The 121,896-nt window shown below is 50.5% G+C and overlaps 5 protein-coding genes across 10 annotated transcripts in view; 3 read left to right on the top strand and 2 right to left on the bottom strand.

Moving 5' to 3' along the window:
* Nucleotides 1–986: 986 nt before the first annotated feature.
* UBE2O (ubiquitin conjugating enzyme E2 O) lies at nucleotides 987–62,048 on the top strand. The gene is made up of 18 exons (XM_064728326.1): nucleotides 987–1,404; nucleotides 33,502–33,561; nucleotides 38,551–38,661; nucleotides 39,308–39,405; nucleotides 40,847–40,910; nucleotides 42,564–42,707; nucleotides 43,342–43,451; nucleotides 44,262–44,412; nucleotides 45,134–45,639; nucleotides 48,328–48,482; nucleotides 49,361–49,473; nucleotides 50,506–50,631; nucleotides 51,604–51,693; nucleotides 53,964–54,621; nucleotides 55,480–55,616; nucleotides 56,116–56,319; nucleotides 56,963–57,020; nucleotides 58,418–62,048. Exons 1-18 carry the CDS (start codon nucleotides 1,030–1,032, stop codon nucleotides 59,122–59,124), a joined length of 3,867 nt encoding a protein of 1,288 aa, XP_064584396.1. The 5' UTR covers nucleotides 987–1,029; the 3' UTR covers nucleotides 59,125–62,048.
* A 1,780-nt stretch (nucleotides 62,049–63,828) lies between these two features.
* SPHK1 (sphingosine kinase 1) lies at nucleotides 63,829–77,796 on the bottom strand. 2 transcript variants are annotated; one of them, XM_064728406.1, is made up of 5 exons: nucleotides 77,637–77,796; nucleotides 66,229–66,378; nucleotides 65,841–65,935; nucleotides 65,531–65,646; nucleotides 63,829–65,009 (listed from the first exon to the last, which is right to left on the bottom strand). In XM_064728406.1, the coding sequence occupies exons 1-5, from the start codon at nucleotides 77,794–77,796 to the stop codon at nucleotides 64,232–64,234; spliced, it is 1,299 nt and encodes a 432-aa protein (XP_064584476.1). In that variant the 3' UTR covers nucleotides 63,829–64,231. The 2 variants fall into 2 exon arrangements, with proteins under 2 accessions (XP_064584476.1, XP_064584475.1); XM_064728405.1 differs by lacking the exon at nucleotides 77,637–77,796 and adding an exon at nucleotides 70,429–70,911.
* A 15-nt stretch (nucleotides 77,797–77,811) lies between these two features.
* PRPSAP1 (phosphoribosyl pyrophosphate synthetase associated protein 1) lies at nucleotides 77,812–105,175 on the top strand. 5 transcript variants are annotated; one of them, XM_064728408.1, is made up of 11 exons: nucleotides 77,812–77,946; nucleotides 78,616–78,727; nucleotides 87,784–87,836; nucleotides 89,970–90,036; nucleotides 94,604–94,776; nucleotides 95,183–95,298; nucleotides 95,992–96,047; nucleotides 96,537–96,682; nucleotides 102,559–102,629; nucleotides 103,291–103,437; nucleotides 104,090–105,175. In XM_064728408.1, the coding sequence occupies exons 2-11, from the start codon at nucleotides 78,645–78,647 to the stop codon at nucleotides 104,246–104,248; spliced, it is 1,071 nt and encodes a 356-aa protein (XP_064584478.1). In that variant the 5' UTR covers nucleotides 77,812–77,946; nucleotides 78,616–78,644; the 3' UTR covers nucleotides 104,249–105,175. The 5 variants fall into 5 exon arrangements, with proteins under 5 accessions (XP_064584478.1, XP_064584477.1, XP_064584479.1 ...); XM_064728407.1 differs by lacking the exon at nucleotides 77,812–77,946 and adding an exon at nucleotides 77,995–78,110; XM_064728409.1 differs by lacking the exon at nucleotides 77,812–77,946 and adding an exon at nucleotides 78,162–78,476.
* A 10,081-nt stretch (nucleotides 105,176–115,256) lies between these two features.
* Nucleotides 115,257–117,890, top strand: LOC135455260 (uncharacterized). Its single transcript, XM_064728336.1, has 7 exons — nucleotides 115,257–115,513; nucleotides 115,699–115,862; nucleotides 115,998–116,069; nucleotides 116,692–116,757; nucleotides 116,870–116,953; nucleotides 117,512–117,623; nucleotides 117,778–117,890. Exons 1-7 carry the CDS (start codon nucleotides 115,304–115,306, stop codon nucleotides 117,841–117,843), a joined length of 774 nt encoding a protein of 257 aa, XP_064584406.1. The 5' UTR covers nucleotides 115,257–115,303; the 3' UTR covers nucleotides 117,844–117,890.
* Nucleotides 117,891–119,608: 1,718 nt separating this feature from the next.
* The window catches only part of UBALD2 (UBA like domain containing 2), a 5,096-nt gene continuing 2,808 nt past the window's right edge, over nucleotides 119,609–121,896 (bottom strand). The window contains exon 3 of the mRNA XM_064728338.1: nucleotides 119,609–120,716. Coding sequence (XP_064584408.1) covers nucleotides 120,396–120,716 — 321 coding nt within the window. The 3' untranslated portion in view covers nucleotides 119,609–120,395. The remainder of the gene's footprint in view (nucleotides 120,717–121,896) is intronic.

Here is a 121,896-nt window from a genome sequence, read left to right as displayed (position 1 = left end):
GCTCCCAGCTTCGAGCAGTGCCCAGTGCCAGGATGGACACCCGGCTGTGCCAGGCAGAGGGGTCTGTGAGCAGCACAGGGGAGCAGGGGGGGATGCAGGGCAGCCCCCAGCGACTGAGAACTGGGGGATGGTGCAGGGTCCCCCCATCCCTGGGGCTCAGGGACAATGCAGTGCAGCCCCTCCATCTCCGGGGACCAGGGGCTGATGCAGTGCAGGTTCCTCCATCCCTGGGGACGATGCACCCCAATCCCTGGGGTTCATGGGATGGTGCAGCAGAGCCCCCCATACCCGGGGATCAGAGGGTGATGCAGCGCAGCCCCCCATCCCTGGGGATGATGATGCAATCCTCCCCATCCTTGGGGATGATGCAGAGCAGCCCCACACCCCTGGGAGTCAGAGAACGATGCAGTGCGCCCCCCTCCCCTTTCCCGGGGATCAGAGAACGATGCTGTGCAGCCCCCCATCCATGAGGATGATGATGCTGTGCAGCCCCCCATCCCCGGGGATGATGATGCAGAGTAGCCCCTCATCCCTGAGGATGATGATGCAATCCCTCACATCCCTGAGGATGATGCAAGCAGCTCCACACCCCGGGGGGTCAGAGGAGGATGCAGCCCCCCATTCCTGGGGCCAGTGGTGCAGCGCAGCCCCCCATCCCTGGGGATGACGATGCAGTCCTCCCCATCCTTGGGGATAATGCAGAGCAACCCCACACGCCGCAGGAGGATGCAGCCCCCCATTCCTGGGGGCGATGATGCAATCCCCCGTTCCCGGCGATCAGCAGACGGTGCCGCCCCCCCGCCCCGGGGCCGGTAACGCAGCGCAGCCCCCTGGCCCCGCCCCTGCCCCGCCCCCGCCCCGGGTCCGCCCCGCCCCCGGTCCCTCCCGCCGCCCCGCCCCGCCCTATGTGGGCGTGGCCTGTGTTCGCTGTGGGCGTGTCCGCCTCTGGCCCCGCCCCTGGGCCGTTACTTGCCGCCCCTCCCCTGCCCTCCCCCTCCTGCCGGCCGCGCGCTCCCGCTCACCGGCGCCATGGCGGAACAGCCCGAGGAGGGGGCACCGGCACCGCCGGCACCGGCACCCCCGGCTCCCCCCGCCGCGCTGCCCCTCTCCGCCCCGCCGGGCGGCTCCCAGCGCCTCCTGTTCTCCCACGACCTGGTGTCGGGCCGCTACCGCGGCTCCGTGCGCTTCGGCCTGGTGCGCCTCATCCACGGCGAGGACTCGGAGGAGGACTCTGAGGAGGGCGGGCGCGGGGCCGCGGCCGGCGGCGCTGCCAGCTCGGGCGGCTCCGAGTCGGGAGGCCCCGGGGCCGGCGGGGAGGAGGGCCGCGCCAGCCCGCTGCGGCGGGGCTACGTGCGGGTGCAGTGGTACCCGGAGGGCATCAAGCAGCACGTCAAGGAGACCAAGGTAACCGGGGCGGGGGGCGGCCTGCACGGGCACGGGGCCCTCCCCGGGGGGCTGCCGCCGGTTGCACGACCGGGGCGCCGCCTTGGAGGCCTCCCGGGGCAGGGCCTGCACGGCCTGCGGGGCTGCGGGCTCGGGGCGTTGGAGGCTCCCGAGGCGGAGGTTGCTGCCCCGTTTCCCCCGTGCCGCGAGCAGCCGGGGCGGGGAAGGGGACGGTGTTGTCCGGGATGTGAGATCCCGTTCCTTCCCTTCAGCACGCTCCCTCTGGCAGCCCGGCATGGATGCTGCCGCTGCCTTGCGCTGATGGCAGAGCACGGCTGCTCCGTGGGGCGCTGGGGCTCGCTGGTATAAGGAGAAGCGGGCCTGTGAAGGTGATTTGAGCGAACTTCCAGTCAGCTCTCACTTCTGGAGTTGTAGGCCAGTGTCTCAGCCTTTATTGAGCAGTGTCGTCAGCGCCTGTTCTAGAGGAGTCAGCAGCTGAGCAGGGAAACCACCCCTGGATAAAGATTCCAGCAGGAAACAAACACGGTTTGGATCTGCCCTTGTTTACGTGAGCATTTACCCCTTGCTAATGAGTTGCACGGAAATCTGTGGCCTCTTAATTATATCTGCCGAGCCACAAGGTGTAGGTCTGCCTTGGAATATTATCCCCACTTGCCAAAGTTGGTGTGGCCTGGGGTTTCAGCCCAGGCTGACTGACAGTTCCGAGACAAAAGCGGGCGAGGGGGGCACTGTGATAGAGCACAAAGGGGCTGCCAGGGATGGGCGTTGCACTGAGCAGAGCGAGTGCCTGCACTGTCCCTGCAGGCTCCCCCTGCTCCTCTGGGCTGGCAGGGAAAGCAGGAGGCTTCTGGAGAACCGTCTGCTTTGCTGGCCCAGAAACAGCCCCACACCTGCAGGAGAGAGGCGAGACTGGGAGGAAGAAAGGTGTGTTGCAGTCTTAAAGGCATCGCTAGGATTGCCAGTGCTACAGAATGAGCTAAATTTAGGTGGTAGTGTCATTAGACACGTGACTGCTTGGAGATAAGGAAAACGAAAACAGGTATTCTGAAAAGATACTGCCATGTTATGTATCTCTACCTTAAAAAGAAACCCACCTCTTTTTCTCTAGAAAAACTCCATAATTCAATCACTGCAACCTTCCAGTAAAATCTTCATGTGTTGTTGCAGCAAAAATTTGTCCCAAGTTGAGTTTGGTTTTCACAGCATCTAAACAAAACCACTTCCATTTGGGTGAGTAAACACGGATTTAGTTGGTGCTGTTGGGTTCCTAAATCCAGAAGTGTTAGCTCTGACTTCAGTCACTTGGTAGCTGCACCCATTGCAGTGTTAGAAAAAGCTGGACTGAGGAGGATCAGAAATCAAAGACACTTATGTAAATAAACAGTCTGTCTGTTTTCCCTTTTAGTGCTGCTGCCCTGGTGTAGGTGCCTTTACCACTCGGGTAATGGACCCTGGGGAGAAGTTTCCTGAGTGCTAGAGAAATTTAGGTGTACTTGTATTGATTTTTTTCTTTTTTCTGGAAAGCTGCCCACTAACCAAATGGAGAGGCATTGTGTACAGTCTGCACTGCAGTTTGGGGTTGCTGAAAACAAACCTGACGCCGCTGGAAACACGCAGTGGGACTGATCATGGTTTTGTGTTTATAATTGGGTTTTTTTAGCTGTCTGCTAACCCAGCCTCTTTTGGGTTCCACTGATGTGTGAGAACCAGCCAGGTAAGCCTGACAAGCTTGTCATTGTCCATGCTGGCACAAACCACAGGCATTTTATGGTTATCCTGGGTCTAAGGCTTGTTGGCTTTTTGGTGCTGTTGCCTGCAGGTACATCTTTATCTGTGCCTGCCTCTCTGGCTGTGAAGGTCTTGTTTGATGTCCCTAAAACATTAACCTGTCCTGGTGCCAGCTCAGCCCTGGGCTCCACAGGATGCTTGTTGCACTCTTTTATTTCCCTTAAATCTGAAAAGGGCAGAGGGTAAAGGTGCTCTTGGGGCCAGGGCTTTTGTGCCTATTTAGTGTATCAGATCCTGATTCCACACAGAAGGCTGTCTGTCTGTCTGCCTGCCTCCTGTTTGTCAGGTGCTTCAGGATCTGGGAATTCTGGTGTGTGTATTGGATAGAGTGAGTGTTGTAACCAAGGGAGAATTAAAGCTGTTGGAAATTTTGACTCCAGTGAAACAGCACCTTTGGCTTTCAGTGCAAAGGTCAAAAAGCAGTGCAAAGGTCAAAGGCACCTAATTAATAATCCTTGAGTTTCCTGTATTTTCTTGGACAGTTGGGGGTTTTTTCTTGGACAGTAATTTTTGCTGTTGCTTCTGGAAGTTCAACACTTGCTGTTGCTTTTTCAAGTGGCAGAATGCACACAATTACTGATATTAGTCAGTAATAGAAACTTTCTCTTGAGATAGAGCTTAGCAGTTGGTGCAAAGCCCCACCAGCTCCTCCAAGAATTGTGCATGTGAGCACATTCCTGCCTTTGGTTCCCCTGTTGATAGTCATTAGCAGCATAACAATGATGAGAATAAAAAGAGCCAGGATTTCTCTCTCTGGCTTCAAGTCCTCCTTTTCTGCTCTCCATGGCCATACCACCTATTTAAGACACTGGGAAATCACTGTTGCTGAGTGTTGTAAAACCTAAGCAGACCTGGAAGGAGAAAGCTTCCCTTTCCAAACATATTTGCCATCCATGTCTTGTCTGACCCAACAAATCTGCAGAGCAGTTCCTCTGGCTGGCTAAAGCCATATCTCTGGAGGTAATTTGGAAAGTAGGTTTAGAAGCACTATGAATTGCTGTGAACACCTGATGCTTTTTTAAATAAATTATCAGGAGTTCTTGGGACCCAGCTGAATTTTAATTTCAGGATCTCTCTGCTGTAATTCAGCATTCCTGCTGCACACTTGAGCTGCCTTTGGGAACTTTATGGGAATGCTTGAACATACTAGGTGTTAGTCAGGTTCTGGGGATTTCAAATGCTGCTGCCTCTCCCCTGAAAGCCTCAGAGCTCTCTGTGACCTTTCATTTTCATAAAGCCTGGGCAAGGCAGATCAGCCTCTTGTGCAGCTGGGGGAAATGGAAAGTGCAGGTGTTGTGTTTCAGCACCTTATCTGAAGGCCTTCAGGCAGCCAGGCCTCCCCAGCTCCCCGTGCCTCCCTCTGGGAGTGAGGGCTTGGATGATGCTGGGATACCCTGGCAGTGAGGGTGATGTCCAGGGACCATTGCAGGACCCCAGGTTTGCTCTAAGAGTCCAGGTGCAATTTTAAAAAAAGTTTTTCACAGCCTTTTTTGTAAGGTCCAGATTATGATTTAGTTTGGATGACTCTCTTCCCTCATTCAGCTTTGCTTTGGAAACAGATTCAAACTCCTCAGACATAAGGTGGTGGCTGATAAACTCATTATCTGGAAATTATCTGATGTTATCTCCAAAAGACTCTCCATGAATTCAGCTCTGCTTCATCCCACACAGACCTTCTGTTCTTTTCTACCCTTTGCTCCTGTAATTTCCTGACCTCAGATATTGGGTCATGGATCTAATACAAGGTCACAGGAGGAGTTTCTGAAGATCCTCCAGGTCTGTGTTTGTCCATTCAGAGCCACTCTGAGCCCTCACTGCTGGGATCCCAGCCCACCATGTGCCCTTCAGATGTTAATCCTGGCTGGTGACTCTGCAACTTATTTACAACTGAGGCATGAAAACAGCCTTAAAAATCTTCCATCTTCAAACCTGCTGAGGTGTCAGCCATCTGGAGGTGCAGTGTGGGTACATTGAAGGGGGAGAGCAGGATCCTTTTTGGGGCTGTGAGGAAATGCTGGCCATAAAGCCAAACTCTGGTTTTGTTGCAGCACACAAATCCCATGCCCATAAACTATTAACAGAGGGTTTTACTGCGTGAGGAAGCTGTATCTAACCCTCTTCTTGCATCTGACATTTCAGTTACTCTCCCAGGGGGGTTCTTTGAAACCACCTGATGTTTGTAGCTGTTAGAGACAGAAGAGAAAAGGCTTACTGGAATTTTTGCAGTTCTGCATAATATCGAACCAATTAATGTGTGACCTTTCCATCCTGTGGGTATCCATTGCAAGGTTAGGTACCCTTGGGTCAATTCCCCATTTTACTTTGATTTGTTTGGCTCTTGTGATCTAGACTTGGGGATCATCATTAATATTTTACTGCAAAAGTGGAATCAGGCACAATTCACAGTGTGGAAGTCTCAGGAGTACTAAATATTGTACATTGTTACTGCTCTGTGTGCTGTGTGCAGAGTGAATTGGTAATTCAGGAGTTGAAAGTGGCCATCTGGGCTAAGCCATTTATTATAATTATTCCAAATGTAGACAGCAGTGTTATTTTTAAAATGAGTGAAGCCTGTCCTCAAGCAAGCAGTGTTGGTGATGTGCTCTCTTCCAAGGTGTGCTCCCTTTCAGTGTGCTGCTGTAGCTTAAAAAAAAACCCCAAACTAAATTAGTAATGCTTTTAGGACTAGTAAACAAACTAATGTGCACTAAAAGCTTTAGAAGGAATCAATCGATGCTCTGAAATACCTGTGTGGGTGAGACATTCTGCTGCAGCTTTCTCATACAAATTTATTTGCTAATGTGATGCAGCTCCAGTGCAGACTTTGGCAAAAAAAAGAGACTTCAGGCAATTTTATAAAGTTTCTTTTTTGGCTGAAGATTCTTTATTGAAGTTAAATAGCAGCAGCTTTGACAAATGGTTTTTGGGACAAGGTCTTGCTTGCCTATGGCAGCTGTCCTTAGCTCCTCTCCTCTCTTCAGAGGAAAGGCATTATTTTTAATGTTCAACATCTGTGTTGGTGTGGGAAATAATTGGTGTTTGGAAAGCTAAAAGCCTCTCCTCCTTTGACTGTTTAATTGCTTGGGGGATTTCAAAGGCTCAGAAGGTGATGACACCTTCAAATGCTACTTAGGAAAACCCTGCCTCATTTTTTCCATTCTGCTGTTACCTCCCACCATGTGCAGGGTCTTTGCCCAAAGGGACCTGTGTTTAGGTCATCCTGAGCACAGGAGCTGATCATTTGAGCTGAAATCCTTGTGCTTCCTTTTGAGGTTGGCAGTCCTGACTTTTCCTGGAACTGAGATGTGAGATGATGGCTCAGCTTCTGCGTTTTACATATTTCTGCAGAGAACTTGACCTGTAACTCAGCTCAGGCTCTACCTTGTGTAGCTGATGTGTTCCATTCCTGAGACCTTTAGACCTGTGACAAAGTATGAGAATGCTGACTCCTAGGGGAAAAAAAAAAAAACAAACCTGGAGGGAGGCTCCATGGTAATGTTTGGGCTTTCTTCCATTTGCTTTTAGGCTGCTCAATAGAAATGTGCATATTGATGTCTGAATCAAAAATATTCTGCTAACTTGAATTTGTGAAGTTAAGCAAAAGTGAGTTTTTTCTTAGTGACAATATCCTACCTAGAACTGGGATAGGGTTATTTCTTTCAGAATGTTAAATGTTTCTGTGAAGGGAGCAGGAAATTTTGAGGGGTAATGATTGTTAGGGGTGATTAAAAACATAAAATACTATGAACAGCATGTGATTTTGACAGTAAAGATGCTGGGGATTGCTGGTTACTGTAATAGCTGCAGCACTTTCAGATGTGCCTGAGTTTCAAGTTGACAGGTGTCTTTTTAGCTTTAATGCTGTTTCTGGTGTGTGCTGACTGAATTTCAGAAGATCCTGTGCCTGTGGTGGTGCAAAGTACAGCCAGCCCAGCTTGGTGCAGTTGGAGACACATTTCTGGATAGAAAGCATCTCCTCCTGTGCATTCAGGGTTATTGTTACCTCCCATGTGTCTGACTGCACATCTGGCCAAAAGCAAGGGCTGCAGTCGTGCCTGCTGTGCTTTCTGCACTTGGACCAGGCCATGGAATAAACACAAGAGGAAATTGTGAACATTTACTGGGCTCAAATCTTTGTGGGTGATGTAGATGGAAACTAATATTGTAGTGCTGGATGTGGATTTGGTTACTGTGTTGGATGTGTGTGTGTGCAGGAGAGGTAAGGGGAAGGACAGGTGATGTTGTCTTTCTTTTCTGCCCTTAATTGTATTAGGATTTAGAGCAACTTAAATGGAGAGGCAGATCCAATAAGTACCTGCAGATGGAATTTCTTCCTCTCACAGGATGACCTGTAGGTCGAGGCCAAAACCATGGGTTGAGAGTGGGCAGATTTGAAGGCTAAGAAATCTGTACCTCTGTACATGTTTTGGATTGCTTTTTGAAGACATGGCATCACTTTTATGCTTTGTGCCCTCTCCATCAGTCAGGTGCAGGTTGTACCAGAGAAGCTCTGACTGCAGGGAGGTGCAGCTCAGTTCAGGTTACTGGGAAGATTTTGGCTAAATAGCATTGATGCTTCTCTGCTGTGAGATAGGAGTGTGGATCTGCTGACCTGCTGGTCTAAAATTTAACAAATTAATAGTTAATGTGTGGAAGTGGTGTCTTAGACATCTTGATGAGCCTCTGTAGTTTTGGTGGATTTTTTGGGTTTGCTTGCTGTGTTAGCTGCTGCCATACAGGTTACTTGGGTATACAAGGTGGAAGCCAAGATAGAAAATGCTTTTTGTGCACATATGCTGAGATCTTGAAAGTGGGACACATCAAGCTACACCATAAATAATCTGTCCAGTTTTTCAAAGAGTTTGAACAACCAGCTCCCTGATGATGTATGTTGGATGCTCTAGGTAGGTAGGCTTCTTTGAGATTGCAGAGCTGGTTTTTTCCATGCTTTTGCCATTGTGTTTAAAATCATGACTTCTGTTTCTTTCCTCAACAGCTGGTGCTGCTGCTGTCTGTGTGGAGGCTGTGGGCAGGAGGTGACACCAAGGACTGGCAGCAGAGCAGGCCAGGAGAGGACACAGGAGCCCTTGGTGTCTCACTGTAGCTTCCAGGCCAGGAAAAATTCAATTCACAGGAGTACATTAGGGACAAGGAAACCATGCTCAGCTTGCATTTGCAGTGGTATCACTTCACAGCCTCTGGTTACAGCCTCTTGAGTTGAAGAGAAGCTGCACAGCCATAGCCTTGGTCCATTAAGCAGGATTGGTTTTGTACAATGAAACTGCAGCAGAACCGTGTGGTTCTGTATTCAGCACACATCACACACACTCTCAGTGCTTTGCTCTTGTGCTGCCTGTAAAACCTTGAGCTTTTCTGCTTGTGAGGGGTTTGGAGACAGACAAGTGAAGAGGGCTATTTAATCACCAGCTGCAAAGATGAGGAGCTTAAGGCTTTAAACTATTTTTCTTAGCCTGGAGCTGGGAGTTCTGGTACCTTATTCCTGTGGAAGTGACTGGGTACAGTTGTCATTTGTCAGTGGATGATGAATCTTCTGCTTAGTAAAATACACTAATAGGGTGAGCTGGAATTAGTTCCATCATGACTGATTTATTTTTTACCTACTTTTGAAAGGATAGAACTTCTTTGAAAATAAAAGAACTTTACGTATGAAACATTTGGGTGTAAAAAACGATGCTGCTTTTCTGCTGATAAAGGATACTTAGCAAATAAGTAGCACTTTTCATCTTCAAAGCATTTCCTGGGCTCTGATGTGGCAGTGGGTGTTGGAAAGGTGACAAAATCTCTCCCCTTAGGTGACTCTGGGTAAGACAGGCAGCATTAGTGCTGCCAGGTGGTGTTTTCCTGCTGTGTGCTCTGTGCTTTCTCTATTTGACCATTTCCAGGGCTCAAGAGCATGACCTGGCTGCTCAGTGGAAAAACTTTTTGACATTTCTCAGAGTAGTTACAGCTAGAGATTTGTCTTGGAAAATTACTCTCAGGCAGAGCCACAATACATTGGTTATTTGGTCTGTGTGTGAAATTGGATGCTTGGGAACTCACCACTTGGCACTGAGTAACTCAAGTTTGATTTGGTTTCACTTATGTGAGGAGCTAAACTGAGTAACCCAGTACTTTAAAAGTTAGTTTAGGTGGAAATCTAGTGAGCTGGGGGTTTTGCAAGGCTGGATGAAAAGTGTAGTCAGTGAGGAACAGCCAAGATTAACTCTGAAGTTAATTCATAGTGGTGTTTGTAGAATCAAGTGGGTGTTTCAGACCTCTTGGCTCAAGATGTGTTGCTAGAGAACTGGTCCTAGATCTCAGTCCTCAGTGAAATTGTTGGCAGCAGCTATACAGAAACAGTTGGAGCTTTAGTAGTACTGATCACCCAGAAGCCTTTGTATTTTGTTTATCCTCATGGCACTAAAATGGCTTTTCTGCTTTCCTGCTGCTGGGCAGGGGTTGGGGGTGTCAGAGTGTGAGGGGCTCTGCCCATCCCAAGAGTCCAGTGCTGCCTCTGCTCTCTGCCCTCACATCTTTGCTTTTCAGTATTTGGAGTGAGTGTGCACAGAGCACTGCTTCATATTTTTGTTGGGAGTTGATGGCATTTCCAGCAAGGCCCTGCTTGTCCTTTGGCTTTGCCCTTCTGTCTGCTTTTGAAGATGAAATTTGGGTTTTTTCCCCTCTTGGAATGTGGGTTAAGTATCAAATCCAAGTGAATAAATCTCATGACTATTGCAAGTAATATTTATGCTTCCGTTCAGCCTCTGAGTCCAAGTTCCTTGAAACAACATTAGTCTTGAGACAAAATAGCCACATTTCCTAAATTTAGAGTTACTACACAGTTGGATAACTGGCTGGAAATGATACATCATGAATCTCCTCTTCAGATTTGTTTTGTCCTTAGCACATGGAACTTCTGTCAGAAATCTTTTCTCTGTCCTTGTGCTGCAGGTTGAAGTTTTTATGATTTCCCATGCTGTGGTACAGCCTTGTCTAAGTGAACTGTCCATGGGTTCAATTTAAAGCAGAGCAGGGAAGAGGAAGGAATCTCCATCCTTTGTTTAAAACTTGCTTTTGTGTTTTTTCTTAAAGTCTGCAGATGTGGATGATTCATTTGCTTCCTGTAAGGGGTGGTCTGGCCAACATTTCAAGTGTATTTTAAAGAGCTTGGGAAGCTCTTCCTCGTTGTAGTAGCACATAATCACAGAACTTCCTCAACTGTGCATCTCTGTGCATTCCTGAAATACAAGAAAGCAGAGAGCACCCTGTGGAATGCCCCAGCAGGGAAGGTGGCACTGCACAGGAAACACCAGCATTCCTGGCTGCTTAGTTTAGGAAGAAACCTCCTGATGGCTTTCTTAATTCATTAACTGATATTTTTATCACCCTCATGTCAGTGCTGTGGGATCTCACTTTGTGTTAAATTGGACAAGCAGATCCAGAGTGTGTCATTGACTCAGTAACTATTTCAGCCACAACATCTGACTTGCACAGCTGATTCGGCTTTTTGGTGCTTTTGACTCTGGGGCCAGAAACTTCCTCTGTTTTGTTTTGTGTGGTGATGGGGATTGTGCTGGTACATGATGGAGAAAAATGGCATTTGGTTCACAAATGGAATCTGCCTTGTAATGATAAAGCAAAGTATGGGGTGACTTTATTGTAACAAAATGTGTGCTGGCCAGGAACTCCCTGTGAGCAGCCTGGGCTGGTGCTGCTGAGGGCACCACTGCAGGAGCAGCCTGCTCTGTCTCTCAGAAAAGTTCTATAAAGAGTTAGCTCTGTGCTTTGATTCCTTGCATTAGGAACCTGTGTCAGTCTGCATGAGAAAAGCTGTAATTTCTAGCATAAACATGCAAACAGCTTACACCCATCTCCTTTAGCAAAAAGCAAATGTAACTCCTAAATAGCTGCCTGTCTTTAGAAATGTGCTATTATGTGCTGAAGCACAATTATTTTCTCCCTTTTCACCCTCAGACTGTACATCACCAGCTTCCTTCCCAGAGAGGCTCTTTCCCCACTATTTGTGCAACCCTTGTCCACACTTACTCCAGTTCACACTGGGCTTTCTTCATCAGAGTTCACTCTGCCTGCCCTGATCAGCCTCAAGTCCCTTGTTGAATGCTGCCAATCTTTCTTTCCTGAGCCCAAGTGTTAGATGAAAACAATTCCCACACCAGGCACTCTTTGCATTTCACAGGAATATTGTGTGATCTGCTCTCCTGTTTCTTGTTGTGTTGTAGAGCCTAGAGAAAATTTAATTTATGGAAAATAAATATCACCAATATGGTGATTACTCTGGTCACTTCAATGAATGTGTAAACTCTTTAGTTAGAAGAGTCTTTCTGGTTTTTTTCAGTGTTGACACTCTGAACTTTGGAAGAAATCCAGGCTGAATTCCTGACTCTCTCCTAATTGTGCAGTGTTCTTTTTTCTATTCTCAGTAACACAGTTTAGTACCAAATTGCCATCTACAGGTATTGGCTACCATTTGAAATCTATCAGCTTGTGCACAATGGTTTAAATAATTGTGCTTTGAATTTGCTCTTACTTTAGTGTAGTGAATGCAGCCTGAGTGTTTGTGTTGCACTCATTCCTGTACTCTGCTGTTTAATTGGCACTGGGTGCAAACCCAGCAGAGTGTTCACACCTCAGGTCTCCCTCTCAGGGATGCTTTGCTTTCTTTTGTTAGTGCCCCACAGTTGCTTTCTCTTGAGCTCCAGCAGTCTCTGATTAGCATATGTACAGCCATGCAGGGCAGCTCGGGAGGAAATGCTCTTATCTGAGAGCTCCCAAAGTGAAGCTGCAAAAGGGAATTTTTTTTTTTACCTTTTAGTGGTTGTGCCAGATTGGAAACTGACAGTGCTGGAAACCCAGCCTGTTGGATTTAACAAGCAGTGTTTGTTAATTTGATTTAACAAGCACCATTTGGCCTTGGTCAGTTGGGTAGAGAGGTCTCATCACCCTCCCTACTCCTGATAGTAACCATTGAGTGCACTTTACTGTCCTGCTGTCTGAAAGAACCTGAACTTTCTCTTGTGATAATCTCTTCTAATCTGGCAGTGAGAAGTGCTTGCTGTCAGGAGAGCTGTGATGAGAAATGAAGGGACTGAAAAATCAGCTTTCAAGGTGGTGTTTGCAGGGCAGAACCCATCTCTGTGCTCCTGCACCCGTGTCTCTGAGTGAGTGTTGTGCAACTCAGGGTGGAGAGTTCTTTTCCAGAACTGGGATCTTTGTGGCTGCTTGGTTCTGTTTGGGCTAGCAAGCCATTCTAAAAAAGCATTTATAAGCAATCTTAGAACTCTGCTGTGTGTCTCCTTTCTGCTTCTTGATGCTGGAAGAATTTGTGATAGTGGCAGCAAACTGAGCACCCCAGGAGCTGAGGAATCCATGGTAGTTGTTTTGGAAATGATGAAATCAAATTTTTATGAAATGCCAGTTGTTCTTGTTAGTGCTGCTAACTTAGCCCAGCTTTAGCACAGTTCAGGTTGCCTGCCTGTGATCTGCAGGGCTGGCAAGGATTGAATAAAACCTTAAAACAAAAGATCAAGGATTAGAGACAAAATGATATTCAGAGCATCATTGTCCAACCTGTGTATTCAACTGAGCGTGGTGGAAAAAACATCAAGTTGCAAACTGTTGCTAGGGATAATGGCAAAGTCTAAAACACTATTAAATAATTGGTAAGTTGATTCCAATATTTCAACTATAAGCTTTGTAATTTTTCTCTGAAGCAATAAACTCACCCTAAGCAGAGATAAGTGAGGTAATACACAGAATTAGTAGCACATGAGAGATAGGATGGTGATTTAGAACAATGCATCATCAGTTCTCTGAGTACTGTACCATCACCCAGAATCTGCAACAGCTGGCAAGGCTCATTTCACAGTGAGGACCTGGAGAACCTTCCTGGGCAGGGTCTCCAAGTTCACTTCCAAAGGGCTCTTTAATATTTGCTGCCTGGGCTCTTGGCTCAGCTGGTTCCTGCTGTGCTCTAAGAGGATCAGGTGCTGCTGCTGCTGTACACAAAAGTTTGTTGTTGTAGCTGGTTGTTTTTTCAGAACTCTTTCTTTGATTTTGATACCATTTGGCTGCTTCAGAGCTCCTGAAGTATTCCTCCCTTTTATTAGGTTTAGTTTTCTCTCCACACCTGGAGAGACACAAAGACCCTTTGTCTTCACATCTCTTATCTTTGCTATTTTCATTGTTCTCTGAGAATGAAGTTATTCAGGGCAATAGCATGTTCATTGCTCTTGAGAGTGGTCCCTACCCTGTCTGGATGGCTGGCAGGGCATCCATTTGCTCTCTCAATTTTCCAGTTTCATCAGAAAAAGATCCCTAGATATTCTCAAAATGCTTAACTGGTTAATTATGACCTTCTAGCCTGGGAGTGTTGCATCTGAATTGAGGAGTGATGTTGAGCTAAGCTTTTAGGTTTTCCTGCTGGTTTTCCTTTTTCTAGCACGTGAGCTAAAATAACATTTCCCCTTTCCCCCCCACAAATTGCTTTAGGGTGTATAAAATGAAGCAGGATTGTCTGTGTTCTGAAGAAGAGTAAAACAAAGGATGTTTTCTGTTTTCATGGAAATGAGGCTCTGGGAGGAACATTGCAAGGTGAGGATGTGCTGTGTGCATACCTTAAGCTTAGTCTCATCCACACAGAGCCTTTGAGTTCATCTCCTGCTTTCAAGAAAACCAGGCACCTGCCACTTGCAGCTTCAGTGTGATTTAGCAAAGTGGCAAATCTTCATTAGAGACCAGGAAGAGCTTTTAATCAGGAATGACAGCATGCAGTCTGTGATTTACACCCAGGCCTCAAGTGATGGGAGAAATCACCCTCCTCAACACCCACCTTGCTATAAATAGCTGTTTTCACTGGGGGCAGGTGCTACTGAAATGTCACTTGGGTGAAATCTGAGTGACATGTTGAGTGTGTGTCTGAGCCAAGAGAGGCATTGTCTTTGCTGGGTGTATTGAAACGTGCAGTGTCTCTGCCAAGAGATGTTGTAATGGTGAGATAGATATCGATCACAGCTACTCTTGAAGTGTTTTGAAACTCTAATACTTCCTTGAATCATCTCAGTGCTCCATTCACAAAAGCTGCTGTTGTTAAAATGTTACACTGTGAGGTTTGTCTTGGTTTTATCCCACCCTATTCTGCCACCGTAGGGATTTTTTTTCAGGAAATTCTATACTTTTCCAGTTCCCTACTTTTCTGCACATCACAAGGGGTTATTTTCTCCCCATTGTTATGAAAAGAAGTGTTGTTTGGGTGCCCAGACAGTTGGTAACATCTGGCAGTCTGCTTTTTGGTGGATTGTTAAGTATTTCACAGTTCTGTTTTTATAATAGTCCTCTGAAGGAGTGAGCCATGGTGACTCCCAATGGAATATTCATCTGTCACATGCTGTCTCTGCAGTGTTTTGTGGGACTGTACTTCTGACACTGATGGTTCCTGCAAGAGAGGAAAATTAGTTTGTCTTGATCCATCCATTCAGCCCTGGAGTGTTTCTTGAACTTTGTGGAAGGGTCTGAGATGGGTACATGGGGTAGAAGAAAAGTAGGATTTGATTGCAAATTGCCATTATTACAATCATTTTTCAAGATGAACTCTACCAGTCATCACTTGGTCTTGAGATGAGAGCAGCAGCTTCTTTTTAAACTTCATTGATGTCTTTTTTTAAAAGCTACTTTATGGAAAACATCTTTGCTAGATGAAATAGATTTGGGACTTTTGAATTACAGGCTTTGATTTTAAAGCAGACATCAGATCTTCAGGCTGTTCCATTTCAAAAGGTATGTGACACTTCAGTGCTTTAACACTCAGGCTTCTGAGAACCTGGACACCCAAAGCCCATGGAAGTTATCCCTGTTGCCCTGCTTTTGACTGTCAAGGAGGATTTTAGTGCAGAGCCTGTGGGTATTGGCATTGTGGTGACAGTGTGGTCCTGAAAAGGATCTGGAGCATGGCTGTGGTGGCAGACTCAAGCACTGATGGGCAAGAGTGCACCACACCTCTGTATAAGGGATTTTTAGTAATTCCTATTTTTGTCTTACCCTGTATCTCAGCCTGGTCTGCTGCCCAGACTGAAAGCTGTAAAGAGCTCTGAGTTTGGGGCTGAAGCAGCATGTATGCTGTGCAGAGTGAGGGTGCCTGCTTGCACACAGCTGGGTTTGGGAGATTTGTTTCATTTCTCCCAAGGATGTAGAAGTTTGAGTAGATGAGATGCTGAGCAGCCCCAGGAACCTGAGAAATGCTGGTGCTGCAGTGAGGGGGTGGATGTCATAGAAATGGTGTCTGTGGTGCTGCAGAGGGAGGATCAGGCCTGTCCTGCCTTGGGGAGCCTGGGTTTGGATGTGCTCTGGCTGCCAGGCCTGCCTGACCTCTGCCTTATTGCAAAGTTCTTTGCACTGACCTTTCCCAGCCAGCATCTCAGAAGAGCTGCCTGAAAAAAGGAAGGAGTTTATACCATGAAAAAGGAGAGGATGTGCTTGTTTCCTTCCAATTACAAGGAACTTTAAGCCTGATCTCTCCTTAGTTTGTTCTGTTTGGAGTGACACAAACCAGAGGAAAAATCGTGGGATTTTCTTCATCTGTGATTTTCTTACCCCGCCCCCTGGTGATCTCATATCTGTTTAAATCTGAGACCTATTTCTGTGCACCATAATCCTTGTTGTTTTGTGACAGCTTATTGTATGCACATTCTGTGTGCATCTGCTGCTCTGAACTGCTTGGTGTGTACCAAAGCAGGAGTTATTTTTACTGCTGTCAGTGGTGTTGAGCTTTGCAGCACTGGGTGTATCCTGCTCTGCAGCCTTCAGAGGGACCTGGGACTGGTGATGGAGAGGGCAGGAAAATGTTGAGATTCAGCTTGTTGGGTTTCTGAATGTCTGAAATTAATATGGGTTTGAAAAACATATCTGAAAGAAATCCCAATGGGGAGAGTGCACTGCTCAAATGTGTGTTTCCCAAAGGCTGTGGCAGTGAGATGTGTTGTTCTGTCAGTGCTTTTTCTGCCTTTTCTCAGTTCCTCTTGCATTCTGATGGCCTCAGTGTGAGCTGCTGTCCCTGATGCCCTGCTGACAGACTGTGTCCATGTCCCTGGTGTGCCATGGGCAAGCTCTGAGCAGCTCAGGCTGCAGCTCTGAGGGATGGGCCTGGCTCCCTGGGTGTGCTGCCCCAGAGCAGCTTTACACAAATTCTCTATTCTCTTTACACAATTCTCTTTTAATTTCTCTTTTGAACTTTCCATGTTTCATTTTTGGTTTCTTGGGGACTTCCTTAGGGTGAGCTGGGTGTGTGTGTTGTGTGGGGTTGGTTTTTGCTCCTCTGCATTAGTAGAGGCTGGATCTTGATAGCAGTTTGAATTTCCTGTAACTTTTTGGACACAAGAGTTAGGTATAATCCTTACATGTGAGTTGTTGCTTTCAATTTTTTTTTTTTATTTTAATGCAGCCCATAAGTCTGCTTTTCTTTGGTGTCTTCACTAATGGCTCACAGGCTCCTTTTCTGTGGAGACAAGGGTTGAACTTGCTGAGTGCCCCAAAGCTCCCTCCTGAATTTGTCTTCCTCCTCAAATCTGATCTTGACTGCAATTTCTCCAGGAGACAAGCTTTTGTCCAACAAGCTGAAGCAACTGGCCAGGCTCACTGAGGGCATGTGGAGGCTTTGGTGTTCATCCATCCCAGTGGGCTCTGGAGCAGAGGGTGCCCATCAAACCAGGTTGCAGGTACTGCCTGCCATTATTTGAATCTGGGGGCTTTTTTACCACTCTCTTGTGGAGCTTCTGTGAGCTGTGTTATCTGAAGAGACATAAGGCCTCTCCATCCATCCCTGCTGAACCCTGAAAAAATGCTGGAGCTGATCAGAGGCACATTCCCTCTGGAGATGGGGATCCTCTGAGCAAAGGAATGTAGGTCATGGTTAAGTATATAAAATGAAAAGCTACTCCATTGTAGTGGCAGCATTTCACCACAATAATCCATCAGGTCCTTGAACAAATAGAAAACCTGGTGTTATATATATGCTATTTAATATGACTCATTAAACAAGCCTAATTAAACAGCAGCTTCAGCCTTACTGAATGACATGGCACTTAAAATCCTTGAGGGTTTAGTGTTGGCATCCTGAGCAGTTGCTCCTCCTGTGTGCCTTGTTTTCCTGTCCAGATCATGGTTCTGTGGTGTCAGAGCCCGAGGCCAGGGTGGAGAGGAGCAGTGAGGTGTGAGGCCCTGGTGAGTGTCAGATGGGATAAAGGTAACAGTGCATCCATGGCAGTGTGAGCCATGGACGAATCCCAGTGCAGGAATGAAGAGGCTGTGTGGGGAGGAGGAGGTGCTCTGGTCACTGCTTGACTCTGCTGCAAAGGGATGTGTTGTAATGTGCAGGGGACCACCTAATGCACACCTGGTAGGGGATGTATCCCCCAAAAAAACTTCTGACAGGAAGATGAGGAATGCCTGTCAGCAGCAAGCCTCAGGCTGGTGGTTGTTATGCAGATGTTCATGGTTGAGGACTTCTCAGTAAAGATTCTGTTGCCTTAGGTGCTTTCTGTATTTTGTGGGTCATTTCATATTCCTAGCAAAAGTGTCCCTTTTGTGGTTTTTATTTTTCTGTGTACTCAACATACTTTTAAGTCTTGACACTATCTTGAGTACATGAGTAGATACTTGAGTATATGCAGATTGTTCACCCTTGCAGGGAGAAGTGCCATTTTCTTGGTGTGTTATTGTCCCCAGTGTAACTGTGCACCTGGTTTTTCATAGGTGCCATTGTTCAACCCCAGTGCTGCTGCATTTCAGTGCCTCATGGCACAGTACCTTGCATATGCCTGCAAAGCTGAGCAACCTTTTTAAAGTAAAAATCACTGCTGTAAGCATAGGAGTGTTCTGGCAGTGCCTCGTGTGACTTGCTTGGAATTGCTGCTGGGGGTTCCATGTCCTGCTCAGGAGCCTGCCACATCTGAGCAGTGTACAGTGGCAATTAATGAGCAGGGGCACTTTTAAGGAACAACTTCGTTTGTGTGTTTAATTAGGAATGACAGGCCATATAATGCAGCCTAAGGCTTATCAACCCATGGATCCTTCCCAGAACATGGCTGGGGCTCAGCACCTCAGAGCAGTTCTGCTTACTGTTGTGCTGATGCTGTTCAGTTCATGCCGTGTGACTTCAGCAACTCTGAAATCTGCTGTCCAGTCATTCCTTTCCTGCAGCTTTGTCCCTGTTTCAAGGCTGTTCAGAACAGTCCTCACTGAGGCATTTTGTCAGTGCTGGGTAAAGGCAGATAAAAGCAGCTAATCTCCATTTTTCAGAAGAGGCAGAGCACTCTTCCAGCTCTCAGGGGAGCAGAGCCCTCTCAGTTATCTTGCAAGGGTGTTTTTATAGTGTTTGCAAATCTGCTCTACCTGTGTTTATGGCTCAGTGTTTCACTGGGGTTGTGATGAGCTGAAGTCATTAAAGCAAAGAACTTGTTATGTATGTACAGCACATAACAATCTGGTGTTAAAGCAAAATACTCACTTATCTGCTGTATATGTACATGGCAATATATCCTCAAAAAAAGGTAATTTTAGGAAGTAGGCATCAAGTGAATTACAGTTCCAGGAAATATGGGGCTCGCTGTCAAGGATAACAGGCTTGACTTAAGAAGGTAAAATTTATTTTGCAGAGGAGACTATTGATTAGTTGTTCAGCAGACTGCTTTTTATTGTTTTGATGTGTAGATGCAGAGGCATCCAGATGTACAAAGCATGCACTTGGAGTCGAGCCACTGCCAGGACAAGGATCAGTGGCTTTGTAATGGATTAGCTTTATCTTTTATCCTTAGCATTTTTTCTTCTTGGTTAAGATATTTGCTGTTAGGTACAGTGCAAGACTCTGTATTGCATCTGTGCTAGGACCTGATGTTACTGTGTGATGTTTGTGACATTGGGCCATGAAGACACTAAAGAAATTTTCCTGCTAGGAGCAGCTTCCTGATCTATATGCAAGGTGAAAGATGCAATAAAGCATCCCTTAAAACAGTTTTAAACTCCAGTTTGGAAAAGCCTGTGCCTTTAGTCTTTGACATTTATGGGGAAATAGTCAGCTCTGAGGTGAGTTCTGCTAACAATCAATCTCACCTTGCTTGCCTGGAAGAGGTGACCTTTCAGAAATGTTTTTAGTGAAGGGGCAGTTCCAGGTCTCTCAGAAACACTCCTCTTGTTAAAAATGGAATATTTCACAGCTTTCTGGTTGGTCTAGAAGTATGTTACTCCCCTGGGGACTCCTCAGACGCTGGGTCTCCTAAACACATAAGGCTTCCTTGAAAACTGGATTTGAGTATCCTCAGAGACATTTTTCCCAGTAATTTGTGGTTGCTCTGTAGCTGTTGGGCTGTAGAGCCTGTGCAGAGCAGAGGAGCATAAAGATGTATTCCTACAGGAATTTTGTGGCTGTCTGGATGTTATGTCCAGAGGAAAACAACACTGGCAAGGATTAATGCACATAGAAAGGATTTTGCCTTAAAAGATGTGTAGAGGAGAACTTAATAATCTACCTTTGAGCAGGTTTAGAATGGGAACTGTGTGTACACTGTACAAAACCAGGGAACATCTGGCTTGATTGCTCCTGTGGTTCCTGTGCCACTGCTGTGAGTGTTTACTGACTCCAGGGGCTGGGTGAGTTCTGGATGTGCTGCTTGCTTGCTTAGTTCCCAAGGAGGAGATGGGGAGAAAAGAAGATTCCCCGAGCTATAAACTTGAATTATTGCCACATCAAATATGCTGCTGAATAACTGAACCTGCAGAGTAATGTGGAGAGGAGAGTGGTGCTTCCATGTGGAAGTTGGATGTTGTGCTGGGTAAATGCTGTGTTGTCTCAGGCTGCTGGCAGAATCTGGAGAGCTTACAGTAAATGGTTTAGAAGTCAGCCAAGAAAACACCTGAAGGCAGAATGATACAGGAGTGTTGTTATGATGACATTGATGAGTTTTAAAGATGGTGTTGAAAGCTTTGTGCCCTGGCTGAGATGGGAAGGAGGAAAAAGTCAGTCCAGTGGACTTACCTGTGCAAGGGGGGAGAAACAAGGCTTTGCTCCAGGGCTATTAAGTCAAACTCTGCAGGGCTTTAATATTTCTGTCTCTGTTGTATCATATCAATCAGTTCTTGTTGAGATTTTTCTCAGATTTTTTGAAAGGAATTGAAGGTTGGTTGCTTTTGTATTATGGAGTGTATAAACAGAAGGCAGTGAATTAAACCTGCTGTAGCTGGGAGATGTTTTGGTCTTCCCCCAGCCATTCTGCAGGTGGTGGATCCACCCCTCACAGAAAGGGATCACAGTGCAGGAGTTGCAGAAATCCAGTCATTAAATATCTGGGCTTCTGTAGCTTGGTGTATGTGTTCAGTAGGGGCTGTTCCTCCTATTTGTAATGGCCAATACAGCATTTATGTATGTGGGGGATAACTGGAACTCTTTCAGTGAATAGAAAATGCAGCTGAGGTTTTTTGGGCAATGATGCAATTGTGCTGCATTGTCCCAGTAGCATTCACACACTCTTCTGCAGTGTGAGCTGGGGGAGTGGCTTTGCTGTTTATCACAAGTAAATGCATGCACGGGGTACCCACACTGGCTCTGAATTTGGGGTGGATTCTCTCTAGCATCCCAGAGGTTGCTTCAGCTGAATGTAAAGGCATTGATTGTTTATATTTTTTTAAGAAATGTATGACTTAACTGTGGATACAGCTGTCTCAGAAGGTGTGTTATTTAACAGGAAGCCTTTGCTGAATGCTTGCTCTGCCTTGGAGCAAGCATTGGCTGTTGTGCCTCTAAAGCAGTGTTTGCCTTTGCTGTGCCAGGAGGGAGAGAGGTGACCCCAGACCTCTGCCCTGGCTGTGCCCCCATGAGGAGACAGCACAACTGCTTTCCTTGTCAGCTGAATTGGAGTGTCCCCAGAGTGCTCTTAATCACTGGCTGTGGAAACTGCCCCCGAGCCAGCCTGAGCATCCTGTGTTTCTTAGCTGAGCCAGCCAGGCCCTGATCTGCCTCTGGAATCCACTGCATTCCCTGCTCTCCTCGGGCTGCAGGCATTCTGTCTGTCCATGCAGTGCCTCTCCTGTGTCCCAGAGCACTGAGGCACTGCAGTGTGGCTGGGGAGTGTGCTGTGCGTGTGAAATCATCCAGCAATGTTTCTCCAGGGGGATGCTGTGATTCCAGAGCAGACATGAACCTCAGAGAAGGTGCAAGGGAGGCTGGGCAGCTTCATGCACTCACTGCCTGGGATTGACTTGGGAATGGGGCATGACACAGCATTTGCTGTGCTTTCAGCTACAGCTATTTATACATTGCTTTTCAGGGTTATTTTGTCTCCTCTAGGAGATTCTGTACTTGATAAAATATTCTTGCTCAAGTTTATTAAATTTGCTGAAGTTCTTAGACCTATTTGAGTATTTTAGCTCTGTGGCAATGCTCTAGCTCTGGATCCAACCAAACAGGTCTGAATGTGAGGGAATTTTTTCTTTAAGATATGTCTGGACTCAGTCCCCTGCAGTAATTTGACCTGCAGACTGGACTTGCATTGAGTCTCACATGTAAACTAAAACAGGCACACTAGGGATTTAAGGATAACACACAAATATCTTCCCTAGGAGAGAAAATGGCAGTAATTGTGGGGGGAAGGGACTCCTGTGAGGGTGGCAGTGGAGGCTCTGGGTGAAAGAGAGGGAAAGGAGAGTGGGCTGTATTACACTAACCATCCTGTGTCAACCTCCTACGTTCGGGTGTCGCATGGCTGACATCCTATCAAAGAGCTCTGGCTGTGGCCAGAATTTTAAGCAGCTTTATAAATAGTGTTGCTCAAACTGCCTGTGTGTGCAGAGACTGTGAACGACTGGGGTAGACCAAAATATTATTGGTTTAATTTTTGAACCAGTCCAAAAATGGGAGCAAGAAAGAGTAGAAACCTGAAGTGTAGGAACACCCGTGGATTATCTCATTCCTCTGCAATGCTAAGTGTACATCTGGGGGGTCTGTGAGAGAGGCAAGGCTGTGAGACTTGCAAGGCATGAATATGTGAATCTTGTCAAGGCATCTGAAACCATTCTTTCTCTCCTACTTGCCTGACGTCTTCCTGCTTGCAGGTTATGCTGTGTTGGAATAATTGTGAACAATTAGAAGCTAATTTAAATGGCTGGTTTGTATTCACAGCAGCAGCAAATGAGCTAACCAGCTGGAAAGCAGACACGGTGATTTTCTGTTGATATGTCTCCCTCTTGTTGTTCCCTGGCAGTTTTTGCAAGGTGGATTTTTTGCCGTGGGCTAATGAGGAGTTTCTCCTGCACATTGCTGACCTGATTGCAAAGGGGAAGGAAGATGTTTTGTGCCTTAGCACAGAGTTGCCACCAACCCAACAGAGTCCAGCTTAGCTCAGCAGAAGAGCCCACCCTGCTTTGCTTCAGGAATGTGGAGCAAAGAAATATTTTTCATGGATACACTCTTTACTTCTCCTCTCAAAGATGTAGAAAGGTGAGGTACACTGTTGTGCCTCAGGAGTGAATTGGCCAGCAAGAGTCACACAGATCTCACAGCATCTTTGTCCTCTGAAAGGCAGATGGGGTCTAAGCAGCCTCACTCTTTGCTCCAGATCTGGCATGTGCCCCAATGCAGCTCAGAGTGGCCAGTGACTAATTTCTGTGCTGCTGATGCTGTCCAGATGGCATCCCCATCCAGCCAGGTCCAGCAAAAACCTGGAAAACCTGTTGCATATTAACTGCCATCTCCCTTCCAAGGCAACAATTTAAAGAATTCTTTTGCTTCAGGTAAATGAAAGAGCTACTGGACAGGCTATTTTTGCACACAAGGAGGAGCACAGCTTAAAGTTAAAACAGTGGGCTGTTAGGAATCCTGGGAATCCAGACTGAAATGGGAATCTCTTCTTCCTACCACACTGGGTGTGTCAGCATCCATGTGAGCTCCTCAGGGGAGTTTTCTCTAGCAGTGAAATGCATCTCCCTTAGAGCTCATCAGATGCTGCCAGAGGAGCTGCACAGCCTTTGCTTTCACCTGCATGGTCAGATGTTCTCCAGGGTCTGCAGCCATTCCTCAGGTCCTGCTGGAAGCAGACACCTCTTGTCACACTTAGGGGGTTTGGGGCTCTGTGGAGCTGCTGGGTTCTCACAGCAGTTTTTCCTGGGGGTTGCTGCCTCTCCTCTGTGTTTTGGGTGAGGCTTTACTGCAGGAGTGTTGAGCAGCCTCTGTGAGCAGTGCTGGCTGATGGAGAGGCAAAGTGCTGTTTCCACTTTGCTGCTTGCTGCTCCCAGCCAGCTTCTCCTGTGCCTGTAGCTCTGGTCTCCTGTGGATTTCCTCAGGTAACAGTGCCATCTGGTGCTGGAGCACTGCTCTTGGTCAGGCTTTCCTCAAGTGCTCAGGCAGAGGTGATAGCAGAGCAGAATTGCTTTACTCAGCCATCTCACTGTCACCAGGTGGGAGGGGGTGTCCTGTAATAATCTGGGCTTTGGGGACATTACACCTGCACATGATCCTTTTTTGTCTTTTGTGTTTAACACTTGATGTTCCCAGAACTGCTCTACAAGAAGACTGAGTGCATGAGGCAAGAACTGTAAACACTGAGAAGGGTGATAATTGTTTACTTAAAACTGCTGCTAAGAACTGAAATCCAACATTTAGATTAAATCCTGTAACTGGGGACATATTTGAAAGATTCCCTGTAGGACTCTAAGTGATTTCCTAGTCACTAAATCTTCTCTTGAAAGATCTTTACATATTTTCTATTCATAGCCACGTACTTTTAAACTTTACCTTTCTATATCTTTATGCTGAGCATTATTATGTTCACACTTTCTGAATTATTTTTACTTTATTATTTTTATTTCTTCTAAAGTTTTGCAAACCTTTTTGCAGACACAGGGTTTGATTGTGTTCTACATGAAAATCCTGGTTATTGGTTGATGGGAGTGAGAATATGGAATGTGCTGTTTGAACAAACAGCACTTGGTGACAAGGTTGGCAAAATTGAAACTCTTGTGTAATTTTTCTTTAGATACCAGGTTGTCTTTGCTGCTTTACCCCTTTTTCAGGTATCCAAGCCAGGCTGGCACATGTGAGTGTGTGGAGGTGTTGGACATTTACACACCAGATAGAAAAGTGAGGCTGAGGATACTGAAAAGCTGAGTGGCTGTTGTTTATGCAGCTTTGCTTGTCTACTTCCAGGATCCTCCTCTCTCCCAGGCACATTCTCTCTTCTGGGAAATGCTCCCAAACCTGCTTATTTTCCTGTAAATAATAACAACCCAGTAATCTTCCTGTTCTCTTATCTCCCTTCCCTTGAACTACTGCCTTGTAGTTCTTTTTCAGAATGGTGTGTTCACTGGGCCAGGGAATCTGTGTTGTAGTGTTTTCCAAAATGTCATGTAAATATGCAGAACCACAGAAGTGATTTGTTGTCAGTAAAATAAATATATTTCTTGGACAAGGGAAATCCAAGTAGAAGGTTTACTTTTGCTTCGCAAAAGATTTCTGTGAAAGCCAAATTCTTCTGCTCCAAAGCACAACATTTACCCACGTTATAATTACAGTGAAATTTTGTTTCATCCATTGATTTATTCAGACTTTTCAACTAATTTCTGCCTCTTGGCAAAGAAAAGTAGAATATTTCAGTGTCTTTCTGCCAGGAGGCTCAAAGGTGATATTTGTTGGGAGGAGGGGAAGATCCTGCATTGTTTGGCTGTGTCTGAAAGACCAGAACTTTGCTGTGGAAGGAATTTTGTACTTTATTATCCAAAAATAATGTGGAAGACAAAAATAAAAATAGCTTTTGTGGTCAGAATATGAACAGGAACAAAAGTAGCTACAAGTCCATTGAGGATCAATGTGAAAATAGGGGAGACTCAGGAAGCTTCAGCCTGCAGTTGGAAGAGACTCAACTGAGTGATTTCAGGTTTCTGTATCTCCATAATATGTCATAAAGACAAATTACAGAGCTGTCACTTTGTCTGACAAGAGCTGCAGGTCCCCAGGGAGGGGGAGATTATCAGAGCTAATGACACAGCTGGATTTTGAACTGCTGTGTTCCAAGGCTCCCTGCACCTCTGGCAGTGTCAGAAGGGAGATCTGGCTCTCATTTTTCAAGTTACCTGCTCTCCTGTGGGTGTCACAGAGATTTCTCTTCTTTGCTGCCTGCCACAAACTCAACTCTCCTGTTGTTTACTCAGGTGCTGCCTGGCTCTGGCAGCCCTGGGTACAATTTGTGTGTAATTAGATAAAAAATCGTGTTCTCTTAGTGCAGGGGGCTTGGAGATTTGTGACAGACAAGTGTGTTTTAGTTTGTGCTGGCCTGGGGCTGGAAACTGCTGTGTTCATCCCTACCACTGATGGAATCTTCATGAGCTAATTAGGAAATTCTGCTTTAGGCCATGCCTTTTTCTTGTTTCCTGAAAAAAAAAATGTTCAAACTGTACAATCAATCCAGAGTAGTTTGCAGGTAACTTGAGGTTGGCTTAGTGGTGAATCTGTTTGTGCTGAATGTTGGATGATTGGCACATTCATGAACAAAGGAATTGTGATCTGTGATCAGGGGACTGCCTGCAGGTAGAGCTGCTGTGGTGCAAAGCTGTCTTGGTTTCATCTTAGCCTCTGTGAAATGTTCTAAAACATCTATTTCGGATCAGGAGAGCATTTGAGCACCCCCCCTGCCTACCCCTGTGCTGTCCTTGTGTACCTGGAGTTAATCATCAACCTGACCTTTCACAGAGGGGTGTTTTGCACTGCCCAAAGCAGCCTCATGAGCTTTTGGACTCTTGTTCAGAATACAGGAAACAAAGATCCTGCTCACTGTCCTTCCCTTGCTTTGACCAAACCAAAGGAACTGTGTGTTCCTCAGTCACTCTAGGCTCTTCAGAGTTAGTTCAGTTTGAACAATCTCCTGATGCAATTCCTAAGTAACTTAAATATTTTATCCTTTTGTGGTTCTTTGAGTGCTTTTTCAGATGACAAGCAATATCATGATATTATAAAAATGCAAAATGATGCTAAAGTGAAATGGGTGAAAATCTCCATGTGTCTACAGGTTGTCCAGAGAAGCTGTGGCTGCCCCATCCCTGGAAGTGTTTATGGCCAGGTTGGATGGGGCTTGGAGCAGCCTGGGATAGTGGGAGGTGTCCCTGCCCATGGCAGGGGTGGAATGAGATGGTTTTAAAGTCTCTTCCAACCCAAACCATCCTATGAATTAAAGGTGTGAGTTAGGTGGCAGAGCAGTGACCAGCTCAGTTCTGTGCTATGAACCACATACTACTCTGACATTTAATATTTGTGCAGGTGAAGGTTTAGACCTTGCCCCAGAGGGTTTAGTTCTTCTGTAAGTAATGCAGGAATCTCCACAGCCTCCTGAGAGTTTGAATTTTTTGTCTGGAAGAGCCACAGACAACTTGTGCTTGCCATGTAGGAGTAGCCAGGAGGTGTCACAGGCAGAACTTTTGTACCAATCAGTGCAAAAGATTTATTTTCATATTTTTGCAGCTGCATCCCTGAAGGGTTGTTTTTAAAACCCTCTGTATTGTGTAGCTCATTGTTCAGCTGTTCTGGGTAGTAGAATTTTAGTTCTCAGGAGTCTTAAGTTTCTGGTAGTCTGTCTTCTGTCCCATTTGCCCATCTTTCTTTCCCATAAAACCCAGTGTGGCTGGAAAACTCCAGTTAGAAGTGAAACAACATGTGGCACTTTAAATGTCACAGTGTGAATCAGCTCTGAGCTTCCAGGGAATTCTCTGCTGTTGCTTTTCCTTCTCTCCTTGTTTTTCACAACTGCTCATGTGCAATGCAATCTGATCAGTGTAACACAAATCTTTCACTGGAGGTGAACTTTGGATATGAAACATATTTTTCCAACAGTAGTATGTGATGCCGTTGGTAATGTGTTGATACTGAAAAGATATTAAAATATCTTGGCTTCATATCTTCTGGGTCATTGAATTTCTGAACCTGTGTCGTCTAACTTGGTGTATCCATGCTATATTTGGACAGCTGACTTGCTTTTTTAGACACCTCATCTAGATTTAAAATAGAAACAGCTTGTGTTGAGTTGATTGCTACACTTCTGTTTTAGCTGTTTGGGTGTGTAATCAGACCTTGGAGTTAAAAAAGAAGAGCTGGGGGTTGCTGAGTTGGGTTGGCTGCTGCCAGTTGTGCTCCCTCCTGCCCATTTCCATGAGCACCCACCCCAGGGCCCTTCAGTGCCAAGGCAGCTCTGGAGCTGCTGCTGGCCAGGAGCTGCTTTATGTAGTAAGGAAGTTCCCTCTTAACCTCCAGTAAGAGCCTGGCAGTGGTCCCAGTCACAACCCAGTGCATCTGGTGAGATTTCCAAGCCACAGCTTCAGGACTGGAGGAGGAAAGGATCTGTTTGCTTTTGGGTTTAGAAACCAGGCATGGGAGCTGTGGTACCTCATGTCCTGTTTCAGGTGCTGAGAGGCTGTGCAGGTTTTTCAAAATACCTCCAAGGAGTCTCTGTCAGCTCAGTGAAGCAAAGTTTTACTTTTTCCCAGCACCAGGCATTTGGGTTTAGCTTTCCCTGGTTATGGGGTGTGGTGCTGAGGTTTGGAGGGGTCTGTCTTGCCTTGTTACCTGTTGCTGCAGTGGTTGCTTTCCCTGTGCTTTGCTCTTAACCTGTGGGGTTTCTTCTTCTTCTGAGCATTGATGTTACAAGTTTCCATGGCAACTTCCAAGCTCTCAAGTAGGTGCTGTCCATCCAAAACAGAATGCTAATGTGGTGATTGTGGGACAGTGACAGTCCTGGTTTCCCTGCAGGAATGTCCCAGGGAGTGGATTAATTTGTAACTCCAGAACATTTCAGATATTGACTTGCTAGGAGAACTCTCCAGTTCATGTCTCCTCCATCACAATTTTTGTCCATTGTCACAAAAATTCAAGTGTGACATGTTTTCTGTGGATAAAACCTTGGCTTGACTAGAAAGGAGGCCAGAAAATGATAATACATCTAAAAGGACATTATTATTTTTTTCCTCTCACACTTTCTTTCTTGATCCCATTGAGACAATTCAAAATAGGCTTCACAAAATTGCAAGTAATTTCTTCTTTTTTTTTTTTTTTTTTGTGTACAATTGTAGGTGCAGAGCCTGGGAGCAGTGCTTGCAATGAGATCAGTTCCACAAGATGTGCAAGGGGAGGGTTGGGACCTGTGAGATGTGCAAGGAGCCCAGAGTGAGCAGAAGTCACAGGTCTGTGCAGGTCACAGCCTGGCCTCTGTCCTTGTGGTGGCCACTGCTATCCAAGTCTTTGTTTAAAACCTTTAAGTCAGGAGGCAGAAGCAGCTTTCATAACAGAAAATTCACTTCTGAGTCAGCTGGATGAACATCTCAACCATCAGCAGCAGTTCAGGTTAACATACAGAGTTTCACATCCAGCATTGTGCTTTCCTCCTTTTTTTTTTGTGGTGCTGCCTTGTATTCTCATTTTTATAAGCAGATGTGTGTGTGCTGCTTTTTCTCCTCCATCTGCAGAGCTTATTTCCAAAGCTCTTGTTTTGGAGGATGAAATTCAGGATGTGTCTGGAATAGAAAGTGATGTTGTCACCACAGTGATTGTGTTGGAGGCAGAGGCTGTGGGATCACAGTCACCCTTGAGCAAGTGTCATCCTTTATTGGTCAGACACTGCAGTTCTTCAGGTTGGAAAAGACTTTTGAGTTCAGCCATGAACTCAGCATTGCCAAACCCACCAGTAAGTGATATCCCCAGGTGTTACAGCTGCACATCTTCCAAATCCCTGCAGGGATGGTGACTCTGCCACCTCCCTGTGCCAGTGCTTGACAGCCCTTTTGATGAAGAAATTTTCCTCATATCCAATCTGAAGCTCTCTGGCACAAGGTGAGGCTGCTTCCTCTTGTCTTGTTACTTGGGAGAAGAGCCTGACCCCACCTGGCTACAGCTTCTACCAGGGAGGTGCAGACAAGGAGGAGCCTGCTTTGCTCATCTAATTAGTTCCCTGTCAGGAAATTATCCAACTCCAATATTCCCTCAGCTCTTTCTCTGAAATGACTTTGAATGGTGATTTATGGAAGAAATGAAGCTACCTCTAGCCCTTTGCAGGTAGAACACACCCAATAACTCAAGATCCTGAAGTTAAAGGAAGAAGAAATCAGCAGAGAAAACAGAAAACCAACCACTACCATCAACAACAAAAAATACAGAGGGACATCAGTTTACCACCAAAAAGTGCAAAACCTGTTCCTACAGGTTTTCACCCAAATGAGAGGTGTGCTATTGTTCAGGCTGGAACTTCTTTGTGATGTGAAGTCTTCAGGGCAGGATACCTATGAAAAGATCTGAGGCACATCTGTGCATTGTCCTGCTGCTGCTGCAGATGGTGGGGTTGGAGGGGGTGGAGAAGCCCATCAGGGCATGGAAGGAAGAAGACTTGGGAAATTTGTGGGTTTTGCCAAAGTAAAGGCCAAAGGAGGAAAGGAGCTCCCTCAGCTGCTCCAGAATGTGAGACAGCACTGGCCAAGCATGAGCTGTAACAGGGGGGCTGGCTTTGGCAGGCATTGTACTGAATTACCACCTGGCAGAATTACCACCTTCTGTTTCTCCTAAAGTGAGAGAACCTGCCCCATGCAGAAAAGAAACTGTGGGAATAGCAAAGGAAGGGATGTGCTGGCAGTAGGTGTGAATGAGTTGCCCTTTCTCCTGTGTTGGATAAAACATTCTGAGGGATGGTGACACCTGTGAGGTACCAGTGATGTTACAAACAAACCTAAATTGCTAATTACTGAGTTAAAGCTCTGCTTTAGTTATGCAGAGAGAGACCAGGGATTTAAGCCACTACTGAGGATCTCCAGTACTCAGTTTGTTTGAATTCACACCACCCAGGGCTGCTTGTCCCTATACCAATCCCAGCAACTCCCACAGTATTTACCCCTGAACTTCAGAAGTGATTGTTGCTTATTTACCTGCCGCAATATTTGGCATTTTTGGCTAGTCCAGATCATCAAAGTAAATTGTTCTGGGTTTGAGCTCTTGTCAGCAGGGAGCTCTTGGAGAGGAAAATTGGCACCAGATCTTGCATTTGTTGAAGGGAGTTGAGAGATTAAACCCAGAGAGTTACAGTGGGAGTTTAGCCCACCCCTGCCTGGGGATGTTTGCACCTCACTGCCAAATTGTTTGCCAAAGTGGGAATTCAGTTTTCTGTCACAGACATCTCTCTTAACCTCTGCTGTTAGTTTAAACAAACAAAACTCAAAACCACAAAGATTTTGTTTCAAATGACAAGTTTGTAATAAAAAATTAGGCAAGTGGATGAAAGCAGAAAGCTCCCAAGGCTTAATGAGCTAATGCTCAGTGGAAGTGTCTGTCCTTTCCCAGTCTGCCCAGTTCCAGGTGTGAGCCCTGATGGCTCCCTTATTTTGTTTGAGGTGAGATGACTCAGCTGAGAAGGGGGATGTGGTCCTGTTGGTGCTTGTTCTTTATGCAGAAAATCAGAATTTGTGTACTCCTCCTGCTGTGTGTGGTTTGAGAGCATCATCAGCCCTGCTAAAGTATCAGGTGTTCTCCAGATTGCAGCTGCTGCTTTTTGATGAGTAAATTTGCTGTGGAGCTCAGGCACTGATTCAGTGCTGAGCACCTGAATAGCAAAGGAAATAAATGGGGGCCAGAGCTGCTCTGCCACTTCTTTGTGCAGTCAAGGCCCTAAGGAGCATTACTGACCCCAGGCTGGGTGTGTCACCCTCTTCCCCAGGGTGAAATGTGTGTGTAGTGATGGGTGTCTTTGATTTGCCTTCTTTAACATTTGTAGTAGTGAATTTATTTTTTAAAAAGCAACACAAAACACATCTTGAGGAGGGAGCTCAGCTTGGCATACAGGAGCACAGGACTCCTCAGAGCATCTCTGGGAAACTGCTGTTTCTCATTCTTGGGGCTATTACTGAGGCCCATGGCTAGAACAGAAACCCAGCCATGTTAATACTGACTCTCATAGAGGTAAATATAGCAGCTGTGAGCACCTATTTTAAAAGTGCTTGTGCAACAGAATTCCCTCAGTGCTGTCCATCAGTTGATGATCACATTGCTCTGGGTGTGACAGAGGACAGGAGGAATCACTGAACTGTTGTGTTCATCAGCAGCCATCCCAGCTCACTCTGGTTGGGTTTCTTGTGGGTTTTGAGTCTTTTGTGACATGACAGACCTGTGATGTGTATTTATTGTTGATGCTGGCTTTCTGCCTGCTCCTGGGCTTGCTTTTTCTTGCCACTGAGACAGGTGGGTCTGGCACATGAAGCTGAAAATAGTGCTGCCTTTAAAAGCCAAGAGACCTGAAAATAGGTTAAATATAGTTCCCTTGTAGAGGAAGTTTCATGCTTTGCTTTGGGAAGAATTTGTATGATTATATTCTTGAGGAATGATGACAAAATGGGAATGCTGCTGATTGACAGCTTCTGGGATTTACCAGCATTGAGTAACCCAAAGATATTGCTGCTGCTGGGTAACATCAAATCATCTTCATGATCTGGGTTCTTCAGAGGCTGCATCAGTGTGGCTGAGTGATGTGTTGAAACATAATGCATCAATTTAAGCCCTAATGCATTTTGAAATTAAAGTATCATCAAGCACTTGGAGCTGTGCAGTGAGCATACTTCAGTTACAGTACCCAAACTGCTGCTCATGCTTGAGTACTTACTGGAATGTAAATGTTGCAGCCTAATTCTGGATTTTAAAAGGCTGCCTATACAGTACTTACTTTAATAAATAATTTTAGAAAGCTGTATAAAAATTGATGTCTATCTATATACCACAGTGGGATGTGGGAGGCAGTGAAAACACTTCTACAATCTGGAAATGTGCTGTGGGCTTCAGGTTTGCCACTCCAGTGTGGTTCTGACTCCAGAAGTGGGGTCTAAAAGCCTGCCTGGCTGGGTCTCTTCCCCTCTTACTGAAACACACAGTCAAGAAGATGATAAATACTCAGGTCCTTTGGTTTAATTCCAGCTCCTGTTCTTGGATTATAGATTTGTCTAATTTAGCAAAGCAGGCTGTAAGCCAGGGAGTGGGTTAGGATGAAATGCTGACAGAGCGCAGTGGAGTTCAGGCTGGGATGAACAAGGAAAAGCCAGGAATGCAGCAGCAGTGGCAAGGCTGGTTCTGAAAGTGACTCAGGAGAGAGGCTCTGTCCCTGGTGGTGCATTCATGTGGAGAGCACAGGGTGTGGAATGAGTGATGTACCAATGCAAATAACTTCTGGACCACTGAAATGCAGATGAGGCTTCTCCCTGCTCAGCAGAGGGAGATTTTAGCTGAGTTACTGGGAGGCTGAGCAAGCCTGAAATTGGAGTTCAGCCTTGTGGCCTCAGTAGGACATCAGCCCTCATGTAGCATTCCAGTGTGTTCAGTGGCAGCTGCATTTTGTAGTTTGAAGCTGTTGAAAACACTTAATGGAATAGCCTGCAAGGAGTCTTGAGGTCACTGAAACAGCTGGATGAAGGGCCACTTTTGGAAGGACATCACTTGGTTGATCACTGGAGATCCATCAAGGGATCCATTCCCTTTCCAAGAGCCCTCCTGGTGCCCTCAGGTCTGTGTCAGCTCTGGGTACATAAGGATGTTCCAACCACATCCTTTGTTACCAGAATGAGCTCTTTGCCAGCAAGTGCTTTAGCAGGAGCTGGAGTAAGCAGTGCTTTTTTATCCCTGGTCTTATTGATGTTTTGTTACCTGCTTGTACCTGAGAGCTTCTAAGTGCAGAAACAGCCATTTCTTTTCCTGTTTTTTCAAGACAAGTGCTTGCTGCAGTGGATTTTTCACTTACTCCCCTGCCAGCCAAGACTTTTTACTGTACAGGACCTTGCTTTGTGTCCCAAGCCAAACAGGCTTTCCACAGATATTTGGGAGTATCTTGGGTGAAAAATGTGCAGGATGAGACACAGAGCTGTGGCATGATGTGCTGCTTTGTGTCTCTTCTGTCTTCTCTACTGCATAAACTGGATGTGGGTAGGAAATAATGCGTGGTGCAGGCAGAGGGAGAGGAGAGGGAGACTTGAGGGGATGAATGAGTCAATGTCTGCACCCTTTTTGATGTGTCTGCTGACTTAGAGCACAGTCATGGATGGGTCCCCTGGTTGCTGATGTCAGATCTGTCAACTGGATTTTGCAACTGTGCCAAGGGGATTAACTCTGTGTGTGGAAGTGCCTCAGCATCCTCCACTGCAATCCTGCTCAGTCTGGAGGATTGGGATACTGTGCATTTGTATTTGTCATGTTATTTCTGACTGAATATCATCTGGGGTCAGCACTAAAGCCAATCTCTCTCTCTCTCTCCTTAGCTGAAACTTGAAGATCGCTCAGTGGTCCCTCGAGATGTGGTCAGACACATGAGCTCCAGTGTAAGTGCTTTTTTTTTCCTTTGTCCTTTTTGATTGTGATACTGCTGCATGGATTTCTAGGACTTGCCAAATTGCCTGAATGGAGCTGGACAGTAATACTTTGAGCATGTTCTATATTTAGTGTGTTGGATGGACTTAGCTGCCTGCAGTGAGAATGGAATTCTGCTAAGGCTGCCTCTCTGCAGTTGCATATCTGCAAAGGTCTCCTGAACAAGCACTCCTGGGAAGGAGACAAGAAGCCTGTCTACCCTGCCATTATTAAAGTTTTACATTCATCCATTCTGAGTTGTGGGCACTGTGGGCCTGCTCTCCCAGTAAGAGGGAGATTGGAGTGGGGGCAGGTCCCAGTTCCACTGCTTGCCTTTGCCTCTGCTTTCTCTGATAGAGAATTTGGAGGGAATATTTTCAGACACACCTCTCAGTCTACAGTAAGCAGCATCTTTTCCAGCTTCTCCCAGAAATTCAGCAAACCAAACACTGTTGGAGCATCCAACACAGCTAGGTTGACAGAAAGCAAGCTGGTTCTTCAACAGGAGCTGATAATTGTTCCCTTTGCTCTTTCTGCATGCTGTTCTACGCCCCAGCCCCTCTGTTCTAGTTGTGTGGCACTTGTGCCTATCAGAGATGTGTGGATTTGGGTTTTGTTTAGGGAATACTGGGGAGATTGTTGAGTATTGATGATCAGATGGGATTTGCACTCTTTAGGAGCTCAGCAAGGTTGGCAATTTCTTGCTGTGGCTCAGAGCTAACCTCTAACCCTGAGCCATATGGCCCTGCCATGTGTTTGCCTCTTCTTCTCTTGACTCGCTTCCAGCAATGTGGCTACCAAGGCTGTGCTGAGGGAAGCAGCTGGCCACTAACTGCTGCACTTGCACCACATGGTGTGCAGCCTGTACAGGGACAGAGAAGGCTCTTCTCTGCCCTGTCTGCCTTGTTTGGGTTTTTGTTATTTTTAAATAAAGCCTTTTTTGTCAATTAGTAAAAGTAAACCCACCCCCTTTTCCACAGAATATTACAAAGGAAAAAAAAAAAAGGAATGAGAAGCTTGAATAATAATTTGAAAATTGCTGAAGCAAAGTATTTGCTTAAGAAATTTAATAGTTGTTTGAAGTGGAAATTTGATGTCAACATCTTTTTCTAAAACTGCAGCTTTATGGAAGAGTTCTCATCCAAAACAATGAACAGGTAGAAACTGGAATTATAGGCTGTTAACAGTGTTGTACCTGGCACAGCTGGAGCTGTCAGAATGTTCTTCTCACTCAGGGGGATGCTTTGAGTCCTGTCTCTCAGCTGTTTGTTATCCAATGCTTCTTAAAGTCATTTTAAGCTTTCAGGACAGCAGGTTGTTCTCCTCTTGGCAAACATGGATGTGCTGCTTTTGTTTGCAATTTCCATTCTCATTTGAGCAGAAATTGGCTCCCCTGGCTTGCTGCACATGCTTTGGTAGATATGTACCCAGCAGTTGTCTTGCACATTCATTTTTGTTGGTTTGCATGTTTAAATAATGGTATTTGCTTGACCCTTGTGCCCAGTAATTTCATTTTTTTAATTGATGGGATGGTGAGATTATAACTCAATTTCTTCTCTTTGTTGAAAAGCTTAACAAGTTTCTAAATGTTAGTGGGGGTAAATTAAACAATAAGGCCCCTTTATTCCAAAGAAAACCTTCACTTGCTAACAGATATATTCCAAAAATTACAGGAGCTTTTAAAATAGAAAACCTGCAAGTGTCAGCCTGCCAAATTCAGGATGTGGGATGGTTGCCCTGTGCCAGTTGGCCTGGCAAGTGGAGAATGTGGAACTTATTCTGTATTCAAGACACTTTCTTAGGGCTTGTTTTTAACCTTGAGCAAAAAGGACTCAAAATCCTCTGTTCCTCAAGAGAGGAGAGCTGACTCAAAGTCCATGTGCCTCTCATTGAGCACTGAGTGTGGGAAAGGACTGCTTCAGGGGGAAATGCATCAAATGAGATCATTTTCACTCAATGCAGTTGGGCCTGAAAGTCTAATCCAGCTGGATGAGAAGCAGAAGTGGCAGAGGTAATTTTTCCAGGTGATATGCTAATTTGGGGAAAAGGTAAGAAGCAGATCTGTAATCTTTCAGACACCTGGATTTTGTTGTTTCAAAGGATTCTGGGCTATGCTGTTCCTTTTAAACAAAGGAATAAGAGTGGTGTAAAGATCCTCTTATTAGAAAAGAGAGTTCTGAGGGAAGGAGTAGAAGGATGGGAGGTGGAAGATGTGGGATTGATGGCTGTGTTTGCAGAGCTGCTGGGCTCTTGGATGGGAATTTGCTGGTCTGCCTTAAAGCCTTGTCTCTGATGGGGAAGGAATCAATCCACTGCTTAAATATTCAGTATCTCCAGTGTGGTGCATGATGTCAGGGTACCAGAAGAAGCAGGAACAAGGGAGTGCACTCAGTTGTGGAGTGAGTGAGGCTTGAGCCCATCAGCTCTCCTCACTCAGTTCAGTCACCTCCCTTTTCCAGTTCTGCTGTTGGAATTGATGGAAATGGATTTTTGTAACAGAGCTGTGAAATGTCAGCTCGTTTCATTTGGCCCCTCCTTTAATGGGATCAGCTAATGAAAGGATGGGTGTGCTTGAGCTGTGCCCAGCTGAGGACCTGCCCTGGAAGATGGGACAAGTTGGCAATGTCTCTCTCTGGGACTGCACTGCTGAGCACTGCTATAAACTCAGAGTGATTCAGCAGAACCCCTCAGCCTGCAAATCTGCATCCTCTGCCACAGGCTGATGTTTCATGTGACAGAGAAATGAGTGAACTCATAATAAAGGAAGGTTCAGTGGCAGGTGAGGGAGGAGAGCTGTGATTTGACAGCCCTGTAGGTCCTGGGGCTGCTCACAACATTGATCTTTGCTTTCTTAACCACAGACAGGGCTCTGTACTTGCTCAAGCATTTTATAACTGGAAGGAGAAGCAAGCTGAGCTAAACCTGTTGCTCTTGGCCATGACTAGTAGCACCCAGCTGTGTTAGGTGGGAGGCACCTTTAGGGTGGTGCAGGTGCCTTCTCCATGGGGAAACTCTTTTAGAGAACAGGCAGAAGGGTGCTGGAGCACATCAGTCACTCCAGTCCTGGTTTTATTGCTTGCTATACTTTCATCATCCATTAAAGGGATTTTAGACCAGGAGACAATATGATCCACAGAAATCACAGGTGTTGGATTGTATCATGTCTCAGAGCTGCTGTCGTGTTGGCTGCTGATAAAGGAAAAAAATTAATTTTGAAATGTGCGGTGTAGGGCAAGGAATTTGTTTCTGGAGGGGTTTTTGGTTCTGACTAACAAATAGTCTAAAACACAGGGCCTGAACTGCAAAGCACAGCCAGAGGATGGTGTGGGTACACTTGTTTTAGCTGACTCTGGAGGAAAAGCAGGGCAGGTGGCTGTGCTGCAGGCTGCAGAAGGTGTGGGTTTGTTGAGCAGGTGCCACTTCTGAGCAGGCCTCACTCATCCCACAGCTCAAATCGTGCTGGCAGTAACTGTTGTGAAGCCAGTGTAATTCTGGCCAACCCTTTTCAGGTGAGAGTGATGGTAGAGCTCTGCTGGGCTCTTTGCTGGCAGCCTGTGCAGGCAGCAGGCTTAGCTGCAGTCTGTGGTGATGGAGCTGAAGCTGGGAAAGGCTCCCTTTGCTCTGCAGCCCTTCTGGAAAGGCCTGGCAGTGATATGTGGGGCAGCTGGAGGCAGTGAGCCCCTGCTGCTTTGGGCTCTGCCAGCCCTGCTGGCACAGCTCTGCCTGGGGCTGGCCCCCCTCTCTGATCCCATTGCCTTGGGAGCCTCAGGGCTGCAGGGCCCTGGGCTGGGTGAGGACAGAGCCAGCAGCAGGCAGGTGGGAAGGAAAGCAAACCAGCCAGAAGGGCTGAGCAGTCTGTCCAGGAATTACCTGCACTGTCTTTGCTCCAACTGCCAGTCCTCAAGGTGAAACTGAATGAGTTGAGCACCAGCAAACTCCTGAACTCCCACAGGGGCTGCCCAGGGCTCTGAGTGAAAGCCTTGGCTAAACATTTCCCTTGGTTGAAAGAACAGAACTGAGCAAACAAATCCACTTCTCACAGGGTATGAGCCCTTTGAGTGTTGTGCTCAAGTCCTGCTGGAGCAGAGACCTTGATGTTTGAGATAAGGACAGCTCATACCAGGGCATTTGTCATGCTGGCCCTCAGTCAGCTTTGATAATGGACTTGTGGTCTTTAATAAATAAAACTATCGATTGTCCCAGCTGTCAGGAGGCCGGGGCAGCTGCTGCCTTTGACACTGTTTGGGTTAGCAGCCCTTCCTTGCAGGCCCTCACCATATGTGTGAGCAACGTGCACACTGTGTGCTCCCTGCCAAGCTGCCCCCAGAAGGCTCCTGACAGCATGCCTTCTTTTCTTGGGGACAAAAAAGATTAAAACTTCGTTAAAAAGTGAGGGAGATAATGACAGACCATCTTATAATTAGACCAACTGTGAATTATCTGGCTGCAAACCTTGAAGTTTGACCACAGGTGCCAGATTTTTTTTTTTCAGTATGACACAAAATAAAGACTATTTATAATGTCCTTCAGAATTGTGAGTTAAAGTCACAACAGCTTTAAAGAATTTCTGTTTTGTTGCTGATCTGCCCCTGCCTTTGCTGACTCAAGGCAATACCTCACAATGGTCCTGTGGAGCTGTGAGCCAGGCAGATTTTAAAACAAGTAAACACTAATCACCTGATACAGTATGGTCTTAATTGACCTGATGTAGGAGTCTCTGCTTTAGCATCTATTTCAGGTTCTACCTGGGAAGAAAACACTACAGGTCTGTAATAGTGATCTCACCTTCTGAGCTCTCTTAGTATTGTATGAAATTCCCCTGCAGAACAAAGACCTGAAGGGTAAGAGGGAATTTAGTCTTGAAGTTTGTCTCTGAATTTCTGACTTGTACACAAAACAATTACATTTGTATGTAGGACCTTCCCTAGGTAACAAACCTTTTTTTCCTTTTGTGTTTTCAGGACAGTCAGTGTGGAACCGTAATTGACGTCAACATCGAGTGTGCTGTGAAGCTGGTGGGAACCAACTGCATCCTTTACCCTGTCAACAGCAAAGACCTGCAGCATATCTGGGTGAGAACACAGCCAAAACACACTGGCAGCCAGGGCCTGCTGGTGTGCAGGGATGCTGCTGCACTTCAAGTCTCTCTTGAAGGCAAAGCATCCATGTTGTGCAAGATGCATCTGCAGTTTGGTTTTATTTTAAAAACCTCCCTAGCAGAAGATGATGCAGCATCTCCTCATCTCCCCATCTGTTCTGTGTTTCTCATCACATTGCTGAGACCAAATTTTCTTGAAGAGCTAGACTGACATGAAATTATGTGAGAACTTCTGCACTGAGTGTGGAAAGCTGGTGTGGCAGCCTGACCAGGGCAGCCCAGAGCTGCTGAGCTGTGACACCACTGCTGTTGAAACAGGCTATAAAAATGCTGAGATGAGTTAAGCATGTTTCTGTTGAGCTGGAACAGTCTCAAACATATATTTCTCTGAGTGTATAGTTGGTTTCCAGATTCCAGGTAGGGTAGGATTTCATTATTGCTTTTCCTCTGAGATAATTTGGGAGTGAAGAGCAGGAATGTCATAACTCATCCCAAGTCACAGCCTGCAGGAAGACAGTAGGATATGAGCTCCTCTGGGATGAAAAATTAGTCTTAGTGATAAAAATTGGCTCCAGCTGCAACAATTACTTAAAAAGTTTTGTTTCCTGTTTTCATCACAGCCTTTCATGTATGGTGACTACATAGCCTATGACTGCTGGCTGGGCAAGGTCTATGACTTGAAGAACCAGGTCATCCTCAAGCTCTCCAATGGAGCCAGGTACTTCTCTCCTTCCTTTGGAAGACTGTCCTCCCTGGTTTTCACAATCCTGATCTGTTTTATGAGAACAAGAAACATTTGGGGCTTCATTTACAAAGTGATAAGTTATCTGCTTGCATGATCTTCAGATGTAGAGCAAAAGAATACTTCTTTCTCTGAAAACATCGAGATTCATTGACAACCCTCTGGAAAAGCTGTAGCCTGAAAGGTGGCAATAGTTTTCAATCCCAGCAGATCAGTGCTCCAGAACTAAAGCACACTTTAAACTGTGCTTCTCCTCTGCAAAAGTAGCTGTTTAAGATGGGTGGTTGTTCCAGACTATTTCTCAGTAGGAGAGCATAACTTCACCGAGCTGCAGGGAGAATTCTTACCTTAAAAAAGGCTCTGTGAAATGATGGAAATTTGCAGGCTTGTGGTTTTTATCAAAGATGAAAAAGCAACCCAATATAGAACAGCTTTCTTTTTTCGCTGATTTTTTTATAAATGAAAACACAATCCAAAGTCTAGAGAAAGATTTACCCAGAGATATTGAAAGAAATATGTGATGAAATTTCTGCAAAGCCAGCAGAAGGATCTGAATTCTGTTCCTCTTGCATGTGAGACAGTGACTTGTGTGCTAACCTTATGGATTCACTACATTCTCTGTTATTGAGGCCTGTCTTATCCAACAAACTCTTGATGCAAGGGAAGGAAGGAACCAGTGGAGGGCCAAGAGGCGTAATGGCCTGGCAGCTGGGGAATAACCCATCTGTCTGGTAAACTGAGTGTTGACATTGATGTTTAAAACACAACAATCAAATCTCCAGCCCTGCAGCCAGCTCTGAGTCTAAGAGAAGTGAGTAATGTGGGAGCTGTAGCAGATAATTGGTGGATGGATGCATCTGAGAGTTTTGACTGTTACTGTGAGGTTAACCCAGGCTGGAAGGTTCTTAGGTCTGTGTTAAACTAGGAGTGAAAAATAGCCACACATCTGTCTGTAATGCCTGCAGTTATTGGTGCCATTTAAAACTTTGCTTGGAATCTTGTACCAGCTCCTGCACAGCTGTGTAAAGTGAGGGGCTGCTTGCAAAGCCTCTTCCTAATGAATCATTTGAAATGCCACCAGAACTTACTCTGGAAATGAAGCAATTACTAAAAGAAATGTGCCCAAATTGCCTTTAAGTCCCAGCATGGTGTAAGAGACGGGACCTCTGCAGCAGACAGATCTTGTCCAGCACCCAGCCTGTTACTTAGCTTGCTTTTTTACATGTTGAGTGGGACCTTTAGATACCTTTAATGCTTTTACAGCTTGTCTATGAGCAGTTTTTCTCTGGCCCATAAAAGCTCAGTGATGCACTGCTGGGTGCATGGCCAGAAGTGCTCAGGCTGTTCCTTGGGTGCTGTTTGCTTTTGGGCTAGATGACTTTGGAAGCGTGACCCTGTGTCTCCTGTCTGTTTCCAGGTGTTCCATGAGCACAGAAGATGGAGCCAAGCTGTATGATGTTTGTCCCCACGTCAGTGACTCGGTGAGCTGCTGCCTCTCCTGACTTTGTCTTGGAAACTTTTTGTGCAGGAGGGAGGGAGAAGGCAAAATTCATCCGAATTTATTAATCCTAAGAATGTATCACTTCCAGTAACAGTGTAAAGGTGATGTTAGTCACGAGCAGGGTTTCAGGAGCTATTACAATTGATACATCCAACTGGTTTCTTTGTAAACAACTTGTGTAACACACTGTCAGATGGCTGGTGTCAAGGCAGTTCACTCACTGCTCCTTCTGTCTGCACATGCTTCTAAAGGCTCTTACGCCATTTACTGCTTTTAAAAACTGTTCCTCTTCTGGAAAAAGGGGTTTTGTTTAACAGGTGTTCTGCTAGAAGCAGGTTTTCAGGTCATGTAATGTAATATCTCTTGTTACTGCAGTCCATGGTGTTTTTTTGAACAGAGACCTGCCACCACACTGGCATTTTCCAAATCACATGGCAGGGAAGGTTTTGCTTGCTTTTGGGTAAAACAGTTTGCTGTGTGATGGGATCTAACCTCTCTCACCTTCAAAGGCTGATGACAGCCTGCTTGTTCTTCCAAAGGGCCTTGCTGCACTCCTGGCAGCAGTGCTGGGAGATGACAGAGGATGACGTGTGATGCTTAGGAACTAGCAAAGCACTGAGCTCTTATCCTTCCCAGCCTTGAAAGCAAAGGTCCCTTTGATCTAAAACTGCACTTCTGCTAAAACTTGATGCCAGCTTGTTGAAGAGTAAATGGAATAGCAGTTCAATAGGATGTGCTGCTGTGGTTTTCTGGTTCTGTACAGAAAAGGAGTGCTCTGTCACTCGATATTCTCCAATAGCCTCTGCTACTTTGGGTTCTGCAGTGTGTTTTCTGCTCACTAAATGGATGTTGTAGCAACATTTAGCTTCTGGTTACCTAATTTTGAGATGGCTTGTTTTGAGTCAGGCTGCCTTTAAAGTGTACACAGCCCTGTGGGGAATCACAGTTTGGGCTGAATCAGCTGTCTCCAGTGCTACTCTTGATCCTGTGCTCAGAACTGCTGTGTGTTAGTTGGGTACCTGACTTAGATCTTGTCACACTGCTCTTATCCCTTCTGACAAATTACAAGACTTGATGCAGTTTTGTGCTCAGTGTTTTATCTACCCTAAACTGCTCTGTCCGCCCCCACACTCTGAATCTCAGTATCAGTGGGAAGGAGCTCTAGGAAAGCAATTGTTGTGTTTACTGTCCTGTTTTTGTTTTCAAAGAACTGTCATATTAACTAATCCACCTGAGACAGGAATAATACTTACACACTAAATATGACAAGCAGGGGAGTGAAGGCACACATCCATTCCCTCTGAAATATATAGGTGCTTGAATTAGAGCATGAAAAAGAGATGTCCTTGCCCTGCTGACCTTGGCTACCTTGTTACTGAGAACCTCTGTGTGGAAATGTGCATCTTTAGTTTATTGCAAGTCCCTTTGCTTCTCCTGCACCAAGTCCTGGTCCTGGTGGGATGTGTGACACTGCAGGTTGCTATAGGAACTGTTGGGTTGCCTTCAGGAAAGGATGAGATACAGGAGATGGGCATCTTGCAGACTTTACCTTTATAGTTTATTTTACTGACCACAAAAGGTGGAAGGGAAATGCTGGGATATTAAATCTTAGAGTCCTTTATTTCTCCCACAGGGTCTCTTCTTTGATGATTCATATGGCTTTTATCCTGGACAAGTCCTCATTGGGCCATCTAAAGTGTTCTCCAGTGTGCAGTGGCTGTCGGGTGTGAAGCCTGTTCTGAGCACAAAGAGCAAGTTCAGAGTGGTGGTGGAGGAGGTAAGGACTGACACCCTGACACATGGCCACCTTCTGCCTGCATGGTCCCTGGCTGGCTCTTTGGAGCAGAGTCAGCTTGCCATGGTAACCTCCCAAGAGCAAATGTGCTGTGCCTGTGCTGTTCTGAGGTGACAAATTTCTCACTGGGGACTGGCAGGACTTTGGAGCATCCTAGCAAGGGTCCCTGCTGGCACCCTGTAAAGTGATCCTGTGTCAGCACACTCAGAGGGCAGTACTGCTGATCATTAGGGCAGTAGGAGAACATCTTCTATTGAAACTAAATGTTGCACACTGTCCAAAAAGGAGAAATATTGCTGATTCTTTGCTTAAAGAAGGAGCAGCTCCAAGTCCATTAGCATATCTCTTTGTGACATTGGACTGCTGATTTACATGTACCATAGCTTCCTTCCCAAGCCACTGGTCTTTCCTTAAAGTTAAATTTGTAGAATCTTTGTTGTCAGGGGTCAGGCTATGGGGGCACTGTGATTGTCCTGGATGGATGAAACTTCACTTGCCCATATTAAATGATAAAAGCAGATTTGCCACTTTCCTGTGTGTAAACTTTGACATCTGAGATATGGGTCTGGGAAAGTCCCTGAAATGTGTAATTGCCTTTTCTATCGCTACATTGTAGGTACAGGTGGTAGAACTAAAGGTTACTTGGATCACTAAAAGCTTCTGTCCTGGAGGTACTGACAGTGTGAGCCCTCCTCCCTCAATAATCAGCCAGGATAAGCTGTCCAGGTGAGATCCCTTGGAAACCCCTTTTTAATCCCAGCACTCAGGCCCTGCAGGCTGTGGGTGACAGGCATACCAGGTGAAGGGACACAATGCTTCTGTTTCCAGCAGGATTTTTTCTTCTATGTTGCATGCCTGCATATCCATCAATACAGCATTTCAATCTCATATTTAAAAATACAAGAGAACTTCCAAATTAGTTTAGCAGACACTTGAGTTACCAGCACGAGGGCAAGCATCCTGCTAGTGCCAAGTTCTCTCCAGCTGACACGTGCACAGGGTGGTGTCTGGCAGCCCTTCCTTCTTCCCTTGTCCTTGGACTCCTGGAGCAGGCTGCAGCTCCGTGTGTCAGGGCTGGGGCTCAGGGGTGCGGCTGCAGCCCGGGCTGGTGCTGAGGCAGTAACTGGTGCCCTCTGCAGGCTGCAGCTGCTGGAATGGACTGGGAAAGCTCAAAAGACAAGTCAGATGAGCAGCAGCACTGTCAGTGTAGGTCCTGCCTGGAGCTCCTGCACTGGAGGGGAGCAACTCTCAAATTACAGCAAAAAGCCCCAAAGTCTCTTGGCAGCTGTCGCTGGGAGGAGGAGGGGAGCTACAGGGAGTGATTTGTGTCCCACCCAAACCCTTTGTATCCCCACCCAATCCCTGGTGGAATTCCCACTTCTCCTTTAGAGTTGTGTGCCTGGAAATGATTTGATGTGGTGCTGTACCAGCCCTGCAGCAGCACTGTTGGTGTGAGGCCGTGCCAGCCTTGTCAGGGCCCTGGGCACTGCTGGGTTCTGGTTCTGTTCTGTTCTCATGGCTCTCCCGTTCTGCCAGGGTGAAGCGTCTGGGCTGCTTTGACCATGCCCAAAGGCAGCTTGGGGAAAGGTGCCTCTACGTGTTCCCAGACAAGGTGGAACCTGCAAAAATCACCTGTGAATGTCCAGAGAGGAATTGTGTCCTGGGTGAAGGAGCAGTTGCCAAAAAGGTGAGCTGGGGGGGTCCAGGGAGGCATTGACATCTCTAAGCATTTGTGGTCACTGTGGCTTTTAAAGCAGAGATCTTCCTGGCAGTCATGTGGTCTGAAATGTGACTCCTGGAGTGGTTGTAGGAGTAATGGCTTGTTGTTGCCAGCAGGGAAGTCACCTTGTGGAGCACTCTGACTGCTCTGGGTGAAGCATGCAGCTACACCTTGAGAGAACACCAGCAGGGCCTCAACACAGAAATGGCACCTTGCAGGGGGGTCAAGTATGCTCTGACAGCTGGGATTTAAAAACATGTTGTTTTCTTTAGCATTCTCATGGAGCTGAAATGTTCGGTTAAATCCTTGCTACAGAGAAGCAAGGAAGTTGTGTTTGCTTCCTAGGCCACATGGATCATGTCTGTACCTGCTGGCTGTAGAGCCATGGTGTTCCTAGAATAACAGGATGTCATCAGTGTGTAGATGTTACATGGATTTACTTGTGACCTTCCATGATAAAAAAGTTCAAAACATGCCTAAAATAAGCTGAAGGAGCAAAGCTCACTTTACGTGGGCTAGTGCAGTGCCGCTCCTGAGCAGAGCACTGTGAGCTGCTGGTTTGCAGAGTAGTCTGGTGCAGGTGAAATTTGCAGAGCCCCATGAGTGCTGTTTTTCCTGCACAAAGCTGAGCATTCCCCAGGCTGCTGAGTGCCCAGGCACACGTCTGACCCACGTCTGCTCTGTCCAGGTGAGGCGGCTGCTGAAGAAGCAGATTGTGAAGATCATGTCGTGCTCCCCAGAGTCTCAGGGCACAGGTGAAGCCCCTGACAAAGAGTCTGCTGCAGCTGCTGACCAAAAATCAGAGGAGCTTAAGCCTGAATCCAAGTGTGAGCTGGATGACTCTTCCAACAGTGCACCAAGTCCTGGGGAGAGAAAGGAGGAGCAGCCTGAAGAAACGGGCAAGGAGAAAGGGGGAGCAGCAGCACGGCAGCAGCAGCAGGCCCCATTTCTCCTGAAGGATGAAGGGCTGCCTGACTACAGGCTGCAGTCCATGGAGCAGGATGCTGATGATGAGGCAGCTGATGACACTGATGACACCAGTTCTGTCACCTCTTCTGCCAGCTCCACTGCCTCGTCCCAGAGTGGCAGCGGCACCTGCCGCAAGAAGAGCATCCCTCTTTCCATCAAAAACTTGAAGAGGAAGCACAAGAAGAAGAAGACCAAGGTTTCACGAGAGTTTAAGCCAGGAGACAGGTGAGCTGAACTTCCACACCCATGTGTAATTGCCAAAATCTCCTTTCCCCAAGTGCTCAGCTGTGAATCAGCACCTGAACTCGGGTGCAGGATGATGGGGAGTTTGGGCTCTGCTTGGTAGTAACTGACAGCAATTATCTTGTGATGACTGTGCAGTGGCCTGTGTGGAATCAGCTTGGTCTCAGTCCAGCTTCTGATGAAACTGGGGCCATGTGACCTGACACTGCTGCTATTCCATTTCAGCTGTGCCTCAGGGCATGGACAGCATATCTGTGCTGTGCTAGATTCTGTGTGCAGGGAAGGAGGTGAATAAAGATCACACAGCTTAAACATGACACTAATTGGTTACCTCATTGGCAGCTTCTGCAGAGAGGCTGAGGACAGACCGTGCTAGGAATGGACAGCTTATCCTGGAGAGCTGTCTCCAGAGCAGCACAGAGCTCTGAGCTGGCAAGGGTAGTGCTGCTGTGGGCTCTGTTATCCTGGCCCTGCTCTGCAGAGATCTGCGATTTTTGCCAGCAGTATACTTCTCAATATTAGAATTTTTTAATGAATAAATTGCACTCACTCCTTGAGAGCCTTGGAGGAATTTATTTCAGTAGCTTGAGGGAGGGAGCACTGCATGTATCTGCCCATTTCTAGACAAAACTGGATGTCAACAGCTTTTACCTTTAACTTAGGAATGTTTAAACTGTTTTCATGGGATGGAAGGACATCTTCTGCACATCAGTTTGCAGATCTGTCAGATAAGCCCAGAACAGGTGCTTAGTTCTGTACAGATTCTGCATCAACTGATGCAAGAGAACATGGGAGAATTCTCTCAGGAAAGTGACATTATCAGAGATTATTCAAGAGATTCACTAGTTTGAGAATGTCAAGAACTTCATTGGCATTTTTTGTAGGTATTTAGCCTTGCCTGTGAGTGATTCTTGTAGTCCTTCTAAGTTCTGGAGAAATTAGATTTGAAGGTCACAAAGCCCAGCAGAGCAGCATCCAAGTGTGAGAAAAAAAGGGAGTGTGTGATAGAGTTGCTGGGAACAGATCCTCGGTTCACTCTTCATGTCTCACTCCCCCGCTGAGTGTCTCTGTTTTACTCAAGGTTTTGCTAAGGAGAGCTCAGCTAGGGCACCTGGTGGCTCCCTGTACCATCCAGGCAGAGGGGAGAAATTCCTGTGTCAGCCCCAAGAAATTCCAGTGCTGGATCAGGGCAGCTCTATACAAGGAGATGCAGAGACAACCGTGACACAGAGTAGGAGTTAGAGGAGCACAGACTGATGCTGTGAAGGGTACATGGGGCAGCTGGGCACAGCTCAGTGTGAGAGGCCAGTGCTGTTGAATATTCCTCTGGGGTGCTGAGGAATCAGAGATGTTTCTCTGGTCATCAGAGATGTTCTGCCAGGCACTGCTGAGAAATGCCTGGGCTGCCTGCACTCAGTGATGCACATGTGATGTGGCAGCTCCTGGGCAGTGTGGCTGCAGGGGCCAGCTCAGCATGTGGCTTTGCCATCAGTGAGTGACCTGCTGCAGCTCTGTGCAGCACACAGACAGCTGGACATCTTTTAGTGAGGATATACAAGGATTTTTATTAATATCAAGTCTTGATTTTTGTTTAAAGCCACCATTGCAGACAAGAGTGCCTCATTTCCTTGCACAGCCTTTCCACTCCTGTCCTCAGCTGCACATGTCCTCTGTCCCCCAGAAACCATCTTGTTGTGTATCACACACACACTTGGCCTGTTACAGACCCTTCTCTGATAATTTCTGTTGTTAAGTGCTGGCCCTGCTAAAACTTCATCTTGTTTCCACTTAAAAATATTTCTCTGACATTGATAAAAACAGGGCTGGGGACAAACAGCTGTATTTGCCTATTGTGTCTTTATTCTGATTTGGTTCTGAAACCAACATAAATCCAGCACTTGTGTTATTCTGGAAGGCCTGGCCAGCAAAGTAAAGGGAAGATTTAAAGCCAGTGTGGGGTTTGGTTTGTTCTGTTCTGTAGGAGAGATGAAATTAGTGGAGGGCTCATTAGAAGAGTGTCCAGCTAGGCTGCCCCTCCTGCCCCAAGCACTTTGCCTTGTCAAGCATCCCTGTCAAGCCCCACAGCAGAGAACCAGCATGTGGTCCATTGTGGTGTGTTTGGGTTTAATTTCTGAGCTGCAGAGACACATGTGTGTTTGAACAGCTGGGGAGGACATTTTTCTCTTTTAAACAAAATCCTTTTGCTTTACTCACATTCAATGTGTAGCCTCTTTCCTTTGTTTTGTTTTTTTTTTTTTTTCTCTCTGGAAGGGCTGTGATGATTTATCTTTCCACTCATGTGTTCTTCTAGTTTCAAAGACTCCTCAGAGCTAGAAGGTGCTCCAGTGGAGAAATCTCAAGCTTCAAACTATTTGAAGCTCCTGTCAGGGGCAGAAAGTGGGTGCTAGTAGATGTTAATTTGCCTCCTTAGGAATAAAAGTGAACTCAGCAGGAGCTCCCTGGAAAGTCAGGGCTCCTTCAGCAATGTAACTCCTGCAGGGGTTGAGAGCCCATCAAAACAAAGCCTGCTGTGTAGCTCTGTCCATGTGCCCTGCACAGGGTTTTCTGACTGCCTTCCCAGCCTGCTGCTCTGTGTTCCTTTGTGTTGCTGAGGTCCATCTTGATCCTTGATGTTCCCTTTGCTAATTCATTGCCTTTTTGTGCTGCCAGGGTTGCTGTGGAGGTGGTGACCACGATGACTTCAGCTGATGTGATGTGGCAGGATGGCACCGTGGAGACAAACATCCGCTCCAACGAGCTGATCCCTGTGCACCACCTGGACAACAACGAGTTCTGCCCTGGAGATTTTGTGGTGGACAAAAGAGGTATTGGGTGTCAGAGCAATGCTCTTAATTGCAAAGCATTGTTCAGTTTGGATCCCCTAATTTGCTCTGTAGCTGTTAGGTGGGCACCTGGCAGGGACAGCAGTGACTCAGCTGACTTGGTGGGAATGGCAGCCGAGAACCATTACTGACATACCAAAGTTGAACTATGACAACAAGAAGGATGTGGAAAGAATAAATACCAAGGATCCAAACTAAGATTTTCAGTATTTCTGCAGAGCAGGAGTTGCCTACCTTAAAAGGGCCAACAGCTCTGAGCTCTGTCCCACAGAGGGGAGGAACAAACAGCTTACCTCGGGCTGTTATCTCTGTATGACTGATTTATCATGACCCTCACGTTCTTTTCATTGAGAGTTTTGGGATCCAGAGGCCTCTTCTTGTATCCCTTTTCTTCACCAAACCAATTGGTGATGCTAGTGAAGGCTACAGGACAAGTTCAAGGAGACTTAGAGCTTTTGGAATATGAAATATTGATGAAACCATCTGGCTCTCAGCTCCTTTTCTAGCAAGGGTAGACCCTCAGCAGTGGGGACCAGAAGACACTTAGGTTGGGAAGCAGGAAATCTGGCTTAGCATAAATAGAGGCTGTTTTATGTGGCCATTTCTGATGAGTAATGTCTGACTGGTCTTCTGGGTTGCACGTAGTCTGTGGAAACTAAAGTTACCCATCAGCTCCAGCTCTACCATTCTAGTTTGGCAACAATTCTCACTGTGTAGGAAGAAGTGTTTTTCCTCATGCCATTCACAAGTGGAAGGCTTTAGCCATGAGAGCCCAGAAGCTGACAGCCTCAGTCACTGAGCAAAGTCTGTGCTCCTTGGTCTGATTTGTCTCTTTTCTTCCCTACCATTGTGACCAAAAGCTCAGAGCTCCCAGGACCCTGGCTTGTATGGAGTGGTGCAGTCTGGGGACCACATCGGCCGCACCTGTGTGGTGAAGTGGTTCAAGCTGAAACCCAGTGGAGATGATGTGGAGGTGAGTGCAACTAGCAAAGAGAAAGCAGCCACAAAATAACACATGCCTCACAGATAAACACAGATAAGCCTGGAAATCAGCTCTGCATTGATTGTGTGTCCTTGAGGAAGGGAACAATGCTTATGGGCCTGAGAGACTTAGCTAGAGGTGATGTCACTTCAGATTTGTACATGCCTGTGAGGTGGCAAAGATCAGGCAGATAATTTACATCCCATGCCATCATCAGGTTCTGGTATGGATGAATACTTTTGCTTAAGTTGTCACAGACAATTGATTTCTTGAGTTCACTATGAGAATTTTTCCTCCCCATGTCTCTGCATGGTTCACAGAAATAGGATCAATCTATTGCACATTGTTGGTTTGCCTCTGCCAGGTACTATTGCCCACAGTTAACCTTTTTTTTGGGCTTTGTAGGAATGCTGCAATGTATTTTCCAGAGTCTTGACAGACTGTAGTCTATCAAGATGCAGAGGGGGTCTCGACACTGCTTTGTCTTGGCCTGCCAGAGCACATTGTCATAACTGAGCAGGGCCCTTCACATGCAGAAGCAGAACATGTGTCTGGCCCAGGGTTGTGCTTCACTTATATCTCATAATTCATGAGCTCCTAGCTCTCTTTCTCCAGGAGAAATCAAAGGAAAGATATTTCCCATTAAATGACAGGTTTTTTTGTCATATACTTCCTGTTGCATTGGATAATTTCAAAAGTAAGCTCTTGCCCTTTGGGCCCCTGAGAACTGCTTTGAGAAATCTGGATGTTCAGAAGGCAATAAAGCACTGTGGTTGCACATCTCCTTGTCATGGTGACATGAACCCTGAGGTAAAAGTGAGGGTGAGCAGCTGAGACAGAATATCTGCTTCCTTTCGTTGTTGTGCCTTGATCCACTGGACGCGGTGACAAAGCGGGACAGCAGCAGCCCCTTGCAGGCCGAAAAGGGCTCCAACAAACCACCAAGTGCTTTGGAGGGCTGAGGGTGTGTTCTGGGGGTCAGTGCAGCCTGTGGGGCTGAGCTGTCCCTGTGTGTGGGTGCAGCTGATCGGGGAGGAGGAGGACGTGAGCGTCTACGACATCGCCGACCACCCCGACTTCCGCTTCCGCACCACCGACATCGTCATCCGCATCGGCAACTCCGACGGCGCCGCCGCCAAGGAGGACGAGGTGGGTCCTGGGTGTGCTGCTCTGCTGGGGACACTTGGAAAGGTGGATAGGAAGGTGTTAGACCCCGCATTGGCATCCTAAATAACCTCCCTAGCTTCCTGATTTTGTATTGGTGTGCCCTGCTGTCATGAGTAACACATCAGAGCTCTGGCTGGTGGAGATGCAGCCTTGAAATGCTTTGGCCTTGATGGCACCCTGCAGCAGAGCAAGAGTGAAGCTGAGACAAGGACTGAACATATGCCTGAGGGCTTTTCATAGAACTCGTGCTTAGGATTTCAGAGTAACTTGTAATAAAAGGATATTCTGTGGGCTCCTGAGCAACCATGAGGTGGATTTGTCATGAAACCTGTTTCACTTGGCAACAGAAGCCTGGGGTTCAGCTATGGTGACTGAGCTATGTTCACGTTAATTTTGTTGAGCTGATTGATTTCCTTGGGGGAGGAAGGAACAATTTACATTGTAGACAAAACACCTCTGGAGTGTTTTGAGCCTGCTGCCCTAAAAAAGTGTTAAAAAGTGTAGTGTGGCTGTTACAGCACAAAACACATCCCAGCCTGCTCAGCTGACCTAAATAACCTGCTGCAGGGCGAGGTGCTCCTTGCCTGCACACCCTGCAAGACTGTGGCTTGTTTGTTCATGCCTGTGCTCTCTCTCTGAGCAGCCCCTGGTGCTGGGTGCTGGGGGAGCTGAGGGCACCCCACTAGAGGGCACCCCCATCCCACGGAGGACCTGTTCCTTGCTGGCACTGAAAGGCTGCTGGTCCTGTCAAAGATCAGGATCTCCTGCCAGACCAGCACTCCTGCTCCTTGTGGAGCCCCCTCCATGGCAGAGTTGTGTGGTTTCTGTATGCAGGATGCAGGTGTTGCTCTAGGTGGTTCTCCAGCTGGGGAATGTGTTTCTCAAATCCTTCCTGCTCTGCACTGAAGTGCCTGGGGAGGAAAAGGGACTGACAAAGCACTCTTGTCTCCACAGCCCTCGGTCGGACAGGTGGCTCGTGTGGATGTCAGCAGCAAGGTGGAAGTGGTGTGGGCTGACAATTCCAAGACTATCATTCTGCCTCAGGTGAGGTCCTGTTCCAGCTCCCAGTGTCACTGTAACTCTTAGCTGAGTGATGAGATGTGGATTTAAATGCTGTGTGTAGAGAGATTCACTGGGTTAGGGACTCTTGCTCTGCTGATTGGTGCAGCCCCATGTGATGATAGGGTGGCTTTCCAATTCTGTTATCACAGGAAAATCCTTTTGTCAGGAGGCAGATAGTTCGTCATAACTGCTCTGTAATCTAGTGGTTAGGAAAGCCTGGACAGGCTCTTTTTGCCTTCACAAGCTCTGCCCAGTGCCCTGCTCCTGGCCTCAGGCACCTGGGGCTTGGCAGAGCTCAGGGATCATTGGTTCTGACTGGAGCCCAGGTTAGTGCATTGCCCAACCAGGGCACTGCCAAAAGACAATTGCATGTTCTGTCTCTCTTGTGAAACGCCACCATAGTGGGGTTTTCACTAAAGAAACTCCTCCAGGAGCTGGGCCAGAGCCACAAATTGTCACCTTAGCTAACCTAGGGATCAGACTCAAATCTTCTCCCAGGCAGGGAGGGAAAGGGTTGAATGCAAGCTGAAAAATACAGATACAGCCACACTGCTAATCCACTGCTCCCTGCTCATTTGTCTGGGGTTCTTTTAAGGCTTTTGTTGTAATGTCTTGTACTCGTACTTGCTACTCCCCATACAGTTTCATCCCATGTCTTCTCTCCTTGTTGCCTGGAATGAAGGCAGACAGCCTAAAGATACAAGACAACCTACATCTGTAGAGTCCATTCTGTCCCTGCCAGAGCAGCCACTGCCTCCACTGCAGAGATGCCTTAGCAAGTACAATGTACTTGAGCAAGATCCCTTTCTAAACCAAGCAGCTCTGCATTAATTACAGTAGAATAGTCAATGCCTGCACTGTGGCAGGGGACTGGGGCGTACAAAGCAGGCTGCTGTCTCCCTTCCCCGTTGTCACATGTGCTTGGATCACAGGCACAATCAGAGGTCTGATGCCTGCTCCACAAAGGGCTGTTCTCACACTGCAGTGCTGGGGCTCTGCAGCAGCTCCTGCTGTGTCACGCCAGTCCCTTCGATTCTGCTCCTCTGCGTAATGATGGGAGTTAGGGAAATGTCAGGAGCATGAATTATCAGTTGGTAAAACCATGATTTATCAATGCCTGACCGTGTGCCCAGAGACGAGCTGTCTGGGTGCTTTTTCACAGCTCTAAAAATAAAGATGGCATAACAGACTAATTAACTTTCCAACTCAGATTTGGATTAGCTTTGAGGGCAGTGAGTTTTGATGGCTTTTCGTGCCTGCAGTCACTTGTGTTGAACCCAGCTAACCTCTGCTGGCTGCCTGGCTCTGGGTGGCACAGGACTGGCTCAGCAGTGCTGGTTCACTTGAAGCCTTTGACAGGATGACTGAGGGTCCCTGTGCTTCAGCCTCTGGGGTTGTATGCTGCAAGATTAAGAGGATTCTTGGGCTGTCACTCACTTGTGGATAAAATGCTTCTATCTTGTCACTGCAAGCACAGCCTTGTAAAAATGTTCTTGCTCCCCTGGTTCTGTGTTGGTGCTTAAAGCTGGAGGAGCTCTGTAAACCTCTGCAGAGAGACCTCCTGAGACGTGGCATGTGCAAAAGCAAGTTGTAGGAGGTGAGGCTGGATGGAGTGGGGATGTGTTCAGCTTCCAGTAGTGAGAGGGAAGAGAGCATTTTATGTAAGAGCTTATTCAGCAACTTGGGTGAGGCTCCATTGTCCCAGCTGAATTTTAAGCAGTAGCCACATATAACAGCTAAAGCAGTCTAGCAAGGCTCTCTTGGCAAATATTGTGTGCTTCAGGAGAGGAGAGCTGCTACAGGAATGTATTCCTGGTTCCAGCATTGTCTCTGTGGAAGGACAGAGTGTGGAGGCAGCCAAACCAGGGCTCTGTGCCAAACACAGTTGCTGGTGCAGAAGCAGGAGCAGAAATACCAACTCCTCACATGATACCAAATACCTTCTGAGCTCTGTGTTCTGAAACCCTGGGGCATCCAGGGAGCTGTGGGGCACCTGCCTGCTCTCCAGGGCAGGATCCCAGACAGTGGGAGGACTGCAGCCCATCTAGAACTTGCCCTAGTTTTACCCCCAATGGCATAGTTGGAAAAGTGGAGGATGGGACTGTGTGGTTTCATAATCTGTGCCAGTATAGATGGAATGGGTTTAAAAAGTCCAAACAATTCCAAATGGAAACTCCTTTTTCATTACTTATTTTAAAAACAACTAAAACTGTGCTTCAGCCTAAGTCTCATGTAACTCTGTTCTCCTTTAGCACTTGTACAATATTGAATCAGAAATTGAGGAGTCAGACTATGATTCTGTTGATGGCAGCACCAGTGGGGCATCCTCAGAGTGGGAGGATGAAAGTGACAGCTGGGAAACAGATAATGGCCTCATGGAAGATGACCACCCAAAAATTGAGGACTTTGAGCCTGAGGAACCAGCAGCAGAGGAGGTGAAAAAAGTAGAAGAACAAGTCCAGGGAGCTGTGGCTATGGCAGTTGCAGATCTTGCTACAGAAAAAGCTGGCAAGGATGGAGCCCCAAAGAGCTTCAGGGAACTGAAGGAGGCCATCAAGATCTTGGAAAGCTTGAAAAATATGACTGTGGAGCAGCTGCTGACTGGCTCTCCCACCTCCCCAACTGTGGAACTGGAAAAACCCACTCGAGAGAAGAAGTTCTTGGACGATATTAAAAAGCTGCAGGAAAATCTAAAGAAGACCTTGGATAATGTGGCTATTGTTGAGGAGGAAAAGATGGAAGCCATGGTAGAGACGGAGAAGAAGGAAGAAAAAGCAGAGGCACAGACACCAGTGAGGTCAGAGTGGCCCAGTGAGACCCCAGTGCTCTGCCAGCAGAGCGGGGGGAAGCCTGGAGTCACCTTCACCAGTGCCAAGGGAGAAGTGTTCTCTGTGTTGGAGTATGCTCCAGGTGGGTGTGGGACACTCAGTCCTTCACTGCTCTCCTGCAGTGTTTCTTTATCCAAAACCTTTGCCTCAAACCTTTTGGGTTCTGTATCCTCTCTTCTTCTTAGTCCTTTTCATAGCTCATTAACTAGAGAAGAGAAATTAAGCCAAGTGCTGTAGCACACTATGTTCTGGGACCTAAACATGGCTTTTAGATAGCATCTCTAGGCACTCTTGCACTTTCCCAAGCCTCAGAAGTGTGCTTCCCTCTTTCCCAGGGTGGTGACTAACATTGGAGGCCTGCAGACATCAGTTGCTTTCCATTGCAGACATTTCCTTGCAAGTTGCAGGGTTTGTTCAGGCTTTTTTTTTCAAGGCTGAATTGGTTGAGAAGCAGAACAAAACCAGCTGGTGTTCTTGTGCTGGGTGTCCTTGGTGAGTGGGTGTCCTTATTCACTGGCACCAGTGTTAAAAAAGCATCTGGCTGTGTGGAACATTGGTGACAGTGGAACCCAAGGTGCTCCAGCCTGGGTGGGAAAGGTGGCCAGACTGTTGTGAAGCTGCAGGTGTGGGCAAGGGAAAGCAGGGAGCTGTGTTAGGTTTGGCAGGGCCGTTGTTCTGTGGGATTGTCCCAGCTGTGGGACAGGTTTCCTCGCTGGAGCACAGGGGACAGTGTTGTGTGGGACAGTGAGAACAGGAGATGCAGGTTGTGGTTGCTGCACTGTGTGGGAAATCATCTCTCCTGCCTCCTGGCTCAGCACCAAAGCAAGTGAACTCCTCTCTTTCACTTGATGCATATTACACATGGGTAGATTTGCCTTCATGAGGAACCTGTGGCAGTTTCCAAAGGCAGGCTGTAATTGTTGTCTTCTTTGTCCCACAGACTCCCATGCCTTCAAGAAAATGGAGTTCCAGCCCCCAGAAGCCAAGAAGTTCTTCAGCACGGTGCGGAAGGAGATGGCTCTGCTGGCCACCTCCCTGCCCGATGGCATCATGGTGAAAACCTTCGAGGATCGAATGGCAAGTGCCAGCTCTCAGATGCCTCTGTGCTGGTGCTGGGCTCAGCATCCAGATCCCTGTCTTTGGAATTGCCTGCTTAGCCCTAATCCTTTGCATTAGAGCTGCAGGAATGTGTGCATCATGTGAAGCAGGGCTGTAATTACCCAAAATGGCTGCTTTTGCTGCTTGTGCGTTCCCTGAGTCAGGGTGGCAAAAAAGGAGCTGCTGATTGCAGGGAGCCTGTTCTGGGTGCTGAGTGGGAAGGCAACCAGCAAGGGGCTGTGTCAGCAGGGAGTAAATTTGGCATTTTTGGCCCTCCTTGAAGCCCTATTTCAGTTGCAAAGCTCACTTTGCTCTCAGGGTGCAACTTCTGGCAGAGGAAGGTGCCTGAGATGTGTTGCTTGACCTGACACTCGAAAGGGCCAAGTCAATCACATCCCCACTCTCCCTGTGTGTAAATAGAGCTCTGCCAGGGTAAGAGGGTGTTTCCCAGTGCCTGACCTCCTGCCTCTCCCCACAGGATCTCTTCTCAGCACTTATCAAAGGGCCCACACGCACACCCTATGAAGATGGACTCTTCCTGTTCGACATCCAGCTCCCCAACATCTACCCCGCCGTGCCGCCCCTGTTCCGCTACCTCTCGCAGTGCAGTGGGAGGCTGAACCCCAACCTGTACGACAATGGCAAAGTGTGTGTCAGCCTCCTGGGCACCTGGATTGGCAAGGTAATGCTGGCCCTGGGAGCAGGGCTTGTGCTGGGCTGCCTTTGGAACAAGTCACTTCCTACCAGACTTCTCTCTTGGGTGGTGCTTGAGCTTTTTGCTTTGGGCACTGGTTTAGGTGTCTGGAGCAGATAACTGGTGGTGTTTGGCTTTTTCTGGGTCTGTATTTGGCTCAACTGTCTCTCCTCAATGAGAAGTCTGTGGTCAGTCCAGCCATAGCAGAGATGCCAGCACCAGCATGGGGTGTGCCTGTGGGTTAGGGCTCTGTCTTCCACACTGTGGACAAATCATGTGGTACAAAGTCCAGCTGGAGACTTTGAATAAGCAGAGCCAGGGAAATAGGTTTTGAGCAGGACAGGGCAGCTGGGAATGGTTTGGAACTGATGGCTGGTGTGTAAGTTTACACAGTTGCAGACAGAAGTGGCCTGAGGGGGTGTGGTGCTGGTAAAAAAATAACGGGGAGATGTGTTGTTGAGATGGGACACCAGCACATCACGTGCTCATGGAGTCAGTTCCTTGTTCCTGCTGTGAGCCACAGGATGTCAGCAACAGGAATGCAGAGCTGGGGCCTCACTTCATCTGACAATAGTCACAGGGCAAACTGATGGTGCTTCAGTCCTTTTACATATTTGTGTTTGCATTTCAGGGGACAGAAAGGTGGACCAGTAAATCCAGTCTCCTTCAAGTACTCATCTCCATCCAAGGTAAATGCTCCTGCCAAGCCTGTGGAGCCGGAAAAGGCAGAGGGAGGAAGGGATGTTGATTTATGGGGGGCACACAATTGGGATCTGCCACCCCAGTTGGGTCAGTGCTGCCTTTTGGTCTCACCTTGCTGGACAAAGCAGTGTCCTTATCTCTCTGCTTGAGCAGTGGAAGCAGGTGCCAGCTCTTCTCATGCCCAGAGCTCTGGCTGCATCCCAGGGCTCTGACACAATGCTTTCCCTTTTCTCACTGCAGCAGCCAAGCACAGAGTTGTCTGCTTGTTACTCTGAGCTGACAGAGGTGAACCACCGTGTCCTCAGCCTGTTACCAAAGTTGGTTGAAGTTGCCAAACTGGGCCTCCTTTGCAGGACTTTTTTTTATCCCCACTGAGTCACCACCCATCCTACTTGGGACATGTTTTGCACATGATGCTGGTGTTTATGCTCCTACCAAAGCAGAGAATAATCAGGGGTGTGCCTAGACGAGCCCCAGGGCTTCCTGCCATGGGGCTTTGCTCTGCCCCATCCAGTTTGGGAGCAGACACACTAAATCACAGAAATTCCTCCTGGGTGACTTTCTGTGCAGGGAGCTCAGGCATGTGATGAGAAACCTTTGACACAGAGCAAGGGTTCCTGCTGACTGGAGGCTGCTCCTGCTCCTCTGAACTCCCACAGTCCACCTGTATCCTCCTGTGGGGGAAGGACACCACAATAAAAGCCTTTTCTGGTTTCCAAAGCCAAGGATCCAAATTTAGAAAATGAAATACTAAATGTTTTACTGGAGCAACTTGGTGTTAGGGGAAAATCTCCTCTCCTGCTGCCTGGGTTTTGAGAGACACATGATCTCCCCAGCTCTAATGCAACTTGTGGCAGGCTGCCAGCAGCCTGGCAGTGCTGGGGCTATTGCTACATACCTGTAATTTCATTAGACCAGAAGTAAGCAGGAGAAATCTTGGTAAAGGTGGTTTGTCACAGTCTTCTGTGTCTCAGAACTGTAATGTCTGGTGGGACTTTGCTGGACAGAGCAGAACCTGGCCAGCTCAAATCCTGTTGATGCAGTCTGGCCTTTGTTCTGATTTAGAGGAGGAGGAAAATAAAAGCTTTTGTTGTGTTTGTGGGGTTTTCTGCAGGAGGGAAGTGAAAGGAGCTGTGAAACCTCTCCCTTCCTGCCCTTTTGAACTCCTCAGCTGTTGTGTGCCCTCTGCATTGTGCTGGCAGAGGGCTGTTCTTGCCAGCCAAGGAACGTGGAGCCGCTCCCTCCCACATCACACCAGACCTTTGCATCCTGCACCTTCTGGGGGCTCAGCCTGGCCTGTGCCTGACCCCCTTGGCAGGAGAGGCCTGGCAGGGGATGGCGATGCTGTCCCTGCTTTAACCCCTCGCTGTCCGCTCTCCCGCAGGTCTCATCCTGGTGAACGAGCCCTACTACAACGAGGCCGGCTTCGACAGCGACCGGGGGCTGCAGGAGGGCTACGAGAACAGCCGCTGCTACAACGAGATGACGCTGATCCGCGTGGTGCAGTCCATGATGCAGCTGCTGCGCCGGCCCGTCGAGGTCTTCGAGCACGAGATCCGCGAGCATTTCCGCTGCCACGGCTGGCGCCTGGTGTCCCGCATCGAGTCCTGGCTGGAGACCAACGAGCTGGTGGAGCGCAGCCACGAGCGGGCCAACGGGGCGGATTGCGCCGCGCTGCCGTGCGCCGAGAGCCCCGGGGACGCGGCGGGGGCGCTGGCCGAGGGCGGCGCCGCCGAACTGTCCGACTCGGCGCTGGACGCCAAGGAGGAGCCGGACGAGACGCCTGACGCCGGCGACCTCCAACAGTTGTCAGACTCGGAGAGCACGGGCCAAGCCAGGGGGGACCTGGCCAGAGACCGAACGGACGAGGGGAAGGCTGCCCAGGACTCTGCCTCGCAGCCCAGCGTGAAACCAAAGAAAAGGAGAAAGAGCTACAGGAGTTTCCTGCCGGAGAAGAGCGGTTACCCTGATATCGGGTTTCCCCTCTTCCCTTTGTCCAAGGGGTTCATTAAAAGCATCCGCGGTGTCTTGCAGCAGTACCGGGCTGCCTTAGCAGGGGCCAACATCCCAGAGTGGACAGAGGACAAATAAACCATCAGGTTAGGGACAGGCAGGTGCAGGGGAGAAGGGAAAGCAGCAGAAAGTAAATTGGCAAATGCTGTTATCAATCAACTGGCTTCTCCTTCCAGCTTTTCTTCCTCAGCTTGGTTTGTTCCAAAGAAGGTGGTAGGCCTGACTGCTCCTCTGAGGAAAGGTTGTTTAAGCATGAATAACTCTTTTCCCCCAACCCCTCTTCCTTCCCCCTGTCCCATGTACGTGCTCTTCTTGCAAGTTTGACCCTGCAATGGTAAGATTTGAGACCTGCACAGAAGCAGTCTTGCAGCCACGTTCCCTCTGCACTTTCATCTTGGGGCACCTTTCCACACAAGGACTCTTCCCACCCAGCGCTACACCCAGCAGTTTGTTCTGGTGGGGTTCCAGCCAGGAGAAGGGATTGCTGTAGTTTCTGGAAATGAAGGGCAATGCCCTCCCAGTCTTTTCTTTTTCTCAGCGTTCCCATGGGTTCTATGAAGTCTACCCCAGCTTATCTGTACTTAGACATTGGATTGTGTTTGCATTGGAGTTGTCTACACCATACGGAGTTGCTCTAGTCTTAGTTGTTCACCCATAGCTACAAGGTTCTTCCAGTCGGGATTGGTAGGCAGGGCCAGAGCTCTGCACTGGCACTTGTGCTGCCCTGGGAGTGCTGCAGATTTCCATGCAGTTCTGCAGCTTCCAGGTCAGTCTCCCAGAGGCAAGTCTAGCCATCCCCACTTCTTTTTCTCCAGAGTGAGGCAAACTTCCCTTTCCCCACCATGCATGCCTGTCTTCTAGAAATACATGGGATTCAGGGTTCTGCCTTTGTTACTTGCTTAGGTCTCTTTTGTTCCAGCCATCCCGGCTGTCACACAGCACTACACCCACCCTGGATCCCGGCCTCACCCGGGCAGGCAGCACTGAGTGACCCTGGGGGCTGTTGTAGATCTGGATGAGCCTGGTGTGGCTGCTGCTCCCTCCTCCAGCTGCACTCAGGGTCACCCCAGGGGAGCCGTGTCATGGCCAGGCCCTGTTGTGCTGGTTCCTGTGCTGTTACAGCAGCTGCTTTGGGCTGCTATCAGCTCCTTCCCTTGCCAGCTGTTTCCCATGGTGGCCTGGTTGTGGCCAGCAGCACTGTGGGCACAGCACTTCCCATCCCTACTCCCAGCCACGGTGCTGCTGGACACTCAGGGAAACACCTGCTGAGGGCAGCCTGAGCTGGTGCCCATGAGCACTTTGAGACAGTGTTTTGCCTGTCCCCTGGTCAAGTCCCCTTCCTGAGGCCTCTGGTCCAGCCTGCACACACCCTCACTTGGAGCTGGGTGGTCACATCCAGCCCTGCTGCCTTTGCCCAGTGCTCAGGCACTGGAGAGGCACCCACGGAGCATCCATGGGGAGCACGGTGTGTCAGGGAGAGCCCTTCCAGCTGCCCAGGGAGGAGTCAGGCTGAGCAGGTGCCTCTGCCAGAGGTAAGGATGGAGCCAAAGCTCTCCTTTGCTTTTGCTCTGGCTCACTGTGGCTGCAGTTATAAACTGAGAACAGCAGGAGAATCCAAACGTGTTGTTGCTCCCAGAAACACCAAGGGCTGCACCCAACAGCCCAAATCCACCCCTCTCCCTCCACCCCCAGCTTCCTGTGCTTTCCTGCTGCCCCCGTGGTGCTCCTGAGCCAGGGGCTGCCTGCACAAAGCCCTTCTCGTGTCCCCATCCACCACTGGGGTTTTGGAAGACATGTCCTTCTCCCGGTGCTCCAGAGGATGCAGGGCTTGGCTGTGATGAAGACTTGGGCTGCAGAGCTCTCGAGCCACTGCTCTGTGGGTGCATCATCTGCAGCAGCTCCAGCCCTGCTCCCCAAGCCCTCCTGGCTGGAGGGAAGTCGGGCAGGTGCCGATTTGGGGAGCAGAGAGGTGCTGGGAGCTGTGGGTGGGGCAGGGCAGGCTGGAGCTGTGACCACAGCCAGGGTTGGAGTGAATGGATCCCTTTGAACAGAGCACCGTGTCTCGGAGGGCTGGGGGCAAGAGGGGCGGCCACTGCTCCAGGGCAGAGGCTGATTCCAGGCACAAGCACAGATTGTGATGCAGACACTGACACCCTCTGTCCCCAGAGCCAGGCTGTGGCTGCCCCGTGACCCACAGCACCAGGGATGGAGGGAGGGAGGGAGGGAGAAACCCGCTGGGGATGGAGGAGCTGTTGAGTTCCCCTTTTCCCCTCCTTTACTCTGCAGCTCTCATCTCACAGGGCAGGCACCACGTCCTCCCCTTTGCCCAAAAAGTCTCTGATCCTACACAAGAGCTTTTGCACAGGCTGGGCTCCCTCTGAGGAGGTGGATGTTGGCCTTTGGAAGGGGACACCGCTCCCCCCAGCACCGCTCGCTCTCTGCAGCTGTCCCAAACCCCAGCGTGCACAGAGGTTTACAAATTTTCTAAAGCTTTTGATAATGTGAAGCTCCTGGGTGATGAGGTTGGTGGTGAGCACACTGCAGCTATGTAATTTTTTGTGTATGTATGTAATATTTAAGGGTAACAAAATTTAAAAGGCTAAAACCTTAAAAAAAAAATTTAAAAACACACAAAAAAAGCCAAAGCATGATGCATATTGTTAGCCTTAAAACTGGCTACACGACTGTGTGATGTACAAATGAGAGCAGCCTGTAACTGTTTTAAGTGCTGGGGAGGGGGAAGAAGCATTACAAAATCAGTTTGTAGCCTTGATTCTGTACAGTATTTAATGAATTAAAAAAACAAACCTGACTATTGAGGCCATGCTTAGAGGTGTGTCGTTCACGTGCAGATGTGGATGCTTGGTTGCTTATGATATATGTATAAAGTGCTGTGTGACCATTAAAACTTTTTTTACCTGCAGATTTTTTTTGTTTGGCTAACCAAGGTGTAATAAAGGAGGGAAGATGACTTGCCATTAAATTTTGCCTCTGTGAGTAGACCTGTGAGTTGTCTCTTTCTTTCCCCACCACCCCCTGCCACTCTCCTGGCACTTGCCCCTCTCTGGCTCATCCTGTGCCAGCCTCGGGGCTGGACAGGGTCCCGCTGGCTGAAGCCAAGGCCGGTGAGTCCACAGGGATCCAGGCAGGTCTGCCAGGGAGGGGCTGCTCTGTGGCTCTCCATAAAATGCTCCCCAAGCCCCTGATGTACAGAGGACATCTGTCAGGCTGGGATTTTTGTTTTCTGTGCACCTTGCTGGTGCTTGCTGGTGGCTCAGTGCCTGCCCCAGCACAGCTCTGGTGGCCCCGGTGCTCATGGTTGGACTCAGACAAAAAGAAAACCTTTTGTGGGCCCCTGGGAGCTGTGCCCTGCCCTGGCCCTCACCTCAGCACACAGGTGAGGCTGTGATGGATGGGGCTGGACGCGGCACTGCCGGGTGCTGCTGGAATCTGGAGCAGATGTGGAGTCGGGATCCTGACTTAGGTTCTGTCCCCCTGGGTGCCCTCCGTGCAGGGGCAGCTCGAGGTGCCAGTGCCCGAGCCGGGCCGTGCCCCGCTGTGCTGGGGTTGTTCTCAGCACGCTCTGCCCCCTCCCTCGGTCCGGGAGCGCGGGGCTGCACAGGGGCTGCCACCAGGAGCGCGTTCCTGCCGTCCAGCAGGGCTGGGAATCAGCTGTGATGGCTGCGAAACCCAGGAAAGGGAGGGCGAGGGCGATCCCGGCCAACCTGCTGCTGCAGAGAGGCACCCGGATCCCGGGGGAGCCTTGCAGGGGCTGTGAGCCCGAACGGCTCCGCTCCGCTGGCTCCGTGCGCGGTGACAGCGACGGCGAGAGCTCCGAGCGCATCCCCTGCCGCGGCTCTGCCCCCAGCAGCGTTACAGAGTTACTGCTCGGCCTGTTTCTACACCTGGCCCCATGCCACGGGGGAAATAACTTCATTTTGGGAGGTGGTTCCCAGCTGCTGCCTGCCCTGCTGGCTCGGGAACAGGGCTGCTCTCCATGAGCAAGTGAGGCCATGGGGGAAGGACAATCGTGCTCTTCTTTCCCGGATCTGCCATCCTAATTGCATCGTTTGCAGTTGAATAAATGCAAACAGCCACCACTGTTTACTCTTCTGCTTTGTACTTGAGCGCTGAAAATGAGGTTTAATTACTGCAATTTTATATCAAAGAGGCTGAGTAATCCCCCCCAGGCAAGCCCCACGGCAGGGACCTGTAGCAGGGCTCCAGCTGGCCCCGGGCAGCCGGAACAAAGGCTGCGAGGGTCCCTCAAAAGGCCCCTGCTGCAGGCACAAAGCCAAACGACCCCTCCTTGAACCTCTTCCATGAGTCCTTCCCTGCTGTCGCTGAGGCACCGAACATTCCCCAGCATGTCCCCAAGTGTCACTGCAGGGCTGAGCTCCCTGGATTCGATCAGCCCCAGCACGAGGCTGAGCAGGGAGGCATCGCTGCACCCCGAAAATGAGGGTGGGTGGTGGCAGCAATGCCCTGTCCTTGTCCTGCCTCCTCAGCTCCTCCCCGGAGCATCTCCAGGGCCCCTCGCTCAGCGCTGCTCGTGCTGAGCTAAACCTGCCCCAACCCCTGAGAGCGGCCGTGAGCTCGGATTCAAAACCCAGGAAGGATTTTTTTAGCTCGGATTCAAAACCCAGGAAGGATTTTTTTTTAAGTTTTTTTTTTTTTTTTTTTTTTTTTTTTTGCAAACGCTAGATATTTATTTTGCATTTTTTTTCACAAGAATAAACTCCGCTTCTACAGGAAGCTTTGGGTAGAAACATTCTTTAAAAAGTCGGTTTATTGTATTAGATCTATTGGTCCTGACCCTCCCTGGGGGTGGCACTGGCTCCGGGGCGGGGACACAGCAATGCCACCGTGTGCGTCCGAGCCGGGGAGGGGACGGGGCTGTGCCGGCGCAGCCGCCTGGGGGCCGGGACCTCGTACCGGGATAAAACACGCTGGCGTCTCGCCGGCACCGAGTACCTGATGGGGCTCATTTTGGGAACAGCGCTGGTGGCCGTCCCAAGGGGGGGGAGTAAAGCTAAGCGTGGGGGCAAGCGAGGGGATGAGCCCCACGCCCCCCCAAGACCTATTGCTATGGAAGGAGGGGGTTCCTGAGTGGGAGGAAGGCTCTGCCACCCTCGCGCCGGGCCGTGCCGGCAGCTCAGCGCCGCAGGGAGGGCCAACGGGGAGCTCAGGAGCCGCTGAGGACGCGGCAGAGGCGGGGATGGACCTGGCCCTGCACGGGCTCGCAGGCCAGCGCCTCCCCATCCACGGTCATGACGCCCGCGGGCACCCGCGGCTCCAGGCGGAACGCCCGCACCGGGACGTAGGACAGGTGGGGACAGTTCAAGTCCAGGTGGGTCCCCCTGGACATGGCCAGGAAGAGCTTGAGCAGCGTCACGCGGCTGATGCCGGCCTTCATGTAGAAGAGGTGGATGCAGCCGTCGTGCAGCCGGGCCGCCGGCGCCATCAGCAGGTTGGTGCCCAGGTGGGACTGGTAGATGGCGTAGACCAGGACAAACTCCTCCTCGGGCACCACGGTCCAGTGCGCCGGCACGGGCTGGCCCAGCGGCGGCAGCAGCGAGTCGGGGGGCAGCGAGCCGGGCGCTGCCGTGCCCGCGGGCTGCGGGATGTGCCCGTTGGTGACGGGCGCGGGGCCGTCCCGGGGCGCCGGGGCGCTGCCGCCCTGCTCCGCGGCCACGGGCAGGTAGGACAGGCGGCCCTGGTACACCCTGAGCTTGGCCAGGCACTGCAGCGTGCCCAGCGTGAAGCGGGCGCTGCCCAGCCAGCGGTACTTCTCGCTGTCGATGTCCACGTCCGAGATGAAGCCCCAGCCAAAGCCCAGGAAGGAGAAGAAGCGTTTGCCCGAGGCCGTGCTCAGCGACACCAGGTCCATCTGCGTGTACAGCCCCTTGCACAGGATGAAGGTGCAGTTTGTCAGCAGCTTTTTCTTGGCGACGTGGTCGTAGCTGTGAGGGATGGAGAGAGTGAGTTTGGAGCTCAGGAACTCTCCTGCCGCCCCAGCATCCACCTGCAGACCTCACCCTTGTGTCATGGCTGGGACATGTCCCTGCTGGGTCACAGTGTCCCTCAGGGACAGCTGCTGGGAGTCATTTTGCTGGGGATGGGAGGGATAAACCAGTTCATGAAAGAGGGAACCGAGCCAGGGCAATCCTGGGGAGTTGGCTGTGCCTGGGTGGGTCCTTTGGGTTAAAGCTTTAGCAGTCCCTGAGCCCAGAGAAAGGGAGTGGGGGGAGTTGGATACACAGGGATTAATCCCTTGCTCACAGCTGGGGTGGTGCTGCACCAGCCTGTGGGGAGTGAGGGCCCTGCCAGGCACCCCTGGGCATCCCAGCTCCCTTCCCTGGGCTGCAGCCCCACAGAGCCGCTCTCTTCCCTCATTCTTGCCTGGTTCCAGCGCAGCCCCGCAGCCCCACAGAGCCGCTCTCCTCCCGCAGGGGGCAGTGGGTGCCCCGGGGCTGGCACTCACCCTGCATAGTAATTGATAGAGGCAGCCAGGGCGTTCCCAGAGCCTCCTGGCAGGATGCACAGCGGCTTCTTCATGGCCTCTCTCCAGTCTGGACGCTCCATCAGCCCGTTCACCACCTGTGGGGATGAAGGAACCCGTGGTACCCAAGGAACTCAGCAGCCCCTGCCCAGCCTGGGGGGAGCAGAGCCCACAGTGCCCCTGCCCAGGGCAGGACAGGGGTGATGGCTGCTTTGCTCCAAGCCTGGTGCCATCTCTCCTTTGCCATTCCCAGCCTGACTTTGTGACTCAGAGCTTGGCTCCTGCCCCTCACCTCGAAGAGCAGCCCGTCCCCAGACATGACCACCAAGGTGTCCCACTGCGACAGGTCCTCGTCTCGCACCTTCTCATGGGCATGGTGGGCTCTTTCTGTTGGGGAGAGGGGAGAGATTTTGAGCATCACCCTCCATCCATCCCTCTGCCCTTCCTGCTGCCCCCCCCAGACAGTGAGCCCAGCCCCAGATGGTGACTCCAAACCCAGACAGAGAGCCCAGGCAGGGATGCAGGAGGCAAGGCAGTCACTGCTGCTCTGCAGGACCCAGAGCAGTGTTGATGCAGAGTCAGAGGCCCTTGCAGGAAGCTGTCCTCATGTGGCAAGGCCCAGGCAGGATCCCAGGGAAGAGAGGAGGAGGAGGAGGAGGAGGAGCTGCTCATGGACTCACCGGTGACGAAGACGGTGGTGGCAATGTCAGCCTCAGCCAGCATGGGCTGCACCACTGCCTGGAAGTCATCAAGGGCACGGCCAGAGCCACTCTGTGGGTTCAGCAGCACCAGCGCGTGGCAGGGCCGGGGCAGCACCCCATAGCTGTCACCTGGGGGGGACAGGGGGCTCAGGGCCATGGCCCTGCCCTGGGAGGGCTCTGCCAGCCAGGGCAGCATTTGCCAATACAAAAAAGGGAAAGGGGAACTGGCCCTCCCCCATCCTCCCCAGCATCCCTACCCAGAGGACACGGGGGGTGAGCAGGGACGGAGGGTCCCTGCTGGGAATGCTGGGGAGGTGGCAGAGACAGGACACACACAGGACACAGGGGCCTGCAGGGACTCATCTGAGCTCCCCAAGCATCAGCAGAGATGTTCACAGGCAGGATGGAGCCTGCAGCACTCCAGCCATACCAGAGTGGGGGGATGAGAACTCCAGGCCTCAATTCCCTGCATCCACGCAGATGGAGCGGGGCCAGGACAGACAGTTGTGCTGCCAGACGGACGCTCCTCTCCCTGCTCCCCACGGGGCTCAGGTTTCGCCTGCGAGGGCCCAGCCTGGGCTGTAATTACAAGCCTGGCAGGGGTCCCAGCCCTCTGCCTCCCCAGTTGTTTCAAGTCTCTCCTTCCCCAAGCCCAGTGGTCCCCATGCAGGGGGACAGGGGGAGGCCACTGAGCTGCCCTGTGAGGGAGGCAGGGGAGGAGGAGGAGGAGGAGGCAGGAACAAGCCCTGGAGTGAGGAAGGGCAGCAGCCTCAGGCTCCCCCTCTGGAGATGCCTGGCTCTGCAGTGAGGAGCCAGATTTGGGGTTCTTGGGGCTGTCCCCACCAGCTCTGTGCCCCTGGGCCTGGGGGGGTGGGTGCCCACCCCAGCACACAGAGCCAGCTGGAGGCTGCACCTGCTGACTCAGCAGGAAGAGCTGCTGAGCCAGGAGAGCAGAGGCCTCTCCCAGCACCATCCTGGGCTGGGAACCCCCTCCCAGCTCCCTGGCACTGGGGGTGTCCCCCCCACATCTGCACACAGGCAGTGATTTGAGCTGCTTGAACACACGAGCTGAGCTGGGGTTCTACAGCTAAACCCTCCCAGCAGCCACAGTGGGGACAGTGGTGGGGAGAGGTGAGCAGGGGCCATGGAGGACACCGCATGTGTCACCTCCCCTGGGTGGTGACATCCATCACACCAGTCATGGCCATGAGCTCCACAAGCTGCCTGGAGGGAGGTGGCACTGGAGCATCCATCTCCTGTCCCAGCCCTGGGAGCACACAGAGCTCTGCTGCCTTCATCACCACCAGGATTATTTCCTGGCCCCATGGATCACCCTCCAGGACACCTCCTGGTCCCCTTGCCAGCTGCTTGGGACCTGTCACAAAGTCCACAACAAAGATCTGCCTGTGAGGGCCCCAGGGCTGAGCCTGGCTCTGGGCATTGGCTCCAGGCCGGCATTGGGTGCCAGCTCTGGGTGCCAGCTCTGGGTGCTGGCTCCAGGCACTGGCTCCAAGCTGGTTGTCCCCACTGCTGCCCAGGGCCAGTGGCTCCCCCCAGCCCCTCCCCAGCCCCTTATCAGTGGGTTCCAGACACAAAGGGACCAGCTGCCCTCGGGGAAAGCAGTGAAGCACCCAGAGCAGAGGCCACTCCAGGCTGGGTCAGGGACAACAAAAAGCAGCCCAGGGCTGGGCTGACCCTGCTCTGAGCCCTTTGGAGCTTCCCTGGTCCCCACAGGCACTAAATCCCCTGCAAGCAAACGCAGACAAGGCCCACATAGGCTTTGAACCCAAGCCCAGCTGCTTTCTCTCTGGGGGGCTTTCTCTCTATTTCCTCCCCTGAGCCCTGGATATTGAAAAGCAAAAGCCAAAGGCACTTCAAAGGCCTAAATGCAGTTTTCAACCCTGCAGTGTTAACCAAGCACATTGTTTCTCACACAAACATGGAGCTGCAGCTGAAAGCTGGAGCTTGCCTAAAAATCCTGCCCAGACCTGTGGGTGCTGCCCTGTGGCCTCCTCTGGACAGCAGAAAAGGGCTGGGACCCCGAGGATCAGCTCCTTGGCTGGAGGGGGAAAACAAACCCCGCTCAGGGCACAGAGGGATGCCATGAGTCCCTCCCAGGGGACAGACTGTTGGTACCAGGCTGTGAGATGTGATCCCAGTGTGGGACTGGTGACACCACAGCACCAGGCTCAGCCCTGTGCTGGAACTGGAGGGTGCTGGATCAGAGCTGGAGCCCAGCAATGGTGATGCACAGCAGACAGATTTCAGCAGCATCCTGATCCATCCAAGCCTTCCTGTTGCACAACACCGGCCAGTCCCTGGCATCCCAGCAAGATTCCACTTCCCAGCACAGCGTGGTCATTTTCAGCCTCAAATGCTGAGTGGAGCAGAATCTGAGTCAGCAGGAGGAAGGGGCTCCAGCTGCTGCCACAAACTCTGCTCCACTCCCTCTGCCCACATCCTCCTGTGTGATGTGCCCTGGCTGTGCTCAGGCCGGGACCACACTGCCACAGCTCTGCTGTCTGCAGCCCAAACCTCTCCACTGCATCCCTGCATCCTTCTGGAAACTCCAGGCACAAAGAGCAGGCATGCCAGGTGGAATAAGGCTGGGGCTGAGCTTCCTAATCTGGATTTCCCTGTTGGGACACAAGCCTGGGGGCAGTTTGTTCCCTCCTGGGTAGCTGCAGTTTGGGACACGCTGCAGGCAGCCCCAGCTTTGGGGTTATCAGCTGCTGAGGAACTTTCTGTTTATCCCTTGGGATGAAATGAGGAGGGGGAATCATCCCTTCATCCTGCAGCATTCTATCCCAGCGGATGCTGGAGCTGCGACAGCAGCAGGAGGGGATCGCTGGTGGCTCCCAGGTCCCCTCCCCATGGGGACAGGGTGACAGGACTCTCTGCACGGACTCACCCGCAGCTTCCAGCTCGGCCTTATCAGTCCCGCACAGGCCCCTCTGCCGGCACGTGCAAGCACTGGGTGTGGACCAGGGGCATTTTTAGCGCTGTCCCAAACTGAGGGAGGAGGATTGCAAATCCTGATGGCCTTCAGCGAGGAAAGTGACTGCAAAACTCTGCACTGCCTTCCCCCATCCTCCTTCCCCCCCTGCCCTCAGGGCCCTGCACGCAATGAGCTGCTCCTGCCCCAGCACCCCGCTCACAGGGCGAGGGTTGGAAAGCGCTCCGAGACTTCCAGCTGCAGAGTTCAGGCTGGAAATAGAGCTGGGGAACTGGTTCTGCCCTCACCCCATTCCACTGGATTTTTTTGTAATTCTTTAGGAAGAGAGACAGAAAGTTGTTTTGTAGCTGCAGGTCATATAAAAAAAAGGAGCTGCATTTTAAAATCCAAGCAAGGAAGAGCTGGGCTAAATGTGATTTGACAGGATCCCTCTAACCGCATGCCTCTTAATTTCCAAGTCTGATCAGAGCGACTGGACAGCCAAATAAATGAAGTAGTGCATATAATTGAATCTCTGCTCAGATGTTCAACTATCTGCCAGCACGCCCTGCCCTGCCTGCGGGAGCTGGGGGATGCGGCCCCCGAGCAGGACCCTCCCCTTGCAGACACTGACAGCTCCCGAGGGCAGCAGGATCAGAAACACAGCCCCAAGGCTGCCCTGAGAGCCCGCTGGACCGCGGGGGTCCTGGGGGGATCTGCCTGTCCCCAAATCCCAAGTGATGGATGGGACCTGCTGGGGACAGTGCCTGGCTCCCGTCCTGCCTGCGTCAGCAATGATTACTTTTTTTCCTTGGATCATGCTGCCCTTTGGAGCTTTGGAGTTATCGAACGGGAGCAATGGGGATAGGGGGTGCAAAGGGCCCCCATAGTGTGGCCACGTCCCTGCTGCCCCTTCAAATTAAAGGTGAAAGGAAAGCGAAACAACCAACTCCTGTCTGGGGCTGCGAGCGGGGATGTCCCTGTCCCCCCCGACTCGGCGAAAGTGGGGGGAGGGGGTGTCCGAGTGACCCCACGGTGGCGCGGTCACACCCGCTCTGTGTCCCCCCCGTGTCCCCGGAACGCGACACCGCGCGGCGCCCGCGGCTCGGCCACAGCCATCCCGCGTGGGGCCCGGCGGCGGAGCGAGCCCGGCCGCGACCCCGACCCCGGCCCCCGCCCGGCCCCGGCGGATCGAGCCCCGCGGGCAGCGGTGCCGGGGGGCGCGGGGGGGGCTCGGCACTCACCGTCCTGCGCGGGCACGGCGGGCACGGCGAGCTCGCGGATGCGGCGGCTCCAGGCCTGGGCGATGCGCAGGTTGCCCTCGGCGTCGGGACCCCGGGAGACGCGGAAGGTCCGCTCCAGGCGCTGGCGGGAGGGCGGCCCCCAGCGCGGCCCCCGCAGCGGGTAACACACCAGCGAGAAGCAGGCGGCGGCCGCGGCCGCGGGGAAAGCGGCCGAGCCCACGCAGTCGGCCAGGCGGAGCGCGGCGTCGGGACCGGCCGAGCCGCCCGAGCAGCCGCCGGCACGGCGCACCTGCAGCTCCCGGGCCGTCAGGGACAGCGAGCAGGCGGCGGCTCCGGGGGCCGGCCCCGCGCCGAAGATGCCTTGAAGTAGCACCGGGCCCCCGCCGGGCTCCGGGGGAGCGCGGCGGCCGGCGGCCATCGGCGGAGCGGGCGCGGAGCGGAGCGGGAGGCACCGGGGAGCGCCGCCCGCCGCCGCTCGCTGCTGACGCCCGGCGATGGCAGGCGGGGCGGCCCCATTCATAAAAATTTAACCCACCCACCCCCCCAGCCACCCCTTCCCCCGCCGAGGGGGGCCCGTCCCGGGGCTGGTCCGGTACCCCCCACACCCCCCGCCGGCTGCCTCAGTTTCCCCAAGCGCCGCCCCGCGCTCCGGGCAGTGCTCCGCGGGGGAACCGGCTCTGCAGACGGGCGGGGGCAAAGGGACGCCGTGGGTTTGCCGCGGGTGGTTCTGCGCTGCTGGGGTGGGTGTCTGCCGTGGGTGCTGCCACGCTGCTGGGGATGCAAAGAACAGAGGCACGGCGCTGCCGGCAGAGGGGAGGCAGAGCAGCCGGCAGCCACCCCCGCCCCAGCTCCTGCACATCATTCCCAGCAAGGCAGCATGGGCGCTGGCAGGTGTGCCCGGAGCCCCCATCTCGGACTGAACAGAATTTTAATACAATTTCTGCATCTCTCCAAGCACGAAAGGAGTGAGGCGGGGTCCTGGAGAAATCGAGGCACGGTGAGGGGTGAGGACAGTGGGAGACGGCGGGGGAGGAGGACGGAGAGGGGTCATGTCCCACCCATTACCGGTGGCTCGCCATCAGGTATCCGTGGGGGTTCGAGGTTGCCATGGGTGTGAAGCCCTGTGGAGGGAGGTGGGCTGTGCTGTGAACCCCACCTTGGGGCACAGAGCCCAGGGGACTTGTCTGGAGGTGCCAGCAAGGCTGGGAGTTGCTTTGTGTTCACGGCAGCTGGCAAAAATCACTGACAGCAGTTTTTGCTGGCAACGGGACTGACCTCACCCTCCCAAGGGACTGCTGGGCTCCAAGGGGTCTGGCCCAGCCCAACAAAGATTTTTTTTTTTTTGCCAACCAATTCCCCATGGATGTAACTCTGTCCTAACCTTGAGCTTGCACCTCAGGGAGGCATCACTTCTCACACTTAGGGCAGTTTAATTAGCAGCGAGCCCTTTGTCTCTACTGAAACCTTCTGGAACTGGCCAAGAAATTGCAGGGAGGGCACGGGATGACCAGGTGGGCAGAAAACAAGGTCGAGTCTTGTTTTCCCAGAGCAGACCTATGAGGAGAGCCGAGATGCTGTGATTTGAAGCATTGTGCTTTCCAGAAAGACTTCCCTGGGCGCTGTGGGCACAAAGGGATGCTCAGAAGGGCAAAACCTGCTCCCAACCCTGATGCTTCTGGCTTGGGAACTGCAGCACTCCCAGCTGATTGTGGGTGAGATTCGGGCTCAGCCGCTTCCCCGCCGCTGCCATGACACAGTCCAGCGTTTGTAAACAGCTCCGAGGTTCCTCAGCAAGGTGTCATGGGAGGAAATGGCTGCATGCCGGGGAGTGCAGCGTCCTGACCTGCCCCTCACCCTTCTCGGTGACTAACCCGCTCCCAATTTCCGTTCAGGAAGGCGTGAGTTGTGTTGGGAGGATGTGAGAGCAGCTGTCCCACTGCTCCTGGCAGGTGCCATGGGACGATGAGGCTGCTTTGGGCTCTGTCCTCACCGTGCTACATCCGTCCAAGGCCGTGTGCCCTGGGGCTGCAGGGATCCCCCCTCGTCCTGCCAGCCTGTGCTTTAAATAGGAGTGGAATGCCCGTGCAGGCTCTGCTGGCCATCCTCCATGCTTGTGGAGAAAGGTGCTGAGAGTGGCTTCATGGCGAGGTGCCAGGGCTGGAGGTGGGTGCAGGAAGGCCTGGGGAAGGGCTGTGCACGGTGGGCATGCCAAGGGCTGGGGGCTGCAGATGGGGAATGGGACTGGCACAGGCTCAGCCTCTGTGATGGCAGGGGAGACAGACAGGGGTTTTCCATCTCAGTTCTGGTCTGTGGGGACTTCCCAAAGACTGAACGGTGCTGCACCACCCTTGGATGGCCACTCCATGCCGTGAGCAGCGCCGTGGCCACCACCAGCCCCAGGCAGTCCCTTTGCTCCCCACAGGCACAGGCTGATCCAGCCCGGTCCCACACGGACACCGCTGGTTTGCCTCCAGATGTGATGTCTAAGGAGGAAGTGGGATCACTTCCTTCCCCGTGCTGATAACCACTTGTGTGGGGCTATCTTAATTAGGAGAGCCTTACTGAGCCCCCCCGACCCCACGGGCAGCCTGAAGGGTGCTCAGCAGCTCCCAGGCTGTGGGCAGGCCGCCGCTGGTCGGGTTAGTCCTGATCGGCTCCATTCCCGCCCGCGTGGCGCTGCTCGGGCCCTGTGTGTGGGAGGGAAGTGCCGGGATGTGAGGTGGGGATGTGACACAGAGCTGGTGGCATGGGGGACAGCCCCTGGAGAATCCCCCCCTTCCCTCCTCACTGCAAAGGGAACTCGCCCATGGAGCAGAGTCCAGTCCAGCCATCAGACCAGTCTCCCTCCAGGAGCAAACATCCCTCCAGCTCCTGTCCCGGGAGGAGCCCCGGGGTATCCCAGACTCTGCAGACATCATTTGGTGGAGAAGGTTTGAACATTTGAAGCCTGGGCTCGCTGAGCAAGACGATGTGTGCCCTGAGTTTGGGGAAACTGAGGCAGACAAGGTTTCTCTTGAGCTGTGCAAGAAGCCAAGGGTTAAATACATCAGCAACCTCCCTCAGCTCCCTCCGGCCCGGGCTTCTCCTGCTCCTGCCCCCAGCTGCTGGAGGAGTTGATCTGCACTGGGAGTTACCCTGGGGGAAGAGAAGCACAGAGCCTGGGGGCTTCCCACGCCGGCCCCACTGCCACATCACAGCCCCGGAGGAGGCGTGCAGAGGCCGTGCCTGTGCTGGGAGATGAACTGCAGCGTTTCCCTCGGAGGCACAGAGCTCCTCCACATCCCTGCCCGCTCTGCCGCGGCCGCCGGCAGCCACCGGGGACGGCAACGGGAGGGGGATGCTCTCCTCCCGAATCCATCTCTTTCAGCATCGCTCCCACTGCTGAAGGTACACGTCTCAAGGTGGAGCCAGAAATAGCGCGGCTGGCGCTGCATCGGGGCTGGCAGGGCTGCAGGCTTGGCAGGGGGACAGGCAGCGACTGCAGCAGTGGGAACTTTCCAGGCAGCTCCTGCGGGAGCGGCCGGGGCGGAGATGGAGCCATTTCCATGCAGAGCCAGCCCCGGGACTGCGGATCTGCCCCGTTCAGCCGTGGGGCTGGGGCTGACGTGGGGTCCAGCACAGCGCAGAGGGGACAGAGCTAACAGAGATATCTCCTGGAGGAGAGCGACTGGGATCACATCCCACCCGAGCTAGGACACAGGGCTGGGCTCTGCTGCAGAACTCGGGAAAGTGGCTGCACCCCATGACCCCAAAATCCATCTTCTCTCAGCCTTTAAAGAGCTCAGTTTTTCTGTGGCAGCTCCTAAATCATAGCCAGGCCCTGCAACTTGTTGGGGGCTGCTCCCCTCCACTGACCCTCAGCTGAGCTGCCTGCAGCAGCCGGCACAGCCCGGGACTGCAGGGCTCACCAGGAGGCCCTGAACAATGCCGATGAGCTGAGCTCATTCGTCCCAGCTGATAATTTGCTTAAAAATATTTCTGAGCTCAGGCCTCCTCAGGGAAAACACTCCCAAACGCCAGGCAAAAAGCTGCTGAGTCTGGAGGAACCACACACCCACCACTCGCTGGCCGAGACGTCCCCCCGATGACAAGCCCTGGCGTCAGAGGGACTGAGGCCAAAGGCTGCCGTTTGATCTCCCCCTTCGCTGGGGAAGCCGAATTTCAGGCCATCCAGGGGTTTTACCACTTCCCGGTAGCGGTTTCCTGCGATGATGTGAGCGCAGGAATTTTTGGGAGGTGAGTCAGAGGCTGCAATGAGAACCACCTGGCTGGGGCTAGGCTGGGAGGCTCCATCCCGATCCAGGGGTGATCCCTGCTGCGATGCTCGATGCCGGCGGGCAGCACTCCCAGAGTGGAATTACTTATGGGGGACAAAACATCCCATCACAGACCCCATTTCTGGCCTGGAAGAAGAAAGGGATTTGCTGCCTCGGTTCCCACGGCTCCTCCTCCCTTGCCGGGCTGGGATCCGTACGCTCCGGCCACCCCACCCGGGCTCCAGGGAGAAACTTGGGGAAGAATAAAGAGCAAAACCTCGTCCAGCTCTGCAGGAAGCTGCCTGGAATGGCCGTCCCGCCCCAGCACCGGCTTGCTCTGAGAACAGAAGTGCCCCAAAGCAGCACCAAGGCTTGGATTTCCCTGGGGAGCAACGCAGGAGTTGGCAGAGCTGAGAAACTGCCCTCCCTGGTCTCTGAAATTCCACATATAAAATGAGTTCCTGCTAAAGGAACCTCCCAGGTTTTGCCTGCTGGGCCCTTAAAGCTCCATGACCCCGTGCCCACTCTCTCCCCAGCATTACTCAAACCCCTCCACGTAGAGAATAAGTGAATCGAGTCCAGAGAGTGAGACTGAGCCGGGATAAGCCTTTGGAAAGGAGCTAAACCTGCTCAAAGCCAGCACTGTTCCCTGACCCGCCCTCCTAATCCTGCCTGCCTGATAATGGAATAATAAAAGGCTGCACAGCCTCGCTCTCTGCTGCTCTGTGGGGGAGGTTCCTGCTGCCTCGGTACATGCCAGCAGCTGGGATATTAATGACTCCCTAAGTAAACAAAATTGCTCCTTTCTTCTCCTTTGCGTGGCTGTAAAACCGAGCGTGACCTTCAGCCCGCAGAGAAATCAGAGTCGCTCCCCTTTGCAGGAGAAAGGCTGCTTGTGGCAGTGATAACAGCGTGATCTCTGCCTGCCACCCTTGCCAGGGCTGATCCCAACCCTGCAGCTTCAGCAACGATCCCGGTGGGACGGGCAGGGCCACCCCTGGGAGCCTCTGGCCTCTCCCCGTGGGGATGAAGCCGGTGATTCACTGAGGGGGAATCTCAGGAGCACAAAACGAGGGGGTTTGGGACAGCCAGCCCCTCCAAGGTGTGCACACCTTGTCTGCCCTGCAGCAGAACCTACAAACTTGTTGCATCTCGGCCTCAGCAGGTGGGAAAAGGGCAGGGAAGTGACAATGCTGATGAGATCCATCCCTTATGGCTGGGATGGCTCTGAGCACCTCACGGGACAGCAGGAGGCTGAGGGCACTCAGCTGCCACAGCATCACCCCTGGGCTGCTGTGCTGAGGCTGCTGAGCCAGGAGCCAGCTGGGAAGGGATAAACAGTCCTTCCTTCTTCCAGGCAGAGAAGGGCTTTATATAGAGGAGGGCTGAGTGCTGAGTGCTCTGCAGTGGCACAATTCCCTCCCCACCCTTTGGGCATTCTCCCCCTGCAGCAAGATCTCCCTGGCTCCCCTGGGAACTGCCATTTCTCTGGTGGGTGCAGGAGGGGCCTCAGGAAGCAGCCAGCTTCCCATCTCACAAAAAGTCTGGCTCTCACCAAATCACCAAATTTTTTGAAGGACAAAGGCAGGAACCTGTGAGGAGTGACTGCCTGTACCATGGGTGCTGTGACTGCTCTCAGCCTGGGGCTGGGGTGCCCAGGAGGGGTGTCAGGGCTCTCTGGCTGATGGATGTTGTGGATTCACCCCAGGATGATGCCAGCCTGGAGGGCTGATCAGAATCCCACGCCTGGCTGTGCTGCCTCCTCAGAGTGAACTCGGGCAGCTGATGCTGTCAGCTCTTGCCTTGCCTTGGGGGAATGAGCTGGAATGTGGGAGCTGAGCTGGAATAGCCCCTGCTCTGACAAACCATGAATTCAGGACCCGCAGGAGGCACAGCAGGAGGGAGATGTGGGGCTGGAGCTGCAGGGACAGGTAAGGTGTCACCAGGTGTGGTGAAGGGAGACAGAACTCTCCATGCCAGTCCTTGGGCAGTGCTGGCATACAGAGGGGACATGGACAGTTCTGTCTTGTTTGCATTGAGGATGTCTGAGAGAGACAACCTTTAATGGAGTGTCAGCTAAAGGGGCTGATGGCAGTGCTGTCCAGCTGAGGCTGTGACAGGGACTCACTGCTGGAGGCACCGTGGCTGTCACACACCAGAGCAGCTGCAAAGCCACTGGGTCATGGAGGGGAACCTCATCAGTGTCCTGAATGAAGCCCACCAGGCCTCCTTCTCCTTCTCCCTCACTCCCAGCTGGGAGGACACAGGCAACTTAGAGAACTGCCAGGAAAAATCTCTCCTTCCAGGGTGAGCTGAGTGATGTGGGGTGATGCTGGTGACTAAATTAATGCAGTTTACCTTCTCTGCAACACATAATTTCTGTCATGTACCCTCATTTCTGCTGCACTATGGGGTGTTCTGATCCATCCCGACCACAGGGGATGGATCCTGACAGTGTTGGCACCTCCTGTCATTTTCCAGCTGCCAAGGCTGAGATGCATATTGTACATATATTAAAAATTTTTAAACAAAGTGTAAGTACCTATATATATATATATAATAAATTTGTTCAGCCAAGTTTCACCTCCTCCTTATATATATATATGCATGTATTCTATGCATATAACATATATAGCATATAATATATATTTTATATATAATTACTAATTATACACATTTGTATATTTAATATATAATATAATGTATATTATGCATATTATATGTGATATGCACACTATATATTATGTTATATATTTAATACTTTATATACGCTATGTATTTTACCTATAAAAGTGTATATTATTTCTAATATACGCGTTAATATATTTCATTTATAGGTGTTATTATAGATATATAAGCACACTCTCAGTGCATGGAAAGGTCAGCCCAGCGCTCTGCCAGATGGGCTGGAGCTGACCTTTCCTATTTAACTAAGCCATTGAGTGCCTGTACCCGTGAGGATTCCAGAGCGGACAGCGGAGCGCCGGGCACGGAGCGTTCCCTCAGGAAGGAGGTGCGGGAGCCGCGGCCCGGGCGGATCCTCCCGCCGCCCCCGCCACAGAGCGGGGCCCAAGCGCCGCCGCTGCCGCGCTTCCGTTTCCCCCGCCGCCATCTTCGGCACGGGCACTTCAGCCACCGCCTACACCCCGTGCCTCTCACCGCCGAGCACAAGCGGGAGGCAGCCGCGCTCTGAACCGCCCTCAGGCAGCGGGAAGTGTACTTATCCCCCGAGGAGGGACGTTTCTGCCGCTGTCCTCCCGAGGTACCGGCGCAGTTGGAGCAGGCGGTGAGGGGACGCCGCGACGGGGAGTGCGGTGGCGGCGGTGCCCTTACCTAAGATGGCGGCGGGGGGCGGGCTTTTCCCGCCGAGAAGATGGCGGCGGAGGGAGCGGCGATCCGGCGGGGTGGCGGGACGTGCTTGGCTGGGTGAGGGGAGCGGGCTGGGACCGTCCCCCCCAGAGACCTCCCCCTTCACAGGGACTTCCTACCCCGCCATGGAGACCTCGGTCCTGCCCTGCTGCATCACAAAGAACCCCCCCAGCCTTTCTCCCTCAGCTCACCCGCACCTTCTCCAGCCAAGGCAGCCCCTCTCCGCCTTGCTCCCGCCCTCATTTTGGGCTCATCCCTCCCCTCCTGCATGAGGGGCCACTGGGTGGGTGTGGGGTGGGGTTACCCGTTGCCTGTCTACCCCTCTGCTCCCCGAGGCAGCCGCTGCTCCATTTTATCTTAATAATCATAACCTCCACCCTCCCGTTCATACTTTGCCGCAGGAATGGAGCAGCAAGTCCATAGGTAGCGGAAGGGTCCCCACCCTCCTCTTCCCCCTCCTCCTCCCCACCCCTTAAGGGGCGGTGATCGCGGCGGAGAGGAAAGAAAAGGATGCCACGGAAGCTCTTGTTGCCTTATAAATCTGTTTTTTCTCACTTTCGAGCTCCCCGGGGGTTGCATGACTCTTTGGCGATGAACGCGGCCAGAAGTGGCTACCGGGTCTTCTCGGCCAACTCCACCGCAGCCTCCACCGAGCTGGCGAAGAAGATCACGGAGTAAGTTGCCTTCTCTTTCAAGTTTCTTTCTCCCCCATCGCTCCCCTGCGCGGGCAGGAGCCCTTCCGAGCGGCTGGAGAAGCTTCTGGCATCCCCCCGCCTTGCCAAGGCGTCTCCTGCGAACACCTTTGTGGAGATTTTGCTCTGGGAATCTTCACCAGCTCTGCCTGAGCCAGCGATGGAAATGGACCCGCCGCTTGCTCCCTTCTTTGACGTCCATTTCACTGCTGGAGAGGCTGGGTTGCAGCAAAAGCTGTTACTTTTGGGGAGGGAGGAGGTGAAACTTGGCTGGACAAACCTCAGAAAAGCTGTTTTAGCTCAAAACTTTCTCCGACTCCTGACCTGGTTTTCCCAACAGCTTCGGTGCTTGGGGCAAGGGGAGTGTCCATGTGCACATCGGCACCGAACCTTGCGCTGACCAGAGCGGATCTGGGAGAGCTGGGCAGCCTGTGCTGCTTGGTGCGGGGTAAAAGTCTGCCCCGTTTTCTTCAGCCCATCAGTTTAGGCAGAGTTTGACCTTGTCTTGTCCGGGACAGGTGCGCTGGGTCCTGCTGAGTGAAGGGTGTCACAGCTGCCTCCAAAATGGGGCTCTTGGTGCACAGAGCTCTGAGTTTCCCCCAGCACTTGAATGAGTTCGGTTCAAATTGGAGCAGTCCCAGCCTAAGGGACTATTCTGAGAAGGGCATCTGTGTATTGGGCTGTCAGCTTAGAACAGGGTCTGGATTTTCTTTATGCTGTTTCTCAGCTACTGTTCATAGGCAGTTGATCCCAAAATCGAGGGGTCTCAGTGCTTATTTCCCTGCTGCAGGTTACAGCATCCCAGTTATCCTTTCTAGGTGTCTGTGTCCCGTTCCCATCTCCAAGGGTGTGTTTAAATTGGAAGTAGGACTTAAGTACAGGTGTGCTGCCACCTTAAACTATGAAAACACTTTGCTGTTTGTCCTGCTCGCTTAATAAATAGTGTTCAGTCCTTAGCACAGATTATCTCCACAGAGCTGACTTGTCTGTTTGGCTGGGAGGTGTGTTGGATAATAGTGATGAACTTCTTCAAGTGTGAGGCTAAGAGGAAAATCCTTGTGTTTGGGAGTGGAAAGCTTTTTTGTTTTTGTTTTTTTTTTTTTTGGCTCATGTATTCTTGCTATCTTTGGTCAGTTCTTTCGCTGAACTCTGAAATTAATATATCTCTCTATAAAAATAAGTTTTGCTGCAGCAGATGGAACAGAGTTCTGGAGGGCTTGTTCTGTTGCATCAACATAGCACAACAGAATTCCCCTGGGGACGAGCTCCCAGTTCTCAGGACTGGAGGAGCAAACAGGCCATCCTTCTTCCTTGCTCTTTGTCTTAAAAATAACTCCCTTCTTTTTAGAGATGAAATGAGAAGAGACATGCAGAGGCTTCCCCAGGCTGTGGTGCTGACTGGGGTGGTGTGCTGATGTTATCCCAGGGATGCTCTGAGGGGGAAAGAGGCAGGATCTGGATCCAGAATGACCTCTCCATTCCCTCCTCGATCTCTCACCAAGTAAATTTCTAATAGCAGCAGTGTGAGGTTTCTGCCTTGGCTCTGCCATCAGTGGGATGGTGGCACGAGCACAGCCCTGTGACACACAGCTGCTGTTTAACTGAGGCTTAAGGACATTTATCTTTGCTGTGGGTGCAAAGTCTGGAACTCTGTGCAGTACAGATTTGCCCACAGTAAAAAGTCTCCCAAAATTCAAGGTATTTTCAGCATCTAGTGCTGTGGTTTTGCACTGCCTTCCCTTGGGAGCTCAAGGGCTGTTTCAGCTGATCTGTAACACATCCCTTGTTCTTTCAGGTTGCAAAAGATGCGTGGCTGCTGCCTTTCCCCCATCTCACATCTCAGCCTGTTCTTTGCTGGGGAGGTCAGTTGCACCTTTAAATAGAGTTGGAGCAATCTTACAAGGGTGAGTCTGTCCTCTAATATTGTGCGTTCCTTTTAAAGTTTTTTTATGACCTTGAGTAAAAGTACTAAAAGAACTTTAAAACAACACACAATATTAGGAGGGCCCCTTGAGACACCTGTCCATCTGAGCTCTGTCCTTTACCTGTAGGTGTGAGCTTAAGATCTCTACTTGAGTGGTTCTGACTTATCCTTTTTAAAATCTCAAGCCCAGAGAGGAGCAGTGTGACACTGCCCAGCTTTCAGACACCTGATTTATCTCCTTGCTTTGTTTTCTGCAGAACTTCCAGAGCTGCTTTCATTTCAGGCTCTGAGCATCATGTTCTGGCACAGCTCTGATCTTCATCATTCCCCTTGAGCATTCTCTAGTTATGGGACAGAGATTGATGATCAGTCTTGCTTTCACTTCAGGTTTTCAGAGCTTTATTTGGTGGTAGTGACTGCCAGGGAGAGGAGATGGTTCTGGATTATGAAGACCTTGTGAAACTTGAAATAGGGGAGATGTTCCTTAGATTCAGCACCCCTGAAACATAAATAAACCCATATATTTACTTTTCCCTTATAAATTGAGAGTGATGATTATTTTATTTAAAATTCTTTCCATGATGGAAAGAAAACTCTTGCTGTAATTAGGAGACTTGGGACCTGATTACAAACTGCATTTTCAGGGGAGAAAGATAATTTCTGTGACCTAATGGGTCCTAATTCTGGTCCCTAATGGGTCTATGTGCTGGAGGGAGGCAGACCTAGGAAATCCTTTTGATCTTTAATCCAACAGATGCATTTAGATCTCCCTCTGACTGCAGTGCTTGGCTCAGCAGGTACAAATATTAGATTCTACTCACTGCTTATGTGTTTGGCTTGGAGGGGGGTGGTGATTGAATCTTGCTAATGCCTCCCCAGAGCTCCTGCAGCTCTGTGCTGTGGGATGTGATGCTGTCTCACTGCCAACCCTGGATGTGAGTATTCCAGAGATTCACTCAGTTTGCAGCGTGGAAAATGCCGGTGAGCTGAAGGTAAAGCATTGCCATGAGCCTGAACAACATGGAATTAGGAGAACATGGGGATTTGTGTTTGGGCCTGTGGCTGCAGGGAGCTGGGTCACAGCACTAAACCCAGGGTGGTGTTTTCTGTGTTTGGATGGGAGGGGAGCCCTGCTTTGGGGGCAGACTGTACATTCAGAGGACTTGCAGCAGCCTCCCTCAGCTGAAGGGGGATTTCTGGAAGGAAATGTATTCTTTAGGTGGCAGAGGGGAGTCAGAGCATAAAGCTGCTTCTGGGAAAAATAACATTTTAAGTCCTGCAGATAAATCACATCTCCAAGCAAAATTAGCTGCTATCCTCACATTAGCTCCATCACTACACCAACTCCTCTGGGACATGACAGCATCATGTCATCAAAAAACCAAAAACTCTTTATGGCTTTAAAAATCCTACTCAGAGCATTTGGCCAGCAAAAATTCCTATTGATCTGGAATCTGTAAACACTGCCCAGGAAGGATGATCTAACTTTCTGCAGTCTCAAAACATGCCAAGAGGATATGAAGCTGTGAATACAAAAGTGTTTATAAAACATGTCTCAAATTCACATCTAAATGCAAACAGCTCAGGAGTCACCTATGGTTTAATGAGGAAGTGACACACTGCAGCATTTTAGGAAACATTGTATCAGACTGGACTTTTTTGCTGAAGACTCAAAAATCACTGTACCAGGCTCTTGAGACAAAGGGCAGTCAGAGCATCTCTGTGCTGTTCAGGTGGAGCACAGAATAAATGAGCAGGCTGGGCTCATGTGGAGCTTTCTGTGCTGGCCAGCACAGCTTTAGGGGAGGTTCCTTCTCCAGGAGTGGGCTGGTGGGAGCAGAGCAAGATCTGCCTGGTGTTTGCCACTAGCTGGGCTGCATGGCTTTGGTGTGGCTGCAACAAGTGATTCCAGTGGCAAATGAGCAGTAGGGACTTCTGGATATTCTTCAAATATCCAGTTGTGCTGGGTGGATGGAGAGAGGCAAAGGAGAGCTCAGATAGTTTTAAGGATATCTCAACAGATTGTATCCAGGAAGCTGCCATTCCCTTTTCCTTTCCTGGCTGTTCTCATACTGGGGGATTAGGAAGTGCACAGCAGAGCTGCCATTGTGCTGGCTGGACCATGACTGATCTTTATTTAAAGATTTGTTCAAGTTTGAAAAGCAATTCAGAGTCAGGCTGTGCCTTGATTTGGCCACAGTCAGGCACAGCACAGACCCTGTGTCCTCTGCTCCAGCTCCTCCTGAGGCTGCACCATTCCTGGAGTCTGTTCATGTGGGCAGAGTTGGGAGTTTGCAGAGCTGAGACCAGGGAAAGTGTTTATAATGAAGAGGATATTGCCAAAATAAAATATCATAATTAAGAGCTTTGTGTGCAGGTTTCTCTTCAGATGGAATGTTAGTGCTGTGAGCTGGCCTGAAGCTCCTTTGGAGATAACTTGACAAATGTCTTGGATTCTGGTCACAGAGGGGGACAAGGAAGCACAGCCTTGCTGAGGGCACTGAAACAGGCTCTGATGGCACAGAACACTGGGAGTACATCTGCCCCTCGAAACTGATTCAGCTGAACGTGGAGTCTCTCTGGCTGCCCTTTGTCTCAAGAGCCTGGTACAGTGATTTTTGAGTCTTCAGCAAAAAAGTCCAGTCTGATACAATGTTTCCTAAAATGCTGCAGTGTGTCACTTCCTCGTTAAACCATAGGTGACTCCTGAGCTGTTTGCATTTAGATGTGAATTTGAGACATGTTTTATAAACACTTTTGTATTCACAGCTTCATATCCTCTTGGCATGTTTTGAGACTGCAGAAAGTTAGATCATCCTTCCTGGGCAGTGTTTACAGATTCCAGATCAATAGGAATTTTTACTGGCCAAATGCTCTGAGTAGGATTTTTAAAGCCATAAAGAGTTTGGTTTGTTTTGTTTTTTTTTTTCTCTTAGATGCTGTCATGTCCCAGAGGAGTTGGTGTAGTGATGGAGCTAGTGTGAAGATAGCAGCTTATTTTGCTTGGAGATGTGATTTATCTGCAGGACTTAAAATGTTATTTTTCCCAGAAGCAGCTTTATCTCTGGGTGTGTGGTCTGGGTTACCTGCAGTGGCACTTTCTCTGTCCTAGGGCAGCTCTGCCTGTGTCTGCAGAGGAGTGATCAGTAACTGTGGTAGCCCAGGTTCTTGTGATTATGCTGTTAATCCTGGGGCTGGATGAAAACAGCCCTTGCTGTCAATTCAATTCCTCTATCCTCTAAAGCAACAACCACTTGGGAGCTTCAGGTTGGAGAGGATTTTGAGAGAAAAGATTTGGGATGGAAGAGAAAACAAGGGAGAGGTAATAGGAAGGGGAAATTTATCTTTGAACTCTGGCTGCTGCCGGGCTGTGTGTGTGCCCTGCCCTTGACTTCCATGCAAATATCCCTTTTGATAAAGTCCTGTGGAATTTGGTGCTTCACAGCAGGAATTGTACCAACAGTCCCCTCTTTATTGTTCTTGACTCAGTCAGGCTTTATCAGACTCCTTCCCTGGCTGATACCTTGTCTAAGTGAGGCCTGGAGGAGGGGATTTGGTGCCAGGTGGGTGCACATACCTCAGCTGCTCTGGGGGAGCTGCCTCTGGACCCTGCTGTGCCTGTGGCTCCTCTGCAGTGCTGCAGGCAGGGCTGCTCTGGGACTTTCATGGGCAGCTTTAGCTCATATCCACTGCTCTTGTTTACTTGTAGTCAGCAGTTGGAGCAGAGCTGGGATTTATTGTCTGGCTAGAGCTGCTCATTTTCCTAAGCTGGCATCTGCCTTGTGTCTGCTGCTCCCTGCACCCAGGTTTGACAACTGAGCTGTTTTAGTGCCCCAAGCCAGGCTGGTTTAGTTCCTCTTGCCATGGGAGCAAATTTGCACTTGTGATTTCTTGTTTCAGCAGCACACAAACTGCATTGCTGCTCTGTGCTGAGTAGGAGAGCACTGGGCTCTGCTTTCTGCTGGCTCCATCATGGAATCATGAAGTTGGAAAAGAGCTTTAAGGCTGAGCACAGCTGTTAACCCAGCTCTGCCAAAGGTGCCATATCTCCATGGCTTTTAAACCCCTCCAAGGATGGTGACTCCCACTTCCCTGGGCAGTGTGTTCCAAGGCTTGACAGCCCTTCCAGGGAAGAAGTGTTTCCTAATATCCAATCTAAACCTCCTCTAGTACAACACGAGAGCATTTCCCCTTGAGCACCCCAAATCTGGTTTTGTTTGCCAGCACTTAGCACTGAAAGTGCCACCTTCCAAGGGCTGTTTTGCTGAGATGAGTCTGCCTGGACTGGTTTTGAAGCTTTCCTTCCTTGCCCTGAGATGCAGGGCTGACTAAGAGCACTTGCACAGGCTCTCCAATGGATTTCTTTTCCCCAGTGCTGAGGTGGGATTGTGCTGTGTGCAGTGAGGTCAGGGCACACGTGCCTTCAAGGGGAGCTTGCAAGACTTGCCGTGCAGTTGTGGAGGAACAAGTGTGAGTCATAAACATTTCCCACCACACACTGCTCTGGGCTGGGGGTGTGTGTTTCTGAGGTTGTTTGGACTCAGATGCCTTAGTATAGAAGTGGAGAAGACCCATCTTCCTTGATCAGCATCGACTTCGTTTATTGACTCAATCAATCACTTTTTATAACCGTGTTAATTAAGTTCACGCATATTGCAAACCCGAGCTCACAATAGGCCAGAGATAACACACCAACCCCTCCTTTTGTTCCCAATACCAAGATTTGTGTTCTCAAAACTTACTTTTACTTTCCCAAAACAGCCAAAGATAGAATATCTACTTGTTATGAGAAAGCTGCCTGAGAACTCTGGTATGCAAGGTTCTCAAAGCCTTCATGTTTGTCACTTTTACTTGTAATTAAAAACAACCTGAGAACTTCTACTGTTTACAGAAACAGGCTGTGAGAATTTGCTCCTCACAGCTGCCTTCTAAGCCATTTCTGAAAAAACCTCCAACACCTTAGCAGTGATTAGGACTAAGCCTGGTGCTTGCAGATGCCAGACTGTCCTCATCAGGACAGCAAGATCCCACCTGCAAAACTCACCTCTTGTGTCAGTCTGGCCCTGAGGTGCCCAGGCTTGCTGATACTTGACACTGAAGATACTGAGGATGCCTTTGCATTGCAGCTGCAAGTTTTAACCCAGCTGAGCTGAGAGGAGCCCAGGCAGAAATCTGTGAGACTTGTCTGGCTGCAGGGGATGCTGCAGTTGTACCTGAGCAGGGCTGGTGACAGTCTGGCACATCCAGCTCTCCAGGGGGATGCTGCATTTGTGCCTGAGCAGGGCTGGTGACACTCTGGCACATCCAGCTCTCCAGGGGATGCTGCATTTGTGCCTGAGCAGGGCTGGTGACAGTCTGGCACATCCAGCTCTCCAGGGGATGCTGCATTTGTACCTGAGCAGGGCTGGTGACAGTCTGGCACATCCAGCTCTCCAGGGGATGCTGCATTTGTACCTGAGCAGGGCTGGTGACAGTCTGGCACATCCAGCTCTCCAGGGGGATGCTGCATTTGTGCCTGAGCAGGGCTGGTGACACTCTGGCACATCCAGCTCTCCAGGGGATGCTGCATTTGTGCCTGAGCAGGGCTGGTGACACTCTGGCACATCCAGCTCTCCAGGGGATGCTGCAGTTGTGCCTGAGCAGGGCTGGTGACACTCTGGCATGTCCAGCTCTCCAGGGGGATGCTGCAGTTGTACCTGAGCAGGGCTGGTGACAGTCTGGCACGTCCAGCTCTCCAGGGGATGCTGCATTTGTGCCTGAGCAGGGCTGGTGACAGTCTGGCACGTCCAGCTCTCGTGGTGGCAGTTTAGTCACCAGCCCAGCCATTGCAAAACGTGCTGCCAGACACTCAGTGGGCAGGGGGTGTGTGCCAGGACGTGCTCTGGAGCCAGCTAAGCAAACACATCCCATGGCATCTGAGTGTCTGTTATCTCAGCTGTCCCAGGCACGCTCTCCAGGCCAGCTCCAGCTGGGACCTCCAGCTTTGGCTCACAGCTGAGCCCAGCAGTTGCTGATGGCACAGAAGCAAGCCAGGGTCAGGCTGTGTTGCTTTCACTTCTGACAGCACAGATCTTTGTGACAATTGAAGTGCAGGGCTGAGTTAGTGGCTGAGGAGATGGAGTGAGACCAACTGCTGAAGGCTGTAGACCAGAAAAAAAACCCAGCAGAAGATCTGGACTCTTCTGTTTGGAGTTAGTCCTGATCTGCAGAATTTTGGCACATATCCAGGTAAATACAGTACAAGTACAGGCAGGAAACTGCTGCCACAGTCAGCGTGGTGAACAAAGGTCTTTTTCAGGCATAAACTGTTTCCTAATTCATTGTGTGGCCATGGCCACAGAGCAGATCCTGGGAGAGGAGGGAATTGCCCCACTCCATCTCACTTGGCCAAAGCATCTCCACTGCTGGCTCAGGTTAAAGCACAACAGCCTTTAAGTACTTACTAATGGATTACTTGTCAGTACAGTTAAATACTGAAGTGTCACCTGAGGGAAAAGTCTGCATTTTGGAGCCTTTTCAAATGCTCTTCAAAGTCAGTCTTTGTTTTGTAAGAAAGAAATTAAAAAAGAGAAGGAAGGTGACTAATCTTTGTTGCGATGAGTGTTGTAGATTTGATATTTGAGAAAAGGAAGGAGTAATTTGATAAAATAAAAAACCTGAAGTTAAAATCTCATTAATCATTTGAGTTATTTCAGAAGGAAGGTTCAAGGAGAAAAAGGAAAAGAGGTGGGAGTCAAAAGAAGTGACTCAGGTGCTGTTAATTGAGTCTGAGTAAATCATTGAACTCTAGTTGCACATCAGAGCTGCCCGAGGGGGCATTGCAGAGGCTGGCAAGGTGTCCTTTGCCATCAGGATCACAGCCTGTGGTCACTCCCACAGCTCTGGGCACAGCAGTGACCTGCTGCAGAGCTCTGTGTCCCAGGGCCCCCTCAGGGCCACCAGAGACCCCCAGGGAAGGGAGGATGATGTAGTTCTGCAGCCTGGCTGCCTCACTCGGCTCCCTCTTGGGCAGTGCTGTGGTTTGGTGGTGTGTGACCTGGTCCAGTCCTGCTTGGCAGCACAAACTGCTGCTTCCTCCATTTCTCCATGTCTAATGTCCTTTTCTTCTTTGCAGGCGTCTCGGTGCTGAGCTGGGGAAATCTGTGGTGTACCAGGAAACCAATGGAGGTAAGAGAAATCTCTGCTATTTGCAACTGTTTTGAGGTAATCTTAGAAATGCTGGGCACCTCCATTGGCCAGACCTGTCTAAGAAGTGCAGTGATTCAGCTGTGATGTTGCTGCTGCTCCTGGCACTGCTAAACCTCCAAGGCTGACCTTGGACAAGGCAATTAAACATGTTTCTTGTTTTCCCTGGTTATCTTGTTTGTCTGCCCATCTGCAAACTCTCCTCTAGAGTTCTGCCTCAGGTTTTAGCTGCTGCCAAATCTTTTATGCTCTTATGCTGAGCAAAACATCTCCAGATTTAAAAGTAATGCCCTGCTTTTTCAGTGTCTGCCTTGTGAGCTTTTAAATTATTCCTTTCTTTCAGCCCTTCCCTGTCACACAGAATTTACAGCTGCCCTTGCTTTTAAAAGTGCAAATTCATGGCTGTGCTGGGGAAAATGCCTCTTGGAGGTTGCTTTTGTTTTTAAGGAGGTTAATACTCTGCAAGTGACCACTTTCAGATGCTGGGCTAAAACACAAAGGTATTGGCCAGCAGAGTTCTGTGGCCAAGAGTCATTTACTGTTTCAAGACCTCTGATACCTTGTTTGCCAGAGAGAGTAGAACCAGAGAGCTGCTACAGACTGGAGGAAGGGATGGAGGGTTTGTGGGGTGCTGCTGCTGTTTCAGCCAGGATGGGCCTCACAGTGGGAGAGCTGCTGTGCTTGTGCTTGGGCTGCCTGGTGCATTCCTGCCCAGCAGAGCTCGCTGCCCTTTGGGCTTGGTTTTAAATCAATTAAAAAGGTTGCTTGCTCTGAGGTCTGAAGTGGTTTTTCATCACTGCCCAGCAAATGAGTCTGCTCTCAGCAGAGCCCTGTAGGGTCACTGCCAGGCCAAGGCAATTGGAATTGCACAGCTGAGGAGCTGTCTCTCCTCCTCCTCCTCACCCCTGCCCTCCAGCTCAGGACTGTGTGGGAAGGGAATGGCTGAGGGAGGCACCTTGGGGAACCTGCAGTCATTGTTTGGCTTTGAGAGCTGCTCCAGGCTCAGCTTCAGGAGGGACATTGAGATGCTTGAGCGTGTCCAAAGGAGAGCAACGAGGCTGGTGAGGGGCTTGGAGCACAAGCCATATGAAGAACGACTGAGGGAGCTGGGGTTGTTCAGCCTGGAGAAAAGGAGACTCAGGGGTGACCTTATCACTCTCTTCAACTTCCTGAAGGGTGGCTGTGGTGAGCTGGGGGTTGGTCTCTTTCTCCAGGCAACAACAGACAGAACAAGAGGACACAGTCTCAAGCTGCGCCAAGGGAGATACAGGCTAGAATTAAGGAGGAAGTATTTTACAGAAAGAGTGGTCAAATACTGGAATCATCTACCCAGGGAGGTGGTAGAGTCACCATCCCTCGAAGAGTTTAAAAAAAGACTGGATGTGGCACTTGGTGCCATGATCTAGTTGAGGTGTTAGAACATGGGTTGGACTCGATGATCTTAAAGGTCTCTTCCAACCTAGAACTTCTGTGATTCTGTGATTCTGCCTTTGAGTCAGGGACTGTAGGGGTGGTGCTCAGCAGAGACCTCCAGCCTGTGTCAGTGTTGGAGTGTCTTGAGATTTGGAAGTTCTTGCTCTGAACTTGGTGCTGCTGGTGTTGCCCTGAGCTCTCCAGCCAGCATAGAGCTGATCTCATGGTAAACTGAAAGAGCAAAGTGCAAAAAGTGCTGAGTTACCTTCTTGGAAGTACTGAAGGTTGTTCTGCCTTGGGTGGTTAACTGCTCACTAATGAATGTGCTGTTTACAGCTCTCAGCACTCCATGGAAGCATGAAAATGATTTCTCATTGAGAGTTAGGTAAATTGTCTTCTAAATTTTAAAATTCTCATTTCTAAATTCTAAAATTCTAAATTATATAAAAAATAAACAGCTATTTCAGCTTGCTTTTGCTTTGTAAATATAGCTAACTCACTAGTGTGTTATGCCAACTGTACCCAGGTCCAGCCTTTGGAAAATCCACTTGGCTCATCTGTGTATGTGCATGCACAAAGGGCAGAGGAGCGAGTCCTCACCTGCCCTGACCAGGGGACAAGGTTCCTGCTACAGCATGGTGTGTTGTCACTGTCAACCTGATGTTTGGAAACAAATCTGACTCTGTTTTCCATCCTTTGCAGAAACAAGAGTTGAAATAAAAGAGTCTGTCCGTGGACAGGATATCTTCATCATACAGACAATCCCCAGGTGAGGCACTTGTGGCTCAGGTTTGGGTGCCTGGATCAGGATGGTTCAGTGGTTTGCTCACTGTAAAGCAGCACAGTGAGCAGTGGAATTGCACTGTTGTCATTGCAGTGACTGAGATTAGGGCTCACATAGTGCTAAGCTGTTAACATTCCCATGGGATTGGTTGCAGCTTCCCATCAAATAGCTGGAGTGTGTCACTTGAGGCAGAACAGAGTGACTGATGCTTTCCACTGAAGCCTCCCTGCTCTGTGGCCTTGCAGGCTCAGCTGTTGGGTGATGTCTGACTGGATTTCCATCCCAGGATGGGGGATTTTCCTCTGCCTCCCAACCACCAGGCAGCAGAGCCACCATCAAACAGCAGCTGCTGCTTTCCTTGCAGGCTGGATTACTCTTCTCCTTCTGCTGGAGAGGTGTGAAACTGAACTGGTGGAATTCCACAGCCTCCCTCCTGTGCTTTTACAGTTTGTGATGATGGTGGGCCTTTTTGGGTTTGATTTTGGGCTGATCTAGGCTTGCACTAAGAGAAGTGCTGCAAATAAACAGGGGGCTAGAAAAGCATGGGTAACCCCAGGAACCTTGCTGCCTCAGGAACAGCACCAGGGTGATGGGAAGGGAGCCTACAAATAAATGATAACTTCAAATTGACCTGCTGTGAATAGAGGAGGTCCTTGGTTTGGTCCTTGGTCCTGTTTTCAGGGATGAGGTATTGATATGAACAAACCAAGGACATTCCTGCTCTGATAGCTTTTTCCAAGTTACCAAATTCTGCTCAGATTTTGGAGATCACAAGAAGTAATAAGTTAGCAGAGCTTAATTTTAGCTCAAAAGTAGCAGGGAGCAGAATTGCTTGGATACAGGATTTTTCCTTGCTTGCCAGAGAAGTAGAGCCCACTGAGAATTCAAGTTCATTTCCTCTGTGAAATGCTTGGCCTGTTGCAGAGAAATCAGTAGGACTCCTAGAGCAGCTTACTCACTTGTGGAATTCCTCTTGCAGGCAGAAACATGTTCCTAGGGCTCATCTCTCTCCAGAGAGATGCCCCAAGTGTTTCCTCCCTCAGGGAGCAGCTAAATCTCTGCAAGATGAAAATCCCCTGCTGCAGGATTATGTTTTGGGTGAATGGTGCCATTCTGTTGTCCCTTGTGAAGGAGTTTTCTGGAATAACCTGTAACTGAGAGCTGTGTAAACATGAAACAGATCAAGTGTTCAGAGAGCTAACTCAGGGCATTAGGGACAGGAGCAGTTTTGGGAGGGGAAAACCTCCCCTTTGGTTTTAACTTGTTGATCCCCTTGTTTTTCCATTAACTGAGTTCAGGGATTTGGGCCAAGAAATGGATCTTTTTTAGCCAGAATGTTCAAGGCCCTCCAGGTGAGGAGCCAGTGTTGTGCAGCCAAGTCATCTTTCATTCCTGAACTGCAGCTGTGCCTTGCTGCATTGCTGGAGAGGACAGGTTCAAGGACATCTCAGTTCTGCAGTGGCTTTCAGGGAGCTTTTCAGGAGAGTCAAAACAACAACTGTGGGGAATAATCTAAGAATAGGATTTCTACACTCAGTAGTGGTTTGAAAAGAAAATATTAGGACTTGTTAGTAGAGAGGGAAACAACCTTGTTATGCTGCAGTGTGAATTCACAGTCTGCATCTTAAATGCACAGAGATCACAGAAAGACCTGAATATTTGATAGAGGCTCTCTGTCATAGAAGCTGTAGCACAACCAAAAAAAGGGTGACAAGGACAGTTACCATCCAGGACTGGTGCGTGGACTGGCATTTGTGTGAGGGAAAAATCAAATAGAAAAATGAAGGGCTTGGTGATTTTGTGATACCATAAAGGCAAAAGGAGCCTTTTAGTGCTGAGTGTTGGTGCTGATTGTTGCAAAGTCCATGGAGAGTTTCTCATAGGGTGTTTGCTCAGCCTCCAGAGCAGGGGTGGCCCAGGCAGGGATCAGGAGCAGCTCTGGTGTGGCCAGCAGGGTGTGGGGGACAGCTGAGCTGTCTCTGAGTGTCCTGGTGATGAGCTGCCAGCCCCTGTGTGAGGTCTTGGCTCAGCCCTCCTTGCAGTAACTAACTGAGCATGGCTTCAGGGCTGGAGATGGGGAGGGCAGCAGGGAGCCTGGGGTGCAGCAAGGAGCTGGGGTGCTCCCTTGGGGTGCAGCAAGGAGCCTGGGGTGCAGCAAGGAGCCTGGGGTGCTCCCTTGGGGTGCAGCAAGGAGCCTGGGGTGCAGCAAGGAGCTGGGATGCTCCCTTGGGGTGCAGCAAGGAGCCCTGGGGTGCTCCCTTGGGTTCCTGTCAGGGAGATGCTGGGGCTGGGCTTCTCCACCACTGGTGCCCCTGGCTGGGGTCAGTGCCCCTTGCAGAGGAGCAGGTCAGTGGTGCCTCAGCATGAAACCATCTCAGCCCACCCACCCTGGCCTTGCTGGAGGGACAGACAGACAGGCACATCCACCTCTGCCCAGTGCCTGTGGCTGCTGCTCTGCAGGAGCTTCCCAGAGTCCAGCTTGGGGTCCTGCTTGAATGCTGGGAGAAGTCCCCTGCTTGGATAACTTCTCCATCAATGTGGCTGCTGGTGTCCTGTCACAGACATCTTTCATGGAAAATCCTTTCCTTAGGATTTTTCCTCCTTAGAAGCTGAGAGGCCTCAGGAACAAAATGTAAACATTGATTATCTGCTGCTGTGGAATGCAACAGGTGCATCTGTGATTGGCCCATGTTAATTGTTTCTAATTAATGGCCAATCACAATCAGCACAATCAGGCAGAGAGTCTGAGCCACAAACCTTTGTTATCATTCCTTCTTATTCTCTTCTTAGCCAGCCTTCTGAAGAAATAATTTCCTCTATTCTTTTAGTATAGTTTTGATGTAATATATATCATAAAATAATAAATCAAGCCTTCTGAAACATGGAGTCAGATCCTCATCTCTTCCCTCATCCTGAGACCCCTGTGAACATGAACACTGTCACAGTGTCCTGCAGCAGCACCAGGACTGCTGGTGCCTTTTGAAGCCCCAGTCTTGTTCTCTACCTGCTTTCCAGGTGAATATGTGTGGATTTTCAAAGAATAACTTGAAAAATAATGATGAAAAATACTGAGTTTCTCAGATGAACTTTCAATAGGCTTCAGTTTGACCACTTTGTTTTTGTATGACACTGATAGTAGCATCTTTTTCTTCTCTCCCAGCCCCACTGGCACAGCTAAATCACCAAAGGGAAGAAACAGTTCTTTGTTGTCCTGTGTGGCAGGGGGCTGTGTTTTATGTAATTCTTGGCTGGGTGCTCCAGAGCCAACAAAGCTTTCTTGTGTGTAAATGGCATTGTGTGCACAGGCTGCTGGGGCCAGCAGGACAACAGAGACAAAAGAAGGGGCACAAGTGGAGGTTAATTTCCAAAGGAGGGCAGAGCAGTGGGGAAATGGAAATGGTCAGAGGTTTGTCATGGGTCATGTCTCTGGGCATTTGGAGAAGCTGTGTCAGGAGGAAAACAGGGCCTGTGGTGATGCACACAGTGTCTCTTGGTGCTGGCCTTAAGAAATAAAGAACTTAAGAAATAAGGGGAACTAAAAGGAACTCAGCTTTTTTCCCCCATCCCAAAATTAATTAAAATGCAGATTAATGCACTTTTACTGGGCCACTCCAGTCATTGTGGGAGAGCAAACTGTAAATGGGATATTTCAGTCTCATGACCAGTGACAGGACTCAAGGAAACAGCCTGAAGCTGAGTCAGGGGAGGTTTAGGTTGATATCAGGAAAAGGTTTTTCACCCAGGGAGATGCTGAGCACTGGAACAGGGAAGTGGCCACAGCCCCAAACCTGTGTGAGCTCCAGGAGCATTTGAGCAGCACTCAGGGACAGGGTGGGATTGTTGGAGTGTCCTTTGCAGGATTAGGAATTGTGTTCATGCATACTCAAACTCAGCATATTCTGTGATTCCTCTGCTTAGGTTACTTTTTTGTTTGGTTGTTTTTGTTTTCAAGAAACAGTCCTCTAGCATTTCCTGTGCTGTTGTTCCTTCCATCTCTAGATCAGCTAAAGAGTGTGGAGATGCTGTTGCCCACCAAAGTGCTGTGTCTGGAGTTTATACTGCTCCAATTGCAGCATTTCTTAAGGCAGGAAAAATAACCTGCCTTACACTGTTAAAGAGGAAAATACCCTAAGAAATCCAGTGTGGATGAAGTTATGTTGGCTGCATGTGTGCTGCTCCTTTAAAAGACTATTTTATTTCAAATTACACTGGATCAAGTGACATTTGTTCCAAAGTAAATTCTATTAAAAGCCTTTTTTGTCAGATTATGGAGGGAAATCATCATTCACCATGTGTTAGAATATAAAATCAAATTCCAGCCCACAGCTCTTGAGTGCTGGTGTCATGTCCTGTATGTGTAAGTGTTGATTGTGATTTGTTGTGGCGTGGTGGAAGGAGCTGTGTGGCTGCAATCTGGGTCTGGCATACATTAACCTGAGATGCAGCATTATTTCCTTGGGATTTTGGTGAGGGCTAAGCTGGGTATAAATGGAAAAGGAGTTGCACTGGAAAAACACCTGCTAATATTTGGCATTGTGTTCCAATCTCCTAGAGATGTGAACACTGCTGTCATGGAGCTGCTGATCATGGCCTATGCACTGAAGACTTCCTGTGCCAGGAACATCATTGGGGTCATCCCCTACTTCCCCTACAGCAAACAGAGCAAAATGAGGAAGAGGGGCTCCATAGTCTGCAAGCTGCTGGCTTCAATGCTTGCCAAGGCAGGTGAGTGTCCCAGGGAGCAGCAGCACAGCAGCTTTGGTGCTGCTGGGCATCCCAGAGCTCATCTGCCCTTCCATTCTCCTGGTTGATGTGGGGATGTGTTGCTGAGATCTTGAGCCACATTAAGTTAATTTTCTTCAGCTTTCTCGTGTTTCTTTGTAACTTGCATCTGGGGAGGTGGCCTAGAAATGTTACAGTGAAATCCAGAGTCAGCCCAGTGCTGTGGCATCACATGCCTGCTTCTCATTATGGCTGTGGAACTTTCTGTGTTCATCTGTTCATGATTATTTTATGCCAAGGCATAATAGTCTGAGTAATAGCTAAAACAGTCTGGAAAATGGAGATGTTGAAGGAACTCCAGCCACGTGGGAATATTTTCAATAAATTGTTGTCTTTTTTCCCCCCTTAGGTTTAACACACATTATCACTATGGACCTTCATCAAAAGGAAATCCAAGGCTTCTTCAGCTTTCCAGTAGACAACCTGAGAGCATCCCCTTTCCTGCTTCAGTATATACAGGAAGAAGTGAGGTTACTCTAGTTCTGTGTATATCAACTTGTCTGAACTCATTTTATTGTCATGCCAGCATTGGGGCTGTCCTTAAGTAGAGGTGATGGTGTCAGTTGAGGTCAATCCTTCTGTTAATGAATTCTTTCTCAGGGAATACCTATTGCATGTTTCATGGGCAGATGTTGCATTTCTCTGACTGGATAGAAACTGAACTGCAGCACAAGCAGGAGAGGAGCTTGCTCTCTGTGGAGTTAGTGCCATTTGAGAGATGCTGCTTGTGCCTCTGCCTCTAATCACCTCTGAAATCCTGTTAAACTGCTCCCCTTCTCCCTTTGTGCTGTCCTGGATTTCTGTCTGCTCTGAATTATTGATAGACTTTGTCTTGGGCTGAGTGTAGGAGTGCTGAGCACAGCAGGGCTGGGAGCAGGGCATGGAGGTTTTGTTCTCCATGTGCAAAAGATGATGATTTATTCCCACATGGAGAGTGCAAGGCTTCCCCATATGGAAAGGGTTAAACACAGTGAACATTCCCACCTTTGCAGAATACACAAATTGGAAGCAAGTGCAGTTCCTCTCTAGTTTCTTGTCACAGAATGATTATTTGGTTCTGGGGAGGAGGATGGGTGAAATTATTCAGCCATATATCAAACCAGTTACTCCCTAGGAAGAATATATTTTTAAAATTAATTAACTTTTTATCACATCCAGATTCCAGATTACAGAAACGCAGTTATTGTAGCCAAATCTCCTGGTGCTGCTAAAAGGTAAATGGATCCTTTGCTAGCTGGTTAAAAGTTATTTGGAAAATACCTGAGCTGGTGGAAGATATACCAGGGAAAGTATGGGAGGGTGGCAGATGGGTTGAGAATCTGGTCATAATTCTTTTGTGGCTGGAGATGGGATGGATATGGTGCAGATAGAACTTTGTATTCCCACCCCTATGGGTGTAACTCTGGCAGTCTCACTGAGATGGTTCAGCTGGGGTTCACCTTGCTGCTGGAGTTTCAGCAGTGCCTGACCATCTCAGAAAGAAATTGGAAACGTGGAAGGAACACAGGAGAGCCTGTGGTGGAGCCAAGGGGCAGAGTGGGATATTAATAAGGAATGAAGAATCCCAGCCAGTGAGGTTCCTTGCAGCGAAAGGGCCGCAGAGGTGCAGCCTGTGCTTGCTGCAGCTGTGGGAGAGCCTTGCTGTGGTGGGCTGTGAGCTGCCCCAGCCCAGCAGGTCCCTGAGGGGCTGCTTTGTCTCTCAGGGCTCAGTCCTACGCCGAGAGGCTGCGCCTGGGGCTGGCAGTGATCCACGGCGAGGCGCAGTGCACCGAGCAGGACATGGACGACGGGCGGCACTCCCCTCCCATGCTCAAAAATGCAACTGTGCACCCTGGCCTGGAGCTGCCAGGTAAGATCAAGCTTCTCTGCTTACCTTTTGGGAGGGGGAAAAAAAGGAAAGTTTGGTGGGAAATTTCTGTTGGTTTATCTGTGTGGGTGTAACCAACCCAAAGGCAGTTAGACCAGTGGGATTTTTTTTTTCATAGAAAGGTTGATATCAGTGAGTTATGGGAGAGGTCACAAGGGAAGGTTTTTATTTAACTCCTTCTGGCCATGCAGAGCATCAGTATTTTCTCCATGGCTCTGCCTGCTCCATAGTGTTAGACTGACAAACCTCTGATAAAGGTGGTGCTTTTACAGTGTTCAGCAACAGAATTCATTGAGCTGATGAAACAAGGGGGATGTAAAAGTGTAAGTAATGAGATAACAACCACTGAGCCAGGCTGTTGGCTCCACTGGGGAGGGGAGGGCTGGTCTTTGTCTTCCCTTCTCTGCAGCCATTGTTACTGCTGGAAATCTTCACCTTGACACCCAGATGATCATATTCCAGTGTCTGTTTTGACAAGGATTTGAGGTTTATGTGACTGGGGTGAGTAGGTTCTCCAAGAGCATTGTTGACTTGCTTCTGGAGCTCTTGCCATTGATTTGGGAGCTGAGAGCAAAAGTAAAAAGAGGAAACTTTTGTGTTCTGGGAAATGCCATCCTCAGGATTGCTTGTATTCCTGCAGCAGCCAAATACCAACAGTACAATCAAAATCCAGCTCCCTTTTGGGAGGATTTCAGCTTTCTAGGCAGGACAGAAATTGAGAGCAGGAAGGTGGCTGAGAAGTGCCCGTGGGAAAGGCTGTGTGCTGCTGTGTGTGGCAACACCAGCAGTGGTTTGGGTTGCTGATAATCATCTAATCTTTGGGAATTTAGGGAGAACATCCAGCCAGTCAGTGGGCAGCTTGTGGAGGGGAGGCAAGTAAGACTGCAGGCCTTTTACATCACCCCAGCTGTGTCTCACTGCAGTACAATCAGTTAAACAGTGCTGTTGTTGCTGGTGAAACTCCTCTTGGGCCTTGAGGGGCAGGTGGGGTTTGGCAATGAAGTTTGGGGCTTTATTGTTCTCCTTTTGACAAGAGGATTTTTTCCTGCCTGTCCAGGAAAGCAGGAATTTGCATGGTTATTCTTCACTTTCTCCTTCCCCTCCTATTCTGGAGGATGCTGTCCTCCAGAATATCAGTAGCTGACATGTGTCTGCTATGGAGGAATTGATGTGATTGTAATTTTATTTCCAGCCATGTCACTTCTGAGAAGCTCAGCTGTGGAAGGTTGTGCTGCTGGAGAACCCTGTAAATGGTTGCTCATACAGAAATGTGCCCTTGTCCAGTTTAATTATGAATCCAATGGGAAATTGTTTTCAGTCCTCAGCTATCCAAACACAGACTAATTTGCTGTGTATCACCACTTTCTTATTTTATCTCCTGCTGCACAGACTCAGCACTTGACCAATGACCTTACATCCCAGCATGCCTGAGGCACAGTGTAAAACAGTTGAGCTGTGGCTTGGCAGCTCTGTCATGGGGTGGGTTGTGAGGCACACTTGCCCAAAACTCTCAGCAGAAGTTGCTTTTCTCTGCAGTTTTCTAACCTGAGAGATGCCTGATTTTGAGTGAGCTGGGTTCTGGAGGTGCAGAATTGAGATTATCCCTGTCTAAAAGCAGTCTGTGCATTCTGGTTGTGTCACAGTCTCTGAAAGTGCAGCTGGGATGGCAGTGCTGTGGGTGTCTGTGCTGACCCTCTCTGCTGTGCCTCATTTCTTGTCCAATTCAGGCATTTTCAAAGCATCTTCCCACCTCAATGTCACATGATTCCAAACCCTCATTCAGCGGGTTTGGAAACTCAGGGTTTCCTGCTGGTGAAAGCTCTGAGGGCAGAGTGTAGCAGGGTTCAGCTCTGTGGTTGGTTGTGAGAGGTCAGACACGTGCTGCTGCTCACAACTGGATATTCCTTACACCAGAACTTCCCTCACACTCTCTGATTGTCAGAACAAAAGTGATCTGTGAGTCTGCCTGGCTCAGCAACCAAACCTGGGCATGGCAGATGGGAGCTTGGGGATGTTCCTGGGGAGTACCTGAGACTTCTTGTGGGGCATCCCACCCTGGCCTACAACCAGATCAGTGTGGAGCATCCCAGACTTGGCAGTTTGTTAGAGGCAGGAGAGAGGTGAAACCTGTGCTGGGGAGCAGCCCCACAGCCATGGCTCATGCTCTGTGCCATTCTCCATGGGCTTCCTGCTGAACTGGCTGGGCCCCTGTGTCCTGGCATGCACCTCCTCCCCCTGTTCTAGCAGGGATCATGTGCCTCTAATTAATGAGTGCTAGGCAGTGTAATGGCTTAGTTATTGTCCTCTGAGTGTGGCCTGATGTGATATTGTGATTCGTAGGGAGCCACAACAGAAAAACGCCAGAGGTGCTTCTGATTGCACTTCAAATGCTTCCCTAGAGCAGCAGCAAGAGCCCTCAGCAGAGCAGCCCCTGGAATCAGAGCCTTGGGGGCAGGATGTCACTCCAAGGTTATTCCCTTTGATTTGTGCCTTTGTGTCTCTGAGCTTGCAGCTGGCTCGGGGCTGTGCCTTAACAAATGCACGGGGGCTCTTTGCCTGTTTCCTGGAGAAAAGGAGTGGGGAACCATCTGTTAAATCATTCCAGAGCTTTGTACAGAGAGCTAATGGTCTGTCTGAATCCCAGAGCCCAGCAAACTGCCACAAAGGGAGTTTGGGGGAGAAGCTGGAGTGACCATGGCTCTGCTCCTGTTCCCTACCCCCATCTTGCCTGTGTTTAGGCTGGGCACAGGGGTGCTTGCTGTCCTTCCAAGGTTATCTCTACACAAAACACTTCATTCTTGAGCAGCCTTTTGCTCCCAGGCTCTGATGGAAATGCAGCATTATATTTCTTGGTGATTGTCACTTGAATTTGCACTGTCAGCTCCAAACAGAATTTATTTTAGTATTTCTTAAGCTGGTTTTGACCACTTAATTAAAGCAACATGTTTACACACCTGGGAATGTTCTTTCTTAGTGCCAGTGATCCTGCCTTTAACATGTGGTACTTTGGTGTATGTTATGCACATCTGAATGAAAGTATTCTTTGAAATTCTTGTTTTATAAAGAAATGGTGGTTGGTCTAGTTTTTTCTCTTTTTTTTTCCCCCTCAGAAGCTACAGATACCACAAGCATCTTTTCTTACTCTCCAGAAAAAGTCAGCAACTCTTTAAACCAAACTTGTACATGATCCAAGGGGTTACACCATACAGAAAATACCAGCATGGCTTATTTCTGTTCTCTTCTGTCTACAAACATAGAGGGTTTGTGTCTGGGAGGAAAATATTCTTTTATTATTTGAATCATTTCTCAAGGCACCTCCTCGTAGCAGTTCTGACTTGCACATCTTGATATGTTCAAAGATTCTGAAGAAGAAGCTGCCTGCACTAACCCTTGTGTAGACTCTCATCACCTTGGAGCAGTTGAGATTTGATGTGGTTGTGGGTAGATCCTTGGCTTGCAATTTTTTTTTCTTTTTTTTGCAGAGAAAATTGAACAAGGAAAAGGGAGAACATCTCTTTAAGATCCGGGTAGGTCGACACGTTGCCTACCATTCTTTAAAAATAAACCAAAATTGAAATACAGCTTTTAAAAAACCAGACAGAGATGCAAAGCACTGCTAATGTTGCTGGTTGCCATGTTAGCCTTTAAGCATAGCAAGGAATGTGTCTGCTTCCTTCATGGAGTAGAAGGAAGCTGATTTGCTGAAACTCCATATCTCTGTGAGTAAAACAGTGCTGAATTTCAGCTCCCCAGGCCTGTTCACATTTGTATAGAAAAGTTTCCCCTGAGCTGGCTGTTGTAAACAGAGATGGCACTCATCACTGGATACACACAGAGGCTGGGATGGCAGCCAGGTGAATCCTTTTGATACTTCCCAGCTCCCACCAGGAGCTCCATTACTGTCCAGACTAGACAGTAAACTCATAACTAATCTGAGCAGGTCAGTAGTGCCTGGAACTGGAATTTATGATCTGCTTATCTCTGGTGGTGCTTAATCTTCATTTATTATAAAGAATCTTCCTTCTCATAAGAATATTTTTCCTTCAGGATTTAGATGTGACTTTGCATTTGGTAGGAGACTCAGAAATAACCATGCAAGGGAGGCTGAGGAGTCTGTGCCATGAAGAGCTGTTGATTAACTCTTCAGTCCAAGGTAGTTGTGACTTTAACTGCAAAACCTGGCAATAAGTGATGGGACTGTGGGCAAAACAGAATTACTGGACACCTTTTATGCAGTTTTGGTAGGTTTATGGAAAACCAGCCTGTGGAGTAGGTCATGGATGTGAAGAACAGCTCTACATGAGGATCTTGGAAGTTGTGGTGTTTATAATTGCTTTCATCATATCCCTCAGTGTGAGTCACTCACCCACCTGTGCTTGCACTCTAAGCATTCCCAGGCACTGGTGAGATATGGGAATGCTACTGGATCATCCTGCTGTGCAGGATGGGGAGTTTGATGGAAGGCTTTTTTGGTGAGGAGAGCAGAGATCAATATTTAGACAGGCTTTTTGCTGAGCAAGGCTTTGTGTTCTCCTGCTGCTCAGGTATTACATTGAAATGGATTATCCTAAAAGAGAAAAATCTTGCTTTGTCTGAGCTCCTTGAGGCACTTGAGAAGCCTCTGTGGCCAGAATCCTGACAAGACCTGAGCTTACAAAAGGAGGGGGCACCAAGTGCCTTGGTAGGACACTTTGCACTCACTGTGGAGAGGACAAAACAGGGCTGTGGGGTGGGGAGGGGGGCCAGGTAAGTGTTACAAAATGCTGGAGGTGCCTCTTGGCTTCAGTGCTTAGATCAGCCCAGATTGTCACCTACTGACACATGTGTGCCCACCACAGTGTCCTTTCCATGCTGGAGGGTTTTGTGCCAGCAGCCCATGGCAGGTGAGAGGTTTGGCAGATGGACAGCAGGGCCCTGGCCTGTGCTGGAGCTTGGTTGCTGTTTGGTGTAAGTCTGAGGGCTGTGTTACATCTGAACACTCTCAGTGCATCTCAGATCTCTGGTGTTTTCATGATGCTGCTGGAATTTTAGCTGGGTGTGGCTTTGCATGGACCCTGTCAGTGCAAAAGTAGTGTCAGGAGGGAATGGAACCTTATTTCCCAGTACATCTCTTCACTGTGTGCCAGCTAGCACAGCCTGTCAGTTTGTGCTTTGATCCAATTGCTGGTTGCACTGAGCTTGTTGAACTGAGTTTCAGCTGGATTTTGTCCTACTCTTTCCATTAATCCACTTAAAAATAATCAGCAAATTTGCTTCTGCAAGCTTCCTTAAGCATTCTTTGCCTGAGCAGGTGGTATTAAGGTTCTTACACCCTCTCAAAGACCCCTCTGTGTTTGGTGATGTGAGAAAGCAAATGAGCTGCAGTGCAAGTCTCTGGTCCTACAGATGATTTATTGAGTCCAAGAGGTGAAAAGTTGCACCTTGTAAAGCACCTGCCCTTTGAGAGGTGCTGCTTGGAAATGCCCATTTGTTGTTATAGATGTGGAATGGACCCTTTTTCAAGTCCTGTGCTGGAGCACAGAGAAGGTCACTGATATTGCCCATAAACCAGGTGCTGCTTTGTAACTCTCCTTGCACAGGGGTCTGTTAGAGAGTTGGAGTTGCTTTCTGTTTCTGAGGTCAGTACAAAATCCCCACAGAAACAGAATTTCCTCTTTATGCAGCAGTGTTGTTCATTTGAGGAGAAAGGTGATGGTTAAATGAGTTCCTCACTTAGGTGGGTGTCAGGATCATGTCAAGCACATCTGTGTCTGCAGCAGTGTAAGATGTTTAATGGTTCAGCCCCTTGTCTGGTGGAGCTGTGGGGGTTTGACTCAAGCCTGAGTCACCTGGACTCTTTTTTTTCCCTTCTTCTTTAGTGATGATGGCCAAGGAGAAACCGCCAATAACTGTGGTTGGAGACGTTGGAGGAAGGATTGCCATCATCGTGGTATGAGTGTGAGGGGGACAGGTGGGGGGTGGCTTCCTCACAGCATCTTTCCTTCAGCTGTTCCATCCCTGAGGGTCACAGGGATGCCTGGTGTAGGAGTGGGAACCTGGTTTTTAGACACTCTTTTCTCCAGTAGTGCTGATGGCTTTGGTTATTTCAACTTTCTGTTGGAAACCATTTGCACTTCAGCTCTTTAAGCCCTAAAATGTCCTTGCTGCCTTGATTCTGTGTCAGATGTCTGCAAGTAATGAATAAATCCAGGGCACACAGAAAACTCCTGAAGTGTTAAAAAACCAAACAAAGCACTTGCCAAGCCTCTCTTACTTGCTATGCCATGCTGCAGTGTAAGTAATCAACATGCAGCTCCTGCCCCATGCAAAAATACTCCTTGCTGATGATAAACTGTGAGTGCATGTGCAGGGACTGATTTGTTTCCAAGACACAACATTTGTTCTCCACACTAGCAAAAGGGTCATTAAACCAGGCAAATAGCATTCACAGATTAGTCATGCACGTGGCTGTCCTCATCAGCAGCTGGAGTAGACAGGGATTCTATTTTTCATCTGTGTGCATGGCCAAAGCTGTAGTAGCCTGAAGATCCACTCCTGCCCTGCAGGCTCTGAAAACCTCTGGGTTTGATGTTATTTCTGTTTCTGCTCAGGATGACATCATTGATGACGTGGAAAGCTTTGTAGCTGCTGCAGAGATCCTGAAAGAGCGTGGGGCCTACAAGATTTTTGTGATGGCAACTCATGGGCTCCTGTCAGCAGATGCCCCTCGTCTCATAGAGGAATCCTCCATTGATGAGGTGAGGCTGCTCTCCAGACTGCAGAGCTGGGGTGGCACCAAAACTCACAAATTGATGTCCTTCCCAAGGCACGTAGCTCATGTCTGGAATTACTCATTTAATCAGGTGCTTTCAGTTAGCTGGTTCTTCACTGGAACACACACAAAAAAAAAAGTGTGTGTGATTAATCCTTGCTCAGATCAGATCTGCTTCCCTCTAGTGCATTTTCTCCCTAACAAAAATATTAGTCATCCCTGCCTGGACACTTCCCTCCCTGCAGCTGGGGCTGTGTGGCTGCCATCTCACTGTGAGCCCCTCTCCCTCAGCTGATCAGGGGCTGCTGCTACATGAAGAGGACAGGATTTCAAACTTAATAATAGATATTGTGATCTGAGTGGAGCCATCAGGACTCTGTTGGAGAGTGCTGGTTATGCACTCAGTATTAGATCCTGTGATCTGAGTGGAGCCATCAGCCTGTTGGAGAGTGCTGGTTATGCTGGTCCCCTCAACAGACTGTCACAGAGGGGAGACCATTTATTTTAATCTTTTTTCCTGATATGCAGGGAGTTCTCCCCCTGAACTGTGGAGCAGCAGCACACACCCTCAGGGTGGCTGCTCAGGGAGGGTGAATGTTCCTGCAGCACAACTTCCTTTCCTTTCTGGCCTTCCACAGGTGGTGGTGACCAACACTGTTCCTCACGAGGTGCAGAAGCTGCAGTGCCCCAAGATAAAGACTGTGGATATCAGTTTGATCCTGTCTGAGGCCATCAGGAGGATCCACAACGGCGAGTCCATGGCTTATCTCTTCCGCAACATCACCGTCGACGACTAAACCTGAGCCTGCCCCTGTCCTGGATTCCACAAGAGAAGGAAATCTGCATGGAAAGGCAATACCATAAAACATAGGCATAACACAGCTGTTTATTTTTGTAGGAGTGTTGAGGTTTTCAGGGTCTTGAGCCGTGAGATCTAATAGAAAAAAAAAATCAACCTGACCAGCACTTTACAAGTCAATAGAAGGGGCCACTGGCAGTGGGGGGAATTACACCTTAATTGAAAGAGATGGAGAAATGAGGTGGTGTTGAATTTTTAAGTTCCTTTAATGATTTTTTTTTTTTTAGTGTGTTTTCTCTTGCCCTGTAGGGGCAGAAAGAAAAGCTAAACAGAAGTAGCTGTCAGCTTGTGAGAAGGGAACAGGGACTGCTCATTGCTGTGTGGGCAGTGAGAGCAGCCTTTGGGGTTGTTTCTGCCTGTGTCTCACCCCAGAGCATGGAAGGGAATGTTCAGGCTGTGCTGCTGGCAGAGCTGAGCCCACAGCAGCTCTGTGCCAGCTCAGGGGCCTCTCCTCTCCTGCACAGCAGAGCAGGGACTTTCAGCAAAGCTCAGTTAGCAGAACATCCCAAAGGACAGCTTAGGGCAACCCATGGGCAGGGCTGCTGCCATCCCTGGGGCAGGGAGCTGGGAAAGGCTCCTGTCTGTGTCCCAGCAGAGCAGGAGTGCTAGATAATGTGTTGGCCTTTTCATTTTGCAAGCTTTGGATCATTATTGCTCTTCAGTGATGAATCATGCGAGGGTCTTGCTCCTCTCTGGGACATTTGTCTGCACTGCAAAACCAGGCACGATTTTTGGAGTTGCCTGGGGCTGAGTTTGTGGCAGAGTCTTGTGGGGAAGGGAAGTTGGAACAATATCTGCTTCTAATGCAGCTGTGCTCTCCAAAACACTAACACTGAACCTGCAATAAAAAGTGTAAGATTTTTCAGCTTTGGTGCTTCCTATGAATGCTGTGCCCTCTGAGGAGCTGCTGTGTGTGTTCAGTGGGGCTGTTGCTGTAACAATGCTCAGCTTGCAGCCTTCTTCCATGGGGAAGTTGGACTGGCTGATCACTCCTTTCTTGAGTGATACTAATTTTTGGGTGGAGGGGACACTTGAGGAAACAGCACAAGGTGCAGGTGGAAGGTTTTGTCTCCAGGATGATATAAGGATAAACTCCCAAACTGATCTTTCCCCTTGATGAGACAAACACACTCCTGAAAAAACCTACACCACTGGTCTGCTGATGTGAGGGACAAATAAAAGCTGCTGGGAGCAGCACAGGAAATGTTTAATTGTTCAGTTTTGGTTATCTTATACATTCCAACATATAAAATGTGCCAAGGGGCCAGCAGTGACTGAGCAGGACAAACCTTGAATAACAGGCAAACCTTGGCATGGAGTGCTTGGGCCACCTTCAGTATCCAGCACAGATTAAACCTCCATGCCAAATTCCATGAGGGATGTGCAGAACTGGATGAGGTTTCAGAGCAGAGGATTGAGCTGTGTGCCCTGGGCCTTTGTCATGAGTGAATGTTTTATGGATGCTTAAAGAATCACCAGCTAAGGTATCAGCAAGACCATGTTTAGTAGAGAAGTGAAAGTTCCACAAAGTTGTTGGCAAGGTTCACTCTACAACTTACAACATGGTAAAAGCAAACTAAAATATAAAACCAATCAATCTAAACCCAAAATTAATCAAAAAATCTACATTGAGGCTGGGGAGGGGGGGAAGGGGAAGGGTAGGAAAGGGCAAGGATAAAAAGGAAACACAGGATGAGTCACAAGGCTCAGAGCAGACCCCCTTGCAAAACTGAGCCCCAGACTTGACCAACAGTTTAGGCCCAAAAGTTTAACAGCACTGAACAGCAGAAGCTGTTAAGCTATTGCTTAGGCTGAAATTTAACAAATTAACAATTTCATATTTACTTAAAAATCTAAAATACTTAATATAGGAAAGCAGCATTCACAGTGTATTTGCTGCAGTGCATTCTCACTCACACACAGCCCTGAAGGAGTACAAAGAACCTCTGAAGAATTCCCCTCAAGCTCCTGGAAATACATCAGATATCTTTGCATCTTCTCAACAGGCAAAGACTTGAGCCTCAAGGAATGGTCATAGTTCCTCTCCATCCTGGCCACAATTCAGGTCAGCAGCTTTCTTTGAAAGTCTGATAACAAAAATGTTGTTCTGCTCGGGTTGTTAATCAGGCAAGAAAAGCAGTTTCCAAGGCTGTTTGTTAAGAACCAGGAGTTTGTTAGACAGCACAAGTTCCTGGGAGCAGACAGTGTTTCTGATAAGATTGGGAGTTGCTCAGCCCAGGTGCTGTTCTCAAGGCCTAACAAGCATTTCTGAGATCATAGGGCAGCTCAAGGGATGGGGGAAGGCAGCACCAGAATCCACCCTGTGACTAAAAACAACTTGTCCTGCTCCACAGAGTGGCCCTGTGGTCACCTCTTGCCTCTGTGCCTATAAACAGGGATTTGTTATGTCCAACTTAAAAATTGTGAGAAATTTTCAATCAGGTTAGCTAAATACTGTGATTTTTAAGACTGTTGAATGTGAGGGAACAATATTATGTATGCAAGGACATCTGTGGGACAGTGCTACCTGTCTAGCTAATATAAACACTTCAGCATACAGAACACTACAGTACATTAAACATAAAATGACAGAAATCAGCAAAATTACAGCAGGATGCAGTGTTAGATCTGGAATTCCTGTTGCAGCAGGTGACCACCCAAACACAATCCCACCAGTGAGTTCTCCATTTCTCATCACATGATATATCTGTTCTGTGTTTGATGAATAGTGGTGAGCTCTGTGTCCATTGCTTCACACACCTTCCAGCAGTGAACACAGCTCTTTGTGCTGCAGTAATTTTTGCACCAGTGCAAGGTTCATTCCAGTGGGGGTGAGCAGGAAATCTTGCTGGGATGTGGAGGTAGATTGTAACAATCCATGGGTTGGGACAGAACTGAATAGTTGAAGTCACACCCTCTAATTTTGGAGAAAACTACAAACCTAAATATTTGAATCATGGTTTATTTCTATAGTGGTGTGGTCTCTATGGAATCACAAATAGTTTTTGCTCTTCCCAATGTATATAAATACAGTTACAAGCATTTCAGCAGGGTGTATTTCAAAATGACAAACATTTTGTTCAGTGCCAAGACAAATGTCTTGGCCATTAGCATTGGTGTTACTCTCACAAATAAATCCCTGTTGTTCCTGTACAACACACACATCAGCATTGACAGCTTGCCATTTGTTCCCATTTTGCTGGCCTGTGCTCTGTGTTGTGTTGGAAATAATTCCATGATGATTTAACCCCAGTGCAGTGCTTGGGTGTATGGGGTTTTCCAAGGCACTGTGTTCTGTTAAAGCAAAAGCTGTGGCTTTACTCTTGGTAGGGGTGTGGTGGTGTTAGCAGGGGAGGGAAGAGATGAGATTCTTCTCCATGTTTCAGAAGGCTGATTTATTATTTTGTGATATATATTATATTAAAAGAAAATGATATGTTAAAACTATACTAAAGAATAGAAGAAAGGATTTCATCAGAAGGCTAGTGAGGAATAGAAAGGAAAAATGGTAATAAAATCCTGTGACTGACCAGAGAGTCTGAGAGAGCTGGACTGTGATTGGCCATTAATTAGAAACAACCACATGAAACCAATCACAGATGCACCTGTTGCATTCCACAGCAGCAGATAACCATTGTTTGCATTTCATTTCTGAGGCCTCTCAGCTTCTCTGGAGAAAAGATCCTAACAAAAGGATTTTTCATAAAATATGTCCCTGACATAGGGTCAGAAGTGAAGTTAACTAGATGCCCCCAAGGTTGAAATTCTCATTAAAATTTGTTTGCATTATCCTTGATCACCTTTTACATTTCAGTGGTCAGGGTACCTCCTCAGCTTTCCCTTACAGCTGCTGCTGCAGTGAATTGTCTCCAGCAGCTGTAGGCAGGGAGAAGGCAGGCTCCAGGAGGAGGAGGAGAGTGAAGAGGAAGGAGCCTGCTGGCTGTGCCCACCTCGCTCTATCTCCTGTCACCACCTCCCAGGTGGGATGCTTGGACACCTGGGCCTGTGGGATCTGCCTGCCCAGGAGAGCAGGGAACCACTGAGGGAAGTGTGAGAGGCCCCTGTGGTTCCCAGCCCCTCAGCTATGGAGAAGATAAGGAAGAAAGTGGAAGCCAGTGAAGGAGACATCACCAGGGCAGCCCCTCTGGGTGCTCCCCCTGAGCCACCCCCTCCTTTGGGCTCTGCATCCTTCGTGCTTTTGGGGAGTTTCTGCCCCTTCTTGGCTGCTGAGGATGTGCTGAAGGCCAAGCCCTGCCCCAGTGCCCTGTGCCAGCCTGGCTGGGCTCTGTGCTGCCCCTGGCTCTGTGCAGACTATGGTGGGGACAAAGGACCCAGGCCCGGGGACCCTGCCCCGGGGCTCACCCTGGGGCTCACCCTGGGGCTCATCCTGCCCCGGGGTTCACCCTGCCATGGAGCTTACCCTGGGGTTCTCCCTGGGGCTCACCCTGCCATGGGGCTCTCCCTGCCCTGGGGTTTATCCTGCCCTGGGGCTCATCCTGCTCTGAGGCTCACCCTGGGGCTCACCCTGGGGCTCACCCTGCTCTGGTGTCCATCCTTCCCTGGGGCTCACCCTGCCCTGGGCTCACCCTGGAGTTCTCCCTGCCCTGGGGCTCACCCTGCCCTGGGCTCACCCTGCCATCCCCCTCTCCTAGGTCAGGGCTCTGTGCCAGGAGATGCCCAAGCAGATCAAGGGCTGGAAGGCAGAGCCCATGGCAGAGAACATCTGGAGCATCCAGCAGTCCCTTCCCTTGGTGAGCTGCCCCTCTCTGCTCTGCTCTGCTGCCCTGCAGCCCTTGGAGGCTCCCAGTGTGAAGGGCACCAGGCAGGAAGGGTGTGGAATTCCAGGAGTGGAATGTGGGAGCTCATCCCAGCCCACCTGGAGCTCCCTGCACTCCTGCCAGCCTCTCTCCACCCCAGAGGAGGTGGCACATGGTGTGCTGGGTGGGACATGCTGCAGGATTTGCTGGTGGGCAGCAAAGCAGAAGGAGGAAGAGGAGGCCGAGATCTGCCCGTGGAGTGGGACTGCAGCCCCCAGTACCTCCTGTGTGCCCCAAGGTCTCTGCTCCTGTTCCCTGCACATCCCACCAGGAGGCACAGCCTGGCACAGGCAGAGCCAGGGCAGCTCCAGTGAGCTCTGTTTGCTGCTCAGAAAAGGGCTGAGCTCAGGGGAATGGGAGAAACAGCAGGAGCTGGAAACTGCCTGGGCCAGGCTGCCCTGGATCCCACCCACCCCAGCCCCTCCATCCCACCCCAGCCCCTCCTTGGTGCCCTGGATCCCACCCCAGCCCCTCCTTGGTGCCCTGGATCCCACCCCAGCCCCTCCATCCCACCCCAGCCCCTCCTTGGTGCACGTGGGCACCCAAAACCCTTGGTTTGGGAGGAACCTTTTGAAATTCAGCAAAGGCAAGTGCAGGGTCCTGTGCCCTGGGGTATTAATCCAGGATCCCCCAGCACCCACAGCTCCATCCCATGGGTGCCCCAGCACGAGGCCACCCACAGCACAGACCCTGTGTCCAACACAGCTGAGTGCCATGGCGACAGTGCTGGCTTTGGGGACAGCTCTGGCCCTGTTCCCTCTGGCTGTCACAGCCAGGAGCTGTGTGATGCTCTGGCATCAGACCCATTTAGCCAGTGATGGAGCTGTGGGGGTGCTAGTGATGTCCTCCCAATGGTTTCCCTCATTCAGGGAGGCACCAGGAGTGGCAGCTCCAGGATGGAGCCCCTGTGAAGGAGCAGCTGCTTGTCCTGCCCAGGACACGCAGGGATGGGAGGTGGGGGCTCAGGCTCCCACAGCTGCCATCCCAACCTGCCCTCATAACTGAGTCCTTGCTTGGTCAGCACCCAGGACCCCCCTGTGCCCTGCCAGGAGCGTGTGCCATGAGATCCTGCACCTTCAGGATGCCCTGGGGCTGTATTAAGGCAAAACAGCACCAAACACTCCATTAGAAACTTGGAGCTTTTTGGCAGGTTGTACAGACTGTGGCAGCAACAATTTAAACACTCCTGAACAGCCTGTGGATTAAATTTCCCTGGACAACCTGTGGATTAAACCGAGGAACAGCCCACGGATTATTTCAACACTGTGTGGATTAAAATTCTCTGAACAACATGTGGCAACTTTTTTGAGCAGCCCACAAATTAAAAGCCCGTGGATTACACAACTACCCCAAGGAACAGCTCATGAGTTACATTTCCCTGAACTACAAACAGCAATTTCTTAACAGCCCATGGCAGCCACAATTTAAACTTCTAAGGAGAAGGAGCAAGGAAGGAAAACAGAGTCAGAGGAATAACTTGTGTCACCAGCCTGGGTTCCAGCACTGTCCCTGGTCTAATCCCTCAGGATGGTGAGTGCCCCCCAGCCCTTGTTCATTGTGGAATTTGTAGCCTGGTCCTTGCACAGCCTCGTTTTGTTATTCTTGAACTTTTCAGAACAGGATTGGGGGTTTGTGGGAGCTTCCCCCTCTGTATTCACCATTGTCTAATACAAGCTGGGAAACTGCAAATTGCCCATTTCCCCCATTGCACCTCCTTTATTTTGTAGCCAGCCAGTGGTTGGACTGTGCTGGAGTGGTGGTGGAGAAACCAGGCTCAGCACCCCAAAATTCCCCTGAAAATGCCACAGCTCCCTGCAGAGCTGTGCCTGGCCCAGGAGCCCCCAGGAGCTCACCCAGCCCTCCTGAGGTTTCCCAGAGCAGGGAGATGTCAGTGATCCCACTGCCTGCTGGCCAAACCTGAATTTTTAAAAGGGAGTTTCTAGTCGATGGTTTTTGTAAGGATTTGTCTGATGGATCACTCCGGTTCAAAGATTTTTCCCAGTGTTTGAGTCCTTCACTTCCTAGGCTTGTTGGAGGCTTGTGTTTATCTGTTTTTTTCCTGCTTGTATGACTCTTTGTTTTGGAGCAAAGTGCTGAAAATCGGTGTATTGATGGAGTCAGCAGCAGCTTTCCACTGTTCCCACATCTAAGGGAGAAGGGAAACTCTCATCCTTTTGAGACCTCAAAAATGAAGGTGCTTCCTCTCTGGGGCTGCTCTCCTCCTGGAGTGTTCTGGAATGTTCCAGGCTGTGTGAGAACATGGATCACCTCTCCTGGGCAGGCTCAGCTCACCCTGCCAGTGGCTCCTGGGGCACCACCTGTGTGATGGTGTTTGCAGGGGTCCCAGGATGAGGGAAGAGATGAGAATCTTGACTCCATCTTTCAGAAGGCTGATTTATTATTTTATTTTATATATATTATATTAAAAGAAAACGATATATTAAATCTATACTAAAATAATAGAAGAAATTATTTCATCAGAAGGCTTGCAAGGAATAGAAAGGAATGATAATAAAATCTTGTGACTGACCAGAGAGTCTGAGAGAGCTGGGTTGTGATTGGCCATTAATTAGCAATAACCACATGAGACCAATCACAGATGCACCTGTTGCATTCCACAGCAGCAGATAACCATTGTTTACATTTTGTTCCTGAGGCCTCTCAGCTTCTCAGGAGGAAAAACCCTAAGGAAAGGATTTTTCATAAAACATGTCTGTGACACCACCTGCCCAATGTGAGCTGTCCTTGGAGTCATTTTGGGGCTGAAGGGGTAAAGGCTGGAGGTGTTGTGGGACATGGTCCCTGCAGGTCCTGTTGGTTGCTGGAACCAGGACATCAGCAGCAGCAGGGGACAATGGGGACATTCCACAGGGGGCTGAGCCATTGCTGTGTAACAATGGGCACTCTTTGCCGGGGCAGGGGGACACTGCAAAGGGGGACTCAAGTGGCACAGGCCCTGGGACAAGGAGGAGACCGAAGAGGAAAGAACCTGTTGGCTGTGCACCTCTTCCTCTTCCTTCTCCTCCTTCTAACACCTGCTACCACCTCCCACCCTGCCTGCTCCTCTCTGGAGCAACAGCACAAGAGGCTCCTCCTGTTCCTGGCAGTTCTGTGCTTTTTGGACAGACAGCAGCAATGGAAACGATCACTCTGGGCCAGATGCTGCAGATTGCCCTCGGGTCATCGAGAGCTGGAGCCGTTGACTTTGAGCAGCTGCACAACCTCCTGAATGCATTGCTTCTGCACCTGGGCCTGCACGATCTGCTGGTCCAGGAGAACGGGGAACTTCTGGAGGGGGCTGAGGAAAGCCCTTTTGCTTTCCTTAAGGAATTAAAGGAGAGAGTGGAAGCCAATGAAAAAGATATTGCTGAGGTAGAGGCTCTTCCCAGCCCCAAGCGCTCCCCCCAAGCCATCCCCTCCTCCGGGGTCTGAGCCCCTCATGCTGCTGGGCAGCTGCTGCTGAGGATGTGCTGAAGGCCAAGCAGTGCCCCGGGCAGGCCCTGTGCTGCCCCTGGCTCTGTGCAGACCATGGTGGGTGCAAAGGCCCCAGGGACCCTGCCCTGGGCTCACCCCAGCATCCCCCTGTCCCAGCTCAAGACAATGTGCCTGGAGCTCCGTGAGGAGGTCAGTGCGGTGAAGCTGGAGCAGTCCCAGATGGCAGAGAACATGCAGTACCTGATGCAGAACTTCAACATGGTGAGCTGCTGCTGGTGCCCCTCACAGCCCCTGCAGGCTCCCAGGATGAAGGGCACCAGGAGGGATGAGAGGGAAGGGTGTCCTGAGAGTGGAATGTAGGTGCTCATCCCAACCCCCTGGAGCTCACCCCAACCCATCTGGACCTCACCCCAACCCACCTGGAGCCCACCCCAACCCCCCTGGAGCTCACCCCAACCCATCTGGAGCTCACCCCAACCCACCTGGAGCTCACCCCAACCCCCCTGGAGCCCCCCACTTTCCATCTGCCAGCACAGCTCCAGGGAGGGCAGAAGGGCACCACTGTCCACAGGTCAGGCTGGTGGTTGAGGTCACTGCCTCCCTCAGACAGGGCTGCTGGGGCTTTGTGAACTAAACAGCCATCAAGAAAAGCAACCTGGGTCTAGGGAGGGTGAGGAGATAAAGGTCCACCTGGGAAATACAGTCACAGCCACTTGGCTTAGCCCTGTCCAGGATCCCTCTATTGGTGTCCAAGTTAATTTGCAGATGTCCCTTTTGGATCCTGCTCATGTGTTCTGACTCCTGTCCCTGTCCTTGCCCTGCTCCAGGAACAATTCCAGAACATGATGGATGAGTTCCGGAACCAGCTGTGGGAGTCTCTCATGGTATGTCCTTGGGCACACCCAGGGCAGGGTCCCCAGATGTTCTGGGGGATGGAGGGGGCCAACACTCCTCTGGATCCATCCTGCCCCCAGTTACACAGATGGCTCTGGTGCCTTCCTTCCCAAAATACAATCTGGAGAAGAGGCTGATGCTCTCCCCAGCCCCAGAGGAGGGGAGAAACGTGTGCTGGGACATGCTGGTGGGCAGGAAAGCAGAAGGAGGAGGAGGAGGCTGAGGTCTGGCAGGTGGAGTGGGATCACAGCCCTCTGCACCTCCAGCCACTCTGCACCCCAGCACCTCTGCTGAGCGTGCTCAGGACTCCTCTGCCCTGTGCATCCCACCAGGAGAAGGACCTGGCATAGGCTGAGCCAGGGCAGCTCCTCAGCTGGCCCCACATGTGCTCCCAGCTTGTTTTCTGCTCAGAAAAGGGCCATGTTCAGGGTGGTGGGAGAAACAGCAGGAGCTGGTACCTCCCTAGGTACGGCCAGGCTGAGTTGGCATCCACCACAGCCCCTCCTTGCCCTGCATCAGGCAGGACCATGGCTCCCAACCTACAGATCTCTCTGGAGTGGTGGCTGTGACTGGGGGACAGCAGAGGGATGTCACAGGGCAGGGCTGGGATGCTGAGTCCCTTGCTGGAGGCCAGAATGCCTTTCTGTTGTGTTAGATGGCATCACTCGGGTGTTTGCTGATCCCCTGGGTTGGCTGTGAAATCCACGGTCACGGAGGTGCCCAAAGGGCTAAACTGGCTGGGGAGGAACATTTTGGAGTTCAGCACAGGCAAGTGCAGGGCCCTTCACCTGCAGAGGAACAGCCCCAGCACCAGCCCAGGCCGGGACTCAGTGCCTGGAGAAGCAGCTCTGGGGAAGGAGCTGGGGCTCCTGGTGGCCAAGGAGCTGCCCATGAGCAGCACTGGGCACGAGGAGGGCACTGGTGTCCCGGGGTGCGTTAGGAGAGCATTTCCAGCAGGTCAGGGGTGATGCTGCCCCTCTGCCCAGCCCTGGCCAGGCCTCCCCTGGAGCAGTGTCCAGCTCTGGGCTCCTCGGGATGGGACACACGGAGCTCCTGGAGCAGGTCCTGTGGAGGGGCACAAAGATGCTCTGGGGGCTGGGGCAGCTCTGTCCTGGGGAAAGGCTGAAGGTGCTGGGGCTCTTCAGCCTCAAGAGGAGACACTAAAAAGGAACCGAGGCTGGGAGGCTGATGCTGAGCATCCAGGGGGGATCTGTGCCTCAGTTTCCCCAGGAAGAGCTGGGTTGGGAGGCTGGCTTGGGGATCCTGAATGCAGCCCAGTGTGGCAGCCAGCCCATCCTCTCCTTCCCAGTCTGCCATGAAGGAAATGCTGGCCGGACCCAGCGCCCGAGAAAAGAAGGCTGGCCAGGCCCTGGAGTCGGAGGAAGACCTCGGAGGGCTGATTGTCATCGGCAATGAAAGTACCTCTGGGCACAGCTGGGGGGGAGCCCCAGGGTGGGAGGGCACAGGGGGGCTGCAGAGCGCTGGCCTGTCCCCCAGGCAGGCTCCCCCTGCCTCCCCTGAGCCTGGGCAGCTCCCTCTGGTTTCTCCTTGCAGTTCCCCTCGTGGAAAGGCCCAAGACAGCAAAGCGTGGGGAGAGCCGGCCTGACAGCCCCAAGGCAGAGGGCAAAGAGAAGGACGAGGCTGCCAGCAGCGATGTTGGGGACAGTGACACAGCACAGAGTGACACGGCACAGAGCAGGGCACCGTCTGCCACGGCACAGAAGGGCGTGGGACAGAAGGACATGAGGCAGCGGGGTGACACAGGACGGACTGACACGGAACAGAAGGACGTGAGGCGAGGTGTGCAACGGAGCGATACAGGACAGAGTGACGTGGGACAGAAGGGCATGGGGAAGAGTGTGAAATGGGGTGACAGAGGAGGGACTGACATGGGACAGGCTGACATGGGACAGGAGGACATGGAACAGATCAAGAAGGAAGAGTTGGAGATGGACATTGCTGAGGTAGAGGCTCTTCCCAGCTCCCTGGACAGTCGCCCTGAGATGACCAGCACGGGAGAGATCAGGGAAGAAGAGACCAAGATGGGCATCTCCAAGGTAAAGGCTCTTCCCAGCCCCAGGGGTGCTGCCCCTCCTTTGGGGTCTGCACCCCCATCTTGCTGCCCTTACACCAAGGGCTGGTTTAACACCAAGCTCACAGTGGCACAGGGGGCTTCCTTGAGGGAAAGGGGTGCAGTTCTGGGGGCAAGAGCTGGGGCTGAAACACTGCTCTGTTTGCTCAGGCTCCTCCCCATGCTCAGATGAAGATTTCAGATGGCACCACCTCAGAAATGCATCCAGGAGCCCCTGGCAGCGGTGCCCCAGTCCAGAGGGTGCAGTCAGTCCGAGGTGTCCCAGGATCCCAGGACCTCTGGGTGCCATCTGAGAGCGTGGCTGGGCCCAGCAGGTGAGTGCCACGGGGACAGCAATGGCTTTGGGGACAGCACTGGCCCTGTTCCCTCTGGCTGGGCCCTGGTGTGGGACCCATTTATCCACTGGTGGAACCATGGGGATGCTGATGAGGGTTTCCTCCCACTGGCAGCAGGCTCCCAACAACCAAGGAACCTCGAGAAGGCGGCCTCAGGATGGAGGCGTACCCAGCTGAACCTGGCATGTAGGTGCAAAGGCCTTTGTGACAAGTGTGGGGGACAGTGGCTTGTCCCCTGGCAGGGCTGGGACATGCAGTGCCAGAGCCAAGTCGTGATCTGCCCTCCTGGCAGGGCACAGGGGGGTCCTGGGTGCTGAGCAAGAGAGAACACAGGTGTGAGGGTGGTTGGGATGGTGTGGGAGTCACAGCTGTGGGAGTCTGAGCCCTCCACCTCCCATCCATCCCTGTGGGTCCTGGGCAGCCATGAGCAGCCATCCAAAATTATTTTGGAGGCACCAGTGAGACCGAGGTGAGTGTGTCCCAGGCTGGGAGCATCCCACGCCAACAGGGGGTACAGGAACCCCCTCCTTGTCCCCTTGCCATGGGACTGGGTTGCCCCTGGGAGCCATTCCCATAGCAGTGGGTTTTGGGAGCTTCACCATTGTCCAATATGAGCTGGAGCTTTGTCCCAGGTGGGACTCCACAAATTGCCCATTTCCCCCATCACAGCCCCTTTATTTTGTAACCAGCCAGTGGGTTGGACTGTGCTGTGGTGGTGGTGGAGAATTCAGGCTCAGCACCCCACGACTCCCCTGAAAAGGCTGGAACTCCCTGCAGTGCCTGCCCAGCCCTTCTCTCCCTGCTCTAGGATGTTCCTGAGGGTGCCCTCTGCCGAGTACGCACCTTGCGACCCGCTGGTGAAGATGTCTGCACAGTGAGTGCAGGGGGCTGCGACAGGGGCACCTGGCTGCTGGCAGTGCCCTGCAGCGTCACGGCTGCCTCGTGTGGCCCCTGTCACCCACCTGTGTCCCCTGTCACCCTCGCAGACGCCCTGGGGTCGTCCCGTCCACGCCGCCGGCAGCCCCCGGGCTCTCCATGCGCATGCCCCGCCTGCGCAGGCCGGACCAGAGGTAGGGGGACATGGGGACCCTTCCCTGGCCCAGCAGGCAGAGCTCTTCCCTGGGGGCTGGAAGGGGCTGGAGGTGCCCAGGCAGAGAGGAGCTGCAGAGGGCAGCTGGGTCAGAGGGGTTTTGCAGCCCCCTGTGCTGCCCTGCCAGGCCCTGAAGCCACACGGGATGAGCTGTGCCTGGTGTCAGCCTCAGCTCAGGCTTGGTGGGGACTTGGTGCTTCCTGTCCCAAAATCAAGCCCTGGAGCTGGGACAGCGCTGCTCCTGCCTCCTGGTGTCCCCTGCAAAGGGCACCAGGACCTGTCACGCCATGGGCAGCTCTTGGGGCTGCGGGGAAAGGGCAGACCCCGCAGGGCTGGGTGGGCACGGCTGAACTGCCTGGGGAGGAACATTTCGAAGTGTTGCAAGCGCAAGGTCCTTCGCCTGTGGAGGAGCAGCCCCAGGCACCAGCTGGAGCAGCTGGATGAGGGGGAGCACCCCTGCACCCCTCCCTGGCACGGCAGGGTGAAGCACAGGGTGCCAGGGCACCGGGCACTGAGCAGCTTGTGCCCTGTCCCACAGGGACGAGGCAGCCGACGGCTACACCCGCCGGTCCCCGATGTACTCCGGCGGCAAACACACCAGCGTCAGCCCCGTGCAGCGCATGGAGCCCCTGCTCCCGGACCCCAACCTGGTAGGGATGGGTGAGGAGGGGACACACCGAGGCTGGGACAGAGGTGCTGAGCGCCTGGGGGAGCGTCTGTGCCTCAGTGTCCCCAGGAGGAGCTGGGTGGGCGGTGCTGAGCGCAGCCCAGTGCGGCAGAGCCAGCCCATCCCCTCCTTCCCAGCCCGGCACGTACGAACTGATGGGCAAGGACGGAGTCGTGTACCGGGGCCGGATAGTCCCGGAATGAGCGAGCAACGCCGGCCTGCAGAAATAAAGGGTAACCAACCAACAGCCTGTGCCTCCTGAGCGGAGCAGATCTGCCCTTCGTGCACAAGGAGGGGTTGGCAGCGTCCCCTGTCCTGCAAACAGCCCCTGTGAAACCCAGGCTCTGTGTCAGCAACCTGGGGTCGAGCAAACCCTGACCTGACTTGGGCCCCACTTGTGCCCTGCCAGGGGACCCCCAAAAGGGGGACAGGAGGAGGAGCTCATTTGCTGCTGGAAAAGGGGGAAATGGGGACCTCAGCGGGAAGGGCAGCAGCAGAGCACGGTTTGATGCCAAAAGCAAATCCCAGCCCGAGCCGCTGGGATGAGCATGGCTGAGCTGCCTTCCTCCCCTCCGAGTGAAGAAACCCCCTCTGGCACCCCCTCATTCCTCTCACAGCGCTGCCACTGACCGAGGGCACAAACCCCTCTGCTGCCACCTCCAACCAACAGCACAGGGACACCTGGGGTCCCCTCTGTGCCCTGGTGCCACCCCAAGGCTTGGGGCTGCTTCTCCAGCCCCCTGTGCCACCCTGTCCTGTGTGTGCTGAGATACCTGGAGCCCAGGGGGACACCGAGGGGTGTCACAGCTGGGGACACACGGCTGCGGGCACAGGGGGCTGGGGATGTCCCCTCCACACACAGGCAGTGACACTTCCTGGGGACACAGAGGCGGTGGCACCTCTGGGGTGAGTGGGAGGGTGAGAAACCCTGAGGGGAACCCCACTGGAACACAGGGGTGACCCAGAGCTTGTGGGGGACATCCCCTGGGGCTGCCCTGCCCTCCTGGTGGATGTCCCCAAACCTTCCTCCCACAGGGACAGCCTCCATCCCTGTCAGCTCCCTGTTGTGTTTGCTCTCCCTGCTGGGTTTGGTTTTTCAGGGAAAAATAGGTGCTCCAAACCTGCTCTGGGGGTACTGAGGTGGACACCGCTGGATCTGCCCAGTGCCACTTCCTGCAGGATAACTGGGAACACTCTGAGCAAACCCCTGGGCACCAGAGCACAGCCAACAAAAACCATCCTGCACTCCTGGTGGGGTTGAGCCCTAAAAACACATTTGGGGCTGATTGGACTTGCAGGACATGGCCCAGCTGGGGTCTCCTCTGTGGTGCTCACCATCCTCCTGCCCCTTTGCTGCCCCAGCATCCAGGTGCACCCTGTAAACACCCCCTGAACACACCCCCAGCCCTGGGTGATCTTTGGAGCAGGTAAATAACCCCAGATGGATTTTTTTTTGCCTTTTCTCCTTGGAGTTTGTGCCATCCTGGGCACCTCCCCATCCCTGCAGGAAGCTTTGGGCTGTGCCTTGAGCCTCCCTGTCATCCCTGACACTTGCAGAGCTGCTGTGCTCCCACTTTTGGGGTTTTGCCCCAGCTGTTTGGTGTGTGAATGCAGTGACCACGGGCCTGGTGAGCTCCCATGTCCTCAGGCTGGTGACCCTTCTGCAGAGGGGGACACTCAGAGGCCACCATCCCCTCCCAAGTGTCCCCACAGTGCTGAGGCCTGGGGGGGCTTTTTCAAGCTGTGAGAGGACAAACAGGGGTGCCAGCTGCACATGGGGGCTCCTCACTGTGCTGGCCCTGGGTCTCCCCTTGCCCCTGATCCCTCCTCTTTGGGGACAGCAGTGGTGGCTTGTGCACACACTCAGTTCCCACTGAGGGGTCAGAGCAGTCACCCCCATTTTCAGTGCCCTGCCAGGGACACCCTCCCAGCACAGAGAAAAGGCAGGGACAGCTGGTGTTAAAAAAGTGATTTTTTTTTTTTTTTTTTTAGTTTTTATTATTTTTTAAATTAATAAAAAACCTTCAACCTGTTTTTTTGCTGGATCTTTTTTATCTTTTTTTTTTTTTTTTTTTGGTTTTCTGTCTGTTTTTTTTTAAGCAACATTGATTTGAAAACTAAAAAAACCCCAGCTCCCCCCTGCCTGGGGAAGCACCACGTAGGGCGGTCACAGGGACAGGGGGACATCACTCTGATAAACCCCCAGGCCCTGGGGGTGCCGAGGGAGGGAGGATGGGGTTGGGGTCACGTCCAGGGGGGGGTCTGTGCAAGAAGCTGGGCTGAATTTGGGGAGCCAGAGAGCTGCTGTTGCTCTGGGCACTGCAACAAGTGCCCAGGGAGCCAGAGCTGGGGAGGGTGTCCAGTGGCTCCATGTCTGTGTGGCTGATCTGGGGGACCAACAGCCACCTCCATCCATTTATTTTTGTTATTCCTGTCCTGCCCTGATGTAGAGATGCTGGGTGAGGACAGAGCCACAGGGAAAACCCCCAGACACCCAGCAGCTGCCTCCACGCTGCTGCTCCTTCTCTCTGATCTATATACATTAGATATATTTATATATTATAGTTATATATTTTTTTTTAAAAAAAGGGGAGGGGAGTAGAGATCAGCCAGAGGCTCTCACAGCTCAGCGCCCTCCCTGGCAGCATGTGCTCCCCCCCTCTAAAAATAATAATAAAACCTAGAAAATGATTCCAGTGCGTTTCTCGGCCAGCCCCTGCCCCTGCCCCCCCCCAGCCCTTGGGCAGCCCCAGCCTTATCTCTGCCCATCCATGGTGGCCACGGCTTTCTGTGGGGGGGCGGGGGCCGGGGGGGTGGGCGGCCAGGAGGGCTGCCCGTGGTGCAGGTGGTGGTGTAGGCCGTGGGCCGTGGGCGACGACGGGGGCAGCCACGAGGGCTGGTGGCTGGGGGGAGAGGAGGCCCAGAAGGGGCTGAAGCTGCCCGGGGGGGAGCAGGCCATGGAGGTGATGGGGCTGTTGCTGCTCTGCAGGCTCTCCGAGGTGCGCAGCTTGGAGAACATGGCCAGCGCGTCCGGGAAGTTGGGCGGCGTGGCCGGCGTGTTGCTGGGGGTGCACATCTGCAGGGCACACGAGAACGGGGCTGTCAGCTCACCCACGGGAGGGATATGGGGGTCCCAACCTGCCCAGGGGCGGGTTTTAGGGTTCCAACCCACCCATGGCTGGGGATCTGGCCTGTATCCCACACCTGGCACCCCCCACATCCACACCCAGGGGTCTGTGTGGCACCCCCAAAGATGGGGGAGAGGCTCCTTTGGGCCAGCCCAGATGAGGTGGGTTTGGGGAGCAGCACAAACAGGGCTGGCACAGTATGCTAGGGTCCCACCTGGCCCCACAGGACCCCCTTTCACACCCACACCCAGGGGTCTGTGTGCCTCTCCCAAAGGTGTGGGGTGCCTGGGGAGAGGCTCCAGCCAGTCTGGGAAGCACATTTGGATCCCAGATGCTCAAAGCCCACGGATGAGGCGGGTTTGGGGAGCAGCACAAACAGGGCTGGCACAAAGGGGTCCAGTACAGAGGGTAGGGAGGGTGCTGGGGTCCTACGTGGATCCCCTTTCCCCCAGGTTCCTCACCCTGCTCCCCTTCACACCCCATTAAGGCAGAGAGAGCAAAAGGCAAGCAGGGCCCCCCCAGTTCCTGGTACAGGCTCTGCTTTCTTGGTACCCAGCTAAATTTAGCACCCCGACAGTGATGGATCCGTCCCTTTTTCCAGCAGAGGAAAAATCCACCAGGCAGGACCCAGCCCTGCTCAGGGGCTGGCACAGGGACCCCAAACCAGCAGAGAAATGGCTGAGCTGAGGATGGCGAGGGGTTAAAGGGGTACAGGGGGGGTGTATCCAACTCCCATGGGGCTGCACACACAGGGAAGGGGCTGTGGGCAGGGAGATGCCTGGACATGGGGGGTCCATGCACAGGGAGACTTCATCCCTCTGGTTAAACCCATCCCAAATCCCTGCTGCCCTCCTGGAGCCACAACTCCTGACAGGTGTTTGTGGGGACTTTGAGCAGAGTTAAGGGGCTTGGTCAGTGTCTGCTGCATTAGCAATGGGGGATTGAGGTGTTTCTGGTGGGGAATGGCTGCTTCATCTCCCCCTTCCTGGGGTTTATCCCAGGATCTGCCCCTGGCTGGTGCTCACAGCCCCTGCTGCTCCCCAGCACACACCGAAATCCCTCTTAGAGGTTCCTCCTCATCCCCATCCTGGCCACCCTGAGTGATGCTGGGATCAGAGGAGCAAACCC

The sequence above is a fragment of the Zonotrichia leucophrys genome, chromosome 18 (genome assembly GCF_028769735.1).
Source record: "Zonotrichia leucophrys gambelii isolate GWCS_2022_RI chromosome 18, RI_Zleu_2.0, whole genome shotgun sequence".
Classification (NCBI taxonomy): Eukaryota; Metazoa; Chordata; class Aves; order Passeriformes; family Passerellidae; genus Zonotrichia; species Zonotrichia leucophrys.
The sequence above is the reverse complement of the archived record's forward strand: the minus strand, read 5'-3'. Positions and strand labels throughout refer to the sequence as shown.

What these genes read in the sequence shown, in the direction of transcription:
- LOC135455260 (XM_064728336.1), top strand. Translation starts at nt 115,304, where the DNA reads ATGGGGAAGAGTGTGAAATGGGGTGACAGAGGAGGGACTGACATGGGA. An exon ending in AGCGTGGCTGGGCCCAGCAG is followed by an intron (nt 115,863 to 115,997) that starts GTGAGTGCCACG and finishes TCCCACTGGCAG; the next exon opens with CAGGCTCCCAACAACCAAGG. An exon ending in CTGCGCAGGCCGGACCAGAG is followed by an intron (nt 116,954 to 117,511) that starts GTAGGGGGACAT and finishes CCTGTCCCACAG; the next exon opens with GGACGAGGCAGCCGACGGCT.
- UBE2O (XM_064728326.1), top strand. Translation starts at nt 1,030, where the DNA reads ATGGCGGAACAGCCCGAGGAGGGGGCACCGGCACCGCCGGCACCGGCA. An exon ending in AGCACGTCAAGGAGACCAAG is followed by an intron (nt 1,405 to 33,501) that starts GTAACCGGGGCG and finishes CTCTCTCCTTAG; the next exon opens with CTGAAACTTGAAGATCGCTC. An exon ending in AAGGAGCAGTTGCCAAAAAG is followed by an intron (nt 44,413 to 45,133) that starts GTGAGCTGGGGG and finishes TGCTCTGTCCAG; the next exon opens with GTGAGGCGGCTGCTGAAGAA.
- SPHK1 (XM_064728405.1), bottom strand. Translation starts at nt 70,846, where the DNA reads ATGGCCGCCGGCCGCCGCGCTCCCCCGGAGCCCGGCGGGGGCCCGGTG. An exon ending in CGCCGTGCCCGCGCAGGACG is followed by an intron (nt 66,379 to 70,428) that starts GTGAGTGCCGAG and finishes TGTCCCCCCCAG; the next exon opens with GTGACAGCTATGGGGTGCTG. An exon ending in CACCACCGTCTTCGTCACCG is followed by an intron (nt 65,936 to 66,228) that starts GTGAGTCCATGA and finishes TCTCCCCAACAG; the next exon opens with AAAGAGCCCACCATGCCCAT.
- PRPSAP1 (XM_064728407.1), top strand. Translation starts at nt 78,023, where the DNA reads ATGGCGGCGGGGGGCGGGCTTTTCCCGCCGAGAAGATGGCGGCGGAGG. An exon ending in TTCAATGCTTGCCAAGGCAG is followed by an intron (nt 94,777 to 95,182) that starts GTGAGTGTCCCA and finishes TTCCCCCCTTAG; the next exon opens with GTTTAACACACATTATCACT. An exon ending in CCCTGGCCTGGAGCTGCCAG is followed by an intron (nt 96,683 to 102,558) that starts GTAAGATCAAGC and finishes CTTCTTCTTTAG; the next exon opens with TGATGATGGCCAAGGAGAAA.